At 38.1% G+C, this 144,179-nt stretch overlaps 2 pseudogenes; one reads left to right on the plus strand and one right to left on the minus strand.

The window, feature by feature from the left end:
- Positions 1 to 15,417: 15,417 nt before the first annotated feature.
- On the plus strand, positions 15,418 to 98,357 carry LOC116470540 (keratin, type II cytoskeletal 8-like; annotated as a pseudogene).
- Positions 98,358 to 112,778: 14,421 nt separating this feature from the next.
- Positions 112,779 to 113,885, minus strand: LOC116470541 (uncharacterized; annotated as a pseudogene).
- Between the last annotated feature and the right edge of the window lie 30,294 nt (positions 113,886 to 144,179).

The raw sequence follows: 144,179 nt of genomic DNA on the forward strand, positions 1-144,179 counted from the left end.
TTTTGATAATAACCATTCTAACAGGTATGAGGTGATATTTGGTGATTTTAATTTGCATTTCCTTGATGATTAGTGATGTTGAGTATTTTTTAAAATACTGTTGGTCTGCATACCTAATATTCCTGTATGTCTCCTTTTGAGAAATGTATATTTTGCCCATTTTTCAATTGTGTTATTTGTTTCCTGCTGTTATTTGAGTTCCTACATGTTTTGGATATTATCCTCTTATAAGATATATAGTTTGCAAATATTTTGTTTCATTCTGTAGGTTGTCTCTTCACTCTGTTGATTGTTTTGCTGTGCAGAAGCTTTTAGTTTGATGTAATCTTATTTATCTATATTTGTTTTTGTTACCCATGAGTCTGAAATTTTATTCAAAAAACCCTTGCCTAGACTAGTGCCATGGAGCTCTTTTCCTAAGTTTTCTTCCAGTAGTTTCATAGTTTTAGGTCTTACATTTAAGTCTTTAATCAATTTTAGAGTTATTTCTAATGTGTGGTGAGAAAGAAGAGTCTAGTTTCTTCCTCTGCCTGTGGAAATTGTTTCCCTATGCCATTTATTGAAGAGACTATCCTTTCCGCATTGTGTGTACTTGATTCCTTTTTCTGAAAATCAGTTTGCTTTATATGCATGGATTTATTTCTGGGCTCTCTATCCTATTCAATTGGTCTACGTGTCTGTTTTTATACCTGTACCATGTGGTTCTGGTTTCTGTAGCTGTGTAGCATGTTTTAAAGTCAGATAGTGTAATGCCACTAGCTTGTTCTTTTTGCTCAAGATTGCTTTGGCTATTTGGAGTCTTTTGTGGTCTATATAAACTTCAGGACTGTTTTATCTATTTCTGTGAAGAATGTCATCAGTATTTTGAGAGGTAATGCACTGAATCAATAGATCACTTTGGGCAGTATGAACACTTTAACAATATTAATTCTTCCAATCCATAAATACAGGCTGTCTTCCCACGTGCTTTTGTCTTCTTCAATTTCTTTAATCAAAATTTTGTAGTTTTCAGGGTACAGGTCTTTCACCTCCTTGGTTAAATTTATATATTTTTTGTTCTTTTGTAGCTATTGTTAATGTGAAAACACAAAAAATAACAGTTTTTTGATGGCATCTTTAGAATTTTCTATATCTAAAATCCTATTATATGTAAACAGGGACAATTTTATTTTATTATTTTATTTTTTATTTAATTAATTTATTTTTGAGATGAAGTCTCACTCTGTCACCCAGGCTGGAGTGCAATGACGCAATCTCGGCTCACTGCAACCTCCACCTCGCTGTTTTAAGCTATTCTCCTGCCTCAGCCTCCCAAGTAGCTGGGACTACAGGTGCCCACCAAAACACCCAGCTAATTTTTTTGTATTTTAGAAAAGACGGGGTTTCACCATGCTTGCCAGGCTGGTCTTGAACTCCTGACCTCAGGTGATCCACCCACCTCGGCTTCCCAAAGTGCTGGAATTACAGGAATGAGCCACGGCGCCTGGCCCAGGACAATTTTATTAATACTTCCTTTCCAATTTTGATGCCATTTATTTCTTTCTCTTGCCTAATTTCTCTGGCTAGGGACTGCCAGTACTATATTAAATAGAAGTGATGAGAGGGGGCATCCTTGTCTTGTTCTACATCTTAGAGAAAAAACTTTCAACTCTCCCCTGATGAATATGATGTTAGTTATGGGTTTATAATATATGACCTTTATTGTATTGAGGAACATTTCTTCTATACAAAATTTGTTGAGAGTTTTCTCATGGAAGGATGTTGATTTTTTCAAATGATTTTTCTGTATCTGTGGATGATTATTGTCCTTCATTCTACTAATTTGATGTAGCACATTTATTGCTCTATATATTTTGAAACATACTTGTACCCCTGGGATGAATGCCACTTGATCATGATGAGTGATCTTTTTAATGTGCTGTTGAATTTGGTTTTCTGGTGTTTATTTGAGGATTTTTGTATCATGTTCATCAATATTATTGGCCTCTAGTTCTTCTTTGGTAGTGCCTTTGTCTGGCTTTGATATCATGGTAATACTGGCCTCATAGTATAGTTTGAAAGTATTCCCCTGCTTCCATTTTTTTTCCAGAATAATCAGAGAAGAATTGGTATTAGTACTTCAAATGTTTGAAGGATTCAACAGTGAAGCCATTAGGTCCTTGGCTTTTCTTTGGTGAGAGACTTTAATACTAATTCAATATCCTTACTTGTTAATATTCTGTTAAAATTTCCTATTTCTTCATAATGCAGTCTTGATAGATGTATGCACCAAGAATTTTATCAATTTCTTCTAGGTTATTCAATTTATTGTCATGTAATTGTTTAGAATAGTCTCTTGTGATTCTTTTACTTGCTATTGTGTCAGATGTTATGTCTCTTTTTTCATTTCTGATTTTATTCATTTGAGCCTTTTTGTTCTTAATCTAGCTACGGGTTTATTGTTGTTTATCTTTTCAGAAAACAACTCCTAGTTTCATCAATCTCTTCTATATTTTTTTCTAGTCTCCATTTATTTCTGCTGTGATCTTTGGACTTAATTTGTTCTTGTTTTTCTAGTTTTTTTAGATGCAACATTAAGATTTTTATTTGAGATCCTTCTTCTTTTAGTGATGTAGGCATTTATTGCTATAATCATCTCCCTTAGATTGCTTTTCCTGCATCCCATACGTTTTGGTATGTTGTATTTCCATTTTTATTAATCTCAAGAAAATTTTAAAATTTTTCTTTTAATTTTTTAATTGACCCATTGGTTGTCAATGAAGCATGTTGTCCAATTTCCATTAAATGAACATGTTTAATTTCCATGTATTTGTGAATTTTCTGAAGTTTCTCCTGTTTCTGATTTCTAGTTTTATACCATTGCAGTAAGAAAAGATACTTGATATAATTTTAATCTTCTTCAATTGTTAAGACTTGTTTTATGTCCTAACATATATTGTATCCTAAAGAATGTTCATGTGCAGTTGGGAAGAATGCACATTCTGTAGCTATTGCATGGAATGTTCTGTATGTCTGTTAAGCCTATTTGATTTAGAGTGTAGCTTATATCCAATGTTTCCTTATTGATTTTCTATCTGGATGATCTGTTCATTGCTGAAAGTGTGGCATTTAAGTCCACTATTATTACTGTACTGCAGTATCTCTCTCTTCAGATCTATTAATATTTGCTTTATTTATATATAGGTGCTCCAATGTTAGGTACATATATGTTTATAATTGTTATATCCTTTTGCTGAATTGACCCCTTTATCATTACATAATGGCTTCTTTGTCTCTTTTTATAGTGTTTGACTTAAAGGTTATATTATGTAAGTATAGCACCTCCTGTTCTCTTTTGGTTTTCATTTACGTGAAATATCATTTTCCATATCATCATTTTCAGTCTGTGTGTGTCCTTACAGATCAACTTAGTATTTTGTAGGCAGCATGTAGTTGTGGCTTGTTTTTTTGGCCAATTCAGCCACTGTTATCTATGTATTTTGTTGGAAGAATTTGATCCATTCACATCCCAGGTACCCATTAATAGATAAGAATTTGCTATTGCCATTTTGTTAATTTCCTTTGTTCCTTTCTTCCTCTCTTGCTGTCTTCCTTTCTAAGTGATTTTTCCCTTGTGATATGTTTTTATTCTTTGCCTTTTACTTTTTGTATATCTATTAAATAGGTTGTTGCTTCCTGGTTACCAAGTGGCTTGCAAAAAACATCTAATAGTTCTAACAGGTTACTTTAAGCTAATAACTTTGGTCACACACAAAAAGTTTTCATACGTTTACTCCACTGTCTTGTTAACTTACTAAGGGCTTTGAAGGCTCTTGGTCTATGTTTAACCTAAATTTCTATGAGATAGGAAGTGTAAGTGGGGCAATTGGTAGGAGAGAAATGGTAAGGATAGTGAGTGTGGGGAGGAGGGGTATTGGTTTTGTATTTTCAAACTGTCATTTTATTTTTACGTTGTTAGATATGGGAAATAGTGTAATTGAAGTGGAATAGATCAAGCACATGTAAAAGTATAGATTGAGGAGAGTGATGATGGCCATGGCCATAGGGATAATGAGATTATTATTTTTTGTGAATTCTTCAATAACAAGTCATTTAGGTAGGAAGCCGGTTAGTGGGGGTAGGCCTCCTAGTGATAGCAGGGTGGATGGGATTAGGGGTATTAGTCAGGTTAGTTTATTTCAGGTGCAGGATAGTAGCAGGGTCATAGTGCTGGAATTTAAGTTGAGTGCCAGGAATGCTGTGGTTGTTAACATGATACAGATGGCTAGGTTGAAAATGGTAATGTTTGGGTTATATGACAGTACTGCTATTATTCAGCCCATATGGGTGATTGAGGAGGATGCTAGAATTTTACGTAGTTGGGTCTGGTTTAGTCCACCTCAGCTGCCTACTATCATGGATAAAATTGAAAAAGTGAGGAGAATATTTACGTTTACTACCGGGAAGATTTGGTATATGATTGAAATAGGGGCCAATTTTTGTCATGTAAGGAGGAGTAGGCCGGACATGAGGGCCTTCCTTCCCCTAAATTTTGAGGTTTCGATATTACATTGTTTTGTAGTGGATATTCCTTAACACATTATGGTAGTTATTTTTTAATAGTTTAGTTTTTTAGCCTTCATAATAAAGATATCTGTGTTTTATACATCACCATTAAGGTATTAATGTATTTTGAATTTGACTTTGTCTTTACTCTTACCTTAAATACTTTAAGGTACTGATTGTTACTATGACGGGTGCAACACTGGGGCAGGCCAGAAGCTCTGGGCAGATGCAGGTGGGCATGGAGCTGGGGCATGACAGAAGCTCAGGACCACGGAGGGCTACTTGCCATTCAAGGCTGCCTAAAGCCCAGGGCCACTGAAGTCAGCCTAGTGTTGGTACAAGGCATAGATGAAGTCCACCACACAAGCCTGAAGCCTGGAGCTATGTTGTCCCACTGATGCCAGAGCAAGTCTAGAGGCTTAGTCCTGGGTACCAGCCCGGAATATGGGGCTCTGGAGGTCTGCATGGTGCTGAGTTTTACTGTAACAGGTCCAGTGTTGGAGTCAAGGCAAAGTCCTATGCTCTCTTCTCTCTCTTTTCCCCATGTGGATAGTATCTTTCATCATGCTGTGCTCTCTGGGGTTGTGAAAGGGTGATGTGGGTTATATAAAACTAATCTTACCGTGTTTAATGCATCTTTTAAATATCATTGTGCTAGAACTAGGTACTGTGATTTCTTACCTGGTTTTCTTAGTCTTTGTGGAGATATTTTTGTGTGTGAGTAGTTTTTAAAATTGATCTTTCTGTGGGGAGATGATTGCCAAAGAGTTCTATTCTGCCATCTTGCCCCATCCTAACAGCCTATCTTTATCTTAAGGCCAGAGAGGAAAGCCTGAATCTTTTCCCTCCTTTCCTTCTTTATCATTCTTTCTTTTGTCCTGGGAGGCTTCCACGGAGCCCAGAGAATGTCCATACACATAATTTCAGAAAGAAAGAAACTAGGCAATTTTAAGGATTTCTTCCATCTTTGCAAGTATAGTGTTTTAAACTGTTAAAAATTTTAAAGTTTAAAAAAACTTTAAAAGCTTTTCTTAAAAATATTGCAACAATGATGTAAAATTAAATACATTTTAGCTTTTTTTTTGGCTCACAATTTTAAGTCTCACCATCAATGCCTTAGCTTTCTCGTTAGAACCATTTGACTGTTTCTTAGAATTATAATGAAGACATACAATTGTAGGCTGGAGATGAGCCATAATAAATATATATAGATATACAGATATGTACACTCAGGCAAAAAAGTTTTCTCCAATTTCTTCAAATGAGCCAGTAAATTTTGAAAACTTGTCTTTAGAGATCTGTAAGAAACAGCGAGAAGCTCATCTAATGAAACTGTTTGTGCCAATGATTTTATCTTGTTTAGACCAACTTCACTTTAATTTCTATACCTAGGAAATAATATATGTTTTATTTTCTATACCTTGCAAAATATTTACATATTTATTAAAGATGCTAAATTAAAAAAATAAAGTTTGTTTATTCAATGGATTTAATTTGCAGATATTTCTAATAGGAGAGTGAAACCATTTTTAAATTGTTAGCTGCATAATGCTTCTCCTCTACTTATCAGTTTTCAAGGAGTAGAGGGTTTGAGAAGGATGCACATGGAAAAATGAAAGGAGACCAGGTTTACCAGTCAGATCAGCTAAGTCTCCCAGGGAAAGTAGTGGTGACAGGTAGTCTTGTATCAAATTGGGCAGATTCAAGAACATCCTGTCCTCAATTTCTGCAAATGTGTCTCATTCCCTGGGGAAAAATGTTGAGTTATTTATTGATCATAATTACACCTGTTAGTCTGTAAGTTTAACCTTTAATCTATATCTGCCTTAATTACTCCTGTTTTGCCTTTAGGAAGCACTAAAATATTTTTAATGGCTGCTTTAAAAAAAGGCATTTGTAAAGGAAACAGATAATCAGAAGATAGAGTGATAACATAAGCACAAGCTATTAATTTGTTAAATCACTGATTGACATTAGTCAGTTCTTATATAGTATCCAAAAGAACATGCATATAAATGTCTGTAAGAATTTTTTTTTTTTCTGTCAGGGGGATGGAGTCTCACTCTGTCACTCAGGCTGGAGTACAGTGCCGTGATCTCGGCTCACTGCAACCTCTGCCTCCTGGGTTCAAGCGATTCTCCTACTCAGCCTCTTGAGTAGCTGGGATTACAGGCATGCAAGAATTCAGTTTTATGCAGAAGTACACATTCATTTTTTATATAAGAATATTTTCAATATTGGAATTAACTTCTATGTGTTCAGGTGCAACTGAAAAGCCCATTGGCAAATGACAGAGTATAATATACCAAATATTGTACAAAAATAGATATTTTATTAATTTATAAATGTCTTTCCCCTATGGAAATACCCAGACAAGTTTAATGAGATAACATTTTCTGCTCATTAAGTATAGACTTTGCTAACTCATTTCCACCTGCAACAACTGATACTAAGATACTATTGTAAAAATATAGCATATTTCCCTTCAGCAATTCATTTTTCAGATTTACTTCAGAATTATATGTCTCAAAAGCATAATTATATAGGCTGGGTGTGGTGGCTCATGCCTGTAATCCTAGCACTTTGGGAGGCCAAGGTGGGTGGATCACGCGAGGTCAGGAGTTCGAAACCAGCCTGGCCAACATGGTGAAACCCCATCTCTCCTGAAAATTTAAAAAATTAGCCAACCGTGGTGGCAGTCACCTGTAATCCCAGCTATTTGGGAGGCTGAGGCAGGAGAGTTGCTTGAACGTGGGAGGCAGTGAGCCAAGATCGCATTGTTGCACTCCAGCCTAGGCGACAGAGCAAGACTCTGTCTCAAAAAAAAAAAAAAAAGCATAATTATATAGATAGTTATATAGTTTTACTACATAGACATTAAAATAAGAAGGCACCTCAGTTACTCAGCATGTAAATGTAAAAGAAGATTTAATTTGAAACCATTGACCTTACATAAATTCTCCAGTAGTTTAAACAAGAACGAAATGTAGACATTTAGCACTAAAATACTTTTTTACTGTTCACATAAGTTCTATAGCCAATATATAGGAAAATGAGAGAAATATCTCTGTTTTCTCTTTAGTTGTTTATTTTTTGAAACATGCCATGATTCAACCATTTATTTTCTGATTTTTAGATTGAAAAACTGGATTTAAAAAAGAGGAAAAAGCTATCCATGGTGTTCAGTAAAGAGTTGCTATTTTATAATATATAAATTATTTGAAAAGCAATATTTATTATTCTTCACCAGTTGCAGGCACTGTTCTTGGTGTCTACCGATGTGCTTGCTATGGAACGACTGCACCCTGAGGAGCAGTGGTATCCACTTCAGTCATTCCACTCAGGTACAACTTGAATTACTATCTCAGAAAGTCTTCTTGAGTGATTTGGATTTTGTTTTTATAATATGATAATGCATAAAAATAAAATTTTCATATAAATAAAAATTTAAAAATATGGGCTTTGTATCCAAGCAGATTTGAGTTTCAATAATGCAAAAAGCAGATATTTAATAATATATATTGAATTAATGAAAAAAATCATTCAGTCATTTAATGAATCCTTGCTATATTTCTTATAGGTTAAATTAATGAAAGAATCAATAAATCATTTAGTCATTTGATGAATCCTAGTTCCATTCCTTATAGATTGTATAATATTGGGCAAGTTATTTGGAAAACTGAAACACAGAAAGGTTATGTATAAGACAGGTTCACAGATTTGGAGTGAAGACAAATGGCATATTGTTTACATCTGAAAAAATATCTAGAGCATAATAATTGGTCAATAAAAGTTTATGTCTTTTATTTTTCTTGAAGACATTTCAGCTCTTTGCAGCAATACACTGTCATAGATCTGTCAAGTTTACATAAGGGTACTTATTTATGCAATACCATAGAACTGGGCTTTCAATCAGACAAAGGTACTCACACTATCCAAGACTTAATCTGGAAAATAGCTTGGAATTTATCGGATTCAGTACCCTAAAGTTGCTTGGAGAATTTTAGGACTCTTAAGTGTATATCTAGAAAGACATTTCTTGAACATCTTGAATAAAACATAATTTGAAATGTTTTAAGGGGACCAATACTAGAAAATTTACATGAATAAAGATGACTTTTTCCACTGGATTGGTTTTCTTTTATGAAATGAGCATATATGTGCCAAACCAGTTTGACTGATCTTTTTTTCTGGGTTTTGGCATTTGTACTTCTTATATTTGACAAAACCAGATCAGTGTAGGAGATTTTTAATGGCAGGTGAATTTTTTAATAGAAAGAATAGAATATATTATGCCTATTATCTTTTACTCAGCATGTTGGTGTTCCATCTTTATTTCTCTACTTTCAACTATCTTTTGTGGCCAAACATGGTTCCCACTTTCCCCCTACTTTCTCCCCTCTTACATGGTAGCATTAAAAAGCATTACTTATTTTTGTTATACCCAATGTCCTCTTCTTGTTCTTTAAACTTTCTACAAATTTTGCCTCTGTTGTATTTCTCTTCCTTCTTGAATCTTGGTTTCCAAAGTGCACCTGTATCTCAGTATTCCTCTTACATCTTCAGAAACTTTTGCTCTGTTTCATTCTTCCCTATTCAGATTCTTCAATATAGTTTTCCTGCAATATTTTATGCTTACTCATCCTAGTGGATGTGTGGTGTACCACCAAGAGCACAGGAAAGAAGTAATTAATAGCCCTGCTGCTGGGTGTACTGCCAGAAGAAAACTCTCAACTGTCAGCATGTCTCAGGAGTTACCTCAGATGAGAGAGAAAGAGTCACCTATCCAAAGAGAATGCTTTCTTTCCAAGGCAGCTGCTTACTATGGCTGATTGGCACAGAGCCCAGACTCTCCTTCAATTTGAGACAGCTCTAAAGGGTCATACTCTCTGTAGAACATCCTGTAGGGCTAGCTGAAGCTTCCATTGAGACTGCATTTCACCTTGACTTCTCCCTTTGCCCAATCTGTTGATCCCAAGCATATTCAGTAGTCATCATCATGCTCACTAATCTTCATTTTAGAGCCTGCTTCCTTGGGAACTCAATTTGTAACAGTCAACTTTTTTTCTCTTGTATACTCCTTCTTGATATAATCTCAACACTCTTCATACCTCAACTTGCATCAGATAATTCCCAACCCTTTCTCTTGCTGTGAGCTCCTTTGGAACCCTCAGTACTTGATATGGTTTGGCTGGGTCCTCACCCAAATCTCATCTTGAATTCCCCCATGTTATGGAGGGGATGCAGTGGGAGGTAGTTGAATCATGGGGACAGGTCTTTTCCATGCTGTTTTTGTGATAGTGAATAAGTCTCATGAGATTTGATGGCTTTAAAAAGGGAAGTTTCCCTGCACAAGCTCTCTTTCTCTTGTTTGCCACCATGTGAGATGTGTCTTTCATCTTAAGCCATAATTGAGAGCCCTCCCTAGCCATATGGAACTGTAAGTACATTAAACCTCTTTCTTTTGTAAATTGCCCAGTCTGAGGTATGCCTTTATCAGCAGCATGAAAATGGACTAATACAGTAAATTGGTACCAGTAGAGTGGGGCATTGCTGAAAAGATACCCAAAAATGTGGAAGCAACTTTGGAACTGAGTAACAAGCAGAGGTTGGAACAATTTGGAGGGCTCAGAAAAAGGCAGGGAAATGTGGGAAAGTTTGCAACTTCCTAGAGACTTGTTGAATGGCTTTGACAGAAATGCTGGTAGTGATATGAACAATAAGGTCCAGGCCAAGGTGGTCTCATATGGAGATGAGGAACTTGTTGAGAAATGGAGCAAAGGTGACTGTGGTTATGTTTTAGCAAAGAGACTGGGAGCATTTTGCCCCTTGCCCTAGAGATTTGTGGATTTTTAAACTTGAAAGAGATGATTTAGGGTATCTGGTGGAAGAAATTTCTAAGCAGCAAAGCATTCAAGAGGTGATTTGGGTACTGTTAAAGGCATTCAATTTTATAGGGGAAGCAGAACATAAAAGTTTGGAAAAATTGCAACTGGACAATCTGATAGAAAAAAAAAATCCCATTTTCTGAAGAGAAATTCAAGCTTGCTGTGGAAATTTTGCATAAGTAACTAGGAGCCGAATGTTAATCTCCAAGACAATAGGGAAAATGCCTCCTGGGCCTGTCAGAGGTCTTCATGGCAGCCCCTTCCATCACAGGCCCTGAGGGCTAGGAGGAAATATGTTTTCATGGGTTGGGCCCAGAGCAACTGTGTTGTGTGCAGTCTAGGGACTTGGTCCTCTGTGTCCCACCCACTGTAGCCATGTCTAAAAGGGGCCAAGGTACAGCTCAGGCTGTGGTTTCAGAGGGTGCAAGCCCTTCACCTTGGCAGCTTACATGTGGTATTGAGCCTGCAAATGCACAGAAGTCAAGAGTTGAGGTTTGGGAACCTCCACCTAGATTTCAGAGGATGTATAGAAATGCCTGGGTGTCCAGGTAGAAGTTTGCTGTAGTGGCGGGGCCCTTATGGCAAACCTCTGCTAGGGCAGTGGGGAAGGGAAATGTGGGATTCAAGCCCCCACACAGAGTCCCTACTGGAGCACTGCCTAGTGGAGCTGTGAAAAGAGGACCACCATCCTCCAGACCCCAGAATGGAAAATCCACTGACAGCTTGCACCATGCACCTGGAAAAGCCACAGACACTCAACACCAGCCTGTGAAAGCAGCCAAGAGGGTGGTTGCACCCTGCAAAGCCACAGGGGTGGAGCTGCCAAGACCATGGGAACCCACCCCTTGCATCAATATGACCTTCATTTGAGACAAAGGAGATCATTTTGGAGCTTTAAGATTTGACTGCCCTGCTGGATTTCAGACTTGGATGGGGTCTGTAGCCCTTTTATTTTGGCCAAATTCTCCCATCTGGAATGGCTGTATTTACCCAATGCCTATACACCCATTGTATCTAGGAAGTAACTAACTTGCTTTTGATTTTACAGGCTCATAGGCAGAAGGGACTTGCCTTGTCCCAGATGAGACATTGGACTTGGACTTTTGAGTTAATGCTAAAATGAGTTAAGGCTTTGGTGGACTATTGGGAAAGCATGATTGGTTTTAAAATGTGAGGACATGAGATTTGGGAGGGGACGGGGTGAAATGATATGGTTTGCCTGTGTCCCAACCCAAATCTCATCTTGAATTCTCATGTGTTGTGGGAGGGACCCAGTAGAGTGTAATTGAATCATGGAGGCAGGCCTTTCCCATACTGTTTTTGTGATAGAGCATAAGTCTCAGAAGATCTGATGGTTTAAAAAGGGGATTTTCCCTGAACAAGCTCTCTTTCTCTTGTCTACCACCATGTGAGACATGCCTTTCACCTTCTGCCATGATTGTGAGGCCTCCCCAGCCAGGTGGAACTGTAAGTCCATTAAACCTCTTTCTTGTGTAAATTGCCCAGTCTTAGGTATGTCTTTATCAGCAGTGTGAAAATGGACTAATACAGTACTTTTCACACTTATGTATGATACATCTTTATAAATATGTTAGCTCAAACTCACTATTGTCATGCGTGTCCATGTGAAGAGACCAACAAACAGGCTTTGTGTGAGCAATAAATCTTTTTAATCACCTGAGTGCAGGTGGACTGAGTCTGAAAAAGGAGTTAGCAAAGGGAGATAGGGGTGGGGCAGTTTTATAGGATTTGGGTAGGTAGTGGAAAATTATAGTTAAAGGGGATTGTTATCTTGGGGGCAGGGGTGGGGGTCACAAGGTGCTTAGTGGGGGAGCTCCTGAGATTCATTGTTCAGGAGAAGGAATGTCACAAGGTTAATTGATCACTTAAGGTGGGGCAGGAACAAATCACAGTGGTGGAATGTCATCAGTTAAGGCAGGAACTGGATATTTTCACTTCTTTTGTGGTTTTTTGGTTGCTTCAGGCCATGTATATGTGCAGGTCACAGGGAATATGATGGCTTAGCTTCAGCTCAGAGGCCTGACATTCCTGTCTTTTTTTTTTTTTTTTTTTTTGAGACAGAGTTTTGCTCTGTTGCCCAGGCTGGAGTGCAGTGATGTGATCTCAGCTCACTGCAAGCTCCGCCTTCCAGGTTCATGCCATTCTCCTGCCTCAGCTTCCTGAGTAGCTGGGACTACAGGGGCCTACCACCATGTCTGGCTAATTTTTTGCATTTTTAGTAGCGATGGGGCTTCACTGTGTTAGCCAGGATGGTCAACGATCTCCTGACCTCATGATTTGCCTGCCTTGGTCTCCCAGAGTGCTGGGATTATAGGTGCAAGCCGCTGTGCCCAGCCCCTGTCTTCTTATATTAATAAGAAAAACAAAACAAAATAGTAGTGAAATGGTGGGGTGGTGAAAATTTTTGAGGGTGGTATGGAGAGATAATGGGCGATGTTTATCAGGGCTGCTTCAAGCAGGATTGGGGTGGCGTGGAAACCTAGCTTGGGAGAGATTAAATTGAAGAAAGATTTTGGGGTAAGGGGTGATATTGTGGGGTTGTTATAAGGAGCATTTGTCACATAGAATGATTGGAGATGGCCTGGATGCGGTTTTGTATGAATTGAGAAACTAAACGGAATGCACAAGGTCCAAATAAGAAAAGGAGAAAAACAGATATTAGAGGACTAAGGATTGGGAGGAGCCAGGACATCCAATTAGAAAGTGCTCAGGGAGGTCCAGCATAATTATTTGCTTGGTTGGCGAGTTTTGGGGCTCTATCTCTGAGTTTTTTTATGTTGCCATATACCAGGCCAGATTGATTTAGGTAAAAACAAGACTCTTCATTTAAAAATATACAGAGTCCTCCTTTTCCAGCAGTGAGTAAATTGAGGCCTATTCCTGCCTTCTTATATTAATGAGAAAAATAAAACAAAATAGTGGTGAAATGTTGGTGTCATGAGGGGAACAGGAAGCTGTTCGGTCCTATTTGCAAATTGATTTTTGGGGGTAAGGAAAACTAATGTACATGTACCTGTCCAATTAATAGGTAGACACATGTAGGTGGAGAAGCCACAGAGGAAGAAGAGATCTTGTAAGGCAAAACTGGAAATGTAAAGTGAAAAGATGAGAGGGAGCACCAAAAGAGGTGTCTTGCACCCAGACTCTTAGGGATATAGTGAGGGCAGCAGCCATTAGAGATTGTAATGGGGATTGATGGGGCAACTGGGTAGAGAGGGAGGTTTGATTTTTATGGTGTACAAGAAAGCACATAGTGTCTACAAGCAACCTTTCATTGCTATTCATGAGGCTGGGTATAAGTAAACAAGAAGGGGGGCTGGGAGGAGAGTCTGAAGAACAAGGGGCAAATGTTTTAAAGGAAATGAGAGGTTCTAAGAAGCAGACTAGTGGCTTGTAACCCATATGGAAGAGGTTATGAAAGGATGATAGAATGGAATGAGCCTGTGAGGCTGGAAGGAGGAATTTTTCTTGGTCCAAGAACCATTTGCCTTGTGTGGGAAGAGATTGATAGGTGGAAGTTTCAGTGGGATAGTAGGTGGGAGTAACCGATGAGGAGAAAAACTGGCCATGAGGGACAGAAGGTGGAACACTAGCTGCTTCTTTAGCTATCTTATCAGCATAAGCATTGCCCTGAGCAATGGAATCTGATGACTTTTGATCGCCCTTGCAGTGAATGACCCCAGCTTCCTTGGAAGTAGAGAAGCTTTGAGTAGAGTTTTTATTAAGGAGGCATTAATGATGGAGGATTCTTGTGTAATGGGGAAACCTCTTTCAGCCCATATAACAACATGGTGGTGAAGGATGTGGAAGGCATACTTGGAATTGGTATAAATATTGACACATAGTCCTTTTGCAAGAATGAGGGCTTGAGTTAAGGCAATGAGTTCGGCTTGCTGAGAGTGGAGAGGGGCAGAGCGGTAGCCTCAGTGATAGATGTGGAAGACACTATAACATAGCCTGCCTTTGCTGGTGATTGGCTGTTGGGCCTGGAAGAACCACCATCAATAAACCAAGAGTGGTCTGGGTGGGGAACAGGAAAGAGGGAAATATGGGGAAATGGGGAGAATGCCATGTGGATTAGAGTGATACAGTCATGGGGTTTAGATGTAGTATCAGGAATAAGATGAGAGGCTGGATTGAAGTCTGGGCCAGGAACAATGGTAATTGTGGGAGATTTAACAAATAGTGATTACAGTTGAAGGAGCCAGGGGGCAGAAAGTATATGCGTCAAGTATGAGGAGGAAAATAGATTTTTAATGTTACGAGACCTGTAGAGAGTAAGTGGAGCATAGCTTGTGATTTTGGGGGCCTTTAAATGTATTAAAGTGGCAGCAGCTGCTGCACACAGATGTGAGGGCGAGCCTAAAACAGTAAAGTCAAGTTGTTTGGAGAGGGCACAGTCCCGACTCCTTTGTGAAAATTCCGACCACACAGCCCTGTACTTTGGCTGTGTGTAATGAAAAGGGTTGGGATGAGTTACAGAGCGCTAGTGTGGGAGCAGCTTCTAGGGCTGTTTTTAAGGAATGGAAAGAGGAGTGGGGAAAGGATCTAGGATCTATGGGGTCAGCTAGGTTTCCTTTTGTGAGTTTATATAATGGTTTAGTCAGGATGGCAAAACCAAGTTTTCAAAGGCAAAAGTACCTAACCATGCCTAGGAAGGAAAGGAGTTGTTGCTTTGTAGAAGGGGTTGGGGTTTGGGAGATTAGCCGGACACGATCAGCAGGGAGAGCACGTGTGTTCTTGTGAAGAAGTATACTTAGATAGGTAATGGATGAGGAAGAAATTTGGGCTTTGGAGGGGGATATGTGATATCCTTTTGAGAATAGATGTTGGAGGAGCAGGAGGGTGTCCTGTTGGGAAGATTTGTAGGAGGGGCTATAAGATGGAAGGTCATTAAAATATTACGATGAGAAGCAGATGGATGAAAAGAAAGTAAATCATGAGAAAGGGCTTGACTGAAATAATGGGGGCTCTCTGTGAAGCCTTGTGGCAGTACAGTCCAGGTAAGTTGCTGAGACTGATGGGTGTCAGGATCAGTCTAAGTGAAAGCGAAGAGAGGCGGGGATGAAAGGTGTAAAGGAATAGCAGAGAAAACATCTTTGAGATCCAGAACAGAGTAATGGGTTGTGGAGGGAGGTATTGAGGATAGTAGAGTATATGGGTTTGGCACCACAGGGTGGATAGGCAGGACAATTTGGTTGATAAGGCAAAGATCCTGGACCAACCTGTAAGACTTGTCCGGTTTTTGGACAGGTAGGATAGGAGAGTTCTAAGGAGAGTTTGTAGGCTTTAAAAGGCCATGTTGTAACAGGTGGGTGATAACAGGCTTTAACCCTATTAGAGTGTGCTGTGGGATGGGGTATTAGCGTTGAGTGGGGTAAGGGTGATTAGGTTTTAATGGGATAGTAATGGGTGTGTGATTGGTTGCTGGGAGGGAGTAGAGGTGTCTCATACTTGTGGGTTAAAGTTGGGGGATACAAGAGGAAGATGAGAAGGAGGCTTTGAACTGGGGAAAACGGTGGCAATGAGTTGTGGCTATAGCCCAGGAATAGTCAGGAAAGCAGATAATTTAGTTAAAATGCCTCAACCTAATAAGGGAGCTGGGCAGGTGGGGATAACTAAAAAGGAGTGCATAAAAGAATGTTGTCCAAGTTGGCACCAGAGTTGGGGAGTTTTAAGAGGTTTAGAAGCCTGGCCATCAATACCCACAACAGGCCGGGCGTGGTGGCTCACGCTTGTAATCCCAGCACTTTGGGAGGCCGAGGCGGGCGGATCACGAGGTCAGGAGATCGAGACCACGGTGAAACCCCGTCTCTACTAAAAATACAAAAAATTAGCCGGGCGTGGTGGCGGGCGCCTGTAGTCCCAGCTACTCGGAGAGGCTGAGGCAGGAGAATGGCGTGAACCCAGGAGGCGGAGCTTGCAGTGAGCCGAGATTGCGCCACCGCACTCCAGCCTGGGTGACAGAGCAAGACTCCGTCTCCAAAAAAAAAAAAAAAAAAAAAAAAAATACCCACAACAGTTACGGAGGCAAGGGAAACAGGCCCTTGAAAAGAAGGTAATGTGGAGTGGGTAGCCTCCATATTAATTAAGAAGGGAATGGACTTATCCTCCACTATAAGAGTTACCCAAAGCATCTGTGATGGTCCAATAGGCTTCCAAGGGGATTGGGCAGTGTCAGTCTTCAGCCGCTAAGCCGAGAAGATCTGGGAAGGAGTCAGTCAGAGAGCCTTGGGCCAGAGTTCTGGGGGCTCTGGGAGTGTCTGCTGGGTGAGTTGGACAGTTCGATTTCCAGTGGGGTCCAGCACAGATGGAAGAATCCTGGGCTGCAGGCATTCCTTGGCCCAGGGCTAGATATCTGGCACTTAAAGCAAGAACCTGGGGGAGGAGGTCCTAGAGGAATGCCTGGCTGCTGCGGTTTAGGCATTTTGAAATTCTTGTGTGCTGGAGATGTGGCTGGGGTTTCTCTTACAGTAGAGGCAAGTAATTGCAACTCAAAAATACGTTGCCGCTTGGCTGCCTCTTCTCTATTATTGTACACCTTGAAGGCGAGGTTAATTAAGTACTGTTGTGGGGTTTGAGGGCCGTAATCTAATTTTTGGAGCTTTTTCTAATGTCAGGAGCGGATTGGGTAATAAAATGCATATTGAGAATAAGATGGCTTTCTGGCCCCTCTGGGTCTAGGGTGGTAAAGCATCTAAGGGTTTTTGCCAAATGGGCCATGAACTGGGCTGGGTTTTTATGTTTGATGAAAAAGAGCCTAAACGCTAACTGATCTGGGAGAGATTGGATAAAGAAAAAGGGGAGCATTGGCCAGGCGTGGTGGCTCATGCCTGTAATGCCAGCACTTTGGGAGGCCAAGGTAGGCAGATCACAAAGTCAGGAGATCAAGACCATCCTGGATAACATGGTGAACCCCGCCTTTACTAAAAATACAAAAAAAAAAAAAAAAAAAAATTAGCCAGGCATGGTGGCTGGTGCCTGTAGTCCCAGCTACTTGGGAGGCTGAGGCAGGAGAGTGGCATGAACCTGGGAGGCGGAGCTTGCAGTTAGCCAAGATTGCGCCACTGCACTACAGCCTGGGCGACAGAGCGAGACTCCATCTCAAAAAAAAAAAAAAAAAGAAAAAAAGAAAAAGGAGCATTAACCTTGAATATGCCTTCAGCTCCAGCCACCTCTCTAAGAGGAAATTGTTGGGCAGGTGAGGGAGAGCTAATCACGGAACAAAACTGTAAGCCATACCAGGTGTGAGGGGAGGTGATAGAAGGGTTATAGGGTGGAGGAGCAGAGGCTGAGGAAGAATTGGGACCTGGCTTGGCCTGGCGAGGAGCAGCCTGGGGAGGAGGGGAGAGGTCAGATGGGTCTGTAGAAAAGGAGGATTCAAAGGACTCAGAGCTTGGGGTGGAGACTGAAGGAACAGCCAGGAGAGAAAGAAGAAAGATTTGGGACAAGTTGCATTGGGAGCAGAGACTAGGGAGGGACCTATGTGTAAAAGAATGCCTGGATGTCAGGCACCTCAGACCATTTGCCCATTTTTCAACAAAAATCATCCAGGTCCTGTAAGATGGAGAAATCAAAAGTGCCGTTTTCTGGCCATTTAGAACCATGGTCAAGTTTGTATTGGGGCCAAGCGGCATTGCAGAAGAAAATAAGTTGTTTAGGTCAGGTGTGACTTGAAGAGGTTTTAAGTTCTTGAGAACACAAGCTAAGGGAGAAGAAGGGGGAATGGAAGTTGGAAGCTTGCACATAGTGAAGGAGGTAAGTTTAAAGAGAAAGGTAGAGACACGGAGAAGGGGGTGGTGAGCAGCCAAAGCAGGCATCCCCACAATTGACTTGCCACCAAGGGAATGTGGGTGAATGACCAAGGCAGGCGTCCCCGTGGTCATCAGACACCAGTGGATGAATGGTGGGTGAATGATCAGGGCAGGCATCCCCGCAATGATCAGACACCAAGGGAAGACTGTCTTCTCGAGTGTGTGACCGGCAGCAGAGTTTTGGGTCCACGGATAAAATGCGTCTCCTTTGTCTCTACTAGAGAGGAAAAAGAACTGGAATTGGAAGGACAGGGAGATTGAAGTGTAGTGAGAGAGGCTGGAGAAGAGAGTGAAGGAATCGCTTATCCAATTTGAAATTGGTGAGATGTCCCTTGGGCTGGTCTGAGGACCCGGGGTCATAGGTGGATCTCCTCATGGAGTGAGGGTGAGGACAGGGGAATGGTCTTCCGAAAGGAGTCCCCCATCCCAGGTCTTTGGCACCAATTGTCATGCGCGTCCATGTGAAGAGACCACCAAACAGGCTTTGTGTGAGCAATAAAGCTTTTTAATCACCTGGGTGCAGGTGGACTGAGTCCGAAAAGAGAGTCAGCAAAGGGAGATGGGGTGGGGTAGTTTTATAGGATTTGGGTAGGTAGTGGAAAATTACAGTTAAAGGGGTTGTTCTTTTGTGGGCAGGGTCGGGGGTGAGATTCATTGTCCAGAAGAAAGAATGTCACAAGGTTGATCAGTTAGGGTGGGGCAGGAACAAATCACAGTAGTGGAATGTCATCAGTTAGGACAGGAACTAGCTATTTTCACTTCTTTTGTGGTTCTTCAGTTGCTTCAGGCCGTCTGGATGTATATGTGCAGGTCACAGGGGATATGATGGCTTAGCTTGGGCTCAGAGGCCTGACAATTATGATTTTGGTAGCATTTCTTCACAGCACCTGGCATTTTCAGAACTGCACTTTTTCTCTGTTATATTCATTTTATAAACTTGGATTTAAAAGAAAGCCTTGAAGCTAGTAAGCCAAAACAGACTGTTTTTCCTACTATGTTTGGTAGTAAACAAGGCAACTGGGCACATGAGTCTTTCTTTGTTTGATTTCTCTTGTGGTGAAAGAGTTTCTGAGATTGTCTTTGTGGTCAACTTTTAGCTCTGAATCAGGTTAGGTATACTCATTTGAGTAAATGGCTTTATTTCATTTTTTTGAGCTAGCTCTCATGTTACATACATATTTAAAGTGGCATTTTTTTGAAATGAAATAATAAAATACAGAAATACTTAGAAAAATATTGTATTCTGTGTGAACAAAATGGTGACCCTGGCCAAGGAAGGCTTTTCAAATCTTCAGAAGAGTCCATTCATTTAATGACAATTTTAATTTACTGAAATTTTACAAAATTTTAATTTACTGAAAGCTTATTATGTATCAGCTCCTTCATATGGTTTATGTTATTTAATCCTGTGAACAGCACAGGGAATTTGGAATTATTAATATTATCATTTTTAAAGATGACTAATGCTAAGAGAGGTTATATAACATTCCCAAGGTGACACAATTTATGAGTCATGAGTGAGACTCAAACTATATTATGGAGTATTAATTTGCTTTATTTATTTATTTTCTTCTTAGATTTTTTTACTAAAATTGAGGTGCATTATACTTACAAAATTTAGCACCTTCACCATTTCTAAGGGTAGAGTTCAGTGAAGATTCAAATTTGAATTTAATTCTCAAATTTGTGTTTGTAATCCCTATATTATCCTACACCGAATCCAGATGATAAACCACCAACTGAAAAAACCTCAAGTAGAACAAAATGAGTCAATTTTTATATAATAAAACCAAGGATGAATCAACGTTAGTAAAATTATGAATATGCTATGTTATCCTAGAAAATTCAAAGAATTGTATGAGATAAATGGATGATAAACATAGTCAGTCATCTTTGTATAATACCAGTTATACAATTTCTTATGGAAAATTAATTGCACACCTTTTTTCTTCCCTACAGCATTGAACTTTATTTTTTTAAAAAATCCATTTGCGAAACTCTGCTTTGGAGCCTGGAATATTAAACTGTCATCTCATAACCAAAAAAGGACAAGAGTAAAATGAAAATGGATCCTATCCCAAATAACTAAAAGTTTTTTTGGCATTGTTTAATATTTGGAGGGAAATAAGTGAGCTGTAATATAACAGAGCAGCTCCTTGCTGTCATGATTTGACTACTGCTTTTAACCCCAGAATTAAACAGAACAGGCAAAATACATTTCCTACAGCCCACAGTGAAGTAATATTCAGTCTTGCAGCACCATTTTTGGAGTCAAATACACTATCTTTAAATCTACTCTTTTTTGTCAAAACCCCTAAGCAGGAGACCTCATCCAGTGTGGTCACAGCACAGTCAATCTGTTATTTAAAGAATATTTCTTTTGCATTGGTGGACCCCAAATGCCTGCTCTGTTGAAATTATAGAGTGAAATGTTCTTAAGCCTTCTTCTATTTGGCAAATCAATGTTTTAAAAGAAAGAATTTAGAATAATGTTTCAAAAGATGGAATTTAGAGAGTTGTAGCAGAATGCCATCTACATGGAACATACTTAGCCACCTGCTGTTGTAAAGAGATGTTTTCCCCATCCATTTGCAAGTTGTTTTTTTTAATTTAAAGAAATTGCTGCTGAATAAGACAGTCTCCTCTCTTTCATGCCACATTCTCTTATCTTTTTTCTCCTTAGTTTGCATTTTAAGAGACATTTGCATGAGAACAAATCCTCTGCATTTGAAGCTTTAGCTGTTTGAACTTCTGACGGATTGACCTCCAGTCGTAATTATTGATGGGGAAGCTTCAAAAGGCTGCAATACCCCATCCTTTATCTTAGGCTCCATTCCCTTTATCTGATACATTCCTTGCTGTTAACCTCAATGGCAGTCCTACCTTTCACTGACTCTAGGAAAGCCTCAGCTCCCTTTCCCCTTCTTTTGACCTTTGGTCAGTGGCCTCATAATTCGCCGGAAAGGGTTAGCTTTTCACTTGGAAATGTTTGGCAACAGTCATTTTGCTGGCTGCTCCCAATTATTGCTACCTTCAGATGTGCCTTCCTGTAAGGCCACAGGCTTCCCAGTGTGGTAGCAGTTTCATGTTTCCAGTGTACGATGGCACCTGCTAACTTATAACCATTGTTGAAGAATCAACTTGTTTTTCTTGAGATGCTTCCTTGGCCCTCCTAACCTGGGCAGGTGTCGTTGCCTTGCACTACAGCAGCATCTTGTGCTTCTACCATCATAAGACTCATCACATTGCTGCAATTGCTTATTTAAATTTCTGTAAACTCCATAGAAGTAAAGATTACATTAAGCTTATTTATATCTTCAACCTGCTAACACAGTGCCTCATGTTTAGTAAGTGCTCAATAAGTATTTATTGAATGAATGAATATTGATCAACTATTATGTGTGTGGCACTTTGTCAGACTCCATTGGTGAAGTCCACTAAAAGCAGAAACACGGGTTCAATTTTTTGCAAGTAGTTATTTGCATGTCTGGAGCTGTCCAGCTCATAATATTTATCTGTTCCACAAACAAGCAATGAGGGAGATGTGGGGGCAAAGAGATGGGGGTAGATATTTCAGAAGAATAAACTCATGCACAGACACAGAGGTAGGGAAATGAGAAAGAACAGGTGAGAGGTCTGAGGTGGCTTCCAAGCCACCTCAGCCCTAAACAATTTTTGTTTTTCCTGCTATTCCAGGCCTATGGAAGTCTACAAGTTTCATCTCAAATTCACTTATTACAGGATGTTTTTCATGTTTTCTAGAAAGCTATATTCTTTGAGTCCCGTTAGAGTTTTGTACAACTTTTATGGAACTGAGCTATTTTGAATTGTAATCAGTTGTGTGCGTACTATTGTATCTTACCTGCTCAACTATAAACTCTGAGTTGAGAGTCTGTCTCTTACTCATCTCTGCATCTTCTGCTCAACATAGAAATTGACCACATTGTAGGTACACATTGTTATTATATTACTCTTTAATTTTAGGGTGAACATTCTCATTAGTGTTGCATAGCTGAAAGAAATGAAGAATGCTCCCTTCTTTAGGTTTAGTCCATCAAACATCCTTCTTTGCAGCTGTTTGGCTTTATGGACCAACATATCTAGCCATTGGTAATTTAGCACTGGGCTTGCTTGAAGGCTTGTGTATGAAGTTTCAATACTGTGAGAAGCAAAGTGGTATCTACCATTATTTTAAAATCAACAACAAATAGGTAAAAAAAAATTTACATATGATTTTTTAGCTAGAGGAGAAAACCATGTTTGAATTAGAAAGTAAAAATGTTAACCACAGAAATAGATTTTTGTTCCTTCTTCTTTGCAATTTCTTCAACTGGAGAAAGTTGGGATAGTCATGAAGGATACTTGCAATATCTGAAAGCACCAGCTTCCCATTGACACGGTGCAACTAGACTGTGCCCTTAGCTATATGCTGGCAAGAATCCTATACTGCTTCTGCAACATGAAACAGTTAGGAAGCTAGGAGATTTCTATGTCTCATAGCTTAGCTGTGTGATCTTCAATGTCAGGTAATTCGTACAGACCTTATTCCCATAATTCTTTAAAGAATGCATTTCAATTAGATGATCTTTAGGATCCCTTCCAGCTTCAGATTTCTAGGTTTTTCTGATATTTTAGGAAAAACAAGCATAAAGATGATTGACACAAATTTTCTTTCCATATTATACTTGTGGTTAGTCTTACTGCAATGGGACCTATTATGGCTGAGCTTTCCATAATATGAAAAGGAAGAAAATTCATAGTCATTATTTCCCATTAAGCATTTGCTTTGTTCTACAGGGTAAGGGTTTTCCAAGTTCTGTACATTGCATGTATTGCCCAGAAATGGTGCATATGGTAATAAAGGTGAGAGTCAAAAGGTCCAGGTGAGTTCTCTCAAAAAGACAATAGACTCAATTGTAATTTTCAGCACATTTTGAAATAGCTTAAACTTAATTCCTTAATTTGTTTCATTGAGTTACACTTTTTTTTTTTTCAAAGGAGGAGCACACAAAGAATGTATAATTTGTTTGGGTTTCTAATACCACCATTTATCTCTTCATTTCCAATGGCACTGAATGATAATAATGTATCTTAGAAAGTGGGGAGAGAGTATAAATTGTCTTTGCTCTGAAATTTTTAAGAGATTCCTTAAGATAATTGAGAATACCAAAGAGGGATATGAAAATAGAAATGAAAACTCACTCTCTTCTGCTTATAGAAAAACGTTTAAGCACTAAGAGGGGGTGAACAAGTGGAGAGAGAAATTTAAAAAAAGGGAGAAGATGAGAGAGACGTTGGTTAGTATTGTTCTCTTAAAATTTTGGAAAATAAGTCCATTGAACTTTTGTTTTGCAAAGTAGGTGATTTTATTGAGTCTTTAAAATATAGCATCTCATTTTGAGTAATTTAAAATTTTAAAGTTTTTGGAAGATTTCAAATTTCAATTCTGTCAAACAGAATTCAGTTTAAAATATATATTTAATTCCATATATAAATGCTAAAACTGAAATGATGTTGATTTTTTTATAACACCAGAGATTAAATAATTAATTTTTACTTACTAATTTAAACACTTGTCATAAAACTCTTAATCCATTCATTTCTCCATTTCCACAAGTTAAAAGAAAAAAAATCATCGAGTAAATTTTACCTGTTGTTTATTTTTCTCTGTATGTGGTTGCTTATATATGATACCAACCTAAAACTGTTTGGTACACAATTCTTCAAAGTTTAGTTCCATAGTTTTACATCGCCACCATTTTGCTCCATAAATCTCTCATAAAAAATTTGTCAAAGTGTATAATTTGTAAAACTGAATAATTTTACTTCAATCCAAGAATAGCTTTTTCCTACAGAACGCTCTATTTTGTGTCAAAAAAATATGTAATAGAACAAGTTTGACACCAATCGGAACTCCTGCTCTGAAGTTTAACTCCCTTCATTTCATACTTTATGGGGCACACTTTATACTATATTTGGCCCTGTAGGCACTTTAACTTAAAGATCCGATTTAGCTTAATTCTTAAATATGCCCCTAAGTCACATCTTCTAATAATACATTTCCCTTTTGAGAGACTTTGGGAAAAAAGAGAACTTACTGTACTCTAGCAAGAGTTACACATACAGGAAAGTAGGACAAGACCAAGCAGGTAGGTAAGTGTAGACCAGCACTTGAGATGCTTTAAAACTTCCAGAAACTGGCCGAGCGCGGTGGCTCACGCTTGTAATCCCAGCACTTTGGGAGGCCGAGGCGGGCGGATCACGAGGTCAGGAGATCGAGACCACGGTGAAACCCCGTCTCTACTAAAAATACAAAAAATTAGCCGGGCGTGGTGGCGGGTTCCTGTAGTCCCAGCTACTCGGAGAGGCTGAGGCAGAGGCAAAGTTGCAGTGAACCGAGTCGGCCACCGCTCCAGCCTGGGTGACAGAGTGAGACTCCGTCTCAAAAAAAAAAAACAAAACAGAAACTGTCTTCTTGAGCAGAAATTGTTTTAGGGTAGAAGCCTCCAGGGCCTGAAAGGCACAGGTGTCAAGCCATTTTCTGCCAGGTCAAAGGGTTGATCACAGTTGGGAAAAGACATTTTCATTTTCAACTGCAAAATTGCTCTTCATTTCTGCAAAACAACATGGAAAGTGAAACTGGAAGCAAGCCAGACACTTTGCTGGGTTTGCTTTGGGTGTGAATTTGTTCACATAGCTCTAAGTTCAGAACATAATGTTGTGCTCTAGAAATGCCATAGTGTATTGTTAGAGGACGTAATGTCACACTGAGGACCATTTATTTCACAAAAGGAATGTTAGTTGCTAAAATGCAACCAAATGCTATATGTGTGTATGTGTGTGTGCATGCATGCGTTTGCATTACATGTACATGAAAATACTCTAAATTTTTTATTTAAAGACGTGAAAAGATAGCATCTTAAACAGCCACAGAACTAGAAAGCTAAATTCCTTCACTTTTTATTTAGAGGCAGAATTTCTCTGAATACCTGATTTACCTCTAGAGTAGGAGAGAAGAGTGTGGATTGCTCTTCGTGAATTCTTCCTCTTGCTATAACTATTGAGATTAATCACTGGATGAAATGCCCCTATGTTTGCAACAAAGCCTGCATTTCTGAGCTGAGAGTATAACATGAATATTTTGTCAAAAATAATTTAAATGACATAGTCTCTAGTTTTTTAATGCCTGATACATTTGTCCATGTTTTATTAATGTCTCCCAGACCTACAGATAGCACATTCTCAGCAGCATACTTAACATGATTGCCTTTTTTGCATTTTCAGAGCATTGAGTTTGGAGAGAGGAGCTTCAGTGCAAAGTAATGGAGCTTAACACCCTGATTTAAGGTGGGACTCCTTCGTAGCACCCTTGTGCCATTTCGTTACCATAGGTTTGCTCTTCTCAGCTGAGTTGCAGATTATTCCTGGGATGAGCTTGTTTTTGTCTTTTGTTTTTTATCTCTTCCATACTTTTTCATAGCACTCAGGATATCTGCACACAGTAGGCATTGAAGTATATGCTTAATAATTAAGAACATATTTTCAGTGTTGGTACAGTAAATATAATCCAATCGTTGTGGAAGGCTGGAAATTCTTTTGTTTGCTTGGCTGACTCCTGCTAAAAAAAAGCTTCTGGGTGCTTGGGGCCCTCACGTTCCACTAGGTCCTGAAGGAGACAGCTCTATCTGTGGCACTTAGCCATGAGACTAGCTGAACTCATTTTTGGGTTCAGAACTCAGAATTCAGCAACCCAGTCAAAACCAATGTCTTCTTAACCCTTAAAAAAACAAAAAACAAAAATGCTAGAAAAATGACATTTTGATTTTAAAATACATTTCCCACAATACTTCATGGGTGAAGTCTTGAAGAAAGGATTATCTTGTTCCCATTTTAAAAGCAAACAAAATCCTGGTTTATTTGACAATTGAGCACTTCTTAGCTCCAGGCATGTCCTCTGGCGTCTCCCCTATAAAGCAAGCTTTCTCCGACCTGGGTTAAGGACATAACAAATGAGGAGAGAGAAGGCCCTTTCTTGGACTTGAAGCTGGGTGGTGGAAGAAAGAAAAGCATGCAATTTCTAATTGGGGGTGTGGAGAGGTCCTGAAGATTACATTTAAGTGACTTTGAGGGAATTTGCTCAAAGGCTCTTCACAAGAATACCTTTGGAAACTACAATTAAAGAGTGGATAGAGTCATCTATTTTCTTAACTCAAGTTCAAGATATTTTTTTCACAGGTGATTCATAAACAACTTCATCAATTTAAAAAATGTCTGTTGATATTTCTTTCGCCTGCCTGCCTGCCTGCCTTCCTTCCTTCCTTCCTTCCTTCCTTCCTTCCTTCCTTCCTTCCTTCCTTCCTCTCTCTGTCTCTTTCTTCCTTCCTTCCTTCCTTCCTTTCTTCCTTTCTTATCAGAGACAGGGTCTTCCTCTGTCACCCAGACTGACATGCAATGGCTCAATCAAGGCTCACTCAAGCTCCTGGCATCAAGTGATCCTCCTGCCTCAGCCTCCCAAAAAGCTGGGACAGCATGTGTACACCACCACACTCGGCTAATTTTTTTTAATGTTTTGTAGAGACAGAGTCTCCCTATGTTGCCTAGGCTGGTCTCAAACTCCTGGGCCCAAGCTATCCTCCTGCCTTGGCCTCTCAAAGTGTTGGGATTACAGGCACATGACCTGCACCTGGCCGATATTTTCTTTGCAGTTCCTCAATTTCATATTTCCACGGTTCTTACTTTTGGAATTTAACCTAAAATATTCAGCAAAGCCTCACTCAGTGAGTACAGTGCAGTAGTACATTCAAAGCTAATTAAGAGAGAGAATGAATCAGTTGTTTTTATCCACAAATAAGGACACCTGCACTGATAGGTGTAATCCATTCATCAACCAACCCAAGTGCTTGTCTTACGCACAGCTGGCAGTGTTGTTCTGCAAGGCTCTTAAATCTCTCTTTTGTTGGTAGGAAAATAAAAGGGGTGTGACTTTTAGAAGGCACTGGGGCTATAGCTTAGCCAATCTGTTTTGCTGATCCAAGACAAATTCTTAATGCAAATTAATTCACCACTACACATTCAAAAAGCTGACACCAGGTTTAATTTAGATGGTGTCCTTTTTGTATCTTGGGGTCACTGTAGTATAGATACTAAATGGGCATCTAAAAATATTTGGGCTTTCACAATTGGGAAACACCAGGTGGAGAAATCTAAGGGTAATATTTATGGAGTTCCTATGGGAAATTTTGGCATTGTGGTCAAGACTAGAGTTTCCCAAACTTTAGTGTGGGTCTGAATGGTCTGAAAAGCTTATTAAAACAGATTAATAAATCTCCATCTCATAGTATCTGATTCAGAAGGTGAGGTCTAAAGAATCTGTGTTTCTAACAAGTTCCCAGGCGATGCTGTTGCTGCTGCTGGTCTTGGACTGCACTGTGAGACCCATTGGTCTATATCCCACTATACCCCACTATATTCTAACACCACTAAAGATTCCTCCCAGCCTCCTGGCAGATTTGGAAAAGTTGAAAGAAATGGGTGATAGAGTTAAACAGGATGAAGAGGTGCAGAGATGCTCTGGGCTGATTGTTAGGCCACACACAGAAATGAAGGAAACTACAAAATCTAAAGACCTCTTTCTTTGCTACTGAGATTTATCTCTGCTTAGCTCTATAAAAGAAAGCAAAGTTGACATTTATGTGATGGCAAACCGTAAGGCACCCACTGCCAGCATGAGCAGTTCTGACTACCCACTGTTATTTTTAAATGTTTCAGACACCCTGGGAGAGAGTGCAAAAAAACAGACTCCTGATCTAAACAATATGAGAAAAAGGATTCCAGATAGTACATTTCACACAAAGGCATTTTTTTCCACTAATGCAGGTTAGACACTGTAATATAGCAGCAATTATTTTAGCGAGGAAGAAAAGACATAAAGGGCCTTTTCATAAAGATTTTCAGACCTAAAGATCTTACCACTATTTGCCAATGAAGTTGAAATGTGGGTTATTTTATTTGGGAACCTTTCTTGCTCATGGGAAAGGTAAGAAATGCTGTGTACAACATGTGTTTTTTATAAAAAGTTACCTTGGTTCAAAACATCTAAACAATTTGCGCCCACCCCCACAGACCTTCGGCAACTAAGGATGATGGTCTTTGTGCCCAAGGTAAGGTGCACATATGAACATTTTGGTTGCATTTTCTGGGTACCATAAGTCCAAAAGGAGAACTCTGATTTACAGTCAACAGCTCCAACAAGTGACCCTTGGCAGAAAGGGTCTGCTTTTTCAGCTGGCGCTGTTGTTGAAGTTCAGAGAAATAGCTCATCTGTCTCTATTTCAGGCATCTGGCAAATGGAGAACTGTTTCAGCATTCTCCATTCCACTAAACGCTTACAGATGACTTCCATATTCTGGAGCATCTGCTGGTTATCTCATTTTGAGTTATTTTTCCCGTCGTGTTTTGAAAAGACTCTCTCTCTAGCTTTTATTTTGTAAGCCCATTATTGTTGCCGTCTTGGTGTTTGGGGAGATCAACAGATGTGCCTGGTGTTACCTCAGGAGATAGGCCAAACCTGTGGATAGTCTGAAAAGAGAAACGGTGATTTTGTTAAAAAAGAAACAAAAAAATAAATTAATTAAAAACTGAGCTGAATCACAACTGTAAAATACATTCAGGAAATGATTCATGGGCCAAAAGTAAACAGTCATCAATAATTTTAGGATTTTTTTTGAAAGTTCTTATAAACAGTAGTCAAAGAACTTCTACATACTTACACAGTTGCTATGTGTGATGCATGTACATAATATAAGTGTTATTTTGAATTTATTTTTGTAAGTAAATGCACTCGTTTTTATTTCTTACCGATGCTTGCCTGGTTGAGTGCTTTGCTCTATACCTTGTAAAATGTCAAAATGGCCAAATATCTGGGTTCTTGAGGGAATTTTTCTTCATTTTCATAAAAGACAGACACATATAACTCATAATATATCCAAGCATCTTCATTTGTCTTTTAGAGCACGTGAATGGTGTTCTGCATATATTAAGGCTTTTCTTACTTCCAGTTAATCAGATATATGGGGCACTTACACATGAATTTGAATATTAATGTGTTTTTAAAAGCAGGGTGACTAGTACCATTAAAATCATGATTTTGAATTGATTAATGCCCAGTGAAGATTTCTTTGATGCAAGCTACTAATTGGACAACAAGGAAGGGTGTTGTAATTGCAATCATTTTCTTCAGAAGAGAAAGCACAATGGCATGTGATTAGCCAATAGTCTTGTTTTCTTAAATTTTGGAGATCTTCAAATGCAGAAAAGATTAAATAACAACATAAAGACACCCATAATAGTGCATAATATTTAAAACTTAACAGTCATATTTACCTTATCATTTTTTAAAGAGACAAACATTACAGATTTAGCCAAAGTCTCCATAACCACGTTTCACCATTCTATTATTTATGCTCTCTTCCCAGAGACAACATCTATCATGAGGTTAATGCGCTTGGTTTCTAGTCCATTTCTCATACTTTTACATACATATTCTATGTATTTATCCAAGCCAATATTCTTGACCAATATGAAAAACAATCTTTAAAAAACCCTGTATATACAAAATATCTTGTATCTGTTGTTTCCTAAAGAATTACACATTTTCTATTACTAAAGCCACAGAAAACCCAAAACTTCTAAGAAGTCATAACTTTTCTTATCTGTATAATCTTTAATAGAATATATGACAGTGATAATCACAGGAACATCTGTCCGGTCTTCCTCGGGACTTCTCATTGGATGCAAAGATTAGTTTAAGGTGTTGGACTGTTACTTGGACACAGACCAGAGGACAAAGCATGAAGGCCAGTCACATTCAAGAGTGTTGTCAGGGAAACAAAACCGTCATGTTTTTTATTTGTGAAAATTAGGCAAAATAGATTCTAGTAGCAGCTTGAAAAAACATTTTTGCCATCTTGAGAAGGGGTTGGGTTATTATATTGACATTACCTCCCACTAAGAGAAATATCAATTTCTGCCCTTTGTTTCAGAAGATACCACCACTGATGGTAATCTATGTCTTTGTATAGGGTGAACTTTAAAAGACTAAAGTGAGGCTGAGTGTCCTTGCCATATCCGGGGAAAAGATTATCATTTTTGCTGCCGTCAGATGTTGTCTATAGCTTCCATGTAGCCTAACAAAAAAAAGCCTTTCTGATTGCTCTGTGTCTTACTCATTACTATTATTCTGAGTATTTCAAGGAATTAACACTTTTGCTAAAAATGATAAACAATGTCTCAGTTCATCTAGTACAGGGGTCTCAACCCCCAGGCCATGGACCAGTATGAGTCTGTGGCCTGTTAGGAACTGGGCTGCACAGTGAGGGGGAGGGTCAGGTGAGCAATCAAAGCTTCATCTGTATTTAAAGCGGCTTCCCATCACTCGCATTACTGCCTGAGCTTGGCCTCCTGTCAGATCAGTGGCAGCATTAGACTTTCATAGTAGTATGAATCCTATTGTGAACTGTACATGTGCAGCATCTAGGTTGCACACTCCTTATGAGAATCTAATGCCTGATGATCTGTCACTGTCTCCCATCACCCCCAGAAGGAACTGTCTAGTTGCAGAAAAACAAGCTCAGGGCACCCACTGATTCTACATTATTTGCATAATTATTTAATTATATATTACAATGTAATAATAGTAGAAATAAAGTGCAGAATAAATGTACTGTGCTTGAATCCATCCCGAAACCATCCCTCTGCACTCCCCCTAAACCATGGAAAAATTGTCTTCCACAAAACCAGTCCCTGGTGCTAAAAAGTGTGGGGATTACTAATCTAGTAGAATTCCTTATGCAGGGGCTGTGAGTTAATGTGGAGACGTCTGTGATCATAACTGCTTGGGAAATGGACTTCCAGCCTCCCAATATCTCTTTTGGTAGTGATCTTGTCTCAGTAGTAAGTATGGGTTGTATGAGTGATGGAAAAAAAAAAACAGAGAAAGATTTATAGGAATAGATCAGTAATAAAAAGCAAATACCTCATGGGAGCCAATACTCAACAAGAAGCTTACTTATTCAGTCATCCAGCTTGCTATTTTAGAAAACCCAAAGAAATAAAAAGGTGTCTTTATTTCCTCTATGAATAATGCTAATAGTTAAAAGATTGCTTTTGACCACTCGTTTCTGTTAGCTGTAAAAAATGTCACCATAAATTTTATCTATACATGTTTATATAATCCTGTGTTGTGTTGTAACAATTCAAACATCAAGAAAACGCCATGTCAGTAGCCTATAGGTACATAGACAGTTTAGATTTGAGAAATTCTATTATGAGTATTTGATAACAATTCTAGGTCTATAACATTGATATATTTCAAAGGTGTATTTACATAGTCAGAGAAACAAAAACAGAACCCTGTTTTTAAATGTAAGACAATAAGCCCCCAAAAGAGTGGTGAAGTGGAGAGAATGTGTGGCTATGTTCTAAATCCCCTTCTGAAGAAACTTACCTACTCATTTATATGGTTCTTTTTCTCTAATTGTGTTGAATCCAACTTGCTAGGCATGCTTTAAAACATTACGTGGAGGTGTGATGTTATGGAAAAAATATTTTTAAAAGACTATAAACTTTGTACTTTTTTGGATACTTCATGGTTGAAAATTTCAATATACTGCTTTTTGGTCCTGAGTTTTTATTTCTATTAAGCCTCCCTTTGCCTCGCTTAATAAAGGATCACCTTTTGTCTGATTTGTACTCTCATCATAGTTGTGTGACATGGTAAATGTTGTGCTCAGAAACACCTGGAAGTTGAACTTCTTGGAAAACTCTTAAATGAAGACACTCTTGGGTTTTAAAATTTCATTTACTTTTTGTTTATTACCAAGGAAAACTGAGCAAGAACCCCAAATTCCAGAATTGTAATTCCTGATGGAATACCCTGCCAATGTAGACTACTGCCTTCTGACATTTCAGTGGCTAGGAAGATCTGATCATCCCATGAGATTCTTCACTGTTCTTGTTGGTACTTGGAATTTCAGTTTTGTTTTGAAATGCAGGCTCCTTGAATGTAACATCTTTACATCATCACTCATTTATTCCAAATATAAAACATGGCACTACCTGCCTTAGCGGTTTTGACTAGTTTGAATATAATTGGGTAATTGGAAGAATTTGGAGATTGAGGGCCCAAGGATAAATATTTGCATAGTATACTTAGTCCTAAGTTTGGGTTCCTGGTTTTAGTGGATTTTATTTAAAGCTCTGCTGTATTTTTCTGAATTTTTAGAATACATGTAACATATTGTATTCAATTTTAGTGATAGGTGTCTTAAGTGATCTCACTTTTCACCTACAGATTTTCTCAAGAGTGTCCTCAATTTTGACACAATTTTTAAACTCTCTCTTCATTAGATTTTTAAGCAAACCATTTAGCGTGGGAGTGGGGAAGCTTCAACCCTGGGCACATATTACACTCAATGAAAGCTTTGAGAAAAAAACAAAAACAAAAACACAACATCCTAGTTTTCCACTGTAGTCCAATTAAATCAGAATTGAGGCTGGATGGATGAGGCATTTGCATTTTATTTAAAGGAAAATGCTTCTGGTGATCTTAAAATGCAGCTAGCCTTGACAACTCCTGTCTAAGTACTTAAGCTTCATTGTATTATTTATACATTGTAGTTACTATTCCACCTTAAAATATGTCCTTATGATATATTTACATATCTCACTCCACCACTATAGAAAAATAATCTTAAGACATAATATTGAGCTTACTATATTTCATATTTGCCCTAGTGTCTGGGTCTCAATAAATGTTTGAATGAACAAATGGAATTACAATGCAAGCCATATGACCCTGTTTTCATTTGCATGAGGTAATCAATAAAAGTTGTTTAAATGAGTGAATGGAAGGGGAAAAAAAAAGCAGATCTTCACTTTTAACAGTGTTTGGCACAGATCTCATGGACTATATTATTAGTAAGCACCAGATAATATTTCCATTGTTTGTGTGTGTATCTATTTATCTCTATAAATTTAAGTATTTTAAAAGATAAAAAAAGACCCAGATTATTTTTTTGTTGAGTTTACTGCTTTTTATAAGTTTTTGGAATGCCTAGCATCAAAGACTATTGAATGTGTATTGCTGACTGACTAAAATTGATTAAAGTAAGTAAATTTGATTTGCCAATACTTTTTAAAAAATTTTAATCTACACTTTTTTTTTTAACTTGCAAGAACGTTCTTTCACTCCCCCAACCTTAAAAATCAATGAGTAAATTCCTTTATTACTTGACTTGGATATAAATCTTTTTCTATATTATGAAGGGTCTGTCAAGACACCAAGAAGTAACAAGAATGCCTCAATTTTGCATAGTAATTCAAACATTACCAATTCTAATTCTCTACTGAATTTCATTTTTCTACTTCATGTGGGTAAAAGGAAGTTTATCTGCTTCACTCTGATATCCCACATAACTAGGATTCAAATAACTGTGCAGTGAACAGTGAATGTTACACCTTGTACTTACAGAACTTCACTCTGACAAACTCAAAGAGCCTTAAAATGTGATTGTGTTAATCTTCACAATATCCCTTCTAGGAAGTAACATGACATTTTAATGTAAGAAAATCCAGGTGCAGTGTGAAAAATGCCAACATGATATCTGGAGGGAATGTTTTAAAGATTTAAGATCTCTCTTAAGATTTTTTTGTTTATATATTTCAGACCTCAGGCTTTTTCAGTGCTGTTTTGTACCTGGTAAGTTTGAAATGATCCAGATGGTATTTTCAACCCAAAGGACACTTGTTTTTCTTGTAACAGAGACTTCACTGCACATGTATTTTTAAAAAATTTCCTTAAAATTATTGTATACAGATGGTTTGACTACAGGTGTAACCCAACTGACTTTTGGGATTTTTGCTAATTAATTTCGCTGCTTTAACAAAGATGTGGCTTTCCAATGTGCAAAGACCAGTATAAGTTATAATGACAATGAAAATCATCATACTGAATAATTCTGCACCCCATTTTATTGGTTCAATACTTTTATTTTTCTCTTTGCCTTCAGTTTAATCATATTCCAGTCCATTGTCAACACTACTGTATGAATGCTGTTTCCAAAATGCTTGAATACTTTCAGGATGGCCTTGCATGCCAGTGTTGTGCTGGAGACACCCACACACCCACCATGACCTGCCTTCAGGTAGTTATTCTGCCACCCACAAACCTATACTCAAATGCTTCATTGTTTATTGATTTCAGATATAGTCACTGCTACTTGAATACATCATTGAATTGTATTCTTCCATGCATTCAAACTGCTTCTTCTCCCTGCAATGCACATGTACCTTTTCTTCATCTAGCTAAATTCTACTCAGCTTTCAAGATTCAAATTAAGAGACACCCATACTATAATCAATGGACTATATAGTAATTGTTGAGTTATTTACTCCAATAGACACCGGCTTCTTGAGGAAAGAAACAATATATTATATGTTTCAATGTCAGTATCTAGTATAATAACTTCCATATAGTAGAGATACTAAAAATGTATCTATTAAATGAATAATTTTCTTCTTATAATGTATATGCTTACATAAAGTTACAAGTGTTTATTACCAATATTACCCATCTAATTTTTATATTAATGGTAATACTTTAAACAATTGAGAGATAATACTCTGACATAGTCATTTTCTTCATGATAGTAGAATTATCATATGATAGAAGTTGATATTATGCAAGCAATACAGAAGTGTTGAGCTCCTTACCACACTGTAGACCTTATTCACTGAATGCAAGTGATATTCATTAAGATAAATCACATTTTGGACTTTAATTAAAAGATAATGCCAAAAAATCAACTCCGGGAGCCAAAATGGCTGAATAGGAACAGCTCCGGTATACAGCTCCCCGTGTGAGCGGCACAGAAGATAGGTGATTTCTGCAGTTCCAACTGAGGTACCGGGTTCATCTCACTGGGGTGTGCCAGACAGTGGGTGCAGTGCACCATGCGCGAGCCGAAGCAGGGCAAGGCATTGCCTCACCCGGGAAGCGCAAGGGGTCAGGGAATTCCCTTTCCTAGTCAAAGAAAGCAGTGACAGATGGCACCTGGAAAATCGGGTCACTCCCACCCTAATATTGCGCTTCCCCAAAGGGCTTAAAAAATGGCACACCAGGAGATTATATCCCACGCCTGGCTCAGAGGGTCCCACACCCATGGAGTCTCGCTGATTGCTAGCACAGCAGTCTGAGATCAAACTGCAAGGCGGCAGCGACACTGCGGGAGGGGCACCGCCATTGCTGAGACTTGATTAGGTAAGCAAAGCGGCCCAGAAGGTCAAACTGGGTGGAGCCCACCACAGCTCAAGGAGGCCTGCCTGCCTCTGTAGGCTCCACCTCTGGGGGCAGGGCACAGACAAACAAAAAGACAGCAGTAACCTCTGCAGACTTAAATGTCCCTCTCTGACAGCTTTGAAGAGAGTAGTGGTTCTCCCAGCATGCAGCTTGAGATCTGAGAACAGGCAGACTGCCTCCTCAAGTGGGTCCCTGACCCCCGAGCAGCCTAACTGGGAGGCATCCCCCAGTAGGGGCAGACTGACACCTCACATGGCCAGGTACTCCTCTGAGACAAAACTTCCAGAGGAATGATCAGGCAGCAGCATTTGTGGTTCACCAATATCCATTGTTCTGCAGCCACCGCTGCTGATACCCAGGCAAACAGGGTCTGGAGTGGACCTCTAGCAAACTCCAACAGACCTGCAGCTGAGGGTCCTGTCTGTTAGAAGGGAAACTAACTAACAGGAAGCACATCCACACCAAAACCCCATCTCTACATCACCATCATAAAAGACCAAAAGTAGATAAAACCACAAAAGGGGGGAAAAAAGAGACCAGAAAAACTGGAAACTCAAAATAAGAGCACCTCTCCTCCTCCAAAGGAATGCAGCTCCTCACCAGTAATGGAACAAAGCTGGATGGAGAATGACGGCTTGAGAGAAGGCTTCAGATGATCAAACTACTCTGAGCCATAGGAGGAAGTTCGAACCAGTGGCAAAGAAGTTAAAAGCTTTGAAAAAAAATTAGACGAATGGATAACTAGAATAACCAATGCAGAGAAGTCCTTAAAGGATCTGATGGAGCTGAAAACCAAGGCACGAGGACTACGTGATGAATGCAGAAGCCTCAGTAGCTGATGCGATCAACTGGAAGAAAGGGTATCAGTGATGGAAGAAGAAATGAATGAAATGAAGCAAGAAGAGAAGTTTAGAGAAAAAAGCGTAAAAAGAAATGAACAAAGCCTCCAAGAAATATGGGACTATGTGAAAAGACAAAACCTACATCTGATTGGTGTATCTGAAAGTGACAGAGAAGGGAACCAAGTTGGAAAACACTCTGCAGGATATTATCCAGGAGAACTTCCCTAATCTAGCAAGGCAGGCCAACAGTCAAATTCAGGAAATACAGAGCACGTCAGAAAGATACTCCTCGAGAAGAGCAATTCCAAGACACATAATTGTCAGATTCATCAAAGCTGAAATGAAGGAAAAAATGTTAAGGGCAGCTAGAGAGAAAGGTCAGGTTACCCACAAAGGGAAGCCCATCAGACTAACAGCTGATCTCTCGGCAGAAACTCTACAAGCCAGAAGAGAGTGGGGGCCAATACTCAAACATTCTTAAAGAAAAGAATTTTCAACCAAGGATTTCATATGAAGCTAAACTAAGCTTCATAAGTGAAGGAGCAATAAAATACTTTACAGACAAGCAAATGCTGAGAGATTTTGTCACCACCAGGCCTGCCCTAAAAGAGCTCCTGAAGGAAGCACTAAACATGGAAAGGAACAACCAGTACCAGCCACTGCAAAAACATGCCAAATTGTAAAGACCATCGAGGCTGGGAAGAAACTGCATCAACTAACAAGCAAAATAGCCAGCTGACATCATAATGACAGGATCAAATTCACACATAATGATATTAACTTTGAATGTAAATGGGCTAAATGCTCCAATTAAAAGACACAGACTGGCAAATTGGATAAAGAGTCAAGACCCATCAGTGTGCTGTATTCAGGAAACCCATCTCACGTGCAGAGACACACATAGGCTCAAATTAAAGGGATGGAAGAAGACCTACCAAGCAAATGGGAAACAGAAAAAGGCAGGGGTTGCAATCCTAGTCTCTGAAAAACAGACTTTAAACCAACAAAGATCAAGAGACAAAGAAGGCCATTACATAATGGTAAAGGGATCAATTCAACAAGAAGAGCTAACTATCCTAAATATATATGCACCCAATACAGGAGCACCCAGATTCATAAAGCAAGTCCTGAGTGACCTACAAAGAGACTTAGACTCCCACACAATAATAACGGGAGACTTTAACACTCCACTGTCAACATTAGACAGATCAACGAGACAGAAAGTTAACAAGGATACCCAGGAATTGAACTCAGCTCTGCACCAAGCAGACCTAATAGACATCTACAGAACTCTCCACCTCAAGTCAACAGAATATACATTTTTTTCAGCACCACACCACACCTATTCCAAAATTGACCACAGAGTTGGAAGTAAAGCGCTCAGCAAATGTAAAAGAACAGAAATTATAACAAACTGTCTCTCAGACCACAGTGCAATCAAACTAGAACTCAGGGTTAAGAAACTCACTCAAAACCACTCAACTACATGGAAACTGAACAACCTGCTCCTGAGTGACTACTGGGTACATAACAAAATGAAGGCAGAAATAAAGATGTTCTTTGAAACCAATGGGAACAAAGACACAACATACCAGAATCTCTGGGACACATTCAAAGCAGTGTGTAGAGGGAAATTTATAGCACTAAATGCCCACAAGAGAAAGCAGGAAAGATCTAAAATTGACACCCTAACATCACAATTAAAAGAACTAGAAAACCAAGAGCAAACACATTCAAAAGCTAGCAGAAGGCAAGAAATAACTAAGATCAGAGCAGAACTGAAGGAAATAGAGACACAAAAAACCCTTCAAAAAAATCAATGAATCCAGGAGCTGGTTTTTTGAAAAGATCAACAAAATTGATAGACCGCTAGCAAGACTAATGAAGAAGGAAAGAGAGAAGAATCAAATAGACACAATAAAAAATGATAAAGGGGATATCACCACCTATCCCACAGAAATACAAACTACCATCAGAGAATACTATAAACACCTCTACGCAAATAAACTAGAAAATCTAGAAGAAATGGATAAATTCCTGGACACACACATCCTCCCAAGACTAAACCAGGAAGAATTTGAATCTCTGAATAGACCAATAACAGGCTCTGAAATTGAGGCAATAATTAATAGCTTACCAACCAAAAAAAGTCCAGGACCAGATGGATTCACAGCTGAATTCTACCAGAGGTACAAGGAGGAGCTGGTGCCATTCCTTCTGAAACTATTCCAATCAATAGAAAAAGAGGGAATCCTCCCTAACTCATTTTATGAGGCCAGCATCATCCTGATACCAAAGCCTGGCAGAGACACAACCAAAAAACAGAATTTTAGATCAATATCCCTGATGAACTTTGATGCAAAAATCCTCAATAAAATACTGGCAAACCAAATCCAGCAGCACATCAAAAAGCTTATCCACCATGATGAAGTGGGCTTCATCCCTGGGATGCAAGGCTGGTTCAACATACACAAATCAATAAATGTAATCCAGCATATAATCAGAACCAAAGACAAAAACCACATGATTATCTCAATAGATGCAGAAAAGGCCATTGAGAAAATTCAACAACCTTAATGCTAAAAACTCTCAATAAATTAGGTATTGATGGGATGTATCTCAAAATAATAAGAGCTATCTATGACAAACCCACAGCCAATATCATATTGAATGGGCAAAAACTGGAAGCATTCCCTTTGAAAACTGGCACAAGACAGGGATGCCTTCTGTCACCACTCCTATTCAACATAGTGTTGGAAGTTCTGGCCAGGGCAATCAGGCAGGAGAAGGAAATGAAGGGTATTCAATTAGGAAAAGAGGAAGTCAAATTGTCCGTGTTTGCAGATGACATGATTGTATATCTAGAAAACCCCACTGTCTCAGCCCAAAATCTCCTCAAGCTGATAAGCAACTTCAGCAAAGTCCCAGGATACAAAATCAATGTGCAAAAATTACAAGCATTCTTATACACGAATAACAAACAGAGAGCCAAATCATGAGTGAACTCCCATTCACAATTGCTTCAAAGAGAATAAAATACCTAGGAATCCAACTTACAAGGGATGTGAAGGACCTCTTCAAGGAGAACTACAAACCACTGCTCAATGAAATCAAAGAGGATACAAACAAATGGAAGAACATTCCATGCTCATGGATAGGAAGAATCAATATCTTGAAAATGGCCATACTGCCCAAGGTAATTTATAGATTCAATACCATCCCCATCAAGCTACCAATGACTTTCTTCACAGAATTGGAAAAAACTACTTTAAGGTTCATATGGAACCAAAAAAGAGCCCGCATCGCCAAGTCAATCATAAGCCAAAAGAGCAAAGCTGGAGGCATCACGCTACCTGACTTCAAACTATACTACAAGGCTACAGTAACCAAAACAGCACGGTACTGTTACCAAAACAGAGATATAGACCAATGGAACAGAACAGAGCCCTCAGAAATAATGCCACTTATCTACAACTATCTGGTCTTTGACAAACCTGACAAAAACAAGAAATGGGGAAAGGATTCCCTATTTAATAAATGGTGCTGGGAAAACTGGCTAGCCATGTGTAGAAAGCTGAAACTGGGCTGGGCGCGGTGGCTCACGCTTGTAATCCCAGCACTTTGGGAGGCTGAGGCGGGTGGATCACGAGGTCAGGAGATCGAGACCATGGTGAAACCCCGTCTCTACTAAAAATACAAAAAAAATTAGCCGGGCGTGGTGGCGGGCGCCTGTAGTCCCAGCTACTCAGAGAGGCTGAGGCAGGAGAATGGCGTGAACCCGGGAGGCGGAGCTTGCAGTGAGCCGAGATTGCGCCACTGCACTCTAGCCTGGGCGACAGAGCGAGACTCCGTCTCAAAAAAAAAAAAAAAAGAAAGCTGAAACTGGATCCCTTCCTTACACATTATACAAAAATTAATTCGAGATGGATTAAAGACTTAAATGTTAGACCTAAAACCATAAAATCCCTAGAAGAAAACCTAGGTAATACCATTCAGGACATAGGCATGGGCAAGGACTTCATGTCTAAAACACCAAAAGCAATGGCAAACAAAAGCCAAAATTGACGAATGGGATCTAATTAAACTAAAGAGCTTCTGCACAGCAAAAGAAACCACCATCAGAGTGAACAGGCAAGCTGCAGAATGGGAGAAAATTTTTGCAACCTACTCATCTGACAAAGGGCTAATATCCAGAATCTACAAAGAACTCAAACAAATTTACAAGAAAAAACAAACAACCCCATCAAAAAGTGGGCAAAGGATATAAACAGACACTTCTCAAAAGAAGACATTTATGCAGCCAAAAAACACATGAAGAAATGCTCATCATCACTGGCCATCAGAGAAATGCAAATCAAAACCACAATGAGATACCATCTCACACCAGTTAGAATGGCCATCATTAAAAAGTCAGGAAACAACAGGTGCTGGAGAGGATGTGGAGAAAAAGGAACAATTCTACACTGTTGGTGGGACTGTAAACTAGTTCAATCATTGTGGAAGTCAGTGTGGCGATTCCTCAGGGATCTAGAACTAGAAATAACATTTGACCCAGCCATCCCATTACTGGCTTTATACCCAAAGGATTATAAATCATGCTGCTATAAAGACACATGTACACATATTGCAGCACTCTTCACAATAGCAAAGACTTGGAACCAGCCGAAATGTCCAACAACCATAGACTGGATTAAGAAAATGTGGCACATATACACCATGGAATACTATGCAGCCATAAAAAATGATGAGTTCATGTCCTTTGTAGGGACATGGATGAAACTGGAAACCATCATTCTCAGCAAACTGTTGCAAGGACAAAAAACCAAACACCACATGTTCTCACTCATAGGTGGGAATTGAACAATGAGAACACATGGACACAGGCCGGGGAACATCACACACCGGGACTGTTGTGTGGTGGGGGGAGGGGAAAGGGATAGCATTAGGAGATATACCTAATGCTAAATGACGAGTTAATGGGTGCAGCACACCAACATGGCACATGGATACATACGTAAGAAACCTGCACGTTGTGCACATGTACTCTAAAACTTAAAGTATAATAATAATAAAATTTAAAAAAATCAACTCCAAAAGAAAAAAAGATAATGCCTTAGGGCTTAATTACTTTTTAAATTCTATGCAGCTTTTCTAGTAAAATCTTGACCGTTTTCACAGGTTTTCCTTTAGCCTACCTCCATTTGAAGGTGGGAGGTCTACTCTTCAAATAGAAATCTTCTGTAATATTCTTGAAATGATGTCACCGTTACTTCCACTTGGCATAATATCATGTTGTATTCATTTGCCCCTAACTGGCAATGTGAAACATCTTATGGAACATTTAGGGGTAAGAACTGATGCTTATGGAGTGCTGCTTGAAATATTTGAAGCCATCTAGTCTTAGTTTAGAAGCTAACTGGGAATCAAACCATGCTACTGGGATGCAGTGTTATTTCCAATTTGGGGTTATTACAAATAAAGCAGCAGTGAACATCTGTGTACAGTATCTGTGGGGTATTAGTTCCAGAACCCCCTTGGATGCTGTTTTGTCCCTCATAGATTTGTTATCTTGTGCTTTGTCATGATTCCTTCAGCTTGCAATAAGAGGCATTGTAGAAAATTGTTGTGTAGAACCTGCTGTCATCTTCACTGCCAAGTGATGCTCTTAATCACATTGTACATTATATGGAGGGATTTCGAATATGACTGCTCATGAGAACCACTTGGGGAGATCTCCGTCCTCCACTTTAGACCTGCTGAATTAGAATCTCTGGGAGTAGTCCTGGAGAATAGTATTTTTTTCTTAAACTTTTTATCTTGAAATAATTTAGACTCACATGGAAGTTTCAAAAATAGTATACAGAGTTCCTTCATTCTAGTCTTTCAGCTTTACCCAATGATAACGTCTTAATAACTTTAATAGAATAATCCAATACAGAAAATTGACAGTGGCATAATACTATTGACTACAGACCTTAATTTGGATTTCAGGAGTTTTTACTGGAGCTATTTTTGGCATATTATTTTATAAAATTTTATCACATTTGTAGATTTGTGTAACTACCACCACAATCAAGACACAAGATGGTTTCATCAACCTCAAAAACTCCCTTGTGTTAGCTTTTATCCTTACACTCTATTCTCCTTGGTGGCCACTAATCCTTGGTGGCCACTAATCTCTTGTCTACTTCCATAGTTTTGTCATATCAAGAGAGCTATATAAATAGAATCATAAAGTATGCAATCTTTTGGGATAAGCTTTTTTTTTTTTACTCAGCATAATCCCATTGAGATCCATCCAAGTTATTGTATCTATCAAAACTTTGCTCCTTTTATTGCTGAGTAGTATTCTATTGTATGAATGTACCACAGTTTGTTTATCTATCTGTTCGCCCACTGAAGTGTATTTATTTCCAGTTTTGGTATTATTACAAATAAAGATTTGTGTAGAGTAGTTCCTCAGTATCTATGAGGGATTAGTTCCAGGACAAAATGAAGAAATCATAAAGCAAAGTAATTAGTTAGTTAATCTAGGTGTAATTATTGGAGGAAATTGCTTAAAGTAGGACCACTGAAAAATTACTACAATTAGCAGACATTTGTGCCTTTAAGGTGATAGGTGAGACAGACCACGGATTTTTAAAACATGAAATAAAATAGTAACTTGTACTTTTAGGATATGCTGAATACATGCCATCCTGGCAACTTGCAAAGTATTAAGATTCTAGTTTCATGGGTAGGTGAAGTATAATAGATTTTAGATGATTACAAACCATTTCACTTGTGATTTGGCACTTCTCAGATTAACAAATCATGTAAAAATGATTCAACGATTGCATATTAAAAGCTTTGAGATAAAGTTGATTGTATCTATCTCACTGAGTTTAAAAAGATTTTCTGTAACTGTTCACACAGTCCTGCAACGTTACACACAATTTTCACAAGTTATTGTGGAAATACAAGGTAAAGGCTTATTTCATTAATACATCATTTAGAGAAAACATGAAAAGTGCTTTAAAATGCTAATTTTGTTTAGGCATGATCTGAACAACAATGACTTAGATGTTAGAAATTGTGGTCATTCTCATTTTTAAAGAATACCAGTGAGTCCTATTTTTGCAAGTTGATCTCAAAGAATTTGTCTAAGAGATTAAAAGGTATATATTACATTGTTTATTAAGAACTTTATTTGATTGTTTAGTAGAGTTGGCTGTGTTTTACAGTATATCAGTATAAAAGATAGGACAGATAATAATGATAGGAATAAATAGCTGTTAGTTTGTATGTTCCATCTTCTTTTCATTCAAGCCTCTCAACACACATTGAACATGATGGCTCTAGCTAAGTAACCAAAAGACAATTTAAAAAATTGCCTATTTAGCAATGTTTCTGTCAAAATAGTAGGATACCTCCTAGAACATTAAAAAAAAAAGCCAGCTAATTATTGAAATAAACAGCTCTTAAATATCAGAATCTTATTTCAGTGGAGACTTGTTGCTTGCTCACATCACATAGTCCATGGCAGTCTGGGATCTCTCTTCAAAATAGTGATGCAGAAGCTCATCCTCTCCCTTCATCTTTTGGTGTCTGTTCAACACATGACCTTCATGCTTGCTTCGGAAGTGGAAAGAGAGTGGAGGATTGCTTGTGGGAGATTTAAGGGACCAGGGATTGAAATGGCACCTATTCCATCAACCAAAGTGGAGTCATATGGCCCCACCACCTTTAAGGAGGAGGGGGAATATAGTGCTCAGGAGAGGCAGAAAAAGAAATGGGTTTAGTAAGAAAATAGAAGCATTTGAGTTTCACTCTTTTTTTTTTTTTTTTTTTGAGACCGAGTCTCGCTCTGGCTAATTTTTTTGTATTTTTAGTAGAGACGGGGTTTCACCGTGGTCTCGATCTCCTGACCTCGTGATCCGCCCGCCTCGGCCTCCCAAAGTGCTGGGATTACAAGCGTGAGCCACCGCACCCAGCCGAGTTTCACTCTTTAATTAAGTCAGAGTATTAATGTTCACACTATGTTGGCCATGGAAGTAGGCCGCTCAAATCTCTTTCAAGAGGATCTGATGAGGGGAGCATAGTTGATTTACAGCCCCAGCTGTTACACATTTGAGTCAATACCTCAAGCTGATGTGAGTCAATGATTGAGCTTAGTGGGAATGCAAGAACCAGACCATTAATGCTCAAAGTGAGATTTCTCCAAGAACAACTGGTTCTTAGAGTCCACCATTGACCTGACCTGGCCAAGACGTTCTTAGAACTGCAGTTTTCAGAGATTCCTTCTAACTCATTTTTTCTTCCCTCTCTCCTTTTACAAGTGTCAGACCTATAGGGTGGCTTAAAGGCTCTTCTTGTCACTCTTACTCCCACTTTTATCTTTCACAGAGCCACCTCAATAAATCTCTCGACTGTCTAATTGTATTTTGATTTTTCCTTACTGGAGGACCTGAACTGACAGAAATGGAGCTAGGATTGAATTATTTAGAAAATAAGACAAGATGAGTTTTGAGAATGAGTCACTTTCTACCTGACTAATAAAGATGAGCTTGTTTTAAGGGGAATGTGCAGCATGGATAATCCCCATCACAAAATAATGGCGTAATTCATGAAGGGCCCTGGGAAAATGTCCTGGTATAGAAAAATAATTTTGCTGGTGCAATGTTTCGGGCATTTAAGAGATATGTGGAGAACAACTCCTTTTTAAGGACCGTGGAGTTGCCTAGTTACTACTACTTGTATTGACACTGAGGGTGATTAACAGACAGTTAAATAATTTGGTAGCTTATAAAAATCCCCTCCTCTTCTGTAGAAAGACCAGCCTGGAGTCATGTATTAGTCATCCAAGGCTGTCATAATAGAATGCCACAGGGTGCATGACTTAAACAACAGAAATTTATTTCTCAAATTCTAATGACTGGAAGTTCAAGATCAGAGTGCCAGTGGAATTGGTGTCTGATGAGGGCTCTCTTCTTGGCCTGCAGATGACCAACCACTTTTTTGCTGTGTCCTCACATGGCCTTTCCTCTCTGCATGGTCAGAGATTAATTTTAGATTAGATTAGAGGGTTTTTTTTTATCAAGGGGAGCAGAATATAAGGCAGGATATTTGAAAATTCATTTACTTGGTGGTACTTTCTCAGGAGATGTGATTTAGTACCTTGCAAGGACTGAAGGGAATGAGGAAAACTTACTGCTGAGGTGGCCATTCAATGTATGGAAAATCAAAGGGCCATGCTGAATAAAGTAGAAATTCGTAAATTTTCTTGCTATATTGTAGAAATAGAATAAAATGTTTCAGGCTTGTGGACATACTGGAATGGATATATTGTGCAAGGCCAGAAGGCCCACCAGATGATTATGTTCTATCACTAAGGCCATGAGGAATGTTCTGGTGAGAGGCTCTTTGGCATTACTGAGAAGTTCAGGAGTGTATCTTCTCTTTAGGTTAGGGCTGATAGCAGGTGAGGGGCCCACAGACCTCGGCTCTTTAATAACCATGTGGATGATGAGGCACCAAAATAATAAACACCAGGGGTACCATTTAAAATCAGAAACCAGAAGGTTACAATAACTATAACAATCAGAAAGTTCAGAGGGGCAGTCAAGATTCAGGGAGATAGTTAATAGAGGATGGCTACAGAGGGAAAATAGATGGGCAGCCAACAAGGGTGTTGCTTAATATCTAGAACCAGAACATGGTAAGAATGGAAGAGCAGGAGGCTGCGGGGAGTCACTTCTATAAGCAATCATAATTCCTTGCTCAGTTTCCAGATCTGAGCTAATTTTCAAATACAGCAACTACTGACAGAAGAATTAGCCAGATTTTCTAGAGGAAAGAGCTGCCAGTATGTACTGCAGTGACTCTCCCAGTTTAACCTCAAAAGAGCCCATGATCACTTGAGTGCCTTCACACTGGAGAAAGGGTCATGCCTGGACATTTTTAGAATGATTTTACAGAGAATTCAAGTTGATATTCATACTAGGAGACTCAAAGCTCATTATTGTTCCCTGAGAGAGTAGGGAGTAACAAGGGCTAAGTAATAAATGGAGTCCTGGCTAAAAGTTAAGCTATTGGGTTCCTGGGTAGAAGCACCTAATTATTATTTCCCTGGTCTTTGAGCGTATAATAGGAAATGATATTCTTGGCAGTTGGATAACATCCATCTGAGTCTTTGACCTGTGAAGTAAGAGTTATCACGGTGAATACCAGTGCCAAGTGGAAAACTCTGAAAATGCTCTTCACAGCCCCCTGACCAAGATATTAAATTGAAAAATACTATAACACCTTGCAGGAAATGGTTGGGATTAGTTCTTCAGTTAATAGATCTAAAAGTTAAAGGGATGGTGGTCCTTATTATTTCACCATTTAATTTTCCAGCATTTATCCATTTTATGTAGGGTCCTGATAGTCAAATTGGTGACTTACTTTATTCAACTTGTTGTAGACTATCACAAACTCAATAAAGTAACATTCCATTTACAGCTTCCATGCTGACTGTGGTATTATTGCTAGAACAGATTAATAAGTACTTAAGTATATGGAATTCAGCCATTGACTTGGGGAATGCCTTCCTTTTTATTTCAACTAGAAAGAAGGATTAGAAAAAGTTCAAGTTTGTGTAGAATGAACACCAATATTCACTTATAGATTAGCTCCAGAGTTATGTCAATGCTTGTCCACTCTGACACAATATATTCCAAAGAGATATGGATTCTCTGACATCTCACAGAATGTCACATAGATCCATTATATTGATGACATCATGCTGACTGCACTAAATAAGCAGGAATGGTTAGTGCCCTGGAGACCTTGGTAAGATACATGAACTCTAGAGGAAGGGAGACCAGTCCTGTAAGATTCAGGGCAAAGTCATCTGCAACAGAAAATTATATACCTTTTCAGAAACCGTTCCTGACAATGTTTATATTTCTTTTAAATTGAATGTTAACTTGGCCTTGTATGTGTTATTGCAGAGGTTAGAAAACTTTTCCTTTAAAAGGCCAGATAGTAAACCTTTCAGCTTTGTGAGCTGTATGGTCTTATTTGCACCTACACAGCTCTGCTGTCATAGTTCAAAAGGCACTATAGACAATTTGTAAACAAATACACATAGTTGTATTCCAATAAAATTTTATCTACCAAAACAGGTGGTGGCCGCATTTGGCCTATGGGTTGTGATCTGTTGTCCCACATATCGTTGAATCACAGTGTCCTTCATAACTTTTTGAACTTATTTATTCAGCAAATATATGTTGAATACATACTGTGTGCCAACTCTTCTAGGGACACATTGGTGGACAAAACAGACAATCCAAGAAAGATTTCTGCCTTGATAAACAAACAAACAATAAATAAGCACACATAAAAAGAAAGAAAAGAGAAAGAACAGAAAAAAGAAAAAGAAATAGAGAAAGCAAACTATGTACAAGCAAATAAGCAAGAAAAAATAATAACAAATAAAAGGCAGCAGTGGTGGGGGGATGAGATAGAGAAATCAGATTATAGGACAGGCCACATTTGATAGCATTTCCACAAATACTTTTCCATGTTCAGTAATAATTGAGAAGGTTTCAACTATGTGAAGATCTGGGAAAAATATTCCAATAATGGGACAAAGCAAATTCAAAGTCTCTGTGGTGTGATTGAGAAAAGAGTGAAGTGCAGTGTTGTCAAACAAATTGACTTAAAGAGAGAGTGGTAGGACTTGAAGTGGGAGAGGAAAGTGTGAGAATTGTAAAGCATTTGGATTTTATTTTAAATTCAGTGAGAAGACACTGGAGAGTTCTAAGTGAAAAATTACATTTTCTGATTTATGTTTTTTAAATAGATAACTCTGGTCCTATTTGAAGAGTGGATTTTGTGGAAAAACTTAAGATGGGAGACCATTTAGAAGGCTATTGCTGTAATTCTGGAAAGAATTGATTTACTTTTTTATAAGAGTAGGTTTATAAACCTATTTTTGACACTCCCAGTTCAACTTCAAAAGGGCCCATGATCACTTGAGTGCCTTCACACTGGAGAAAGGGTCATGCCTGAACATTTTAAGAATTATTTTACACAGAATTCAAGTGATACCACTTGTGATATAATTCAAGTGATATCATTCAAGTGATTCTTTATAATAAAGAATAGTATTATAAAGAATAGGTTTATAAGCCTATTCTTTATAAACCTATAAACCTTATTCTTTTATATGATAATCACTCTCCCGCCACCACCTATCTTCATCAATCGTTTATTGTTTTCAACTAACCACAAAGATATTGGAACACCATACCTGCTATTTGGCGCATGGATGGGGATAGTTGGCACCGCTGTAAGCCTTCTGATCCAAGCAGAACTAGGCCAACCAGGAACTCTGCTAGGAGATGATCAGATCTATAATGTTATTGTTACCGTCCACTCATTCATTATAATCTTCATGGTGATACCAATCATAATTGAGGGTTTCCCCAACTGGCTAGTCCCTCTGATAATTGGTGCACCCGATATGGCATTCCCCCGGATAAACAATATGAGCTTCTGACTTCTCTCCCCATCTTTCTACTCCTACTTGCGTCTTCAATAGTAGAAGCTGGCGCTAGAACCGGCTAGACAGTTTATCCCTCTTTAGCAGGAAACCCATCACATGCAGGAGCCCCTGTGGACCTGACCATCTTCTCGCTCCACTTGGCAGGTGTCTCTTCTATTTTAAGGGCTATTAACTTTATTACGACAATTATTAACATAAAACCCCCAGCTATATCCCAGTATCAAACACCCCTTTTCGTCTGATCAATCCTCATTACGGCAGTCCTTCTACTCCTTTCCCTCCCAGTCCTAGCCGCCGGCATTACTACACTGTTACTACACTACTAACTGACCGTAACCTCAACACTACTTTTTTTGACCCTGCTGGAGACGGTGACCCTATTTTGAACCAACATTTATTCTGATTTTTTGGTCACCCTGAAGTCTATGTACTTATCCTACCAGGCTCCGGGATAATCTCCCACATTGTAACATATTATTCTGGAAAAAAGGAGCAATTTGGATCCTTGGGCTTAGTATGAGCCATGATGTCAATTGGCTTCTTAGGATTTATCGTACGGGATCACCATATATTTACAGTAGGAATAGACGTAGACACACAAGCATACTTCACCTCTGCTACCATAATTATTGTTATCCCTACTGGCTTCAAGGTCTTTAGCTGATTAGCTACCCTGCACGGCGGTAGCATCAAATGATCTTCAGCAATATTCTGAGCCCTAGGATTCATTTTCCTTTTCACAGTAGGAGGTTTTACCAGCATCGTATTAGCTAATTCATCAGTAGATATTGTCTTACACAACATATACTATGTCGTAGCCCATTTCCACTATGTTCTATCAATAGGAGTGGTATTCGCCATTATAGGAGGCTGTGTCCACTGATTCCCCCTATTTTCAGCTTATACACTTAATCAGACCTACGCGAAAATCCACTTCACCATTATATTGGTAGGTGTTAATTCAACCTTTTTTTCGCAGCACTTCCTCTGCCTATCCAGTATGCCTCAATGTTACTCTGATTATCCCGATGCATACACCACGTGAAATATTATCTCATCCATAGGCCCATTTATCTCACTAACAGCAGTTATGCTAATAATCTTTATGATCTGAGAAGCCTTTGTTTCAAAACGAAAAGTACTAACAATTGAACAACCATCTACTAATTTAGAGTGGCTTTATGGCTGTCCACCACTTTACCATACATTCGAAGAGCCAGCCTATGTGAAAACCTAAATGAGAAAGGAAGGAATCGAACCCCCAGAAACTGGTTTCAAGCCAATCCCATAACCTCTATGACTCTCTTGATAAGATATTAGTAAGATTATTACATAACTTTGTCAAAGTTAATTTATAGGTTAAACCCTATATGTCTTAATGGCTCATCCAGTTCAATTAGGCCTTCAAGACGCTACATCCCCTATTATAGAAGAACTACTCGCTTTCCATGACCAAGCTCTTATAATTATTTTCCTAATTAGTTCTCTAGTCCTATGCACTATTTCCCTAATACTCAGAATAAAATTAACTCATATTAGCACCATACATGCCCAAGAAATCGAGACTATGTGAACTATTTTACCCACCATTATCTTAATTTTAATTGCCTTCCCATCCGTACGTATTCTGCACCTAAGAGACGAGGTTAACAACCTTTCTCTTACCATCAAAGCAATTGGCCACCAATGACATTGAAGCTATAAACATACAGACTCTGAAGATTTAGGCTTCTATTCTTATATGATTTCAACAGCAGACTTAAAGCCAGGAGAACTTCAACTCCTCAGAGTTGATAACCTTATAAGAATAAGGTTTATTCTTTTATAGTGGTTCAGATAAGGGAGATAGCAGAGGCTTTGGAGAGAAGCTATTGGCAGAAGATATATTCAGTAGTACTCTACAGTAGCCCTTACTGATAGGAATAAATGAGTGAAGAAGAGAGCAGAATAACTGTTGCCTGCTTGGTTTTTAGCTTTATACATTTGACATTTACTCTTACCAAGATGGGAAAGACTGAGGGAATAACAGTCTTTTTAGAATCAAGGAGTACATCAGTATGTGCCAGTTTGATAAGCAAAATACATGAATACAGAAAAGCAGTAAAATATGCAAGCCTGAAATTTGAGATGAAGCCAGAGATGGAGGTCATTAATTTGTATAAAGTATGTGGTGACACTTAGGGAAAAGGTCATAAAAAAGAGAAGAGAGCTCAGGAATGGGCATTGTGCCATGTCAACTTTTACAGCAAAGTAAAGTAAGAACATGGTAGTTGTGGTACTGGAGATGGAGGAAGCAAAGTAGAAGGAGGAAGACTAGTTAGAAAAGAAAAAAGAGAAGGCACTTCAACGGGGTATGAGGAAGAAGAGGAGAGTACAATTGTAAAGTTAAAAGACAGCATTTCAAGAAGGAGGTTAACAGGCAAGTAAAGAAAGAAACTACAATCAGAAGGTAGCATATGTAACCATGACCTAGTAGTTACTTTCTTAAAAAATAGTCATTAAGAACTCATGTAGGGGTTTGAAATTTGGGATGAAGTCAGAGATGGGGGTCATTAATTTATAGAAAGTATGTGACACTTAGGGAAAAGGCCATAGAAAGGAGAGGAGAGGCCAGGGAATACCAATGTATTCCCTGATTCATGTAAAGGTTTTTTAGTGACTATTTTTAAAGAAAGTAACTGCTAGGTCATGGTTACATATGCTACCTTCTGATCATAGTTTTTCCCTTCCCTGTGTAATAGGGGAAAGAAGGCTAGTCTGGCCAGTGAGATTACAAAGAGCTAGGGAGGAAACAGAAAGAGAGGGTGTCTCATGTGAGATGTGGGATATCAAAACCTGAGGAGCTAGGAAAGCTGAAACCAGCCAGAGCTGAAACTAGAGTCTGAGAAGTCAGAAGGGGGCATCTGGATAATTATCAAGCTCGAGGCACCAGAATCAGATATCAAAGCTGAGTTATGGAGCCAGGAAGGTGGAAACTACAAAGAAAGACTAGAACAAGCACAAGCAAGGTGAGAATAGAAGGGAGGTGTCTAGAACTTCCTCCCAGATCCGGATCTTTTAAAAAATGTAACAGCCCAGGTGTAGCCACATTGGGTCAGTCTCAGTGGAATAACAGACACTAGTTCCATCATCTATAGGCTCTCTTCTCCAGTTGGAGTGTACCAAGGCTTCTTGTGGATTGTTGAGAAGAAAGGCATCTCATGTTCTGGTGGATTCTTGGTGAAAACTCCTAATTTGGGAAGTGGGAAATGATTTCCCATAATCAGGGCTGCTTCCTGTGTGTGCAGCCTGTGTAGTTGCACAGGGCCGTGTGCTTAAAAGGACCCCATGTTCGGTTTAATGCTCTGCTGTCACCACCTTGACATTCTTATAGTTTTTGAACCAGGGCCCCCACACTGTTAGTTTACACTGGACCCATAAATGATGTAGCCAGTCCTGCAATAATTGCTTTTCTAGCCACATAGTTTACTTTTTTTTTTTCTGACCATGGGGTTTGTTTGAGTGGATGCTCTTTCTGCCACGTGTTTGGGTTAACTTTCTGCATCTGGCTGTAGATTTGTATCTAAACGTTAGCAGACCAGAAGAATACAAAAGCTAAATAATTCAAGCAATGCTTTTCATAGTAGTTTTTAAACTGGGAGTCATAGTAATAGCCCAGGTGTCTGGATGGCACACAGAAGAAGGAGACTTCCTTGGTGAAGAGTGTAGCGGTGGCTAGATCAGAAGGAGGCAAGGTGTGGGATAAGGGGCAGCATGTTGGTGAGTGGCCCACCACCACCCAGATGGCAGCAAGTCATGGAGGAGAGGCAAATCCTCTGCACAAATCCTGTTATATTAGTCTGGTCTCACGCTGCTAATAAATACATACCTGAGACTGGGTAATTTATAAAGAAAAAAAGAGGTTTAATGGACTACAGTTCCACATGACTGGGGAGGTCTCACAGTCATGGTGGAAGATGAAAGGCATGTGTCTTACATGGCAGCAGGCAAGAGAGTGCTTGTGCAGGGAAACTCCCCTTTATAAAACCATTAGATCTCGTGAGACTTATTCACTATCACAGGAACAGCATGGGAAAGACCTGCCCCCATGATTCAATTACCTCCCATCAGGTCCCTCCCACGACACGTGGGAATCATGGAAGCTACAATTCAAGATGAGATTTGGGTGGGGACACAGCTAAACCATATCATCTGGGAACAAGCAGTGACAGCAAGAAGTTTTATTAGCCCTTGTGCTTTCATCTCTGTCCCTGGCCAGGAGGGCAAGCAGCCATAATATTCCATGGATATTATATTGAGAAAATGGGGACTGTAGGGCAACCTCTTCCACTCTGTTTTGTCTCTTGTGAAACTTTGCTTTTCCATGATGGTTTATGCATTCTGACCCATAAATAATTTGAGAGTAGAAGTATTTAAAAATTATTCCCATCTTACCCAGCAGTGGACTCAGTGTGTCTGCCCTTGCCTCGGTACTCAAGGCTGCAGTGATAAGATTGTGCCACCATGAAAGACCATCTGACTTTAATGTCTCAAAGGCAGCTCTAATGACCAGAAACTCTTTCTTTCTCATAAGGCAGTTGTCTAGGTCTGAGACCAATATCTTGAAGATGCAGGCCCAATGTTTACCTTCACTAGTGAGGAGATACAATGGCCTCCACTCTGATGTTGGGGCAAACAGTTTCATCTTGTGTGTCCTGGATTGGATCAGAGTAGAATAAAATCAGGCAGACAGGGATTCCAATTACTCAAATATTTTGTCTTTGAGTAGATACATAATAAATCTCTTTCCTTTCAGAAGAACCTGTGAGTTGCATGATAAATTGAGCACTTAAGGTGGTCACTTAATGCAAATCCAAGAACCACTGGACATCCTTGATTGTTTGGTGTTTTCACATTCAGAACTCTTAGTAACTTGCCCACAAGCATGTAAATCTCTACACTAACACTGCAAGGCAGAAATTCGATGTTCATGGTCCTGAATATACATGTCTCAGTATAGCTTGAGTGAGTGAGTGGCCTGAACAAGAGATTTGAGGGAGGTGAAATCAATCCACTCTGTTAAAATGTCATTTAAGTTTTAGATGTGGCCATGGACCAGGAGGTAAGATAGTATTTCATTCAATTAAAGTTACCTGGAGGTTGCATGAAAACTACATGAAAATCTACTCAAACTATGTGGGAAAAATCCGTAAGAGTGTCTTCTTTATTTTGATGGTTTTGGAAGTCTGAACTGTTTTATTCGATATAGGTGTTTTATGTATCCCCGGGCTCAGTAGGCTCAGGTGCTGGGACTCATGGGGAACATGGGGACTCTCCCTTGGTTATCTCATTGGGCTGTGGCTATTTTGCATAGATGAAGCTCTCTAGGTTTTGAAGAGTTGAAGTGACAGAGGGCCTGAGACCCCTTTCCAGTTGTGTTTGCAGAGGGTAGAGCTATGTGTCTTCAGAGGTCCTTGAATCTGGTAAAAAAAAAAAAAAAAACCCCAAAATTCTGTATCACTATTAGGTCTATCATGTGATTACTCTCCAGATGCAGGGGGAGTATGTGAACATACCCTCTGGGAGGCGGGGCATCTGCCCTGCAGTGGGCTGGTCAAAGAAGAGAAGAACTGGGGATGGCATTCCTTCATAGTTGCAGGCAGTGTTGACAGCAATGCTCAAAGAAGTTTAGCTTGTAGATCCTTCAGATGAGGATGATATCATGGATGTCCAGTATGGAGACACTGAGGACCAGGGAAAATGTGGAAAACTCTTGGTGGACAGGCATTATGGCCCCCTGAGTCCAGCCTCATGAGGGCACTTATATAGGGACAGGTCTTTCTGTAGGTAGGTGCTGTTGGCAGAGACTTGAGCTTAATATGGTTGATCATGGGAGGTTGTGGAGTCACCAGGGGCTTCTCCTTACCCTTGAAGACTAAGGAATAGAGTGCCGTGGGATTTAGGACAAGGCTCTGCCAGATTCTTGTTGAGCATTAAATTACAGAAATCTTTTTTAGTTTACGTAGTAGTGTTCATGCTGGGAGTGTTCACTTGGAGTGCCTGCCCTGCCGCAGGATAGGCACAGCAGCCCTCCCTGCCAGTGAGCCCCTCTTTGGGGTCAGCTAGAAGAAGGGGTAGGCAGCTGGAGGCAGTGTACACATCACTACTTTTAGCATTTAGACTTCTTTTTTTTTTTTTTTTTGCCTGTTGAGCCCTGGGTCTTTTCTTCAGTTAAGCCTCCCAAGCCACGCCATTGAAACCCAATTATGAGCTGAAAATGCCCTCTGCCCACCGGCATCACTCCCCAGCAGTTAGTGGCATTCCCCCAATGCTCTATCACACAATTTCATTTCTGAGATTTTTACTAAGTCCCCTTGAAGACTTCTTTTTCTGTAAGAAGGAGGTCTGCCAACTATTCATCTCCCATGCACAAGTGGTTCTGTAAATGCTATAGTAAAATGTCTTCTAAATAAAACAAAGCCACAGTGGCTAGAAATATGTTAAAACTTTGTCTCATTAATTAGTTTTGATTCTGAAATTATATGGAATATTTGTGGGAGAGGTATACATATTTTGTAAAATAAGTACTTTTGTCTTACAAATAATCTAGCATGAGCTCTAAGAACCTTGTTTGAAATTTCATTTCATGGTCAATTCAGCATGTAATGAAAAGTTCAGGGAAGGATTGGAGTGCATAACTTGGGCCATGGGAGACATGGATATGTTTCATATTTCTTAATTTATACCTCTTTGTAGAAATGGGTGAATAATCCCAATTTTCTGCAGGAATAGAGCCACCGTATAATATTCAAAAAAAAAAAAAATCCATTGGTTGCTATGGAAACGATGATGCTTGCAGTCCCTGGGCTCTGCCCAATGGGGATCCCAGGGAACAGTTGCTGCCAGGGTTTCTCCCCTTCTGTGTCCCTTGGTAGAGGATCTGTATCCCAGCTGATGCTCAGGCTCTGCTCCCAGCCCCAGCTCCACCTGGAAGAGGGAGAGGTCCTCTTGGGGAGGAACGTCCTCTTAGTCTAGCTCTTTCATGATGTGGAAATGATGCCTCTCTCTGTATTTGGAGAACTGGGTTGGCTACATGTTTGTTAAAAAAGCTTCAAGACATTTAACCTATCATGGAATACTTCTAAAAATGCTGACAGACTCATCACTATTTCTTTTATAACTATATTAGTTTCCTGTTACTGCTGGAATGAGTTACTACAAATTACCTGGGGGCTTAAAACAACATGAATTTAGTCTCTTACCATTTTGGAGGCCAGAAGTTAAAAATCAGTCTCATTGGACTAAAGTCAGGGTGTCAGCAAGGCTGGTTCCTTCTAGAGGCTCTAGGGGAGAATCCATCTACTTGCCTTCGCTAGCTTCTGGACATCATAGTATTTCCTGGCTGTGGCTCCTTTCCTCCATCTTCAAAGTCAGCAGTACATCATCTCCAAATCTCTTTCTTTCTGTCCCTCTGCTTGTGTCACCACCTGGTCATCTTTCTCAGTCTGAGACACCTCTCTCTTCTTGTTTTTTTTTTTTTGAGACGGAGTCTTACTCTGTCACCCAGGCTGGAGTGCAGTGGCACAATCTCGGCTCACTGCAACCTCCACCTCCTGGGTTCAAGCTATTCTCCTGTCTCAGCTTCCCAAGTAGCTGGGGTTACAGGTGCACACCACCATGCCCAGCTAATATTTGTATTTTTAGTACAGATGGGGTTTCATCATGTTGGTCAGGCTGGTCTCGAACTCCTGACCTCATGATCTGCCTGACTTGGCCTCCCAAAGTGCTGGGATTACAGGCATAAGCCACTGCGCCTGGCCACACCTCTTTCTCTTATAAAGACCCTTGTGATTACACTGGGCCTATTCAGATAATCCAGAATAATCTCCCCATCTGAAGACCCTTAATTTGATCATGTCTACAGCCTCTTTTACCATGTAAGGCCACCTCTTCATTGTAGGTATTCCATATAAGGCCACAGATTCCAAGGATTACAATGTGACATCTCTGGGGTTGGGGGGGTGCAGGTATTATTCAGCTTACAACAATAAAGAATGAGTATAGAAATATGAAGTTGGTGGCCTCATTTGCAGTATGTCTTTATGCAAAGCCTTTTACAAATCATTTCCAGGAAAGTCCTTAGTTCTGGCAGAGACCTTTTATAAAAACCACTTCAGTATAAAATTGTCCTATTTTGCCACTGCCAAGTTAACAAGCAGTTTAACCACAGGCTGTTTTGCAAACGTGATTTTAAACAGCCAATTACTTTGGATATATTTATTATTTTGTGTTCAGTGTAATGGCAATGAATTCAATGAATTAATAGTCACATAGTTGTCACATGCCATTTCCAAAGAGTTCTCCTTGAGCCCAATACTCATTAGAATTTCCTAATAAACACTATAAAATGACTCTATCCTGAAATATTGTCAAATTACAATGGAAAAAAATCACATACACAAAATCCATGTAACCAGGCATAGGAATTCTGAGCATCTCCTTCCTTCTCTTTCTTTCTCTCTGTGTGTCTCTCTGTTTCTGTTTCTCTCTCCATCTGTCTGTATCTGTCTCTCTCTATCTGCCTCTGTTTTTTTGAGCCCTTACTCTGAGGGAAGCCAGTTACCATGTTGCGAGCAACTCTTACGGGGAGACTTATTTGAGGAGAAACTGGTGTTTTCAGTCTAGAGTCAGCAATGACCTGAGCGTGAGGTTGGAAGCAATTGGAAAAAAAAAAAAAAAATCCTGAAAACATTTATCCAAATTAAAGCTGCTGAGAAGTATAAGGAATAAATAAGAGCTTCTTGGTACCAAAGAAACTGAAGATTACAGAATGTCCTCTATTAGTCTTAAGAATGAGGGGGATGTAATCCCAGCACTTTGGGAGGCCGAGGCGGGTGGATCACGAGGTCAGGAGATCGAGACCACGGTGAAACCCCGTCTCTATTAAAAATACAAAAAAATTAGCCGGGTGTGGTGGCGGGCGCCTGTAGTCCCAGCTACTTGGAGAGGCTGAGGCAGGAGAATGGCGTGAACCCGGGAGGCGGAGCTTGCAGTGAGCCGAGATCGCGCCACTGCACTCCAGCCTCGGTGACAGAGCGAGACTCCGTCTCAAAAAAAAAAAAAAAAAAAAGAATGAGGGGGAAAATGAAAATGCCCATTCTCAGTACAAAGAATCAGTGAAGAGACTATTAAATTTGACATGAATTATGAAGTAGAAAAATCTGCTTAGTTTATTAATTTTATGATATATGTAATCAATATCTAATTTGGCATAACACTGTAAATATTTTTTTAAAAAGGTCTCTGAATTTACTTTGGAGATAACTGCATCCCTGGCCAACACCTTGATTGCAGCCTTATGAGAGGCTCTGAGACAGACCCAGCTAGCTAAGCTGCTCACAGGTGCCTGACTCACAGAGCCTGCGAGATAACAAATGCTTGTTGTTTGCAGTCATGACATTTTGGGGTAATTTGTGAGGCAGCAATAGATAACTAATACACCAGCCTTGAGCATCTTAAAGTCTCATAAAAAAATTAGTACCTTACTCAACACTGTACCTTCAACCAAATGTTGGATTTTGAGTACTCTGCAAAGGCAGAGGTGGAAGAAGCGGAGAGCTGAGCATAAGGCAAAACTCTGTTCGCCCTAAAAGTTGGACCTGTGTATTCCTATGACACAGATAAAGTGGACATGCTGAGAATACATTTGCATGGGGCACTTAAAAGCATCCTGGGAATAAACTCTTCCTAAAAAGATTTGTTACATTAGTCAAGTCCTAGTGTTAGAAAAGAGTGAACACAGCTTGATGCTCTACTTAAATGGACTGCTTGGCCTGGACAAACAGGAATGTGGAGAAAGCTGCTTTGGGAAAAATGAAATAAAGTTTTCTAGAAAAGACAAGTATTCCAAAATTTCTGGGAGATGATATACTGACCACAAAGCAGCTCTGCTTTGTGCTCCCAGGGTGTAACTTTATCATGAGGAAGAGGGGCTTCCCTTGGAGTACCTTGGACTGCAGAGGGCATAAGTGTAAAATGGCACTACCTTTTCTGCCTATGGAGAGGGGCCTAGAAGGGGTTTTACAGACAGAAGCCATCTGGGCCACCACAGTGTGTCGGAGCCAAAGTAGGAAAGGAGGGACTGGCAGAGGCAATGTGAGAGCTCAGAAGTTTCTGTGTATGGGCACCAAGGAAAAGGAAGCCTGCAAATTCCACAGTCATGAAACGGAGCCAAATTAGAGAAATAATATACTGCCATTATGATTTTTCTTAATCCTCAGGCTGGTGTGCTCTGTGAAACAGAAATTATATTCCTTGGGTTTCTCTGGGTAATTAGTAATTCCAGTATAGCATCTATTTATAGCATGGACTAATTGCTACCCAAAGATTAGAACTAACTGCCTTGTATTAAACAGATAATAGCATGAGCATAGAGAAAATGTGTATCGCCACAGATTATTTATATATCCCCAAGCCTGGGCATAGCAATAGAAAACTGGGTTAGAAATATTGTTGCAGCTAGTAGAAAAGACTGTTTAGTTCCCAAGGGAAAAGTGATGGTCTTCCCTGGAGACCAGAGGGTCCCTGCCAGCATTAGGCAAAGAACGTTTTGACCCTAGCTGGAACTTTCCACCAAGGCATTATGTAAAAGGAGGTAGAGATGGAAAATAGAAAGAAAAGTGTGTTGATTGAAGCCTACAGGATCCATAGGGAATAACATCTGCTCTATCAAGGCAAAGAATGTCTTACAATTGTGGGGGAATGCTTGGTGATGGGTACATAGGTGTTTTAAACCAAGGAAAAGGCCCCGCAACCATATGGATTCCATTTTTAAAGATATATCAGACTGTAGGACATTTGTGCTTGTAATTGTGGAAAAAAAGCTTTTTTATTGACAGTAATAGAAATAGTAGGTGAGATGAGGTTCACTCTAAGCAAATGGTTGCTATAGTAAAATATTTTAATGGTGGCTAGGATAATAGGAAAGAAAGTATGATTCCCATACTTAATACAAATTGATAGAGGAGAAATAGAAAGTCATTTATAGCATAAAGATGGGCAAAACCCAAGATGGGGAAGCACTAATCATTGGAACAGCTACCAAGTTATCCAGCATTTCAAGGCACTATCCTGGAAGTAACTTTCAGATGACCCAAACTAGTGGCTGATCATTAAGTTTTTCCCTAATATTCTGTGTAATAAACCTATAGAACTGTGAGTTGGAACAACCATTTCATTACTGTTTCATTAATACCATTTTTTCTTGTGGCACATGACCACAGCAAAAGCAAAATTTTAGTAATTTAAAAGTCCAGTTTTACATGGTAAGCCATGTCAAGCCTAGCTTTTCTGGTCTTTTAAACATGAGGCTTAATTAATGATGGTTTGATTCCATGGCTCCCAAATTATTTGTGCAGTAGGGTGGTGCTACTCAAAGTTTGGATCCAAGCTCCCTGCACATCAATCACCTTAGAAGTGTGTTGAGAAAAACACACACACACACACACACACACACATTATATATATATATTTATGTGCGTGTTTTATATATATACACACACGTGTGTTTTGTGTGTGTGTGTGTATATACATATATATATATACATATATATATAGAGAGAGAGAGAGAGAGAAAGAGAAAGAGAGGTGGGTCCTGGGAATCTTAATTTCAACTATTATGCTTTCCTTCTTGAAGTGACAAGTACTGTAGGGACTGTACTTTGAGAAGCCTAGTTCCAGGGAGATTTTGATTGATGAATTCTGAGGAAAGGCAGGGGAAGGAAGACAACCACCAAGAAGGAAAGTGCAGAGCAGGGAATGTAGTCAGAAACTCCATGATCTTGCCTTTCAAATTGCTTCAAATTGATTTCAAATTTGATATTAACAATAGAGTTTTGTCTATTCCAGTTCCCATAATAAAGACTGGAGGTAAGCTGAGATTCAATCTCCCTCTTGCTTGTGTCCTGAAGATCCAAAATTAAAATTTGACTCTGGGGACAAAGAGGGTACTGTTGATGGTATGGCCTGGAAGATCAGCTACAGGCTGGACCTCAGTCCACTATTAGCCCCTAAGCTACAAAAGGGTTTTACAGAATGTTGAGAAGCCTTGTTATGGGATAGTATCAGTAATTATTAGGATGCTAATGATAACAGTGAATGTTCCTATGATTTATTTTTAAACACAGACTTGAACAGTCTTAGGTAATTCTTATGATAACCATATGATATCAGATGAGGAAAATTAGACTTAGTAACTTACAAGTGTATTTTGCTGCTGTGTGGACAAACTGGGCTTTTAATTTCAGCCTGTTTTTCTTCAAAATCTATGAACTATATCACTAGTCTGTTTGCTTCCTTAAGTGATACTGTGAGGGAACGGATAAAGCTATTCTAAATTAACTTTTCACAAGAGTTGTTAAACCAACCTTGATTATACTACTTCTGTCAGAGCTTCTGGAAAGTCTTTACACAGGTGGTTCTTGGCTATTTATTGTGTAGGTAACAGCATCCCTCAGAATCAAGCCTAGGAAAAGATTCTGTTTATCCCAATAAAAAAGATTTTCCGTTTCTGGGACTAGAGACCTTTTAAGGATATTAGCAGGAGGAGTGTAGTTGGAGTCCCAGTTGAACTTAAATTGAATGCACTTTAGGACTCATAGAGACAGATTTTTATGAGAAAGCAAACCTCTTGGGAAATAACTATTACAAGGGAGAAAGAAATTTGGCACATTGCTATGCCCAATAACATGATAGGTACTGGAAGTGAAGAGCTGTTTTTAATATAGAATAATGCCTATCACTCAGCTCATCCTTCAGCTTGAAACGACTTAGGTCAAGTGCTAGGAAAACTGAGGTAACACATGAAAGGGCTCTCTTATCAAAAGTTCTGAAATCACTGGGAGCTCCATAACCATATAATGTACTGCGCCACGTGGGCTGACTCCCTGGGATTCATTCTCCCTTACATGTGCAGAGAACAGACAACAGAGCGTGCCTGCCACCTGATGGCATCAAGCATACGGGAGGCTGCCCAAGGTTCGCAGCTTTGGGCACCGCATCATGTTTGGCCCAGCAGAGAGGATTTGGCCCAGTGGGGCATGTGCATAGCGCGTATTCAGTCACAATGATCAGGATTTGTGCCAGATATTGAAGAAATGGGCCTTCATGGGATTTTATAAGCCTGAAGCCAAAAGAGAGAAAAAAATGGCAGTGATTGCGTGGTATTTGAGAGAACTCTGTGCTTCAGTCCATATGAGATACTTTTAGAAATAATAAAGGGAAACTTTGAGGGACTCCAGGTATTTCAAATAGTGGGTAGAAGCAGGCCCTAGAGAGTCCTTTTATTACAATTACAACTGTGGTATCTGGCCTCCCACAGGCCTCCCAGCAGTCCTTGGCTTCTGATATTCACATCCTTGGGTAGAGCCCATATACATTAATTAGTGCTGACCCATGTGACCAGTAGAATACTGTGGAAGTGATGGTGTATGATATCTGAGGTTAGGACATAAAAGGCGTTGCAGCTTCCACCTTGTTTTTTTTTTTTTTGATTGTGGGAGAAACTAAACTTCATGTCTTAAGGAAAACCAAACCATCCTATGGAAAGGCCCACAGGGAGGGTAACAGACCTCCCACCAAAAGCCGGCACTTGCCATCCATGTGCGTAAGCGTATCTTTCACACGCAGTCTTCAGATGACTGTGTCCTGACCCACATCTGACTGCAGCCTCATGAGATGTTGAGCCAGAACTGCTCAGACAACCCTCTTCCAAATTCCTAATACAAGAAACAAAGAGAAATACTAAGAAGTGTGATTAATAGTTTTTTTTAAAGTCACGAAGTTATAGAATAATACGGTATGCAGAAATATGAACCCCATTTTTACTCACAGGATACAAAGACCTGAGGAGAGTTTGGATAAGACTTGAATTGCTCCCTAAGTATAGGATGGGATTTGGCTGGGTGCTGAGACAATGAGAAGCCTTTCTTGAAAGAAGGATGTATATTGCTTAAGGCAGAAACACAGATACATCTATATTCAAAGGGACAGATTTGTTCAAGTTTGGGTCATAATCTTGAAAGACACAATCCTGAGTGCCATAAGATCCCAAAAGATCAAGTTTCCTAATGATCAATATTCCTAAAGCCTAAAATTGCTAAAGTCTGAAATCCTGAAAATCACAATCACAGGATAGTTGCATTGTTAGGCAGAACAGTTACCTGGTTACTGCCTTTTTGCAGAAGAAAATGAATTTCACTTGAATCCCCAAGCTATAATGACAGATTTAGAACTAGGTGCAATCAAGGCTTTAAAAGTGAATTTCAAGGTGTTACCAATAAAGTTTGCTTTTTTCCATTCAGCCAATGTATTTGGCAGAAAATTCAGATGAGAGGATTGGCCACATGTTACAGCAACAATGAGAACTTCAGTTTAAAAATGCGTCATTGCCTGCGTTGGCATTTCCTTCAGCTGATGATATTCCAGGAGCTTCTAATGAATTGAAGCTGCCTGAAGAAGATCATGAAGTTGCTTACTGATGCATAAATAATTATATGATGGTAGGATAAGAAGACACTTAAGCAATGGTGTTGCTGTTTGATCACCAGTATCGTTTCTGCCAAATTTGTGGTCTGTATATAACTGCATGTGGAATAGATTTCTGTGTATGCAAAACAACACAGAAGCATGGCACAGAAGATGGGAAATTGTAATAGAAAATCTTCATGTCTGTGTATATCAAATCATAGAAGCATTTCAAAAAGAGCAGCACCATGCAGAAAGTGAAGGTGAACATTTTGTCTGAGAAAAGCCATGTCCTGAAAGAAAACAAATCAGCTACTCATTGTGATGCTAGGGTTCAAAATATTGTTAATGTTGTGAAAGTCAGCCAGCTCTTATGAACGATCTCTGTGCAATTGCCCATAATCTATCCTTGTAATACACATTTTTCAAATGCTAAATTTTCTTTTTAGTTTTCTGGAGTTTTTTTCTTTTTTTCAGTTTTTTTCCCAGTATTTTACATTCTCAGCATTTTTTTTCTTTTGCAGTTCTCTGTGATATGTATTTTATCTTTGCATCATTTCCAATACTGGAAGTATAAATCAGGTAGAGACTTCTAGAAATTTCTAATTTGTTTTATGCATTTTTTGTAAATATGATTCCATGAAAGTGCATTATCACAACATTGACTTCGAATGCAAGCATTGGAGCATGTATGTAAACACACTGGAATTTCCTCAGTAAATGAAGACAATTTTTGTATATCTGCATTTGTGAAAGATAAAATTTTTCGAGATCTTGGCTCTTTGGGTGATTGGTACAGTGGTGACCCATTCTGGTTTTCGATCAATCATGTCAAAAGACTTAGTTCGTCCCTCACAGTATTTAGGACAGCAGTCCTAAAACACACTATTAACAACCATAGTGGTAGGTATTCATACATTTCGCTTTTGACCTATTTTTTTATGAATATAGTTCATCTGCTCATAACTGTTGTATCAGTGTGACTATCAGTATACCTGAATGTTCATACTTGAAATCTGTGTTATTATTGCTTATGTTATTGGGTAAAGTGGCTTATGAAGTGTTCTGCTGTGTTTTGGTATGTTTCTCAAATAAATCTCCTTTTAAAAACGTAAATATCTTTTAAATTTTTTTTTTTTTTTTTTTTGAGACAGAGTCTCACTCTGTCCCCCAGGCCGGAGTGCAGTGGTGACATCTGGGCTCACTGCAAGCTCTGCCTCCTGGGTTCACGCCATTCTCCTGCCTCAGCCTCCCGAGTAGCTGGGACTGTAGGCGCCTGCCACCAGGCCCAGCTAATTTTTCGTATTTTTAGTAGAGATGGGGTTTCACCGTGTTAGCCAGGATGGTCTCGATCTCCTGACCTTGTGATCCACCCGCCTCGGCCTCCCAAAGTGCTGGGATTGCAGGCATGAGCCACTGCGCCCGGCCTTAAATATTTTTAAAATTACTTTTTGCAGAGTTATGGTGTCAGGATTTTTATCTTTTGTGAGTTCAACATTTGGATTTATGGTGTTCGTGGGTGTGTCTTTCAGGATTATCATTGGCTTCCATTTGTCCACAGTGTTGAACATACAGTGCAGCAAGGAATTAGGTGAGATAGATTGGCTAGATCTAGGTTAGGGAAACCTTTATTTCTAATTTTAGGGCCTTGGATATAAACTAGAAGGCACTGGATATATGAGGTAGAAGAATAATGAAATAAATATTGGTTTTCCAGAATACTGTCTCATCTGGTGATTAGGAGTTGAATGAAATAGAAGCAAGAAGACATTGGAATGAATAAATTGGTTGAATAATTTAATAACTGCAGATGGTAAATATGAATGAACTAAAAAACAAATACACTAGTGAAACTGGACTTTACATATTTTCAAATATAACCTTACTTTAGAAGACCAAGTAATATTAAACATTTCTTGTAAATCTTTGACTTAGAAGATTTTTATTCATTCATTAAAAATATTATTTAATAAGTTGGACATATATTATTAATAAATTTAATTCAACAAATATTACAATTAATCTTTACACAGTGTCAGCAACATGGGAGCAATTAATAATTTAAACAGTTTAAATAATTTATTATCCTCTGAATTTATAGATAAAAATTTTAAGAAAATGAATAAAAGTATTTCTCCTTTATAGTTTCGTTCGGTGATTTTGTTGTTTGTTAATTTCTACTTTGAAATTGCAAGCAGGTGTCTGAGAAAGAATTTCACTTTTCTCTGTCAAGATAGGTACTGACCTGGCCAGATAATCCCATTTGCTGGAACTGGGAAAGGAGAGATTAATTATTACTTTTATCTTCATTCAGCTGCATCTCATAGTCTTCGTTTTTATTTCTATCTTGCACTTCACCGTTTTTCTCAAGAACTCTCATCTCTGTGGAGGAAAAAATATCAGTATTTGTGCCCATACCTAACAGTTGTCTGGGTCTACAGCTCTGAATGAAAACTAACATACCACACACCCAAAAGATGAAGTACTTATATCACCTTTACAGGCGAAGTATTCATGTCTATAACCACAAATCTAATCATTTAGCTGAGGTGCTAAGGGGCAGTTTTTGGAAATCTGTAGGGAATTTCTAGAGAAAAGGATATATTTAAGAATAGCTCACTTCTAATTTATATAATCGTTCTAATGTTCATGACATTTAAAAAAATTTGAAGGTTGTGATTATTAATGGTTGTGAAATTAATTTAGTGTTATGATAAGCATTTTTAAAACATGAAATAAAATAGTATTTAACAAAAAATGTCAAAATCAGTGGTGCATAGCAAGGATAGGTACTATGTAATAAAGCTTTTGATTCATGTTTTATATATGTTTGTTTTTGTGTTGGCCACGCTGTAATATTACCTCTTATCTGGGTCATAGTTAACATTTTTGAAAACTACTGATATTTTGGAATACAAATCCTGAAGTATAAAACGATTTTCCACCAAGAAGCAGCCTCTCTGCTCCTTCTGGGATCTCCGTCTGGTTTAGCCCACCCGCCTGCCTCCACTCCTGCTTCCACCTTGTCCATCAGGGTGACCCAGAAGTCCTACAAGGTGTCCACCTCTGGCCCCCGGGACTTCAGCAGCTGCTCCTACACTAGTGTGCCCAGTGCCTGCATCAGCTCCTTGAGCTTCTCCTGAGTGGGCAGCAGCAGCAGCTTCCTGGGTGGCCTGAGTGGAGGCTATGGTGGGGCCAGCGGCATGGGAGGCTTCACCACCCTCACGTTCAACCAGAGCCTGCTGAGTCCCCTTAACCTGGAGGTGGATCCCAACATCCAGGCCGTGCGCACCCAGGAGAAGGAGCAGATTAAGACCCTCAACAAGTTTGCCTCCTTCATAGACAAGTTACGATTCTTGGAGCAGCAGAACAAGATGCTGGAGACCAAGTGGAGCCACCTGCAGCGGCAGAAGACGGCTCAGAGCAACATGGACAACATGTTCCAGAGCTACATCAACAACCTTAGGTGGCAGTTGGAGACTCTAGGCCACGAGAAGCTGAAGCTGGAAACGGAGCTTGGCAACATGCAGGGGCTGGTGAAAGACTTCAAGAATAAGTACGAGGATGAGATCAATAAGCGGACAGAGATGGAGAATGAATTTGTCCTCATCAAGAAGGATGTGGATGAAGCTTACATGAATAAGGTAGAGCTGGAGTCTCGTGTGGCAGGGCTGACTGACGAGATCAGCCTCCTTAGGCAGCTATATGAAGAGGAGATCCGGGAGCTGCAGTCCCAGATCTTGGACACATCTGTGGTGCTGTCCGTGGACAACAGCCACTCCCTGGACATGGACAGCATCATCGCTGAGGTAAAGGCGCAGTACGAGGAGATGGCCAACCGCAGCCAGGCTGAGGCTGACAGCATGTACCAGATCAAGTATGAGTAGCTGCGGACGCTGTCTGGGAAGCATGGGGATGACCTGCAGCGCACAGACTCGGATCTCTGAGATGAACCGGAATATTAGCTGGCTTCGGGCTGAGATTGAGGGCCTCAAAAGCCAGAAGTTTCCCTGGAGGCTGCCATCGCAGATGCCGAGCAGCGTGGGGAGCTGTCCGTTAAGGATGCCAACCGCAAGCTGTCGGAGCTGGAGGCTGCCCCGCAGCAGGCCAAGTAGGACATAGCGCGGCAGCTGCGTGAGTACCAGGAGCTGCTGAACGTCAAGCTGGCCCTGGACATTGAGATTGCTACCCATAGGAAGCTGCTGGAGGGCGAGGAGAGCTGGCTGGAGTCTGTGATGCAGAACATGAGTATTCATCCATAGGAAGACCACCAGCGGCAATGCAAGAGGACTGAGCTCCGCCTATGGGGGCCTCACAACTCCCAGCCGCAGCTACCGCCTGGGCTCCAGCTTTGGCTCTGGCGCGGGAATCCAGCTCCTTCAGCCGCACGGGCTCCACTAGGGGCGTGGTTGTGAAGAAGATTGAGACACGCGGTGGGAAGCTGGTGTCTGACTCCTCTGATGTCCTGACGTCCTGCCCAAGTGACAGGTGCGGAAGCCCCTCCCAGCCTACTCCTCCTGCGGCTGCCCCAGAGCCTGGGAGGGAGACCGTTGTGCAGAGTAGCACAGGGAACGGGGGACCCACCGGAGGCTCAGCCCTAGCCCTCAGCTCACCTGCCCGGGAGTTTACTGCCTGGGGACCCCCCTTGTCTATTATTTCTCCAGCTGCAAAACAATTTAGTTCCTTTTTTTTTTTTTTTTTTTTTTCCAAAATAAAACCTCAGGTATCTCTGCCAGAAAAAAAAAAAAAAAAGATTTTCCAGTTAAGTAGTAAATTTCTGAATAATTTTTCTCCCAAATTAGAAATAGTGGTAATAGAAAATGGAAACAGATTATATAAGTAGCTACAAGAAGTTTCACACTCCTGTAAATTGTTCTATGACCTGTAGTTATGTACAAAATAAAAGTTCATAATTCTAACATTAGCTCCAAAAATGATGTAATTATTGACCTTAGGATAACAATATCAACACTTCCTATGCAGGTCTCTTTATCTAAAACTATTAAGAAAAAAGTAGTAGTAAATATCTTTTCAGAAGATTGTTGCAGTATGTGACAGAAAATGACTAGAATGACTTGTGGATACAGCATATGCAGCATTGAGCAGCAGTGTGCTTCAGTTAAGTTCCTAAGAAAGTTACGTTTATTCCTTGTGTATGTTTCTCTGACAACAAATTAATCATCCACCTTTTCAATGCAGTCCAAAGCAAACTATATTTTATGACACAAAGTCATTAAAAACTATGATCCAGGACAATACCTACAAAATGAAAGTAAAAATAAGAGAGAGAACATCAAAAATGCTTGTTAGAGTAACATTTTAATGAATTCAGTATAATAAATTTTTCCCATGACCTGTGATATTTGCATTAATTACTGCATCAATAATCTTGCATAGCAATATCTGGCTACATGGAATTATATGCTTTGGGGTCTGCTCCTCATTTCATACCCTGATAGTCTAGTCATCCTGTCCTTTAACAGGATAGCAATAGTTGATGATATTGACAAACTTTCAAATTATGGTAGAATAGAAATGTAGAAAGAGCAAATTGGCTTAAATTTAAAACCATATCCATGTTCTAGTAATTGATATAAACACCTGGAGTTTGAGCAGTGACTTGCTAATTAACTCCCATGTAACTTGGATTTTTCCTGCACATTTGCAATCTACATTTCAATGCAAATTAATTCAGTTCAATCCAGTAAATATTTGTTGATTCTCACTTAAATAGCAAGCACTGTTATTTTGCTGTTATGCTTCCTGCTCTCAAGGTGTTTATAATCAGGAAAAAGAGATAAGCAAGCACATAACTCAGAAATCAAGGCAGAATATGCTTAATGCCTTGGAAAAGATTACCTATAGAGTGCTTTAGAATGCTTATTCAAACAGAAAAAGGTAGTAGCATGAGTTTTGACAGATAATACTATCTCAGAGGGGGTATTGTAAGGATTAAATGCAACATATAATCCAGAGGGAACAACTGAGACAGGGTCTTAGCAAATATTAGCCATCGTTATTTTCATTTTTATAGTTGCTGCTATTTTTATTTTCCAGTGTAGCTTATTTAAATAAGAATGATCACATTCGTGTAGCTATCTGCATTTGCTATTTTGGTTGCCTTGAATTCACTGGGTCAGAGAGCTGACTAAATCAATTATATTGATTTCAAATCAATACATAAGTAGGGCATGGTAGATTTTTAACACCTGCAGTGCATTAGTTGTACCTGGTTGTTGCTATCACCACCTCTTCTGAATTCCACAAGAAACTCCCTCTTCAGGTTTGTTGGGATTTCCAAAAGAAGAAACATATCTGGGAGTGAAAATTATTTTCTTGGTTTTCCTAGAGACTTCATTGTTCCTGTTGACATTCCTCTCTCCCTAAGTTGAGGAATTTCACAGCAAACTTTCCTAGCTCGTGAACTCCATCATTCCTCTTAAAGCTTAGCAGCACAAGGATCACATCATAGCTCATCAGAGGACTGTCTGCTTTGTCTGTGATATCCAGCTTAAGGGGCTCTGGCGGCTTGTCTTTGATTTTTATAATTATTATAACTATAGTTGAAAACATGTTTTGTTTTTCTATCTTCTCAGTTAAACACTTTGGGGAGTAGGAGGAGCTTATCAGTTACTTAAACACTGAAATGTTTAATGTTCAGTTGCTATTATGCATTTAAGGTGTGGCAATGCAAAAGTCGTTCTTTCTTTAGTGGGCTGTGATGAATGTCCCTACGTGCTTCACAGAGTATGAGCAATCAAATCTCACGTTACTTCTTTGAGAATGAAAACCGGTTTCTTTATGTCTGTTCCACATAGAGTCTGGCAAAGTTAATTCTCAATCAAGGTATCAGAAAGACTAGATGAAGCCAATGTATTAATTATTTTTTATTTACTCCTGTCTTTGTATTTAATGCAAATTATGTGTAAGATAGTAAATTTGGCTAAGAAATCATTGCACTGATCAACTTAAGAAAAATTCCAAGGACTTTCTCTCTCTTCATCATTTGTTGTGGTAATGCCAAATGTTGTTGGTGTTTTTTAATGAATGACATTCTTTGGGGATATTCAGATTGTTCCATGTATGTCTTGGACAAATATTCATATTTTCCATTTAAAGGCAAAAAGGATGTATCCTAGGAAATAAACAGATATATAGCAAGGTTCAAGGGTTGCATGTTAACCTCCAGTTAGATTGCTCTGATAGGAGACAGTTCCGTGTGATTCAGAGAAGAGGTCACTGGAACTCAGGAATGAGACTAGTTCCAGATTTGCTACTCCCTAGTTGCATGACTTTAGACAACTCTCTTATTAATTCCATATAAGCTCAGTGTTCTCATCTGTGAAATAAAGAGGTGCATCAAATAAACCTTGAAGCTGCCTGTGGGCTCTATAATTGCACAAATCTAACAAGCTATTACCAGAAAGATAAAATTAACCGGGCATTGGAATTGTGTACAATATCTAGCACACGCTAAAGAAAAAGACAAGGTAGGGAACTTGAATTATTAATTTCTCAGATATACTGAGTATTTACTATGTCCATGACATTGGGCTAGATGGTGTGTGTGAGTGTGTGTGTGTGTGTGTGTGTGTGTGTGTGTGTCTTGAGTGTGGCAGGAATCCTAACCTTAAGGGGCTTAGAATCACCCAGTGAGGAAGACTAAGTGTTTGCATGAGTAATCCTCATGCTAAATACAAACAAGGAACCTTCATTTTTAGGAAATTAAGGCACTTGAGGCAATTTTAGGCAATTGAGGCACAATTCATTTTATCTTTTTAAGACAACCCTTGATGTTCTGTGATAAATGGCTCAATCTAAAATTACTACAGAGTAAAAATAATTTTACTGCATATCAAAGCATCACAATTTGTAGGCAAAATGTGTTGGTGTGCCTGTTTAAAAAACAAGTAATTAGGCCAGAAAACTCCTCTTTTTGGTTCTGCCTTTCCTGAAGACAAACCAGTCCCAATCCCTGACTGATAATAATTTGTAAAACAGGTGGTAGGGCTGAACAGACAGATTAGGGATAGGTGTTAATCAAATTCACCCTGGTATGTTTTTATAGGCAACCAGCGAGGAAATGGCTAGAGTTTGGGGCTGCTGGGTTCTGTTAGGTAAATGTTTAGCTTTGATTAATGATGCTACCAGGCAACATTTTCTAACCACATATAACATGTTAGAAATCTATATCTTCACATAGGCTCCTCCCATTTCTATTGCAAATTGTTCACAGTGTCCTCATTTCTGAGGCAGCCAAGCACTTAAAAAGATTTTTCTCAGTTCAGGTTTTGATTTTTCTTAAATGCTCAATAATAGATGAAAAGAAGCTTATAAATAAACCGTTCTTGATTCAGTATATCAACAGTAAGCTAATTTGTCAAAGAAACAAGCAGAAGATGTTTTTTGAAAATATGTATTTATTACACAGTTCACATACTGAGGCTGAGGAATGCCAATTGGTTTATGAACATAGATTTCTTGTAGACATATATGTGAAACATTGACGGCTGTTTATCAGGAAGAGAGGAACACGATTAGATTCGTGTTTTAGAAAGGCAATCTGGGATGAGAAAGAAAAATGGGAAAATAATTTAAAAATATGTTAACTTCAATGATTCAAGTGAATGGCTATCAATATTTGTGCTAGGAGATTTGGAGGTGAAGCAAGAGGGCCAAATAGAATCCTCCAGTGATCATCTCCCACCCCTTGCAGGAACACCAGATGGAACTATCCACAAAAGCAAGCACCTCTATGCCAGGTGTGGTGGCTCCCACCTGTAATCCTGGCACTTTGGGAGGCCAAGGCAGGTGGATGGCTTGAGCCCAGGAGTTTGAGACCAGCCTGGGCAACAATATGGCAAAAACCCATCTCTACAAATAATAAAAAATCAGCCAGGCATAGTGGTGCATGCCTGTAGTCCCTGCACTTGGAATGTTGAGGTGGGAGAATCACTTGATCCCAGAGGCAGGGGTTAGAGTGAGCTGAGATTGTAACACTACACTCCAGCCTTGGTGAAAAAGCAAGGCCTCGTCTCAAAAAGCACCTTTATAAGAACCAAAAAGCATGTGAGTTATCACAGTACTTGGTTTTAACATCACATTAAGGAAAGAGACACTAAAGAGGGTAGGAAAGACAGTCTTGAATCTCCTGAACTATCCCTCCTCCATCTCCCAGCTGCACAGTATAGCACTGAGAGAGAATCTATGTGCTTGACAGAGGGGAAGTGCAGTGATTGTGGGCTTTGCATTGGAACTCAGTACCACCTGTTACAGCAGAAAGCAATACAGGGCAGAACTCAGCTGGTGCCCATGGAGGGAGGATTTAGACTAGCCCTAGGCAGAGGGAAATCACCCGTTCCAGTGCTTGGGAACTGAGTTCCAGCCAACCTCACTACCATGGGCTAGAATCCTAAGTGATCCAAGTGATCTAGAATCCTAAGTAAACTTGAAAGGCAGTTTATGGCACAAGGACTGCAAGTCCTGGTGCTATTCTGGGCTCAGAGACAGTGTACTTGGGGTACACATGACCTAGTGAGACACCAGCTAGAGTGGCCAACAGAGTGCTTGCTTAACGCCTCCCCCAACCCCAGGCAGCACAGCTTGCAGTTCCAGGAAAGACTCTTTCCCCCTGCTTAAGGAGAGGAGAAAGGAAAGCAAAGAGGACTTTGTCTTGCAACTTGGCTACCAGCTCAGCCACAGCGGATAGGGCACCACGCAGGGTCCTGAAGTCCCCATTCCAGGCCTTAGCTCCTACATGACATTTCTAGACACACTGAGGGCCAGAAGGGTACCGCTGCCTTGGACAGAAGGAGCCAGTTCCCTCAAGATTCATCACCTGCTTATTAAGGAGCCATTGGGCCTTGAATAAACATCAGCAGTATCCAAGAAGCACTTGCCATGAGCGCTTACTTGGGTGAGACCCTGTACTGTGCTGCCTTCCGGTGTGACAGTGGATTCCCAGCTGTAGTGGCCACAGAGACACTCCTTCTGCTTCGTGAAAGAAGAAGGAAGAGTAAAAAGGTTTTTTTCTTGCAGCGTGTAGCAGCTCAGCTACAGTAAAATAAAACACCGAGTAAATTTCTAAAATCCCCAGTTCCAGACCTTAGTTCCTGGACAGCATTACCAGACCCATCCTGGGGCAGACGGGAACCCACTTCCCTGAAAGAAGAGACCCAAGCCTGGCAACATTCACCACATGCAGACTAAAGAGCCCTTGAGCATTGAAAAGAACATCAGTGGTAGCCAGTCAGTACTTACCACACGGGCAGTGGTGGCCATGAGGAGAGACTCCTGCTTGAGGAAAAGAGAGAGGAAAAAAAAAAGAACTTCGTCTAACAACCTGAGTACCAGCTCAGTCACAGTAAAATAAAGTACTAAGTAGATTCCTAACATTCTCACCTCCAGGTCCTAGCTCTTGCACACCATTTCTAGACACACACTGAGCTAGAAGGGAACTCTCTACCCTAAAGGGAAAGACACAAGCCAGGCTTGATTCACCACCTGCCAACTAAAGAGCCCTTGGGCTTTAAATAAACATCAGTGGAAGACAGACAATAGTCACTGCAGGCCTTGGGTGAGACCCAGTACTGTGCTGACTTCTGTCTGACCCAGCATAGTCCCAGTGGTGGTACCACACGGGTGCTTCTATCACCCCTCCCTCAACTCCAGGCAGGTCAGCTCAGAGAGACAGAAACTCCATTGGTTTGGGGGAAAGTAAGGGAAGAAAACAAGAGTCGCTGCCTGGTAATCCAGGTAATTCTCTCAGATCTTACCCAAGACAACCAAGAGGGTATCTCTATGAGTATGCAAGAGTCACAGCATTACTGGGTTTGGGAAGGCATCTAATGCAGATATGGCTGCAGTGACCAAAGACTTAGATCACAGCACTCAATTCTCTTTGAGTACTTGGAAAGCTTCCCTAAGAAGAATGGGTACAAAATAAGCTCGGAATACAACAAACACCTCACTCTTCAATGCCTAGACATCGATGAGCATCCCAAAGTGTCAAGACCATCCAGGAAATCATGATCTCACCAAGCAAACTAAATAAGTCATCAGACACCAATCCCAGAGTGACAGAGCTATGTGATCTTCCAGACAAAGTATTCAAAATAGCTGCACTGAGGAAGTTGAACAAAATTTAAGGTGACACAGAGAGAAATTCTGAATCCTATAAAATACATTTAACAAAGAAATTAAAATTAGTTTTAAAAATTCAAGCAGCAATTCTGCAGCTGAAATGTTCAATTAGCATAGTGAAGAATGCTCTCAACAGCAGACTCTCTCAACAGCAGAATTGAGTAGAAGAAAGTATTAGTGAGTCTGAAGACAGGTTATTTGAAAACATACAATCAGAGATTGTATAAAAGATTAAAAAACAATGAAGCATGCCTACAAGATCTAAAAAATAGGCCCAAAAGGGCAAATTTAAGAGTTATTGGCCTTAACGAGAAGGTAGAGAAAGAGATGGGAGTAGAAAATTCATTCAAAGCAATAACAGAACTTTCAAAACCCAAGAAAAGATATCAATATTCAACCACAAGAAGCTTATAGAACACCAAGTAGATTTAATCTGAATAAAACTACATTAATACTTTTAATAATCAAACTCCCAAAGTTCAAGGATAAAGAAAGAATTCTAAAAGCATCAAGAGAGAAGAAACAAATAAGATACAAAAGATCTCCAGTACATCTGACAGCAGACTTCTGAGTAGAAACCTAACAGACCAGGAGAGAGTGGCATGAAATATTTAAAGTGCTGAAAGAAAAAAAAAAACCTTTTATCCTAGAATAGTATATCCAGTGAAACCATACTTCAAACATAAAAAATACATAAATATTTCTCCAGATAAACGAAAGGTGAGGGATTTCATCAATACCAGAACTTTCCTCTAAGAAACACTAAAGGGAATTCTTCAGTCTGAAAGAACAGGACATTAATAAGCAATAAGTCATCTGAAAGGTATAAAACTCACTGGTAATGGTAAGCACACAGCAAAACATAGAATAATATAACACTGTAATTGTGGTGTGTAAACTACTCATATCTGGAGTTAAAAGACTACAATATGAACCTATGAAAAATAATAACTACAACAACTTTTCAAGACATAGACAGTATAATAACATATAGATAGAAACAACAAAAAGTTAAAAAGTCAGGGGAATGAATTAAAGTGTAAAGTTTTTGTCTTTTTTTATTTGCTTGCTTGTTTGTTTTGGCAATTAGAGTAAAATTGTTATCAGTTTAAAATAATGGGCTGTAAGCCGGGCGCAGTGGCTCACACTTGTAATCCCAGCACTTTGGGAGGCCGAGGCGGGCGGATCACGAGGTCAGGACATCGAGACCACGGTGAAACCCTGTCTCTATTAAAAATACAAAAAAGTAGCCGGGCGTGGTGGCGGGTGCCTGTAGTCCCAGCTACTCGGAGAGGCTGAGGCAGGAGAACGGCGTGAACCCGGGAGGCGGAGCTTGCAGTGAGCCGAGATTGCGCCACTGCACTCCAGCCTGGGCGACAGAGCAAGACTCCGTCTCAAAAAAAAAAAAAAAAAAAATGGGCTGTAAGATGTCATTTGCAAGTCTCGTGGCAACTTCAAAACAAAAAAAATACAACTGATACACAGAAACAAAAATCAAGAAATTAAAACACACCATCAGAGAAAGTCCTCTTCACAAAAAAAAAGAAGAGAGGAGGAGAAGACCATAAAACAATTAGAAAACAAATAATGAAATGGCAATAGGAAGTTCTTACTTATCAATAATAACATTAAATATAAATGAGCTAAAGTCTCTAATTAAAAAATAGAGTAGCTGAATGAATTTTAAAAAAAGACCCAATGATCTGTTGCCAAGAAGCTCTTCACCTATAAAAACACATGTAGACTGAAAATAAAGGGATAGAAAAAGATATTCCATGCCAATGCGAACCAAAAACAGAGCAGAGTAGCTATACTTCATCAGGCAAAATAGATTTCAAGACACAAAGTATAAAAAGAGACATAGAAGTTCATTATGTATGATAAATAAGTCATTTCAGCAAGAGGGTATAACAATAGTAAATATATACACACTCAACACTGGAGCACCTAGATATATAAGCCAAATATTATTAGAGCTAAAGTGAGAGAAAGACCTCAATACAATAATAGCTGGAGACTTCAACAGCCTTCTTTCAGTAATGGACAGATCATCCAGACAGAAAAGAAATAAAAAAATTGGACTTAATCTGCACTATAGACCACATGTTTCTAATAGATATTAATATTTACAGAACATTTCATTCAATGGCTACAGAATGTACATTCTTCTACTTAGCACACAGATCATATTTAAGGATAGACCATATGTTAGCCCAAGGAACAAGTCTTTAAGAATTAAAAAAAAAATCATATCAAGTATCTTCTCTAACCACAATGGAATAAAATTGGAAATCAGTATCAAGAGGAGGGTGGCAGACCAAAATGGTGGAATAGAAGCCTACAGAGTTTGCCTGAAAGGAGCACCAAATTTCAACAACTATCTGCACAGAGAAAAGCACCATCACAAGAATCGATATCAGGTGCAGCAATCACAGTACCTGGATTTAACTTCACATCACTGAAAGAGGCATTGAATTGGGTAGGAGAGACAGTCTTGTTTTACCAACACTACCACTCTCCTGTCCACCAGCAGTGGGTGTGTGGTGTGGAGAATGAGTCAGAATTCTCAGATAAATTTAACAAAGAGATTGAAATATTAATAATTGAAAAGAATCAAACAGAAATTCTAGAAAAATGCAACTGACATACTGAATAATGCATCAAAATATCTTAATAGCAGAATTGATTAAGCAGAAGAAAGAATTAGTGAGTTTGAAGACAGATTATTTGAAAACACACAGTCAGAGGATACAAAGGAAAAAACAATCATGTCTATAAAACCTAGAAAATACCCTTAAAAGGATAAATCTAAGAATTATTGGCCTTAAAGAGGAGGTAGAGAAAGAGATAGGAGTAAGAAGTTTATTCAAAGGGATTATAACTATTTAAAAATTCATATGGAAACAAAAAATTAATAGCCAAGAAAATATTTGAAAACTACCAATCTGACAAGGGATTAAAAACCAGAATATATAAGGAGCTCAAACCACTCTATACGAAAAAATCCAATAATTAGATCAAAAAATGGGAAAAAGATCTGAATAGACTTTTCTCAAAGAAGATATACAAATGATTAATAGGTATATGAAAAGATGCTCAACGTCACTGATAATTAGAGAAATGCAAATCAGAACTACGATGAGAAATCACATCACCTCGGTTAAAATGGTTTTTCTCCAAAAGATAGGCAGTGAGAAACGATGACAAGGATGTGGAGAAAAAGTAGCCATAGAACACAGTTGGTGGGAATGTAAATTAGTACAGCCACTATGGAAAAGAGTATGGAGGTTTCTCAAAAACTAAAAATAGAACTACCATATGACCCAACAATCCCACTGGTAGGTATATGTTCATAAGAAAGAAAATAAATAAATCGAAGACATATCTATGCTCCTATGTTTATTGTAGCACTATTTATAATAGCCAAGCTTTGGAAGCAACCAAAGTGTCCATCAACAGACAAATGGATAAAGAAAATGTGATACATACACGCAACGCAGTACCATTCAGCTATAAAAAAGAAGAAAATTATGTCATTTGCAACAACATGGATGGAACTGGAAGACATCATATTAAGTGCAATTAACCAGGCATTTCTTCTTTGCATATTCTTCTCATTTGTGGTAGCTAAAAATTAAAACAATTGAGCTCATGGGAATAGGGAATAGAATGATGATTACCAGAGGCAGAAAAGGGAAGTGGGGGGTAGTGGATCATGTTAATGGGTGCAAAAATGTATTTAGATAGAATGCATACAATCTAGTAGTTGATAACACAACAAGGTGACTTCAGTCAACATAACTGTATTATCTATTTACAGATTACTAAATGAGTATAATTGGAATGTTTTTCACACAAAGAAATGATAAATGCTTGAGGTGGATACTCCATTTACTCTGATGGGATTTTTATGCATTGTGTGCCTGTATCAAAATATCTCGTGTACCCCATAAGTATACACACCTACTATGTACCTATAAAATTTGTATTATTCCAGTTGCACCCTGTCAGAAATATATTTTCTCAAGAATTATGCCTACCATCTGAGAGAAAAAGTGTCTAGTGTAATTGGTCTCATGGTTTAATTCAAATGCCCATATAAAACCATATGCTTAACAGTGTTACTACGTCTCCTGATCAGAGGCTTAATCAAAGGGTGATAAAGTATATTTTCAAAACTGAAAATAAGTCATAAGGCTTTTGGTTTTTTGGCTTGGAATCTCTGAGTAGTAATAGCTAGATCTTGGAGAGAGGTTTGATTGGAAGGGAGGAGGAAGAAGGGGATCCTTCTCTGTAATTTACTGATTATTAGCATCAGGTTTTGTGATTTAGTGTCTATTTGATGTCTAGCACTGTGCTCTGAACTAGTATGCATAGTTTCTTTCCATCTATAACCTCTAATATAATCTCCTATAATTTTAATTTTAATTCTTGTTGGTAACTATTGGTTCAAAAATCATGGTAAAACTTGAGAAATTCAAAAAACAGTGTCAATAATGATATAGTAAATTATGAGCCAGACGAATCCTTTGTTTTCATTTTTGTCTCTTAAAAAGTCATCTGTATCTAGTAAGAAATTATAACACTGCCAAAGAGAATACATACAACAAAACAAATGCCCACTTCTTATCTTTAGTCGTTTAGTTTCCTCTCTGAAGTCAACCGGATTTTGGATTCTTGTGTATACATATTCAGAGATATTCTAGTCTCTCCAAGCATCATGTACGTAAATATCTGTATCTTATACTTTCTTTTTTCCCACTTATAGTATCTGATTCTTACTTTTGTGCACTTTGTTTTTATGTTTACTTTTTAAAAAAACTTGGCCTATCGCAGTATATATACAGTATATACATATACATATATGTATATTTATACACATATATACAGTATATATACACAGATAGATACATATATATCTGTGTATATATACACACATATACAGATATGTATATCTTTCATGTAACAGTTATATAGTATTTCATTACATACCTGCACCACCATTCAACTGACTTCCTACTGATGGACATACCAACTGGTGAACAACACTGTTTAAGGCTAAGACAATGCAACAGAGCTTCATAGGTGGGGATACTGGGTCATAAGTCTGTCTCTGGGTTTGATTCTTTATATTCCATGTGGTTTTGAGTCTATTTTACTGTGTTTCTGTGCTTCTCCCTATGTTTTTTTCCCATTTGTCTATTTCTTTCTGTCTACACAAATACATTTCTAGTCACTAATCCCTTTTTTGTATCTCACAGTTATGTGGACACACTTTAGAGTTTAAGTGTGGAATAGCAGGAAGCGTGGTGAGCGGAGCTGGGACTCAGTTCTGGTTCTGCCACTAACCACATTTCAGACATTTTCTTTTTATACCTAAAGCCATTGATTTTCCCATTTGTTGAGCTACATAAACTTTAAATCTCCCCTTTCTATTATTTTGTGCATTTTTTTTCTTTTACTTATCTGTTTATTCAGTCATCATTTAATAAATTTTATTGAGAATATTCTACTTGTCAGGTCTTGTGGAAAGCACTTATCAGTGGGGGAAATTGTAAAGATAAATGAAATATTTCTTGGTTTTGACTCAGTCCAATGGAAAACACAGATAGAAACAAATATGTACATTGCATGTAATTGTATTCATAAAGGAAGTTTTAAGTTCCTATTTTCCTAATTTTTAAAGTGGAGCAATGGAATATTGATAGGCATTTATTTAAAACTTCCTTTTTAACTGTAATGGAATAAATATTTCCTGAGGACCATTTGCCCTCAAGAAAACAAATAGAACAATTTATGATTGTATTATTTCAAAAAGGGAAGTGCTCAAGATTTTGCATAATGGGCAATTTTGTATTTTAACTGGTTCTTTTCAGTTCTTATTCACAAGTAGCAATTCATGTGCTTGATAATTTGGGGAAACAGATGCATATCTCATTCTGATTAGTAAAGGGATAGATGATGTGCCACATATGAGTTGAGTCATAGACTGGCCATGAGGGAGAGACCTTTTCTGCTACTGATGGAAGCAAGGGTGAGAAAATAAGATCTGGAGCTCACTTAGGCCCCTTACTACATAAGGGCAGGGACAAGATGCCAGAATAGTAAAGAGAAAAAAAAAAACACCACCCTTATGGGAATGGTAAAATGTAATGCTTTCTTGGAGTCCTGCTTCATTTAAAACTAAATACAGAGAATCTGTTCAGAGCTATTTGCATGCGTCTCTTCCATCAACTCTGTGCTACTAACCTATATCAGATTCTATAAAAAATATTTTAAATGGTAAATATTTAATTGAGAAATTAATATTGGTATTCAAAAAACAATATAACCCCATTTTTAGGAAGGTTTAGATAATGAAAATATGAGTGGGAGGACTTTTAACAGCCCATTGGCTGAAATATCATTAATATTTTATCTCACATAGTTTTGTTGTCATTGTCATTTAATTTTGTTTTTCTCCTAAGAAAAACTGAGAAAATGACCTGTAAGTTTGAAGGCTAAATATATTTCTGTGGGCAAGATGACTGATCAAATTAAAGATGAAAGTGCATCAATCCATCTATACATTGTGAGAACAAAAATAAAAAATTGCCTCTTATCTACTTTAAGATTTAAATTATAAAGTTTAACATATAGAGCTGAACATTATGTAAGTGTAAAATCTTTCTGAGCCTTAGTTTTCTCACCTGTAAAGTGAAAATAATTACAATAATATGAATATATATCGGATAAGATTGTTATGAGAAATAAATAAAATAATGGATTTTTAATACTGAGCATAATGCCTGACACATGATTAGTGCTCAATTGTATTTGATATTATTAGGTGATATTCATAATCTGTTGAGCCTGAAGAATAGAACTTGTTCCAGAGCAGGGAAATAAGAATGAATATGACTAATAAATAGGTGTTACTTTTAGGATTTGCATAAGTTAAAGTATAAGTGCATTACTCTGTTGAGAATGGATGAAGGAATTACTTCTGTGCCTAATTTCTGAGGAATTAGTGCTTTATTATCTGTTCTCAAAGGAGGACTTTAAGTGGGGGAATTCTGAGCATATTGGGGAATTTCTATATATTATCTTTCAGTAAAATTACATGTATTTTGTCAAACTTGGGGAAATATTTTTGGATGTACCACATTGCATAGGTGCCTTTTAAATATTAATTTTTAACATGATTCTATTAAAGTCAAACTTCAGCTGTATACATACATTTTTGACAAATAGCTGCAGCTCTTTCTCATCTTAGGAAATGATTGGGTAGAGGTGCTTACAAAAAACTGACAGATACAAACAGCACGCTTGCTCAGGAGCTCCCTCAAGTTTAGCAACAAAAATATAAGCAGTATCTTCTAGAATTGGCTCCCATGTCTATTTAATATTGATTAACTGGACTCACCTTTGCTTGAATCCTGATCTTTACCCAGTGGTGTTCTTTCTTCCTTCTCACTAGCCCCAGCCTTTGCCTCTCTTTCTTGTTTTTTCTACCTTTCTCCCTCCTGCAGTGAAAAAAGCAGCATGAAACTTCCCTCTAGAGACTCTCCACTCAAACTGCCATATGGGTTTAATGTATAATGCATGCAAAGCAGCGTGAGTTGCAGATGATTCAAAAGAGAAGCCTCTGAGGCTTGGCTCAGGAGGCATTCTTCAATAATAATTAGAAAATCAAAGAGCATCTTACTGTTATTCTAGTCATTTGACTGTAATGTAACAACCTTGGCCCAAATAGTGCCAGGGAGTAATATACCGCTATAATGCAATCTTCTCAACACAATTATTGTGCAAATACACTTATTCATAAGTAATAGGTTCATTGTCTTTAGAATTTCCTACTTCGATTTGACTAGAAATCTGTGGACACCCCTCTAACTTGAGATGTATCACTAAGGTCTCAGGCAGACACAAAATAATGCGAGGTTTAATTTAGATGTTGATTTTTCAGTGACACATTAAGAAACTATTTTGGGAGAGGCAGTTAGGGCAAGACTTGGGCATGGTCTTTCAGCTAGTGATGTCAACTTTTAAGAGAATGTCTTTTTTCTTTGCTTCTGGCCCAGGGATAAGATTTGAAATTAAGACTTGTGAACTTTTACTTTGCCACCATACCCCAAATTTTTACCCTTAATCAGGGGTTTTAAAAACCCTAAAAAGTAGTAGAATGTAGAAATATTTATTGGGCACTTAATATGAGTAATGAACTCTTGGTAAGTTATGAACAAACAAAGCTGTCCCTCAAATAAATCAGTGTGCATGACTACAATTTTGATGTCTACAAGGAAAGTTCTGCAATCCTTTGGCAAATCTTACTGGAGATACATTATTTATTGGGAAAAATTGGTCCAGAAGTTTTCTAAGGTGAGCAAAAATACTGGGGACAGTTCATTTCATTTACCAAGGAGCTGCAGTCAAGGCTCTCTGGATATTTTATGAATAAAAATATATGCGTAATTACTTTGTAAGGTTCTAGGGCTATGACATTTGATCCAATTTTAGGAATATTCTATAAAAGAGAGAAGACTGAATGTTTAAAAAAATCAGAGATTCTTTAAGCTGAAAGGAAATTTAGATGGCACAGATTTAAAGAATCATTGAACTTAATCTGATGTAGGGCCTAGACAGTAGATAGCATGGTCCTCTTATATTGCACATGAAAGAACTGAGGACAGGTCATCAACCGTACACTTATTATATGGGATTCATCAGGTGGACATTCAACCTCGGCTTAAACACTTCCAGTGACAGAAAGGTCATTTTTCTTGTGGCTACTATCCCAGTATTGAATGTCTTAAATTGTTATGCAAATTCTTATGCAAATTTCCATATACAAATTTTCCTTTTACAAAATTCACTTTTCATTATTTTTTGCTCAGCATGTCAGAAAGCGAATCATAAAATGATGTTATCAAAAATTGACCTCTTTAGCATTTAATTTTTGCTAGCACAATGATATTTTGATGTTGCAGCACAAACCCATGAGAAAGAATAGATTATTGATGATGTTAGGAAAACTTGTTCTCTATATAGAGTACCTTACAATGTATACCTAATTAAATACCTACATGTGAAAAGTGATGGTATAAAGTAAGAGAAGATAATTCAGGAGAATATGTTTGTGATTTAGGAGCAGGGAAGGAGTTTTTAAACACAACCTTTAAACTGTAAAGCGTAAGAAGAAAACTGATCATATTTTTTATCAGAATTAAATATCTGTTCAATGAAGGGTATCACAGACTAAGATAATGCATAGGTAACAGGATGACAAAAGCAGGGAATCATTTGTAATATCTACAAGTAATAAGGCATTAATAACTAGACTAGAAAAGGAATTCTTGCAAATTGACAAGAAATTGACAGAAACCCCAGTAAAAAATGGGCATGAGATTTGAAAGGCAGCTTACAAAGCGGTGCCTCAAGAGGTTAACAAGCAAAGAGATGCCCAAATTCATTTGTAATGCTGAAAATGCCAATCAAAAGAATGATGAGCTATCATTTTATACCTGTGCTCCAGGCAATCAGTAGAAAGCTAAACAATGCCAACTATTGACAAGTTTGTAGAGGTATAGGTACCCATATTTATTGCTGGTGGGATATAAAACTAATGTATCCGCTCAGAAGGGCAATATGAGCTCACTTATTCAAATCTATGTTCTCATACCTTATGTCTAAATTATTTATTTCTTCAATATATATCCCAAGGAAAGTCTCACACAGATTCATTAGGGGACATGTACAAGGATGTTTATTGCTGTATTATTTGTGTTGGTGGGAGTTGAACTAATCATCACTGGCAGAGCAGATAATAGAATGTGTTGGGTGTATATTATGGAATACTATATAGTGGTTAGAAATAATAAATTATATTCATATAGCAAATATAGATGGATTTTAAAAACACAGTGCTTAGTGAACACACGAAAACACTATCTAAATGAATTCATATATTAGAAATCATAATTGGAATTCATGCATTTAAAACAAAAAATCACATTTTTATAGTTAAATACATAAGGAAAACTAAACACATCGAACAGAATGAGATGACTGCCTAGAGAGGGAGTAGTGAATAGCATGTAGGAAAGGAAATAAAAGGAACCAATAAAGAAAAGACTTTTTTAAAAGTCCAATGTAATAACATGCCTTGACCTACGCAGCCTGATTAGCTCAATCCTTTGCATCTGAAGGTCAAAGGAAATAGATACCTCATAACAATGCCTTGAAGAGTCTTTGGAATCATGCAAAAAAAAAATTCCTAAACATCTTTAGCATCAGTGACATTTTATCATAATCTAAATATTTGACATTAGAATACTGCATGTAAATATAGGGAACTTGAAATTATCCAAAAATATTTTGGCTAATCAAATATTGTGGTTAATTGTGGAGTTTTTATTAAACAGGTACATTTAGAAAGAACAAAGCTACAAAGCTTACTAATAAAATGTTGAACATTTGTTCTTGTCACCTTCTCACTATATTTTTCACTGTTTTGCATTCTTAACCTTATTTGGGAACTGGTCACTTTTCAATTGTTATACCTCTGATTCTCCAGTTTTTTTCCCCCCTACTATGTTGTATGTAACAGGCCAGAAGCCTGTTTTTTAAAAAAATCCTATTGTTGTTATTATTATTATTATTTAACCATTTTGGAATGCCATTTCTAAATTACTTCCTATTCAGGAGCAGAAGTAAATGCTGGTAGGCATTTGACAGCATGAACATGGTGTGGGTTCCTGGGCAAGTGACATGGGCAGTCACATAGGGCTTCATTCTCAGAAGGGGCCTGGGCTTGTTTTCAAGCTCTGTAGTCACCACCATGAAATTTTTAATAATGTTTTTAACAAGGGGCCCCACATTATCATTATACACTGGACTCTTGCTCTCAAATTGTATAGCTAGCCCTGCAGAAATAAATGCAGAATTAAATTTATTTAACAGTGCTTTGTAGAACATCTCTCATGTACTAGGCCCTGGTAACTCAAAGGTAAATAAGGAATTCCTCTTCTCTTTGGGAGTTCATTATAACAAAGGAGATACACATATCAACAACTAATTTATGGGGCAATACATATTCACGATTGTGAAAGCCTGCTTCCTATGAACATATTTTTGTTCGTTTGTTTGGAAGGTGTGGGGATTTGCAAATGAACAAAGGAGTTAGAAGGGTTTGTTTCACATAGATGCATAGAATCACATAGATATTAGAATTAGTTCATTTAAAACACAATGGAAGTAAATCATTCCTATCCAGAAATGCTCTGTAATTTCATTTGAAATTAGTACTGAATGTTATTTCAAGGAGAATTTCTGAAATGCCAAGCTACTGAGTTTTTGCTTTTTAACTAAACGGTAATTTTGATAGCAAAGAAAAACTGGGTCCGATTTCACTGGCTTTGTTGATGCATGTCTTCAGTCTATTTATTTCATTTCCATTGCATTTTCAATTTCTAATTTCTGATTTTTCTCTTCCATGCTCTCATTAATTAATCTTGTAGGCTTCTCTTTGTTGGCAAAATCTGATTTCTGAAGTTTTGATCATCACAATTGTTTTTTAGCTCTTCCAGTGAATTTGTAATACGTTAAATCTCTTATTTATCCATGTAATTCTCACTTGAACCTCATTAAGCATTCTGGCTCAAGAACTAGAATTGGCTCAGGGGTGAAAGAATGCCATAGCTTTTCTCTAATTCTCTTCCAGAGCTAAGTTTTACAAGTATTTGAAAACCAAGATGGTATGTATTGCATCTATCATCCAGTTAGAATATAAAACTCATTTAAAACCACACATTTATTTTTGACATAGAGAGAGAGAAAATAATAATTTTGTTTTCAAAAGCAATGAATGAAAGCTTAGAATCTGTTCTTAGGTTCACCCTCATTGGGCTTTTTGGTACAAAACAGCTAATATACTCCTACCTCATTTTTCTAAGTTTTGTCATTTTTCTAATTTGAACCATGATGTTAGCTAGACTAATTTACTTTAAAAAATTAAAAATAACTTTATTGAGGTATAATTTACTTACAATAAGCATTTCTAATTATTTTTATTTGTTGCTGAAGCTCCAGTTTCCCTCTGACATCATTTCCTTTAACTTTGTTTAGCATTTCTAATAGCATAGGTCTGGTGTACGCACATATTTTTTAATTTTTTTTCAGTTTTTCTGAAAATGTCTTCATCACTTCTTTATTCTCAAAAGATATTTTCACTTGTAGAATTCTGAGTTGGCAGTTTTGTTCTTTCAGTACTTTAAAGATGTTGTTCCCTGTCTTCTAGCCTTCATGCTATGTGATCGGAGAAAGCTTCTGACCATTCAAGTCTTTCTTCCTCTGTATGTAATGTTGTTTCTTATTCTCTTTTGTTTTTGAAATTTTCCCTTTGCCTTTAGTTTTCAATAATTTGATGTGTCTAGGCTTGGCTTTCTTAATATTTCTGCTGTTTGGGGATTTGGACATCTTGGATTTATAAATTCATATATTTACCTAATTTGGTAAAACTAGGTAAATATATAAATTTTTATATATATATATTTAATAGTGAGACGTGAGTTTTATATATTTATAGACATTATTTCTTTGAATATATATGTGTATATGTGTATATGTGTATATATATACACATATACATATTTTCAAAGATTCAAAGAAATAATGTACATATATGTGTGTATGTATGTATATATATACACATATATATGTGTATGTATGTATATATATACACATATATATGTGTATGTATGTATATATATACACATATATGTGTATGTATGTATATATATACACATATATATGTGTATGTATGTATATATATACACATATATATGTGTATGTATGTATATATATATACACACATATATGTACATTATTTCTTTGAATCTTTGAATATATATATGTGTGTGTATATATATACATATATATATGTATATATAAAACTCATGTCTCACTATTCTTCTGGGACTCCAATTACCCCTTTGATATTGTCCTATATAATCTTGACACTTCTAAAATTTATTTTATAATTTTTTTCTGTTTATCAGAATTGATAATTTATTTTGATCTATTATGTACACAAATTCCTTCCCTTGTCATCTTTATTCTGCTATGAAGCTGAATTTTAAATTTTCACCTGTTAGATTTTTTCATTTCTAAAATTTCCATTTGTTTTTATTAGGTTGCCTATTTCTGTGCTATTTTCCATCCATTAGTTCATTATATGAATATTTTTCTTGTCCTCATTGAGCATAATTATAGTTGCTTTAAGTCTTTGTAACAATTCCAACATCTGGGTTATCTCAGAGTTGGGCTCTGTTGATTGCCTTTCTTTGAGATTTGGTAACATTTTTCTGGTCTGTGAATGTTGAGTAAGTTTGGATTGTATCTTGGACATTTGAGACTCTGTAATCTGTTATAAAATATATTCTAAAAAGTGTTAATATTTACTGACCAGCATATGCCTGTGAAGAAACAGCCCAAGAGTGAGGAGAGAATTACCAGAAAGAATTAGAGGAAACAGTGCCTCATGCCCAGGTAGGGCTTGGAACATTGCTTTGTCCTATCAGCCACAATGGAAAAACCTCATAATACATGAGCAATGAAGAGAGTACTCAAAACGGTCTTGCCCTGTTTTGGGGAAATAATTAGCCCTAGACTGAAACTGTTCTGCTCTCATTTGTCTTAAGAAATACTTAAAAACAAGATGTATAAAGATGAAACTATTTCCAAATTACTTGTGTCCCAAAGCAAAATATTTATAGAAATACAACATATCTAGTTTGATAAGGTAAAATTATAATGTCTGGCATCTAACCAAATATTACCAGGCATAAAAAGAAGCAGAAAAATAGGATCCATAGGGAGGAGAAAAACAAATCAATTAAAACCATCCTGGGACTGACACAGATGTTAAAATTAGCTGACAAGAACATTTTAAATGTTTTATATAATGATATTCCATACAGTTAAAAAATTTAAGTAGAGCTATGGAATACATAAAAAAGATTAAAATTAAACTTCTAGAAATAAGAAGTACAATGCCTCATATATATGTGTGTGTGTGCACATGTGCATGCACAGACACATATACATATATAGGAACTTGAAATAGGATGCAAAAAAAAAAAAACCAATTACAACAATCATAAATAAAATAGGAACAAAATTAATCAAGGAGGTTAAGGACACGTACCTTGAAAACTCCAAAACACTGATTGAAGAAATTGAAGCAGACACAATTGAATGGAAAGATATTCTATGTTCATGGATGGGAAGAACTAATATTGTTAAAATATTCGTACTACCCCAAGTGGTCTATAGATTCAATACAATGACATTTTTCATGAAAAGAGAAAGGCAATTCTAAAATTTGTATGAAACCACAAAAGACCCCAAATAGCCAAAGCAACCTTGAGCAGAAAGAACAAAGTTGAAAGCATCACCTTACCTTATTTTAACACACACTACAAAGCTATGGTAATCAAAACAGCATGCTGCTGGCATAAAAACAGACATATATACCAATGGAACAGAATAGAGAGCCCAGAAATAAACCCACAGCTAACAACCAAATGATTTTCAACAAAGTTGCCAAGAACATACAGTGAGAAAAGAACAGTCTCTTTAATAAGTGATGTTGGGAAAACTGGATATCCACATTCAGACTTTTATCTCACGCTATATACAAAATTCGACCAAAATGGATTAAAGACTTATATGTAAAACTTGTCAATATAAAATTACTAAAAAAAATAGAAAAAAAAAGCATTATGATACTGATCTAGGGAATGATTTTTTGGACATGATCCCAAGCACAAGCCACAAGAGCAAAAATAGACAAATGAGATTGCATCAAATTATCAAGTTTCTGTAGAACCAAGGCAACAATCAACAGAGTGAAGAGACAATCAACTGAATGAGATAAACTATCTGCAAATCATACATCTGATAAAGGGTTAATATTTAAAATACATAAGAAAGTCAACTCAATAGCAGGAAAACACATAACCTGATTTAAAAATGGGCAAAGGACCTGGCTAGATATTTCTTCAAAGAAGACATGCAAATGGCTAACACGTAGATGAAAAAACTTCTAGCATCATTAATTATCACAGAAATGCAAATGAAAACCACAAGATATCACTTCACACCTGTAAGAATGGCTATTATCAAAAAGATGAAAAATCACAAGTGTTGGCAAAGATGTGGAGAACAGGAAACCATTGTATCCTGTTGGTGGGAATGTAAATTAGTGTAGGCATTACAGAAAACATAATTTCAAAAATTATACTTAAATTAATTTTTAAAATTTGATTAAAAAATTAAAACTAGAACTATGATATGATCCAGCAATCCCACAACTGTGCAAATATCCAAAGGAAATGAAATCAGTATGTGGAAGAGATATTTGCATTCCGACATTCCTAGCATTATTCACAATAGCCGAGATCAGTAATCAACCTAAGTGTCCAGCAAATAAATGGAGAAAGAAAGTGTTTTTTGTATGCACACCCCCCCCCCCCCCACACACACAATGGAATACTATTCAGGCATAAAAAAGAAAATCATGTCACCTGTGACAATATGGATGAACCTTATGCTATATACAAAGGACATTATGTTAAGTAAATAAACCAGACAGAGAAAGACAAATGCTGCATAATCTCATTCATTACTTAATTTTATATCTTCCTTTTTGAAAACAACACAAACCCAAAGAGACATGATCAATAATTCTGCCATTATTACTTTATGTAGATCCTGCCTTAGATCCTGCCTTACCTCTTCCATAGTCCTTTCTTGTCCAGACTGGGTCAGTTCTACCTCATTTCATTTCAATCTGGATACTACATGTGGAGTGACATCTGGCCCCATTAAAAAAAGAACAAATAAACTGTATCTAGCCAGTTACAAATGCCACACAAAAGAGCAAGATCTTTCTCAGGCAATGCTTTTTTGTTATTCTAATGTGGTTTTTATTGCATATTATTTTTATCAATTGTAATTTATTTGAGCCTTTCCTACTATGAAAAGATCAACTATCGTGATCTGCATTTTTTTCTTAACACTGAAGCATGGGGGAAAACTCAGAGATGCTAGACTTCTGCGTTGAAACTTGGAACAAAAACACACACACACACACACACACAAACTAATTTACTCTTCTAAATATATTGTAAATCACTTCTTTGTTTTGGACACAGTGCTTTTTCATGATTCATTTTGAAACTGATTCATCTAATTGTTGCTATCCTGACATTACCTGGTAATTTTTTTGTCCATGTATTTTAAAATATTGTCAACTTGCTTGTAGGCTCGTCTGAAAGTTTGCAGGCCAAACAGAATAGCTGGCCCTGCAAACTCTTAAGCAGTGGACGTAATGAATTTCTTACACCAGTAGTTCTGACTGAGAAAGAATGCTCCCCACCTCGTTTATTTTTTTAGTAACTTGAGAGACTACTTGCAACTCCTAGACCTAAGTGCGCACTGAATTTATGGCAACCAGAAGTCTCATCCTGAAGGGTCAATAACCTTCCTGGAAACTTACGGCAAATGATTTCCTGGACCTTTCTTTATTTTAGGAAATAACTCAATTTAGAGTTCTCCAGTAAGGTGCATACTGATTAGGGTAGAGGAATGGAATCTTATCCTAGATACAGGTCAGGTGGATCAATGAATGTCATCCCCTGATTTAGTTTTAGAAATAAAATAAATAATGTATTTGACATTGTGTAAACACAGCAATGATATGTTTCTAAACATCAAGGCCAGCATTAAGCAGAACTTTGCATTCTTAAGTTTGTAATCAATAAATGTTTTTGAAAAGATATCAAATTCTTGATAACTAGGCTTAATTTTAAGTCAGTAAATATATTGTGAGGCTATATAAAATTTCAGTAGGTTTTCCCCAGATTTCATCATTTGCCCTAGGGTATAAGGTTTACTCTCTATGAGCTTGAATACTGAAATTGGATTTTTAAGTTGGTATATGGTCTATGAAGAAAGGGTTAATTACTTTTTAAAATATCTTTTCAAGTAACAAGTTGAAGAAAATATCTTTAAGTGATTTTTAAAAAACAATTTTATTAGTGTAAATGTCTTGGGTACTAGTGTAATTTTGTTACATGGTTAGATTGTGTAGTGGTGAAGTCGGGGCTTTTAGGGTATCCATCACCCAAATAATCTACAGTGTACCCGCTAGGATATTCATATATGACATTTTATAAACATCCTAGAAATAGAACTCTTTCCCTTGAAAGAGTTTTGAAAAATGTTTTTTTCATTTGTGGTTTTTCTGGAAATCATAATATACATTTTTTTCACCATAGCAACTGATTTTACAAATTTTTATTTTAGAGATGGAGTCTCATTCTGTAACCCAGGCCAGACTGCAGTGGCGCATTGATAGCTCAGGGCAGGCTTGAACTTCCGGGCTGAAGCGATCCTCCTGCCTCAGCCTCCTGAGTAGCTAGGACTACAGGCAGGCACCACTACACCAAGCTAATTAAAAAAAATTTATTCAGAGAGGGTCTCGCTATGTTGCCCAGGCTGGTCTTGAACTTCTGGACTCAAGCAACCCTCCCACTTCGGCCTCCCAAACCTTTGGGATTAAAGGCGTATGCAGTTACACCTGGCCTGATTTGAAAATTTCAATACAGACTCAAATAAAAGCTTTTCAGTAGCCTGATGTGTCAAAAGGGGACTTGAATGAATTGTTCAGTGATTAATTTAGGTGGCATTTGAAGGACGACTTTTAACTTTGATTGCCTCTGCATTCAGTCAAAATGACCTGATCAGCTTATGTGACATTCTGCCTTTCAGATCTCCTCACCTGCTGTCACTGTTATTAGATACTTTACCCAGAATATCCTCCCATCTCATAATTGCAAGGCAAGGCCTCACCAGAGATGCTATCTTTTGAACTGTGTATTTTTTTGCAAAATAAATTTGAAGATTACTTTAGTAAAAAAGCATTTAGTGATTTTTAAATGTATTTTAAGACAGTCTTAGAAATTCTGGAAGATGATAGAATTCAGATTCAGATATGTGGGGATTTGTAGATCAGTTTACAATGATATATTTTTGTGGTGATTTCTGAGATCAGAGCTGGGTATAGACCAGATTCTCAAGATGAAGCTGTGAACTGAATCAACATCTAGTATCTAGGGGATTGTCAATTACCTTTTAGTCAAGCACTCTTTGATAATTGCAAAGTAAATACATCACCTGGTACCCCCATATGCTCAGAGTCCCCTACCTCAGAGTTGATGCCATTCTTTCTAATGAGGCTTGAGCTTTTTACCAATTAATTGTATAGCAATCCTTTTTAAGATACTGAAGGCAACGGCATCTTTTGAAACCTTATCTGAGAGACAGTTATTTTATGAAGAGACCATGGCATTCATATCACACTAGCTTCTAGTTATTGCCAGGAACATTGGAAAGATATGTGGAAGCCTTTACTAAATATAAAGTTTCATAAAAATACAAAATACAAGGGTCTATTGTTATAATTTGACAGGCTCTAGTTAATATTTAATTTCAGTCACTTATGGAAGCATGGAAGCCACCTGCTTGGTCTGGAGCCCATGAGCTATTATCTACTTGGATCTGTCCCAAGGCTAGGCCTGCAAGGCGGGAAGAAAGGAGGGAATAGACACTGCTCTCGCTGAAGGGTAGCAGCACAACCTCTCTCCCACCCTATGACTGAATGTGCTGCCACACAGGACTTACTCAGATGCATTGTGCTGTTTATTTATTTACTGGTTGATGCATTTGTAAGCTAAACAATTCCTTCTTTTTAAAATAAACTTTTAATTTTTTAAACTTTCCATTACTCTGCCAAGATCCCCCTTCTGTCATTTTTTTTCTATAAACCCGTAACGTATTTGTAACAGCTGTTTTAAAGTTCTTATCTGCTAATAAAAACAGCTGGGCCACTTATGGGGCAGCTTCTATTGGTATTCCTTTTCTCTTGATTATAGGTCAGATTTTCCTGCTTCTTTGTCCTGTATTATTTGACTGTATATGGGACACGATGATTGATACGTTGTAGAAACTCTGGATTTTGTTTCTTCCTCTAAAGGTGTTGCGTTTTGTCCTTTTGGGCTGTTAAATTATTGACTAAACATCTTGACCTGTGGATAGATGGTTTTAGGCTGGTGTAGTGTGGGCTGCTTTTTGTTTTGTCCTTAGTCCTAGAGAGCGTAGTCCTTAGTATTGGCCTTGTTTCTAAGGTGTGGTCCTTCTGGGGTTTTGTTGGAAAGCCTGATGTCTTCATCAGGCTCCTCTAACTTTATAAGACTTAAAAGCCAAACTATGCATCCCCTGAACTAGGTGGCTGGTAAAATTCCTGCCTTTCAGCTGTTGCCTTCTTCTAAGGCATGGGTCATATTCTTATACATGAGCAGTTTAATAGTCAACCAATAATTTGAATAAAATTTTAATGCAGATTTTATTCTTCCCTTTCTGTGAATTTCTCCTTTCTAGGATTTTTCTGACAACCCAACGTATTTTTTAGTAGCCCACTAAGGCTACCTCTTTCCATCTGAGATGTGTTTCACTAGACTCCATAGCAAACTAGGACGGGCCCTCAGGGGAACAGTGATTAAAGGTGGCAGTCATCTAGTTTGCTTCCCTTCTTTCACATAGTATATCCTCTCTTGTATATGCCTTCTTTTGTTTTTATTTCAGTGCATTCAAACTTTTTTCTTAGAAAATATTTTGCCCAGAGTTTATATTAATTATCAGTGGGAGAGTTAGTCTGAAATAAGCTATTCTGTCATTACCATAAGAGAAATGTAAACATTAACAAATTATACACACCCTTGCACAAAGTAAACAGATGCATGTCAGCACCATCCACACAGCACTTTTTTAAAAAAATTATATTAGCTAACATTCATTAAGTGCTTACTTTGTGCTAGATAGTGTGTATGGAGCTTTACAATTACTGAATTATATTTTTAAAAATCAGCACACATTTACAGTAGAAAAACAAGTAAAAAGCATCTCTATGTATCAGTCAAGCAGCTTCAATAATTAGTAACACATAGCTGACCTTGCCTGCACTCGCTTCTATCCCATTACATTATTTTTAAGGAAATTCAAGACTACGTATCATTTTATTTGCAAATACTTCAGTATGAGACTCTAAAAGAAAAGTGATTCTGTTGCATTTATTTTTAACATAAGCAAAATAGTATCAGGCTGAAAAATAACAGTAGTTCTTTAGTGTTATCCATATTCAATGTTCAATTTTCCCTAATTTTCTGTTCTTTTGACAGTATTTCCCCCTCCACATCTCACAGTCTGATCCATAGGTTATCTTTCCCTTTTATTTTCCTTACAAGTTATTTGTTGAAGAAACTTGCTTGTTCATATCACAGCTTTTCCCACATCTTGGATTTTGCTGATAGCATTCTAAGTGGCAGGTAACATTTCTCTGTCCTTGTGTATCTTGTAAACTGATAGAAAGGCATAGAGAGGTGAGCAGATTCACGTTAACTTTTCAGCACACTATTTCATGTTATGTGCTTTCTTTTGCATCACATCAGGAGGCCCATACTATCTCATTGTCTCTAGCTTTGTGATATTAAGATTGATAAGTAGGATCAGGTGTTTTCAGCCCGATTCATATATTGTAGAGCCTCTCAACGGCTTTTGATCCAATTGTTTCAGCAACCGTTAACAGTCATTGCCTAGGGGTTACTTAATTCATCCATGCTTCATTTATTCTTTGTTCATTTATTGAACATACATATATTCCAAACACTGCTAAGCACCAGTGGCACAAAGAGGTACAAATGGTCCCTGCATATGAGCACCTTACATGTGTCTATTGGCCCATGCCATAGCCATGTCTTTACATGAAGCTAAACTTCCTTTATAGCCACAGACTTTTGGAGAATAAGAAATAATACATAATATTTTAGTCATTTAGGATTAGGAATTAGGTTTAAATTTCTATAAAGATATCATTATTCCGTATTAGATGAACTGAGTTTGAGTCCTGATTAGTGGACACCAAATCCTCCATATATTGTGGGACTAGAATTGCAACCAACAATTTTGCCTGAATTATCTTGTGATGAAATAATGCAATGTACAAAATCCATTTGGTATTCATATTACACTTTCTACTACCACAAGTCTGTTCTCAATTTGGCATATGCTTAGCTTATAGAGAAGTTTTTATTTTAGTTGCTTTTACATGGATTATTTATTGAACATATTTTCTTTATTATTTATTCTAAAATCTTTTCAAAATTTACTATACACAATTTAGGCATTTAAAAATATTTTAACTTTTATTTTGGGTTCAGGGATACATGTGCAGGTTTGTTATATGGGTAAACTTGTGACCTGGGGGTTTGGCATACAGATTATTTCATTACCTGAGTACTAAGAATTTATGCATTTTAAATATAAACTTTTGTTTGGTTAATGTGACTAATACAAAGTATTCACAAATATCTTCTTGAAGCTTATTTTGTCTTTCTGAGATTTAACATTTATATTAAAGTTTGAATCAAGGGTCACATAGAACAGTAAGTGTTCTAGGAAGCCACAATTTGTATACCTCTTTGAATACCTTATAGGACTTTGCATGCAGATTTCAGCAGATGCATGTAGTCTCCACTATTTATCTGGCAAGGTCCTGGGTACACCGATGAATGATAGAAAAAATTTCTGTCTCTTCATGGAATATGCATTCTGGTGCCTCTATCTGTCATTGTGTTTATTGCAAGTTGAAATTATCTTCTCTTCCCTAAAGTTGAATTTCTTCTCTTCCCTAAAGCTCCAGATATTCTTTGATATCACGATATACTAGTGATAAATAATTTTTGTAATACACTTTATAATATACAAAAAGGGAAAATGGAAATTAATCTGCACAGAGTTATAGAAACATGAACCAGTTAACATGGTATATTTGGAAACTTTAAACTCCTTACTATATCTAGATTGCATCATAGGCTTGGCCTGGTGGCAAGAAATGAATTTGAAGTCATAGAAGACCTTGACTGTTTCTCAAAAGACTTTGGAGACAAAAATAATTTGAGCCCTTTTATAAAAAAATAAAGACTTTATATTCCCTTTCATAGAAGACCTTGACTGTTTCTCAAAAGACATTGGAGACAAAAATAATTTGAGCCCTTTTATAAAAAAATAAAGACTTTATATTCTTTTTCTATTCTAAAATGACTAGCTGCTAGTATGGTCTGCAGGACAGTGCATTGCCTCCACTCTGAGAGGGCCAGTCTCCAATCCAGCCCATGACATGTGGCTGCTACCATGTCAGGCACTTCCCTAGATCTTGCTGCATCCAAGATGGTGCTCTCCAGCCCCCACCCAGACTACACAGCCAGGTGCTGGAACGCTTGGGATTTGCCCTCCACTCAGCTCAAGCTTCTCTCATGGCCAACAGAACAATGAAGGTGTGTTACTTTGGTCAAGGCAATCAGTCTTCCTGATGCTCAGTTTGGTTATCCCTGAAGAGAACATAAGAAATATATGTGGATTATTTCTGCCCACGGGGTTCTGGTGGATCTCCACTGCTCCATCCCCTCTGCTTGGTGAGGACAGGTGGCTCTGCCATAGCTCTGTTGCCTGGTGACCTGCAGGTACCAGAAGATCCATAAGGAGGATTCCAGGAAATGGAGTTTAATCAATTTATATTAAAATACTCACCAAGAGACTGGACCATCAAGAAGACTGGCACACGTTGAGCAGGTCTTCATAAGTAAGTCACTGAGAGCTGACGAAGACAGGATGCAGACCCTGGGCCAAAGAAGGAGGAACCTAGGGATCCTATATGGGGCTGCTGAGTACAAGGACTCATTCCCAGCTCCCAGTGGCTCTTGGGGAAAGACTGAGTTGAATAGGGGAGGAATGGCCCACTCTTACCACAGACTTCTGAAATCCTAGCTGCAGGAGACCCCCCGACCCCCATGGACATTTGAGCTGGCAAGAAAATCTGCTTGGAGAAGTGGCAGGAACAGGACTCTAGCCTGTGTGGAGCCCAGAGAGTTTGATTTGGGAATGGCTGCAGTGTAGCAACGCTATGTATGCCCATCTACCAAGGCCTGCCATGCTCCTCCAGGTGGCTTTGGCCTTTCTTATCCAGTGGACCTGGACAGAGCAGGGCTGTCTTGCCTTGGGATGGGACCAGTCTGATCTGAGTGCCCTGCTGTCTGCCGGCCTCTTCCAGGGTCCCTTTCTGGCTGCGTGGCCTTGGATGGCCAACCAGGCCACATCCCAGCAGCTGCTGCCATTGTTCTGTCACTGGCAGACCCCGATTTACCATCAGAGAGCTCCAGCAGACAGACCCCACCACCACACACCTACTCACAGCCTCCACCACCACTTTGCTCACATGAACTCACCCGTGGCCTCCCCCTACCACTTTGCTGGCATGCACATGCCTGGACTTTGCTGCCTCACTGCCAGTGGCATGTACATGTGCACAAACCCTGCTGCCCTGCTGCCAGTGGTGTAAGTGTGTGTACAGATCCTGCCATGCCAGTGCCTGGCTGCTGCTGGCGCATGCATGTAAGCATTGACCCCCTGCTGCCAAGGCCCAGTGAAGTGCTTTGCTGGCATTCCCTACTAAAGTGTTGTTGCCAGTTGATCAGAAATACCTCAGTCTCTCCAGTGCAGCAGCAGCTTAACCTTGAGGCACAAGAGAACAAAGCTGTGGGCCTGGACCCAGCCCCCTAGTATGCAGCCCAGGAGTTTCAGCATGCAGCCTGCGAGGACTGAGCTGAGTCTGGGCCCCCCAATATCATCTAGAAATGAAGCCAGTAGACTGAAACTAAAATCAAACCCCAATGGCATAAAATAATATAAAAGCAAAGATCCCCTTCCAAAGGACAACAACTTCAAAAATTAAAGAAACATCAGTTTACATAGATGAGAAAGAACCAGGGCAAGAAATCTGGTAACTCAAAAAGTCAGTGTCTTCTTTCCTCTAAACAACTGCACTAGCACCCCAGTAATGGTTATTAACCAGGCTGAAATGGCTGAAATGATAGAATTAGAATTCAGAATTTGGATGGCAACAAAGATCATCGAGATTCAGGAGAAAGTTGAAACCCAATCCAAGGAATTTAAGGAATCCAATAAAATGATACAAGAGGTGAAAGATGAAATAGCCATTTTAGGAAAGAACCTAACTAAACTGATATAGCTGAAAAACTCACTACAAGAATTTTGTAATACAACTGGAAGTATTAACAGCAGAACAGGCCAAGCTGAGGAAAGCATCTCAGAGCTTGGAGATGGGTTCTTTGGATCAACTCAGTCAGACAAAAATGAAGAAAGAAAAGTAAGAATGAACAAAATCTCCAGGAAATATGAGATTATGTAGAGAGACTGATTAAACTTATAACTAATTGTCATCCCTGAAAGAGAGGGAAAGAAAACAAGCAACTTTGAAAATATATTTGAGGATGTTGTCCTTGGAAACTTCCCCAACCTCACTGGAGAGGTCAACATTCAAACTGAGGGGATTCAGAGAACCCCAGCATAATACTTACAAGATGACCATTCCCAACACACATAATTATCAGATTCTCCAAGGTCAACATAAAAGAATAAACATTAAAGGCTGCTAGAGGGAAGGGGCAGGCCACCTACAAAGGGAACCTCATCAGTCTAACAGTGGACCTTTCAGCAGAAACTTTACAAGCCAGAAGGGAATGGGGGCCCACATTCAGCATTCTTAAAGAAAATAAATTCCAACCAAGAGTTTCATATCCAGCCAAACTAAGCTTAATAAGTGAAGGAGAAATAAAATCCTTTTCAGACAAGCAAATGCTAAGGGAATTTGTTACTACCAGACCTGCCTAACAAGAGGTCCTTAAGGGAATGCTAAACATGGAAACAAAAGACCATTACTGGCCACCACAAAAACACTCTTATGTACATAGACCATTGACACTCTAAAGCAACTACATAATCAAGTCTGCATAAACACTAGCTAACAATGTGATGACAGGATAAAATTTGAACATATACAACAGGATAAAATTTGAATATTAACCTTGAACGTAAATAAGCTTAACACTCCACTTAAAAGGCATGGAGTGGAGTGGAAACTTTTATAAAGAAGAAACACCCAACTGTATGTTGTCTTCAAGAGATCCATTTCACATGCAATGATGCTCATAGGCTCAAAGTAAAGGGATGGAAAAAAATCTACCAAGCAAATGGTAAACAAAAAAGCAGGGGTTGCTATTTTAATTTCAGGCAAAAGAGGCTTTAAACCTTTTGAAAACAACGGTAATAATAAAAGACAAAGAGGGAGTCTTAGAGACCTACAAAGAGATTTAGATAACCCCACTGAAAGTATTAATACTTAAACAGTATTAACACAAATACCGAGACAGTATTAATACAAATACCAAGTATTAATCATACTAAGAACCATTGAGGCAGAAAACTAACAAAGATATTTGGGACCTAAACTTGACATTTGATGAAATGGACTTAACAGACATCTACAGAACACTCCACCCAACAACAACAGAATATACATTCTTCTCGTTTACATATGGCACATACTCTAAAATTAACTATATAGTAAACCACAAAGCAATACTCAACAAATTAAAAAAAAATCATACCAATGACACTCTTGCACTGCAGGGCAATAAAAATGGAAATTAATACTAAAAAAGTCTCTCAAAACCATACAATTACATGGACGTTAAACAACCTGCTCCTGGATGACTTCTAGGTAAACAATGAAATTAAGGCAGAAATCAAGACATTCTTTAAAAATAATGAAAACAAATATACAACCTACTAGAATCTCTGCAACACAGCTAAAACAGTTTCAAGAGGAAAGTTTATAGTGCTAAATATCACTCATTAAACACAATAGGGTTATAGCCAACAATACTTTCAGGAGCCCACAAGAAATTTTAATCTTTTTTAAAACCAGAAGAAAAAATAAGCTTTTAGGTTGAAATAATTATTTTAATACATTCATCTTTATGTCAAGATAGTCACAAAATATTATTTTGTCACAATGAAGATGTATATTGATATTTTCACAGAGAAAGAGACTCACAAAGGTAAAAGTACCAAGGGCCCACAAAAGCAATAATGCTGCCATGCTTTGGTATTATGACAGATTCTGTAATTGTTAGCACCAAGGCCATTTACAACCATCTTTTCCCTGATTTCCTCTAGTAGAAAGGCTGGAAAACTAGGAGATTCATCTTCCCAGATTGCAGTTAGGAATGGCATATATCCTGGCCGGGTGCAGTGGCTCACACCTGTAATCCCAGCAATTTGGGAGGCTGAGGTGGGTGGATCACCTGAGGTCGGGAGTTTGAGACCAGCCTGACCAACATGGAGAAACCCCGTCTCTACTAAAAATACAAAAAATTAGCTGGGTGTGGTGGTGCATGCCTGTAATCACAGCTCCCTGGGAGGCTGAGGCAGGAGAATCATTTGAACCTGGGAGGCAAAGGTTGCAGTGAGCTGAGATCGTGTCATTGCACTCCAGCCTGGGCAACAAAAGCGAAACTCCATCTCAAAACAAACAAACAAACAGAATGGCATATATCCAGTTCCAGCTAGTAAGATAGAAAAACCATTTGCTAAGCAGTCCCTCTGAAAAACCATTTTAAAAGTGATTAAAATGTTCCCTTTGCTTAGGAAAATGGCTGACCCATGGTAAGCACACTATAAATAATACTACTACTAATAATAGCAATAATAATTTTGTCCACAAAAAGATCATAATGTAGAACAAAATGATGACTGCTGATATTAATTTCCCATTTCCTACTTATTCCCTGGTTTAAAAAGTATTGGCTAGAATGGAAACTATAATGGTCAGATAACTCTGGATAATAGCATGCCCTAGAAGCTAGCCGAAAGTGCCAATGGTAACCTGTCACATTGCAAGCCCCCAAGAGAATGGTTGGTCCCTCTCAGAGGTAGGTGTTTCATGGCAAGGATTAAAGCTGTTAATTATAGGATATTTGGACAGTGGTGAAACCCAGAGGACTGAATTATGTGATGGTTTACAGATTTTGCAAATTGTTGCTGTTCAGAATTTACGTGGGTGTTTGTGATATATGCCATCCAATCTTTCTCAATTTCGCGTGGTGAGGGGGCTGGCTACTGATGCTGTCAAAGTGGTTAGTGGTAGTGGAATGTATCATCTAGCTCTAGTCCACAAAATCTAAAATTCCTTAAAATGTTTTTGATTGGCTGTGCAATGCCTGTATGACTTCATCCTTTCCCAGCTGCTTCTCCCGCTTTCCAATCCTCTTTCTTCTTTATCCAGACTACACGTTTCACTTTACTCCAATGTCCAAAAGCATCTGTGATTCCCATTACTTACATAAGGACTCTGACATCCTCAATTTATAATTCAGATATTTCCACAATTAAGTCCCAGTCTAATTCTGTTTCATTTTGCCTTTACATGTGTTTCCTCTGCAACTTCTGAAAGAACCATGAGTGCACCTGCTATGTCATGCTGTTTGAAATCTCCTTCTCAATATTTAATTTCCATTTGTGTCTTACTGATTATTTTGGGTTCAATTCGAGTCACTTCTCCACTCTTGAAATTTTCTCAGGCTACAGTGATTTTTTTTTTCTCTTTTGAACTATTTTGGCTCTCCCCCTAATTTTATGATCTGTAACCTCACCTAAGAAGCTAATGCATATACACTTCTTTTTTTTTTTTTGAGACAGAGTCTCGCTCTGTCGCCCAGGCTGGAGTGCAGTGGCGCAATCTCGGCTCACTGCAAGCTCCACCTCCCAGGCTCACGCCATTCTCCTGCCTCAGCCTCTCCGAGTAGCTGGGACTACAGGCGCCCGCCACCACGCCCGGCTAATTTTTTGTATTTTTAGTAGAGACGGGGTTTCACCGTGGTCTCGATCTCCTGACCTCGTGATCCGCCCGCCTCGGCCTCCCAAAGTGCTGGGATTACAAGCGTGAGCCACCGCGCCCGGCCGCATATACACTTCTTAACGTAGTATAGGAAAGGAAAGAAAAAAAAGGAATTGCCTTAAAATGTCATGAAATTTTGAATATGTATATTTTGAATCTCTTTAGTGAGAATATAAATTTTTTAAAGAGGTTTTATTATCTAATTTTTCTCCTGTACCTCATAGTGCACAATACTGCGGGACACACACTTGCTAGACAACACGTGAACACTCAAGGATAGTGGTTATTTACGTGGTTTTCTGGGATCTCTTGAGAATACTTCCGAGAGATCTGAAAGTTCAAAATTATTTTCGTAATAATGCTGAAATACCAATGCCCTTCATACTTATCACAAGTGTATTATTGTGGAGTTTTTCCAGAGGCTACATAACCAGAGATGTTGTAGCAGATTAAAGGTATAAGCAAATATGAGAAGCTCATTGTCTTCTTTCTATTAGCTAAACATTTAAGAGATTGGTAAAAATGGAAAATACTACTTTCTCACTAAATTTTTGGTTTTAAATAAAATATGTCATTAATAGTGAACAGGTAATGGTTTATTATGGTTATTTTAAAATGAGTAAGTACATATTGTTTACTTTTTCAATTTAATCAATATAAATTACAGTAAATATTGGCAGATATAATCCATATCCATAAAAGTTCTTCAGAGACCCTTGTCATTTCTTTTGAAAAAACTTTTGAAATCAATCTTTCTACATCCTTTCCTCCTTTGGATCCTCCCCCTACATATGAGTGAGAACATGCAATATTTGTCTTTCTGTGCTTGGCTTATTATCACTTAACATAATAAGCTCAGAATTTAATTCTTTTTTTATGGCTAAATAGCATTTCACTGTGTATGTACCACATTTTCTTTATCCATGTGTCTATTGATGAACAGTTAGGTAGATTCCATATCTTGGATATTATGAACAGTGCTGCAATAAATATGGGAGTGCAGATATCTCTGCAATTTTTTCATTTCTTTTCTTTTGGATATAAACCCATTAGCAGAATAGCTGGATCATATGGCAGCTCTGTTTATAGTTTTTTGAAGAATCTCCATACTGTTCTCTACAGTGACTGTACTAATTTACATCCCTTCCAACAGCGTATGAAGATTCCCCTTTCTCCATATCCTGGCTAGCTTCTGTTATTTCCTTCCTTTTTGATAAAAGTTATTCTGAATGGGGTGAGATGATATCTCCTTGTGGTTTCGATTTGCATTTCTTTGATGATTGGTGATTTGGGGCATTTTTTCGTATACTTGTTAGCCATTTGTCTTCTTTTGAGCAATGTCTATTCAGATTTTTGCCCATTTTAAAATTAAATAATTACTTTTTTGCTATTGAGTTGTTTGAGTTCCTGATATATTCTAGCTATTAATCAATTTTCAGATGGATACTTTGCAAATCTTATTTCCCATTGTGTGTGTTCTCTCTTCACTTTGTTTATTGTTTCCTTCTGCTATGCAGAAGCTTTTAGCTTGATGTAATCTCATTTGTCTATTTTTGCTTTGGTTGCCTGTGCTTTTGAGGTCTTAAACAAAATAACTCACCCAGACCACTGTCCACTAGCATTGTTTTCACCTAGCAGTTTCATAGTTTCAGATCTTAGATTTCAGTCTTCAATTTTGATTTGATTTTTTTGTATGTGGTGAGAGATAGGGGTCTAGTTTCATTATTCTGAGTATGGTTATACAGATTTCCCAACACCATTTATTAAAGCTACTGTTTTTTTCTTGATGTATGTTTGTGATGCCTTCATAAAAAATGAGTTAGCTGTAAATGCATGGAATTATATTTGGGCCCCCTATTCTGTTCCATTGTTTCTGATTTTATGCCAGTCCACGTTTCTGATTTTGTGCCAGTAGCATGCTAATTTGGTTACCATAGCTTAGTAGTGTATTTTAAAGTCACGTAGTGTGATGTTCTTTTGTTCTTTTTGCTCAGGATTACTGCGGCTACATGGGGTCTTTTGTAGTTTCATATAAATTTTAGTTTATCTATTTCTGTGAAGAGTGTTATTTGTATTTTGATAGGGATTACATAGAATCTGCAATTGTTTTGGGTAGAATTGTTGTTTTAGCAATATTAGTTCTTCCAATTCATAAGCTTGGCATATCTTTCTATTTTTTGTGTTTCTTTCAATTTCTTTTATCAGTATTCTATAGTTTTCCAAGAGGAAAAACTTATTTATAAAAATAAATCTTTCATCTCCAGTTAAATTGATTCCTGGGTATTATATATTTTTGTATCTATTGTAATTAAGATTACTTGTGTTATTTCTTTTGCAGATTATTTGCTGTTGGTGTATATAAATGTTAGTAATTTTTGTTTGTTGATTATTTTATCCTGAAACTTTACTAAATTCCTTGGTCAGTTCTAACAATTTTTTGGTGGAGTCTTCAGATTTTTCCAAATGTAAGGTCATGCCACCTGTATACAAGGCTAATTTGAATTCTTCTCTTTCTGACTTGGATGCCCCTCCCCACTTTTTAATTGTTCTGTCCCAAACTTCTGGTATTATGTTGAATAAAAGTGGTGAAAGTCAGTAGGCATCCTTGTCTTATTTGAGATCTTAGAGAAAAGGCTTTCAATATTTCCCCATTCAGTATGATGCTGGATGTGGGTTTGTCATATATATGGCCTTTATTATTTTAAGATATATTTCTTCTATACTACATTTTACATATATATTTATATATGTATACGTATACACACTATATATACTATATCTATATTAGTTTAGGGTATTTGGTGAAAAGTAATTGTGGTTTCTACTATTAAAGGTAACTAAAGGTAAGTAATTGCAAAACTGCAATTACTTCTGCACGGAAGAATATATTCCTTCTAAGGTATATTCCTTTGTTGAAAGTTTTTATCATAAAGCAGGGAGCTAAATTTTATCAAATGTTTTCTCAGCATTCTACAGAAATGATCATATGGTTTTTGTTCTTTGTTCTTTTAATGCAATGTGTTGTATTTATTGATTTGCCTATGTTGAAACATCCTTGCATCCCTGGGATGAATCCTATTTGATCATATTGGAAGACCTTTTTAATGTATTTCTGAATTCAGTTAGCTAGTAGTTTATTGAGGACTTTTGCATGTGTGTTCATTAGTGATATTGGCCTGTATTTTTCTTTTTGTTGTGTCTTTGTCTGGTTTTGGTATCAGGGTAATGCTGGCCTCACAGAATGAGTCTGAAAGTATTCATTCCTCCTCACTTTTTTTTTTTTTGAAGAGTTTGAGTAGAATTGATATTAGTTATCCTTTAAACATTTGGTAGAATTCAGCAGTGAAGACATCAAGTCCTGGGATTTTCTTTGATGGGAGACATTTTCTTATGACTTCAATTTATTGATTTCTTGAGGTTTTCTATTTCTTCATGGTTTAGTTTTGGTAGTTTATATGTGTCCAGGAATACATTCAATTCTTCTAGGTTTTTCAATGTATTGGTATACTGTTTTTCATAATCGTCTGTAATAATTCTTTATATTTCTATAATCTCAGTGGTTATGTCCCCTTTTAATTTCTAATTTTATTTATTTGGGTCTTCTCTCTTTTATTAGTTGAGCTAAAGGTTTGCCAATTTTTTTTTCAAAAATCTATTTGTTTCATCGATCTTCTGTTTCTTTGATCTAACTTTTTGTTTTCATTGATTTTTTTTTAGTTGCAGTGTTATTTCTGTCCTGATCTTTATTATTTCTTGTCTCCTATTAATTTTGTGTTTGCTTTGTTCTTGCTTTTCTAGTCCTTCAAGGTGCATCATTAGTTTACCTGAGATTTTTCAACTTCTTTTTGATATAGGCATTTATTGCTACAAACTTTGCTCTTAGTACGCTTTTGCTGTATCCCATAGATTTTGAAATGTACTTCTATTTTTATTTGTTTCAAAAGAGTTTTATATTTTCTTTTTAGTCTATTCACTGACCATATTGGTCATTCAGGAGCATGTCAATATCCATGTGTTTGTGTACTTTCTGAGCTTTCTCTTTTTATTGATTTCTAGTATTATTCCATTGTGGTCAGAAAGACATTCGATTTTGTTTCTAATTTTTTGAACTTGTTGAAACTTGTTTTGTGGCCTAAAATATCATCTATTCTGGAGAATGTCCCATGTGCTGATGAAAATAATGTATATTCGTCAGCAGTTGCATCAACTGTTCTGTAAAGGTCAATTAGGCCTTTTTATTTTAGTATAGTTCAATGTCAATGGTTTTTTGGATTTTCTTTCTAGATGATCTGTTCATTACTAAGAGTAGGGGTGTTAAAGTTTCCTACTAGTATATTATTATATTACAGTCTACCTAACCCTTTAGAGCTATTAATGTTTGCTTTATATACTTGGGTACTCTGCTGTTGGATGCATAGATATTTACAATTGCTATCTTCCATTCTGTATTGACTGTTTTATCTTTATAAGACCTTCTTTGTCTCTTTTTACAGTCTTTTCTAGTCATCTATTTTATCTCATGTAAGTATAGCAACTGCTGCTCTTCTTGGTTTCCATTCACATGAAATATCTTTTTTTTCCTACACTTTCATTTTAGCTGTGATTTTATAGGTGAGGTTTCTTATAGGCAGAATTTAGTTGGATCTTGCTTTTTTATTCATTTAGTCACTCTATATTTTTAACTGGAAAATTGAGTCCATTTGCATTCAGCATTATTATTGATAAGTAAGGCCTTACTACTGCTATTTTGTTGCTTGTTTTCTGGTTGTGTTGTAGCTCCTCTCTCTCTTTCTTCCTGTCATCTTTTGTTGTTAATTGATTTTTTGCTGGTAGAATGTTTTAATGTGTTGATTTTTACTTTTGATGTATCTATTATAGGTTTTTGCATTGTGGTTACCATGAAGCTTATGTGAAATATCTTATAGATATAACAAATTATTTTAAAGAGATGACAACTTGTATTAGATAACACAAAAAAGAGTAAAAACAAACAAACAAAGAAAAAAATAAAAACAATCTTTATATTTTAACTCCATCATCCCACATTTTGAATTTTGGTTGTCTCAATTTACATTTTTTATTGCCTATCTTTTAATAAGTTTCTGTAGCTAACATTATATGTATTTATCTTTTAGGCTTCATACTAAAGTCATGGGTGGATTGCACACTAGAATTACAGAATTGGAGTATTCTGGGGATGATTTTGTACTTAATTTTACCAGTGGATTTTGTGCCTTTAAATATTTTCTTTATTCACATTAGTATGTTTTTGTTGTTCAGATTGAAGAGTTCCCTTTACCATTTCTTGTGAGGTAAGTCTGGTGGTGATGACTTAGCTTTTGTTTGCCTAGGTAAGACTTTGTGACTCCTTATTCTTGAATGATAGCTTTGCTAGATAAAGTATTTTTGAATGGCAGTTTTTTTTTTCCTTTCAACACTTTGAAGATACTCTGCTCCTTCCTGGCCTATGTGGTTTCCACTGAGAAGTCTGTCATCAGATGATTGGCCTTTCTTTACATCTTGTTTGCTTTTTTTCTCTTGCTGATTCTTAGGATCCTCTCATTGTCTTTGACCTTTGAGAGTTTAATTATTATATATCTTGGCATAGTCCTATTTGATGTTCTCTGTCCTTCCTATACCTGAACTTTTATTTCTTTCTCAAGTTTTGGAAACTTTTCTGTTATTATTTTTTGAGTAAGTGTCCTACCCTGTTCTTTTGCTCAGCTCCCTTTTGAATACTAGTAATTCTTAGATTTTGTCTTTTGAGGTAATTTTCTATATCTTATAAGTAGTCTTTATTCCTTTTGATTTTTTTTTTTGTTGTTATTTCTCCTATGACTGTGTACTTCTAAACACCCTGTCTTTGGAAGCACTGATTCTTTCCTCTGCTTGGTCCATTCTGCTGCAAAGAGCCTTCAATGAATTTTTGGATTCAGCAAATATGTTTCTCCATTCCAAGATTTTTGTTTGATCTTTTGTTATTATTTCAATAAAATTTATCTGATAAACTTATAAATTGCTTTTATGTGTTATCTTGGAGATCACTAAGTTTCCTTCAAAATCCTATTTTGAATTATTGGACAGAGAGCTCATGTATCAGTCTTGTTAGGGTCAGTCACTGGTTCATTGCTTTGTCTATTTGGAGAGGTCATGGTTTCTTGTTTGCTGTTGTTTTTGTGTGTGTGTGTGTGTGTGTGTGTGTGTGTGAATGTACCTCTGTGTCTTTGCATTGAACAATTAGTTATTCATTCCAGTTTTCTCTGCCTGGCTTATTTTGTTTTTTATTGGGTATGTTTGCTTAGAGATTCTTCATAATTTATCTGTTGAATTTCTTATACTTTTTTTCCACTAGGTCAATGCCTCCTTTTCAGCACTAGATGGCACATTAAGCCCATGTTGCCTTGGCTCTAGCAAATTATCAGAGACTGATTATCAGAAATAGGGGAGGTCCCAAAGTGGATATCCTGGCAGTGTGAAAAGGCTGGCTGTAGTTTGTGCTCAGGGGCCCTGTGGAATGTACCTCCTACGGCATGGTACTGCTAAGCAGCCACTCTGATTTGGCATGTCATTTGGCTGAATTACAGAGCAGTTTCTAGCATTCAGGATGTTAGTCCTGCCTCTCTACTTCGTCTTTGGCTGTCTTCAGAGATGTTTCTCCTTTTAGGTACTCACAATGCTTCCCACAATTTGAGGTAGGGACAGGTCTCCTGTCAGGGAACATAAGACAGTAGAGAAGCTGACTGTCAACCTCAGTCTCACTTTCTCCAGTGTAGAAACTGAGAGTCAATGAACATTTTCTACATATTTGGGGCTGGGCAGATTCCAGGGAGGGGTGTCATTGTCATGAACATCTGATTCTCTTACTGTCTGCTGGAGTTTTTTCACTTCTCTGTGGCTCTAGGAACTGATTCATCCTCATATTTGTGTTCTAGGATATTGCTGGTGATCATCTTGGTGCTATATATTTGTTTTTGGTTTTCTGTAGAAGGGAGTGAAGCCAGCTTGTTTCTATGCCATCATTTTCGAATTGGAAGTATGACTATAGGGCACCACAGCCTTGAACTCCTGGGCTCAAGTGATCTTCTTGTTTCAACCTTCCAAGTCACTAGAACTACAGTCTCATGCCACTGTGCTCAGCTGATAACTTCTAAGAATATAAAAAGTTCCTGAATTTAAAATGTGAGAGACTTGCTAATCAAGGAGAGCATATGCTTTACTGTGGAAATTTAATTCAGAAGGAGAGATGATAGGTCAAGGCAAGGCGAAAGGAATGATAGAGATACCACCAGGTCCTATAATTTAAAAAGTGAAGATGCATTGGACAAACATTTCAGCAAGTTTCCTTTGAATAAGAAATTTATATAAAAGTCAAAATGTCTTAAATGCAGGGAAATTAAGGTTAGAGATTTGCAAAATGTTTCTTTTTTCAACATTAATATGCCCTTCATTTGTTAAATTCTATACTGTGTACTTCAGCTATTGCTTTGAATTGGAAATTTCTGTAAAAATTATCTAAAGTCTGATATTCCTGATTCACATCTTTAACTTATTCTTACAGATATCCGTCACAGTTTGCATTTTAAAATGTACCTGCTTCTTACACTATTTTGCCATTTAAAAGCTGAAATATAGTATTGTGTATTTCCAAACACTGATACTAATAATGTGTAACATTTGTTGAATGTATGTTATGAGCCTAGTACTCTTCTTAGTTCTCTACACGTATTAACTCATTAAATTTTTTAGAAATAAACACCTTTATTATTCCTGTTTTATAGATGAAAAGCCAAAGAATGCAAAGATTCAAAACTTAACTAAAGTTATTCAGTTAATAAATGATGAAGCCTGTTTTCCCACATAGGCAATCTGGCTCTGGTGCAATTTAGCATAGAATGGTATCCTGGAGGTTTCACAAATATTTATCCTGTCTCCTAAAAAAAAAACAAAAAACTAAAAACAAAAAACAAGGGAGTAGTGAGACAATATCTAATTGATGAAATTAACCAATTTCATATAACCCTTTAAAATTTATAATTCTGGAATTCATAAGTTGTAATCATACCAAAATAATAGGTCTAGAATTACAATGCTGTTGCTACGTGGCATACATTTTTTGCTGATTCAACCTAAGAATAGGCACTCTCAAATTTTAAGGACTTGTTACAACATGTCTAAAATATATAGTATAAAGTCCAAAACCTTGTCTCTGGAGCCGTTGTAACTATTTCTAATTCCCCAAATTGTGTGTTAGGCAATGTTAGAAGCTGTGACACAGTACTTGTATGGTGATAATATAATTGGTAAATAAACGTTAGTATGGAGGAAAGTAAGAAAGCTGGTAAGTTCTGGGATCAGAGATGATTGTGCTACAGATAAACAAGTCTGGCTGTGAAACTACGACCAGAATGAGGATCCAGAATAGTTAATGTGGATATCCACTCTTTTGACAGCAGCTATAAAGGCAATCCTAGGCTCTGTTACTGCCAGGACTTTGCTCTGGTGCAGTTCACTGGTGTAGTCTTTTCACCATTCTGGAAATAGACAATGGGTAGAACCTTTCACCCTATAGGGTGTGACTTGCTTTTCTAACTAAATATTTGTTGCTAATCAGTCTCAATTATGCAATTAATTTGAAAATTTATACATCAGAGTCTTCATTAATCTATCCCATTTATCTTTGCACAAAGTTCATTTAATGAATAACTTGCTCTGAATTTGTGAGTTATTATTTAGTGCTTCAGAAATCCAATGACTAAGGCCATGAGGCAAGCAGATGTGCTGTATCAGCTTCAGCAGTGTCATTTTCCTTGGCTTTCCCCTGTGAAGTTCTCAAGGCCTAAACATCTTGAGCATGCAGTCTGTTGGCTTCAGGAATGTGAGTGGGATCCAGAGAAGGGCTCATGGCTTTGGGTGGGGGAAAGAGTGCAATCTGCATCTTGTTCACTTCCTCCCGGTTTTCTGTTGTCCTGATGTTATCAGGGTAAAATCAGAGCTCCTACTGAGTTGTCAAGTCTTATGCATTTCTGTTTTCTGTCCAGGCCTTTGGAATTAAGGAGAATTTAAAGAAATGGTGTATGGGGCGAAGGAAACAAACAAACAAACAAGGAAATGAAAACCAGAAGAGAAAGCAGCCCAAGATGGTAACGGAGCTCAGATGGAGCTTGTAAAGATAGAAATCGCCTCCAGTGTAATTTGGGGTTAGAGACAGCACTTGAGATAGTCAATGAGTTTCTCAATTCCAGTGCAAGGGTTCCAGTTTTAAGACTTGGGCTTCCAGAGCAACACATATAGGAGAAAAACATATAGTTGAATGCAGCTTAAATGCATGCAAGAGATAGTTACTTAGTGATATGGTTTGGCTCTGTGTCCCCACCCAAATCTCATCTTGAATTATACTCCCATAATTCCCATGTCTTGTGGTAGGGACTCGGTGGGAGATAATTAAATCATGGGGGCAGTTTCCCCATATTGTTTTCGTGGTAGTGAATAAGTCTCATGAGATCTGATGGTTTTATAAGGGGTTTCTGCTTTCACTTCTCTCTCTCTCTCTTTAGTTCTTGCCAAAACCATGTAAGAAGTGCCTTTTGCCTTCTGCCTTGATTGTGAAGCCTCCCCTGCCATTAAACCTATTTGTTTTTCTTTCTTTCTTCTTCATTTTTTTTTTTTTTTGGTGTGCACTTTTATTCAACTGGTCTCAGGTCAGTGTATAGGTAAGCCCTGCCTACCTCCACCCACTCCCAGGGAGACCAAAAGCCTTCATACATCTCAAGTTAGGGGACAAAAGAGGAAGGCCACAAAGGCTGATCAAAGTAAAACAAAGTAAAAAAGTATTAAGGTGAAGATTAAAAAATTTTTGCATTACATAATTTACATGAAAGCAATGCTATCGCCTCCCCTTTTTGGGCTTGGGAGAGGACTGGGCCATTCTCCTGAGAGTAGTGGGGTGGCTTTTAAGAGGGCAACGGACTTCCTGTAACAATATATCTCATGATATTTGGGATGACTACGAAAAAAAGTACAGTGTACAATCAAAGTCCTCAGCCATATTGCAGAACTTTGGGGGATGCTTCCTCCAGCCAACTGCTGTCACCTTCACTGTTCCAGTTTTTAAATCCTGAGTCAAGCCAAAAAACAAAACAAAACAAAGAAAACAAATAAAGCCATGCCAATCTCATCTCGTTTTCTGGGCAAGTTAGGTTTTCTCAAGAAAGGATGTAGTGCAACTAAGTTACAATCTGCCTTGAACATTTGCGGTGGATGAGGAAGGGGTCGGGCTCGTTGTATTCCTTGCTGATCCACATCTGCTGGAAGGTGGAAAGCGAGGCCAGGATGGAGTCACTGGTCCACACGGAGTACTAACTCTCCAGAGCAGCAATGGCGCCAGGGCGGTGGCGCCTTCTGCATCCTGTCCTGCCATGCCAGGGTACATGGTGGTGCCGCCAGACAGCCCCGTGTTGGCATGCAGGTCTTTGCGGATGTCCATGTCACACTTCATGATGGAGATGACAGTAGGATGCCACAGGATTCCATGCCCAGGAAGGAAGGCTGGAAGAGGGCCTGGGGGCTGTGGAACCCCTCATTGCTGATGGTGATGACCTGGTTGTCGGGAGTTTGGGCAGCTCGTAGCTCTTCTCCAGGGATGAGCTGGAGGCCACCGTGGCCATCTCCTGCTCGAAGTCCAGGGTGATGTAGCACAGCTTCTCCTTGATGTCATGCACGATTTCCTGCTTGGCTGTGGTGGTGAAGCTGTAGCGCCCACTCTGTGAGGATCTTCATGAGGTAGTCAGTCAGGTCCAGGCCAGCCAGGTCCAGACGCAGGATGGCATGGAGGAGGGCATACCACTCGTAGATGGGCAGTGTGGGTGACCCCATTACCAGAGTCCATCACAATGCCAGTGGTAAGGCCAGAGTCATACAGGGACAGCACCACAGCCTGGATGGTCACGTATATGGCTGGGGTGTTGCTGAAGCTCTCAAACATGATCTGGGTCATCTTCTTATGATTGGCCTTAGGGTTCAGGGGGGCCTGGGTCAGCAGCATGGGGTGCTCCTCAGGAGCCACATACAGCTTGTTGTAGAAGGCGTGGTGCCAGATCTTCTCCATGTCGTCCCAGTTGGTGCCGTGCTCCATGGGGTACTTCAGGGTCAGGATGCCTCTCTTGCTGTGGGCCTCATCACCCACATAGGAGTCCTTCTGACCCATGCCCACCATCACTCCCTGGCGCCCATGATGGAGGGGAAGACGGCCCAGGGGCGTTGTCACCTGTGAAGCCGGCCTTGCACATGCCAGAGCCCTTGCTGATGAGAAGCGCGGCGATAACATCATTCATGATGAGCTAGCTGCTGCTGTGGATGCCCGGCAGAGCGGCGAGGGCGACGCTCTGTGCTTGTGGGGTGGACGTGGTCTCGGCTGTCCATTAACCCTATTTTTCTTCCCAGTCTCAGGTATGCCTTTATCAGCAGCGTCAAAATGGACTAATACACTTAGCTTAGCATGTCTAGAAAATTTTCTGATTACAGTTTTGACAAGAATATCATCTTTCTGCTCTACCAATCAGAGTGTTATGCCTGTCCCATTCCTAATGTGTTACTTTTCCATTGTTAACCCACTTAAAATAACTTTATGGTCTTGTTGAGATAGAACCTTTTTTAAAACAAAAAAACGAATATTCTACTTAAATACCTATTGTTAGTTCAATTTTGTAGGAAATAAATATTTTGATAATGGAATTAAAAAATAAACATGTATACAATGGCAGATATTTTATAAATCATATTTCTCTAATTTCAGAGATTTAGGAAACATACTAAACCTACTTCTCTTTTGGAAACAAAATTTATATTTCCAGATAATCTGGAAAAGCTAATTAATCAATAAGGTCCTTGGGGTTTTACTCTGTGTTTTGACAGCACCAATATATTCATCATGGTGTAGGGCATGAGGAAATAGCACAATTAATACTCATAAACATGAAATGTGAAAATGTATGGTTTTGTGCTGAGAAGTGTCATTTCTAATTGCAAATATGGCAGCTTTATTGACATCATCAACAGGATTTTTAAGCAATCTACCAGTAGTTCCAGATATGAGATTTACTTCTACTTCTAGAACAAAGGTATAAGTATGCTTTCATTAATTATTGTTTTAATTTCAAATTTTCTATTCTATATATTTGAAATAGTCTTTAAAATTTTCACAAACAAGCAAGAATTAGAAAAGTACCTCATTGTGCCTATTTATTGTTTAAATCTTCTGTTCGTTTGTATTTTCGAATTGGACCAACAACTCTAATTATACTAAGTACTCATTCTAGTTTTTTTGTAAGCTTATCTATCAATCTGAAATTCTCTTTTTGACACTCGAAATTTTATTGTGACTTTTATATTTTAAAGGAAGATAATTATGTCTGCATGTATTTAAAACTCAGTCCTTAGATTATTGTTTCTGAAATGTGGCTGCTGTCCTTTAAACTCTCTTAGTATGTTACAAACACGTGGCATTAAGAGACTTTCTCTAAAGGAGTAATGAAAACTAACTTTTAAAAAGGTAATATACAATTTTCTCCAGCAAATATTTTGCTTTTTAAGGTATTGCTTATATTTAATAAAGTAATACTTTTTCTCCTATCATTCTGTGGTGATAAGTTATTGCCAAGAGATTTCTGATATTTAGCTGAGAGTGTAGACGGCCTTCTGAAAGGGCCTGGAGGAGTGAGCAGAGCTGTCAATCTGAGCAAGAAGGGCTTGAAAACTTCTTCCCTGAAAATGCACTGAAGCCTAGAAGTTCCTCACTGTTTAGAAACAAAGCTTAGTGAAAAGTTTACTTTAGACATGAACTTGGGATTAGAGAGAAGTAGAGTAACAGACCGGTATTTTGAAAGGTCTATGGGAGCCTGATATCGTGGATAAACGCATCGGGCAAAAAGGCTATGTAGGAGATAGACCCAGACTAACTTAGAGTAGAGGTTAGGACCCAGTGCAAGATAATAGGACTACAGAATAAGCTATGTCAAGATCTCAGTGTAGACCCCAGCAACTAGTGCTACTGCATACCCTGAGCAACTGTATGAGGCTAACCTGATATAGTTTAGGACTATCTCAGATCATCACTGTCTCTAATGCTTTTGCTCCCCACTCTTGTCCTTAATATTTCAGTTAGAACCTTATCTTTTCAGGTAGGCTTCCCCTAATCATTCAATTTAAAGTAGATCCCTTATAATCTCTCTCAGGAATTTTTTGTCTTTCATTATACTAATTTTGTAATATTATTAAAATTATTTTTTTCATATTAGGCTCCACCACGACAGGCATGATATCTTTTTATTCACTATAGTGTGCTCCATGCCTAGCATAGTGCCTGGCATACAAATGCTCAGTAAGGACTGTATTTGCTAAATAAACAAATGTTAAATAGGCAAATGTGCTATCTTAATAACTGGCTAGTGATTCAAGTAAACTGAATGGGGGTGGAATACACTGGACAAGGGGAAGAGCTAGGGTTTGCAGGATCCCACTCATTCTCAGAAAAGACAGAGGAGGTAACTTCGAAATCAAGGTAGAAAACTTAGTTAGTTGACTCTTGAGGAACTATTGTCTTTTCCCTCAAGAACTCAAGAAATAAAGCAGGAGCTAAGGGTGGCAAAGAACTTGTGTAATAAACATGCAGCATAGCCCAGGCCAGAGGTTTCCTTGGACTGAAACAAAAAAAGAAGACTAAGTGGAAAGACTAGAACTCTTTGAGTTGCGTCAGTGCCTTGAGCTGGAGCCAATTTCAGTCCGGATTGGGTTAACATCTGAGCAGCAACATCTACAAAGGAAATAAGTAAATGGTCAAGAAGATTTTTTAAAAAAACTTCAAGAGTCCACCATGCTTCATTCTCATTCATGTGGAATCCAGGGACCATTACCACTAGGATTGATTTTTTTTTTTTTTTTTTTTTGACAGAGTCTTGCCTGTGGCCCAGGCTGGAGAGCAGTGGCGCGATCTCGGCTCACTGCAAGCTCCGCCTCCCGGGTTCACGCCATTCTCCTGCCTCAACTTCCCTAGCAGCTGGGACTACAGGTTCCCACCACCATACCCGGCTAGTTTTTTTGTATTTTTTAGTAGAGACGGGGTTTCGCTGTGTTAGCCAGGATGGTCTGGATCCCCTGACCTCGTGATCCGCCCGCCTCGGCCTCCCAAGTGCTGGGATTACAGGCGTGAGCCACCGCGCCTGGCCCATTACCACTAGGATTTTAAAGATTGGTTATAACCCTTATTTTACTTATTGCTTATTTTTATTTACTGCTTTTTTTTTCGTTTGTTTTTGCCTTTGGAACTTTAAGAAACATCTTTAAAAGTATAAAGCAACAGCCGGGCGCAGCGGCTTACGCCTCATTGGTAGGCTATGCATTAATTCAGAAAGCTGATGCCCGGGAACTAATATCTTCAACCCAACCCTGAGATTTAAACTTTTAAGAGACCCATTCACTGAAATAAATTATTTCCTTAAAACTAATTCCAGCTGATTGAATGCAGGATGGAAAAGATATGTATATCAACAAGAATATTCTGTGAAGCTATATCATTTTCATTTGACTGTACATTTTTCATTCAGTGTATTTTCATTCACTGTAAGTTTGTGTCACACAGAATTTAGTGTTGAGATAAATAAAAAAACAATTTACTGATCGCTATATTAAACTCAGTAATCTTACTTCTCTTGCCTAAATGATTTATTTCTGAATCATTTTTGATAGCTTAAAAGAATCTTGTGTTTGATGACACATTTTTAGAGTTTGTGGAAGAAAAGTTTTATATTTTTCACAATGCTATTTGGCTTTTTTATATATTGAACTCATCTTTTTGGATTCACACAGAGCATAATCCTATTTCAAGGAAACTGCAGCATGCCATTGCCTTCGGCAGCTTTTTGTCTCAGTCATGCATTTGAGCTGAACAGCCAAGTGCTTCCTATTTATACTCTGGTTGCTCAACTATCATTCCATTGTCTCCTTTTCTGGAAGACATGGAAGTTATATTTATGACACCGCAATAACTAAGTTCTACTAGTTTTTTCCTGCTCACTCACTCTTCAATTCTTTTTAAATTTACGTTTTTAGTTGACAGATAAAATTGTATTTATTATGTACAACATGTTTTGAACTGTGTATGTGTGTGTAATGGGACAGTTAAATCTAGCTAATTAACAAATACATTACCTCACAGAGTTTTCATTTCCATGGTGAGAGCACTTAATATCCACTCTCTTTGCACTTTTCAAGAATACCATATATCATCATATTTTAATGATATATGATGACTGTAGTCACCATGCTTTACAATAGATCTCTTGAACTTATTTCTCCTATCTAATTGGGTATAAATCCAAAGGAAACAAAAACAGTATGTCAAAGAGATATCTGCACTCCAACGTTTACTATAGCAGTACTCATAATAGCCAAGATATTGAATCACCATAATGGTCCAACAATGTATGAATGAATAAAGAAAACATGGTATATATACACAATGGAATACTATTCAGCCATAAAAAAGAAGAAAATCCTGTCACTTGTGACGACATAGATGAACCTGGAGGACATACATTAAGTGAAATAAGCCAGTCACAGAAAGACAAATGCCACATGATTTCACCTATACAGGGATTCTAGAAAAGTTTAACTCATATGTGTAGAGAGTAGGATGGTTATTACCAGAGGCTGATATGGTTAGCAGAGAAGGAGTAATTGGGAGATATTGGTCCCCAACTCTTTTCTATTCCTTTTGACTTTCTCAGTAAGGGCCAGGAGTGGTCATATAATATTATATTGGTGACCTGTACAATCTGGGAAGAAAGGCTCCTAGTACAGTGATCCCATGCTGAAAAAGACAAAGTGAGATGAGGCAGGTAATCCCATGTAGACTCATGGCTTCCAGCAGTTAAGGATATCTGGTGAATTGTTACACTATCTTCTAGGCTTAGTATTTAGAGTCAGCCTGTGCCATGTTTCTGAGTCATCAAGGACAATTGCTTTTTTGGATGTGCAATTCCCCACTGTCTGACACATGAAGACAGTAACCTACTATTTTAAACTTTCAAATAATGTTTTGAAATTATTTGCTAATAAGCCATTTCTGAATATTGAACATTATAGACTATGTTATTTCAAAAGGAACAAGTAATATTTTCTCTTTTTTATGTAATCACGTCTACTTAAGAAAAACTTATATCCTAGAAAATTAAAATTCAAAGTGCCAAACTGATCTTTAAAAGGATTCAGAGCAGAAGCAAATGACTCTAGGTAGGATTTCCAGAATTGAATTATTAACCAAATGGGCTCCACTTCATTACTGCTTGCTGAGCAATGGGCATACTTTGGGCCATGCTGTAATGAAAATGATAGGGAAGTAGGAACACAGGCAAGGCAAATGCTTTTCATTTTATGAATACTAGGAATTATGTTAGGTTAACATGGCTTATGTGTTATTTCAACAAATAACACATTTGGGGAAAATATCTTCTGAACTTCCACAACTCTCATAATTTGATAATATAAAAACATTATAATATTAGGATATTGGAGCTAAAAGGAAGTTAATAATCATTTAGTATAACTCCTACATTTTTAAGATAAAAAGTGTACATTGATGTTGCGTGACTAGCTTCAAGTTTCTTAACCAGTTTGGAGCAGAGTGAGGTCTTGAACCAATGCCTTTTAACATCCGGTCAAATGTTCTTTTGTGCTTTATTCTCTTTGAAGCAATTGTGAATGGGAGTTCACTCATGATTTGGCTCTCTGTTTGTCTGTTATTGGTGTATAAGAATGCTAGTGACTTTTGCACATTGATTTTGTATCCTGAGACTTTCCTAAAGTTGCTTATTAGTTCAAGAAGTTTTGGGGCTGAAAAAATTACACCAACAATAGGCAAGCAGAGAGCCAAATCATGAATGAACTCCCATTAACAATCACTACAAAGAGAACAAAATACCTAGGAATACAGCTAACAAGGGATCCGAGGAATCTTTTCAAGGAGAACTAAAAACTACTGCTCAAGGAAGTAAGAAAGGACACAAAAAAATGGAAAAGCATTCCATCCTCATGAATAGGAAGAATCAATATCGTGAAAATGGCCATTCTACCCAAAGTAATTTATAGATACAATGCTATTCCCATCAAACTGCCATTGACATTTTTCACAGAATTAGAAAAAACTGTTAAATTTCATATGAAATCAAAGAAGATCCTGCATAGCCAAGACAATCCTAAGCAAAAAGAATAAAGCTGAAGGCATGATGCTACCTGACTTCAAGCTATTCTACAAGGCTACAGTAACCAAAACAGCATGGTACTGGTACCAAAACAGATATATAGACCAATGGAACAGAACAGAGACCTCAGAAATACCACCACACATCTACAACCATCTGATCTTTGATGAATCCGGCAAAAACAAACAATGGGGAAAGGATGTCCTATTCAGTAAATGGTGCTGGAAAACTAGCTAGCCATACGCAGAAAAGTAAAACTGGACCCCTTCCTTACACCTTATACAAAATTAAATCAAGAGGGATTAAAGACTTAAATGTAAAACCCAAAACCATTAAAACCTTAGAAGAAAACCTAGACAATACCATTCAGCTCATAGGCATGGGTAAAGACTTTGTAACTAAAACACCAAAAGCAATTGCAACAAAAGCAAAAATTGACAAATGAAATCAAATTAAAGAGCTTCTGCATAGCAAAAGAAACTATCATCAGAGTGAACAGGCAACCTACAGAACGGTAGAAAATTTTTGCAATCTACCCATCTGACAAAGGACTAATTTCCAGAATTTACAAGGAACTTTGGCCAGACGCGGTGGCTCACACCTGTAATCCCAGCACTTTTGGAGGCCGAGAAGGGTGGATCACGAGGTCAAGAGATGGAGACCATGCTGGCTAACATGGTGAAACCGCATCTCTACTAAAAATACAAAAAAATTAGGCAGATGTGGTGGCGGGCGCCTGTAGTCCCAGCTACTCGGGCGGCTGAGGCAGGAGAATTGGCATGAACTGCAGAGGCGGAGCTTGCAGTGAGCCAAGATCCCACCACTGTGCTCCAGCCTGGGCGACAGAGCGAAACTCCATCAAAAAAAAGAAAACGACAAACACAAACAACCCCATCATAAAGTGGGCGAAGGATATGAACAGACACTTCTCAAAAGAAGACATTTATGTGGCCAAAACACACACGAAAAACAGCTCAGCATCACTGGTCAAAAGAGAAGTGCAAATCAAAACCACAATGAGATACCATGTCATGTCAGTCAGAAGGACGATTATTAACCAGTCAGGAAACAATAGATTCTGCTAGTGGGGCTGTGGAGAAATAGGAACACTTTTACACTGTTGGTGGCAGTGTAAATTAGTTCAACCATTGTGGAAGACAATATGGCAATTCCTCAAGGATCTAGAACCAGAAGTGTCATTTGACCCAGCAATCCCATTACTGGGTATATACTCAAAGGAATGTAAATCACTGCACTATGAAGACACATGCACACATATGTTTACCGCAGCACTATTTACAATACCAAAGACATGGAACTAACCCACATGCCCATCAATGATAGACTGGATAAAGAAAATGTGGTACATATACACCATGGAATACTTTGCAGCCATAAAATGGAATGAGATTATGTCATTTGCAGAGACATGGGTGAAGGTGGAAGCCATCATCCTCAGCAAAATAACACAGGAACAGAAAACCAAACACCGCCTGTTCTCACTCATAAGTGGGAGTTGAACACTGAGAACACATGGACACTGAGAGGGGAACAGACACACCAGGGCCTGTTGGGGGTTGGGGGAGGGAACTTAGAGGATGATTCAATAGGTGCAGCAAACCACCATGGCACATGTATACCTATGTAACAAACCTGCACATTCTGCACATGTAGCCCATTTTTTTTTAAAAGAAATAAAGAGGAAGAAAATTAGTATTTTTTTTCAGCTCTTCCTCTAGCAGGAAGAAGATAGTTACCCTGTAAAGTACTCCCGATTTATCCCCATGTTTCCTGTCCCATATCTGCAATGTAAAGTTTGGAAGGGCTGGGGCAGGGGGATGGAAGTACTGACTGTGAGCGTTAGTATGAGGAACAAATGCCAGAAATGAAAGGGGCTAATGGCAAGAGCAACTCTGATGCTTGGGACAGGAACATAGGTTTTTGGAGAGAGAATCTATGTTTTGTGCCACAGGTTAATCTAATACTTTCTCAATCATCACAAGGAATTATCTGAAATAGCTGCCCATCTGAAAAGGGAGTGTTTATGGCTCATAGGCACTTCTCTGAGTAAAATAAGGTTTATTAGGCAAAGCTAGATAATCATCCATGTCTTTATTTTTCTGTTGGATTCATCTAGATAATCATCCATGTCTTTATTTTTCTGTTGGTACTTTGTTGGTAAAGTATCTTCAGGTGCATTGAGTATAAAAGTAAAAGTGATGTAACTAAGTACTAGCACTATTTGTACCATATTATACTTCTAACTTTCTTTTGTCCAACGATATTTTCCCTATACAGTATACAGTATGTTCTTTATCTTATCTCTGTCATTTCAAAGTTTCCATCAGAATACTGGCTGATCTCTTCAAATTCTTAGCTCAGATGCAGTAGAGTATGCAGTACATGAGAAGCTGATAACTCAAAATGATTGGTTTGAGCAATATACACAAAATACCTCCTCTCATGCTCCCAGATGCCTTCTGTATTTTAGGGAAAAAAGGATATAAGCAATATAGACTGTAATCTTGAGGTCAGAAACTGCTTTCTAAAAGAGACAAATCTTTTTGGACCGTGAAGTGACAGTTTGCACAAAATTTCATTTGTTGAAGATACAGTTTGCACAAAATTTCATTTGTTGAAGATACAGCCTCATCCAAGGCTGGCACTAAATAAGAGAAACAATGCATCTAGCGTTTGAAAAATATGATTTATTTAGGCTATAATCTAATACTTATTTAGATCAACTATAAGAAAGATTTCCTGCACAAAGACTTCCCTTAGGATCACAGGATATGAAAAAGCATACAAGGAAGTTTACCCAGTTAAAATGTCTGAGTTGGTTAAGTGACTTGATGTAAGGAATTACAAGAAAATGTGTGATAATATTGCGAATTTAAACAGCTAACTTATATAGTCAGTCTTTCTTTTCCTTCCTTCCTTCCTTCCTCCCTCCCTCCCACCCTCCCTGCCTCTCTCTCTCTTTTTCTTTTTTCTCTCTGTCTCTATCTTCCTTCTTCTTTTTTTTCTGAATTTCTTCAAATTGGATTATCTGACCTCAATTGCTTGCCTCTATCTTAGAGTCCCATGTTTGGAAGGCAGTACTTAGATTGTGATAATAAATTCCTGACCCACTCTCATTTTTTAAATGTTTCTGTTTTTTATTCCCAAATGCAAGGTGTACATCAGGGGAGACTATTCTGTTTACATGAGAGGATTTCAAAGAGATTTTATTTTACTTTAAATTAGGCCTATAGAGTTATGCTTTACACACAACAAACATGATCACCTTTTTAAAGGATATAGTTGATGAGTTGTCAAATATATATAGTTGTGTGACCATTATCATAATTAAGATATGAAATATTTTTTATCACAATAATAAGTTCTCTTAGGTCCATATGCAACCAGTTTCCCATCCCTAGCCACAGCTTCTGGCAACCACTCATCTGTTTTTTTGTTTCTATGCCTATGTCTTTTACAAAATGCTGTAAACTTATAAAAATAAAAGGCTTCTGCTCGCAAAAGACACCATTAACAATATGAAAAGATAAGCCATAGGTTGGGAGAAGATATTTCAAAACATATATTTGATAAATTATTCATATTCAAAATATATAAAGTACTCTTACAACTCATTAATAGAAATGCAAGTCAGTTAAAAGTTTAAAAAATGTTTAAATAGAAACTTCAGAAAAGAAAATACATGAGTGACCAATAGACATAGAAAAGTGTTTAGCATCATTAGTCCTCAGAGAAATTCAAATTTTGAAATATGAGTTGTCACTGCACACCCACTGGAATGGCTAAAATGAAAAAAGGCCAATAAAAAGTGGTGATGAGCATATGGAGCAACTTGAACTTTCATGCATTGCTGGTAAGAATACAAACAGCAATATAAATCCACCTGCTTGACTGCTTGTGTTTATGTGTTTTTAATCTCAAAAAAAAAAAAATCAAGTACATGACCACAGCCACATATAGAGGTAAAGGTTTTTAAAAACATGTTGAGAGTCAGTCATGGGAACTTTTTTAGGATAAGAGGCTGTCTGAGAACTGAAAGACTGATTGTAAAATGTGCTATTCCTTTAACTTTCTCAGCGGTAAATGTAAAACAATTCCAGTGCTCCAAAGCAAATTTCACTGAATCTGTGAAAATATCTTTACATCTATACACAGAAGACTTTTTGCTGTGAATATGATTGTGAGGATGCTAAAGAAATCAAGCAAGTTGTTTTCAGATTCGTTTCCAACTCACTTTGGGATGCAGATTCATAATTGGATAGGTCAATAGTATTGTGCAAAGTGATATCTCTTTCTCTTGTTTCCAGATGACTTTAACAGAAGATGAGAGAAGCCATCCCTGTGCCTGTACTCCATTTGTATTAGTCAGTTCTCACACTGCTGTAAAGGTGTACCTGCGACTAGGTAATTTATAAAGGAAAGAGGTTTAATTGACCCACAGTTCCGCATGGCTTAGGAGGCCTCAGGAAACTTACAATCATGGTGGAAGGAGAGAGAAGCAAAGGCATGTCTTACATGGTGGCAGATGAGAGAGAGCAAATGAGCAAAGGGGGATGAGCCCCTTATAAAACCATCGGATCTTTTGAGAACTCACTCACTATCACAAGAACAGCATGGGGGAAACTGCCCCCGTGATCCAATCATCCCCATGTTTCAAGGGCAGGACTCTCAACACGTGGGGATTATAGGTATTACAATTTGAGATGAGATTTAGGTGGGGACACAAAAACAAACAATATCATCATTTCAGCCTCATTTCTTTTCCTGCCTAAAGATCTATAGAAATACTGACTCCTTTCTGTCTCTACTTCCATTAGTTAATGGCCTGCTTTCTAGTAGTAAAGAAGATGGAAGAAAAGATTGGCATTAGAAATACAGAAGGCAATGGGACAGAGTGGCCTATGTCTGTAATCCCAGCACTTGTGACTCATGCCTATAATCCCAGTGCTTTAAGAGGCCAAGGTGGGCAGATCACTTGAGCATAGGAACTTAAGACCAGCCTGGGCAACAAGGTGAAACCCCTACAAAAAAACTTGCCAGGTGTGGTGGCAGGTGCCTGTAGTCCCAGCTACTCAAAGACAGAGGGTGGAAGGATGGTTTGAGCCTGGGAAACTGAGGCTGCAATGAGCCATTGATCACGCCACTGCATTCAGCCTCGGCAAGGGTGAGACCCTGTCAAAAAAAAAAAAATTACGGAAGGCAAGACAAAGATACAAAGATGGGAAATTGGGACGACAACTCTCAATTTTCACTTGTAGTCATTTTCCATTCTTGTTAGGTTGGAAAAGAGAACAGGATACCCTTGTTATTGTATCTTTGCTTTCTTTTTGGAATATTTTCTAATTTTTTCCTCAGTGAAATATCAATGACATTTTTATATCTATAACTCTAATATGCTTGGCTGTGTCACCACCCAAAGCTTGTTTTGAATTGTAGCTCCCTTAATCCCCAAGTGTCCTGGGAGGGACCTGGCAGAAAGTAACTGAATCATGGGGGCAGATTTTCCCATGATGTTCTTGTGATAGTGAATAAGTCTCACAAGATCTGATGGTTTTATAAAGAGCAGGTCCCCTGCACATGCTGTCTTGCCTGGTGTCATGTAAGACGTGCCTTTGCTTTACCTTCACCTTCTGCCATGATTGTGAGGCCTCTCCAGCCATGTGGAAATATGAGTCCATTAAATCTCTTTTTCTTAATAAATTACTCAGTCTCAGAGATTTCTTTATAGCTGTATGAAAATGAGTAATATAGGTAGATTGCAAAAAATTTCCTCCCGTTCTGTAGGTTGCCTGTTCACTCTGATGATAGTTTCTTTTGCTGTGCAGAAGCTCTTTAGTTTAATTAGACCCAATTTGTCAATTTTGGCTTCTGTTGCAATTGCTTTTGGTGTTTTAGACATGAAGTCTTTTCCCATGCCTATGGCCCGAATGGCATTGCCTAGGTTTTCTTCTCGGATTTTTATGGTTTTGGGTTTTACATTTAAGTCTTTAATCCATCTTGAGTTAATTTTCGTATAACGTGTAAGGATGGGGTCTAGTTGCAGTTTCCTGCTTATGGCTACCAGTTTTCCCAGCACTATTTATCACATAGGGAATCCTTTCCCCATTGTTTGTTTTTATGAGGTTTGTCAAAGATCAGATGGCTGTAGATGTGTGGTGTTACTTCTGAGGCCTTGGATCTGTTCCATTGGTCTATATACCTGTTTTGGTTCCAGTAAATGCTGTTTTGGTTGCTGTACCCTTGCAGTATAGTTTGAAGTCAGTTAGCATGATGCCACCAGTTTTGTTCTTTTTGCTTAGGGTTGTCTTGGCTATATGGGCCCTTTTTTGTTCCATATGAAGTTTAAAGTAGTTTTTTTCTAATTCTGTGAAGAAAATCAATGGTAGCCTGATAGGAATAGTCTAATATCTAGAATCTACAAGGAACTTAAACAAATTTATGAGAAAAAACAACCCTATCAAAACGTGGGTGAAGGATATGAACAGACGCTTCTCAAAAGAAGACATTTATGCTGCCAACAAACATATGAAAAAAAGCTCATCGTCACTGGTCATTAGAGAAACACAAAAACCACAATGAGATCTCACTCCAGTTGGAATGACAATCATTAAAAAGTCAGAAAACAGATGCTGGCAAGGATGTGGAGAAATAGGAACACTTTTACACGGTTGGTGGGAGTGTAAATTAGTTCAACCACTGTGGAAGACAGTGTGGTGATTCCTCAAGGACCTAGAACCAGAAATACCATTTGACCCAGCAATGCCATTACTGGGTATATACCCAAAGGATTATAAATCATTCTGCTATAAAGTCACATGCAAACTTATGTTTATTGCAGCACTATTTACAATAGCAAAGACTTGGGACCAAACCAAAACCCCATCAATGATAGACTAGATAAAGAAAATGTGACACATATTCACCATGGAATATTATGCAGCCATAAAAAAGAATAAGCTCTGGCAGGGTGCGGTGGCTCACACCTGTAATCCCAGCACTTTGGGAGGCCAAGGCGGGTGGATCACATGAGATCAGAAGTTCGAGACCAGCCTGGCCAACCTGGTGAAACCCTGTCTCTACTAAAAATATAAAAATTAACTGGATGTGGTCGTGGGCACCTGTAATCCCAGGTACTCTGGAGGCTGAGGCAGGAGAATCACTTGAACTTGGGAGGCAGAGGTTGCAGTGAGCCGAGATTGCGCCATTGCACTCCAGCCTGGGTGACAGAGTGAGACTCTGTCTCAACAACAAAAAAAAAAAAGAAAAAAAAAAAGGAAAAAGAATACACTCATGTCCTTTGCAGGGACATGGATGAAGCTGGAAACCATCATTCTCAGCAAACTAACACAGGAACAGAAAACCAAACACCACATGTTCTCACTCATAAGTGGCAGTTTAACAATGAGAATACATGGACACAGGGAGGGGAACAACACACACTGGGGCCTGTTGTGGGGTGGGGGCCAAGGGGAGGGAGAGCATTAGGACAAATACCTAATGCATGTGGGGCTTAAAACTTAGATGATGGGTTGATAGGTGTAGCAAACCACCATGGCGTATGTATACCTATGTAAAATACCTACACATTTTGCCATGTATCCCGGAATTTAAAGTCAAATAAAAACAAAATAAAGAAAATGGAGTAATAAAAGCTCTTAAGAGTATGCACAAATTGCTTTTAATTTGATTTAGTTATAAATAAAGAGCTTATAATAAATGGAAAAAATAAGAGTGTTAAAAATGTAAACAGATAAAAATTTTACTTTTTCTTTATAATTAGGAAGCACAGGATTTTTTTAAAGGTATTGGGACTAATTTTTATGGTAATATTGTGATGGCTAAATGCCACTGTGCATATCTCAAGACCCTTAGAACTTTGCAGCACATAAGAATGCACCTGAATCTTTACAAACAAAAACAAAATTTACCAGGGATCCCAAGCTGGAATGCAGACTGTGCCAGAAGACTCTAATGGCATTATGCGTATTATTCAACTTTATTGAAGGAGAGGAAAAAGGCTGTGGCCTAACTAACTTTGGAAACCTGTAGTTTGACTGAAAACGTTAAGGCTAAATACAAAAGGAAATATATATGAACACTGTTCTGTAGTTGATAAAATTTCATTCTCAAGGGCTATAGGTTAACCATTCTGAAACTGCCATACATGTATAATCAACTATGTAACAGGATAATAATGGTGGGAGCCAGGTTTCTCACTGCTGGAGTAAGAAGTTACAGATAAGTGAGTAAGACTAGAATGAACCACATGCTGCTGGAATAAAGTCAGAGAGATTAGCATGAAGTCATTTTTAGCTTAATATAGATACAAATTAATAAAGAAGTAATTATAGATATGCATGTGTGCATTGCTTTGCATGTACCTATACATGTCTTAGCTCTGTCTTCTATGAGGGCCTGGAAACAGTGACATGACATTAGTATCGAGCTCACCAAATCCTACGATCTTGGTTTCTAACGTTATCCTCCAATAAAAGAAACCACGGCTCCTTGGAGAAATGGCTGATTCCAGGGCTGCGGTAGGGAATGTACAAGATGAGCCTGATGCATCTTGTTGTGTGAGAAAGTAAGGAAGTGCTCTAAACAAAATGATGAGGATATGCCAAAGTGACACAAGAGACAATGGAGCTTACAATGGTAAAAGATGAAAAACAATTTGAGCAAAAAGAGTAGATAATATTTTATTGGATTATAACCCAGATTATAAAATAAATATGCCTGAGTCCCTGTTTATATAAATAAATAATTGAAGAATAAATAAATGAAGCAAAGAGACAAATCTCCTGAAAAGAACCTCAAATAATTTGTCTACGTACACCACACCCCAAGCAGGTGGAGCTTAACTCTCCATCCTTTGAGTGGAGGATATGCTTAGTGACTTACTTCCAAAGTGTAGAGTATGAAAAGAGGAAATGGTAACTCTCCAGTATAGAAACCTTACAAATACTACCTCAGCATGGTAATCAAGGCTCATGTTATCAGTGATAACTTATGATGATGGTATGTACATTAATATGATGTGATGAGAATGGCATTTCACTTTTGTGGTCTTCCTTTCAAAAACCCAAAACTATAGTCAATAAAAATATTAGACAAACCCCAAATTGAGGAACATTCTACAAAGTATGTGACCAATACCTTTCCAAACTGTCAACATCATCAAAATCAAGGAAACTGTCTGAGAAACTGTCACAGATCAGAGGAGGATAAGGAGACACGAGGACCAAATGCCGTGTGGTATCCTAAATGAGATTCTGGAACAGAAATAAAGAGCATTAGAGAAAAATTAATGAAATCCAAATAAAATACGGAGTTTAGTTACTAACGATGTGCCAATATGGGTTATTATTGCCAAATGGACCATAATAATGTAAGATGATAACACCAGAGGAAATTGAGTTAGCATATACAGGAATATTTTGTCCTATCTTTACATCTTTTATATAAATATAAAACTATTCTAAAATAAAAAGATTTATATGAAACTTAAGTTGGTAAGTTTTACTTTCTATTTATAATTATACTTAAAAATTAGGAAAAATATGAAGTGGTATCAATGAGCAAATAAAAATAATAATCCTGTTCCAGAGAGAAATATGGAAAGCAATGAGCAGAAACAAATTCTTTAATAGCTTATTTTAAATTTTGATACACTCACACATCAGATAACAGTTTGATGCTAGATAGTTTAAATGATGTTGCCTATAATTTATTTGTAATATAAATTATTTCAGAGAAAAGGGATATAATTTTAAAGAAGGTATTGCTGTTTCATCCCAGACCATTTCGGATCCTTGGAACCTAAGCAACCTAACCTGGTTCATTGGTTTTGCTATTTTAATTCAATATAAAGACAACATTTTAATCCAAGATATTTCTGTCTCACTCAAAAAGTAGAGGAAATTATTAGATTCCCAACCTTTAGGTAGGGTTATAACTCTTAATTTTCATGAAATGAGGTAAATTTTCTCAGGGACATGAAAATATAATGAGTTTTTCTTTTTAAAAGATATCTTACTTTTTTTAGAGGAGATAATTGTACCTCATTGATAGTAGAAGATAACTTTTAGGAGTTTCAGACTCCCTGGGAAGTTTCCAAGAAATATTGAGTGTTGTGGGAGGGAAGAGAGAATAAAAGAATATGCCACTGCCTAGAAAATCCCTATTGTTTTTGCTTCCCTGAAGTAACATATCAGTCTTGCACCACAAAACAAGCAATAATTGTTTACTATAAACACTCTGGAAGTGAATTTTTAGTATATCTTTTGGGACTTTTAAGACCGCAAGTAAAATTGAAGTCAACTTTCAGCAAAATGTAATTCTTTTGGGAAGCAGTGATTCATGACACTTGTTCCTTGGGAATCATGGGAACAGATGTTTGAAATACCACACACAGCAGTGATGTCAACTTCAAAAGGAACTGGAGAACTGAGGCAGCTTTCCAGATAGTGTTGATCACAAGGAAATTTGGGCCTCAATTATCCTGATGTCACAAAGGGACTCCAACCTTTCAAATGCTCCCCTTAGCAAGTAAAATACTCACTTTTAGGAATTTTTATAAAGAAAAGACAGAAACATAAGCAAAAACATGGTCGTAGACATGGTTCAGCTATTTTAATCTACTTGAAACAGCTTTAAGAGTTAATTACAAATTTTGCTAATAGAGCTCTTCATTTAAGCTATGCAGATGGTTTAGAACTTTATTAGAAGGAGAGAAAGAGAAAACAAAGCAACAAATAGTGGAGAATTTGTACAATCTCAGGTTTGAAGGTTCTATATAAGCAGAGTACAATAGGGTCTCAATTCCTGGAATATCCCTGGGGTACCATACTTGTCCCCATGTCATTAATGTCTCCCATAATCTACTTAACTCTCAAATATTTCCTGGATTGAATTAATTGGCCATTCCATTTAAATGTTATTAGGTCCAGCAGCTATTCATAATGTTCTCTTAAAGTGATGGCCTAAAGTGCAGAAAAACAAAGCAAATCTAGAGAACTAATGCATGTGACCACACATAATAAAATATCATGAACCGAATGTTCAAATTTCTTATCGAACATTTTTATATAATATTTTTAATCAAAGGTGTAACTCCTGAGATTGGAGTTTTTAATGAAAAAATATTCTTCTTTTCTAACAGGTAATGAATTGGGAAATAAGGCAAGAACTAAGGCAGACAAGAAATCTAAACATCACCTACATAATCGATAGAGGTAAGTTATAATATGTAACTTAGTGTGAAAAGAAAATGAGCTTCCTAATACCGATCCCCAGGACTGGATAGCTTTCATTAGTCACAGAAGTGCTGGATCAGGACAGGGTTCTCCATTTTACATGACATCCCTCACCCTGGAACCGTTGCAGAGAATTCCAGCTGCCTGTGAGAAAACCAGTGAGATCGGGGATGAACACACAGAGAGAGAAATAGAGATAATAGACGCTGTGTGTGTGTGTGTGTGTGTGTGTGTGTGTGGTGTGTGAGAGAGAGAGACAGAACATGATGCACAGAAAGGAATGTTTTCACAGTCATGCAAACTGTTTTTGTTCAGGTTAGTCCCTTGCACTTAGAGGGCTTGGCCCAGATAAGAGTACTAGCATCAGAATCAGAAGAATTCATCAGCCATCCATAGGCCATTCAACTCAAGAGAAAGCAAGTGCTGAGCGTAGTGTGTCTAGTTTATTCTCTTCAACTGCACCAGTCAGTACATCTCAAATAGATAGAAAGGGGCCAGTCTTGTAGCAATGAAGCTCTGTGAAAGGAAGTGTCAGGACTGGAGAAGTGTTCCTCCAAAGAAAACTGCAATTATTAAGATGAGAGGCAATAAAGGTTTCTATTGGCTTAATTCTCATTATATCACGATAAAGCAACATTTTAGATATGAAATTAAGTTTCCCGAAAAAGTAGATTAATTTCCTAGCATTGTGAATGTGGAGTTCCTATGAAGCTGCTTTCTGAATTGCAGATTATGTTTCTCTTTTGAATACATAATAGTTCGCCCAAACCTTTTCACATTGAAAATTTAGCTTTTTCCTAGGCCCACTTCTCCATTTTGATGCAACTATCATAATGACACTATCAACAAAAGAGTGACATTGTTTGAACTGGTTAACTGTGGTTAGAGTCGTCTTGTGCATGAGCTGTTTTGAGTATGGATTTGATTAGTAGTACTGTACCTGAATAAATTTTATTTTTCAGATTGATTGTTCACATCTCTTGTGATCTCAAGCGATCTCTATGGAATCAGTTGCATTATCTGCCACAAATCATCATGTCAGCAGGGTTTTCATTCTCAGTCAAAATCACAGACTTCCTACCTATTTGTGGGGAAAGTGAAAACAGGGGTGTGCTGATGAGTTTCAAAGCTGAACACATTGATTCATTTCCAGGGAAGAAAAAGGTAAGAAGATGATGTTTCCCATCAGTGGACTGAAACCTGGACCATCAACAGTACATTCTGTTTTACATTTAGATTAAATGCTCTTTTTCCCAGCAGCTACCTGGTTATTACCACAGAGGGGATTTTGATCAGCATGGTGAGAGGAGTGATTGCATTTCCTCCGCATCCACTCAGTCTTCCCTTTGGCTTTTGAGATATGCAGAGGACAGAAAGGCAAGTGAAGTGATGGCTTCTCTGACTCAGCCCTTTGGGTACCCCTTTACTTTGGATAGAACTGGGGCTTTAGGAATGAGATGCTTCTCACTGATTTCATGAAACGCCATCTTCTCAAGGACAAGATCTCATCCAAGGGCATTTACCAAAGCAGCTCTCCAAGCAAAAGCAAAGCTCAGGACTTGAGTTGGTAATTTTTTACTTCTTTAGGTTAAAATTCAAATTCCTTTGCAGTCCTTTTTTTTTTTTAATACTTCACCCACAAACAGAGAACTTCTTCTAAAATTTTACATTTTTGCGGAGTGTAGCATGGGTCATTTCTCTTCTTAAACTCTTTTATTTATTGTTCAGTATTCATTTTATTTATTTATTTATTTATTTATTTATTTATCTATCTATTTATTGAACTGATAAAAGAGGTTACTGAAATTTCCCACTGGGGTCCCAGAGTTTTTATCTGGTCACCTAGCAACTCAGATGTAACACATTCTGAATTATATATTGTAGCTTTGCTTATGTATTAGATTATGTTATTCAGTTTATTCCAGAAAACATGGGAGGGAAAAAATAAATCAATACCAAGAGCAGAGAAGCATTCCATTGTTTCTTCCCCAAGACTTCTAGGAACATCTGGTCTCATTAATCTCTAGTGCCTTGCTATATGTGATAGACATATCCTGAGTTTCCATTCATCTCAAGCATGGTCCATTGGAAACTGCTGTTGCATAGCAATGCCGACAGATGCTTTTAGAACACATGTTTTTTAAAATGTTCAAAAGGCACAGCATTGTCTGGCAGGGTGAGAATGGAACACAACATGTTTTACCTTATGGCTCTTGCTGGGGAGATGGCCCAGGTCAGAAACAACTGAAGGATCAGTTCAACAAATTGGGTGGTCTTAGCTTAATTTCTTACAGATTACCAGTGTGGAGCAAATGTTGACAACCACAGAGTGAATTATGTTTGAGCTTCCATAATGCAGTTTCTGAGAGTCTGTGGTCTAGGACCATATAGTGCAGACACATTAGGAAATTCTGTGTAAGAAACTTTGGCAATTGTATTACTTTAAAATTCAAAAAGGGATTCACCTTATATAAAAAATAAAGCTGGAATCCTGTGTAGGGGCTGACTTTAACATAATTATTGACTTTGCTTATAATTATAATTATAAATATAAATATATATATAATTATATAATTATAAATATAAATATATATATAATTATATAATTATAAATATATATATAATTATATAATTATAATTATAAGCAAAGTGAAAAGTTGTAGTGAAAAGATGATGAATTTTAGAATCAGACAGATGAGGTTTGAGTTACACTTAGGGCAAGCAATTTAACAAACTATAACTGGGAAAAGTGATTAAACTTCACTAAACCTCTTTGTCCTAATATATAAAATTGGGATAAAATTGTCCACCTTTGGTGATTGTGACGCTTAAGTTAGAGAACAGGTGACACACCTGAAACAGTGGGTTTATATTTTCACTTCTTGAATTAACAAAAGTAGGTAAGTGAAAGTTTACTACATATACTGAGTCAATTATATTAAAAAGATCAAATTGCTCATTCTTTTGGGGTTTTTGGGAGAGTAGAAAGGAGGAATTATAGCAACGTCAGAAATTACACCATAGGTAAAATCATGAAGGTGTGCCAACTGGGGAGGTGAGCTACCGGCAGCGATGAAGTTAGGCCATTTAGTGTAGGTCTTGAAATAGGAGGAGCACAGTTCAGCAGGCCATTCTAGCACAGTGCTTTCTGCCCTGGGCACATTTTCACCTCACTAATCTGTACTATTCAGCAAACTGTTTCTCAGTTTGTGAGAGAATGTTTCATGATTTATCAGCACTCCCTCATGTTAAAGAGCTACTTTGCACTAATTGGGCAGCATATGCTTGAGAATGTGAGACTTTCAGAAAGAAGGACCTTCTAAAAAGTTCCAAGAGTTGTCATGAGGTATATCTGATTGTAATTGTGGAGGCAAATTTCTCTTCTTTCCATATGTTTTTAAAATTTCAGGACACAACTCAATTTTCATCTTTTTCATGAAGTCTCTTCCAACTTCTCCCCTTTTTGTACTTCTTTCCTGCATTTTTATAGAATTTAGCATCAATAGTCACAATTTAACTCTCAAGTATGTACTACCTTGCGTTATAGATTTGATCTTCTTTTCTCCCATCTGGATTTTTAATACTTTGTCATTCTGCTAAATACTACTTATCAAAACTCCTAATGTGGCACTGTTACATAGAATGTAATCAGCAAGTACTTGTTGATTGATTGGCTGATATTTTGATGTTTTAGTGTAATTGATCCTGGTATTCTAAAACACTAAGTGGATATACTTCTAGTAATGATGAGAAGTCCTCCCCTCTTTCCTGGGCACATGGGAGCACACACTTCCCAGTTGTTTTGTGGAGACATGTGACTAATTCTGGCCAATAAGCTGTGAGTAGAAGTAATGTGTCATTTTCAGACTCTCAAATTGAGGCAATGAGAAGCCCCTGCATAACTGTGGGGGCCATGTGTGGAAATGGTGAAGACACATGTATCAGAGGCTGTGATGTACCACCTAGACTGCCACTTTGGAAGGATCACTCACTTCTCAGCTAAGTTGCTAACTGGCTGCAGGCTATAGACAGCTGAATACCTTTTTGAGAATTGCACTAGCTAAAGGGAGTTTCCTGGTCCAAGGTTACACTGTCTGTATAAGATATGCCGTATTCAAGGTACAATCCTCTTGCTTCAACAGAGATAACTGAAGAAAGAATGTCAAGACTCCTTGGGGCAACTGCATTTACAATCAATATTTCCCCCTGCCTAATTCTGCTTCTCTCCCTCCCTTATGTATGTTGTTCCCAAGGGCATCCCCCACCAGCCCTTTTGTATGTGTATATCTACCTCAGTCTGTTTTCCAGGGAACCAGAACAAAGATTAAAAATTTACAGAAGAATTTTTAATCTTTGTTCTGGTTCCCTAGGGAATTGAACAGTGAGAACACTTGGACACAGGAAGGGGAACATCACACACTTGGGCCTGTCGTGGGGTGGGGGGAGGGGGGAGGGATAGCATTAGGAGATATACCTAATGTAAATGACCAGTTAATGGGTGCAGCACACCAACATGGCACATGTATACATATGTAACAAAACTGCACGTTGTGCATATGTACCCTAGAACTTAAAGTATAATAAAAAATATGTATGTATAAATAACCTAATAAATTATGAAAAACTATCTTAAAAAAATTTACAGAAGAAATGTAAAAGGGGAGCAGTCTGAGTCCTGGGGGATTTTTGTAGCCATCTACTTAAAAAATATAGAGACTAGGATTCAGGAAACTTAGTTTCTGCTAGTAGACATTTTTCTCAAATAATTTACTGTGACTCAGTTTCTTCATCTGCCAAATAAAGATAGTAACATATGTGCTGAGGGGAGCAAAGAGCTATTTTGTGCATCAAGTGTGAAAGCGGATCAAATATTATAATGCTTTTGAAATAAGCTATGATTCTACTGGGTTAGAATAATAATAATGCTTTAATATAATCATCATCATCACCACCACCACCACCATACTCTTCATGAATAAGTAAGTTATAGATCAATGCAGCATAATGAAAGCACCCTTCTAACATTCTTTCTGGATTTCATCTCACTTATACCTGTAGATAGACTTTTACCTATAGATGTCCTTTGCAATGTAATTGTTGAATTATCTTTCTCAGGCTTCCCAGCAGATTGGCAGGAGACAGGGGACAGTTTAATAATTTTTAGCACTCACCGCAGTATGTAGCATAATGTCATACATTTAATAAGAGCCCAATGCATATCTATTAAATATTTTATTTGGGAACTTCAAACCAGGGAACATATATAGAAACTGTTATGTCAAAAATGCTTTTGATTCATGATTCATGTTTGTAAATAAAAGTGAGACAGATGGACATTAAGAGGAATCAGTGGGTCAACATCAGTCCCATTCCCCATTTTCACTTTAACTTGGAGAGGAGAGATTCAATACCCTCAAGGAGAATATCAATATCGTGTTTTAGTAAAACATGCTTGGAAATGGTAGAAAAGAGCTATTTTGAATTGAGAGTTAAACAGCAGAGTGTTAAACAGGCAAAAGCAGTGTAAAGGAGATGGTAGATCTCCTACTATGGTAAAGAGTTCTGCATCTCAGTACTGCCAGCATTGTGTGCCAGGGAAGTCCGAACCAAATTTTTTTGTCATTTTTTTTTTCCCCCAATCAGAAGAGGCTGTGTTGAGGGGAGAAAGGAGAATTGTGTTACTGTCTTTCAGTCAATTTTGAATCAATTTCAAACCCCAAAGACACAAATGTAATTCTGGCTTCAGGAGTGAACATTCAAGAATAATAATAAAAAGTAACAACAGATTGATTAAAAAAAAAACAAACAAAATTTCAGGCCTCAGGCAGCTTGAAAAGAAAGTTGTGAATGATGTTGAAATTAAAAATTAATCTCATTTTAGAGCAGCGCTACTATTTCACTAATCATACCACATGAAGGCATTATTTTTTTCAGAGAGCGCGTCCTGGCTACAGTGTTTTGAAGTAGTTAATACCCAGCTATTTTGTTTGCAAAATAGAATTATACTGCTGTACTTGATATTTTGTTTTTATCATTGCTAGGCTACATCTGCTTGAGGAGGCTGAAAGAGGTCACTATGATCTCAAATGTGTCATTAATAACCAGCAGAGTGTTAAACAGGCAAAAGCAGTGTAAAGGAGATGGTACATCTCCTACTATGGTAAAGAGTTCTGCATCTCAGTACTGTCAGCATTATGTGCCAGGGAAGTCCAAACCAAATTTTTTTTGTAATTTTTTTTTCCCAATCAGAAGAGGCTGTGTTAAGGGGAGAAAGGAGAATTGCGTTACTGTCTTTCAGTCAATGAAAGACTCATATACTTGTTGGCAAGAAAGAGAAATAAGTGCTCATCATTCTATAGCACATTTCAATGCAATTACTTCATAATGACTTCTACTATTAAAGGGATTATCTCACCAGATTCATTGTGATAAATCTTCACACGGAGAAAGGAAATAGAATGTTATTATAAGATGCTGGTGAGTTTACTCAGGCAGTTAGGATAAAAGGAGCATAAAATTTGCCCCCCTAAAATACCTTTAAACCCAACCCGTCTGAATACTTCCTACCACTCAGTTGTAGTCTAAACTACTTTGTAAGTCATTTTATTTTATTTTACATATACCATTTAAATGATTGGCCTAAATCATACAATTGAAAAAGTGACTATTTTAGTTATAAGCTCTCCTTAAAGTTAACACTCAGTCTAGAACAAGCATAGTGAGATTTTTTTTTTTTTTTTTTTTTTTTGCACAATATGGGCTGGAACATGTACAAAGTTTCAATAAAGCATATTTTGTTAATAATTGCTAGGCATAGTTATGGACTGCTGGGAAAAGGAGAGTAGAGAAAGTCCAATATGAGAGGAAATAATTAGAAATAGAAGATTTAATTTTAGGCAGACGTTTAGCCTGTCAACGTGGCAGTGTTGAAAACTGCCTTTAGAGGCAAAGGTTACTAATCATGCTGCTTCATCACAAATCCTCTCTGTAGCCATTATCTTCTCTATTTCTGTGCGTTGAGTTTGTACTGCCCATAGCATTACATGGTTCTGCTTTGTGCTTCTTTATAAATTAAAACATGTAACATGCTAACATGTATTTTGGATGACTCTGTTTGGTGAGATCCTTGGGCCTGGGCAGTTGATTGACCATTTAATGTCAATCAAAATAAGTTTTAGGTTCCCATGTATTCTCAGATAATCTTGGTGTCATTCTTGAACTTTCTCTGGCACTCATTTTTCACATTGGATGTGTCATCGGTGCCTACAAAACATGTCTGGTTCTCACATTGCTATAAAGAAATGCCAGAGAGTGGGTAATTTATGAAGAAAAGAGGTTCAGTGGGCTCACAATTCCTAAGGCTGTACAGGTAGCATGGCTGAGGAGGCCTCAGAAAACTTTCTTTTTTTTTTTTATTTTGTTTTTATTTTTATTATTATACTTTAGGTTTTAGGGTACATGTGCACAATGTGCAGGTTTGTTACATATGTATCCATGTGCCATGTTGTTTTGCTGCACCCATTAACTCATCATTTAGCATTAGGTATATCTCCTAATGCTGTCCCTCCCCCCTACCCCACCCCACAACAGTCCCTGGAGTGTGATGTTCCCCTTCCTGTGTCCATGAGTTCTCATTGTTCAATTCCCACCTATGAGTGAGAACATGCAGTGTTTGGTTTTTTGTCCTTGTGTTAGTTTACTGAGAATGATGGTTTCCAGTTTCATCCATGTCCCTACAAAGGACATGAGCTCATCATTTTTTATGGCTGCATAGTATTCCATGGTGTATATGTGCCACATTTTCTTAATCCAGTCTATCGTTGTTGGACGTTTGGGTTGGTTCCAACTCTTTGCTATTGTGAATAGTGCCGCAATAAACATACGTGTGCATGTGTCTTTACAGCAGCATGATTTATAATCCTTTGGGTATATACCCAGTTATGGGATGGCTGGGTCAAATGGTATTTCTAGTTCTAGATCCCTGAGGAATCACCACACTGACTTCCACAATGGTTGAACTAGTTTACAGTCCCACCAACAGTGTAAAAGTGTTCCTATTTCTCCACATCCTCTCCAGCACCTGTTGTTTCCTGACTTTTTAATGATGGCCATTCTAACTGGTGTGAGATGGTATCTCACTATGGTTTTGATTTGCATTTCTCTGATGGCCAGTGATGATGAGCATCTTTTCATGTGTCTTTTGGCTGCATAAATGTCTTCTTTTGAGAAGTGTCTGTTCATGTCCTTTGCCCACTTTTTGATGGGGTTGTTTGTTTTTTTCTTGTAAATTTGTTTGAGTTCATTGTAGATTCTGGATATTAGCCCTTTGTCAGATGAGTAGGTTGCAAAAATTTTCTCCCATTCTGTAGGTTGCCTGTTCACTCTGATGGTAGTTTCTTTTGCTGTGCAGAAGCTCTTTAGTTTAATTAGATCCCATTTGTCAATTTTGGCTTTTGTTGCCATTGCTTTTGGTGTTTTAGACATGAAGTCCTTGCCCACGCCTATGTCCTGAATGGTATTGCCTAGGTTTTCTTGTAGGATTTTAATTGTTTTAGGTCTAACATGTAAGTCTTTAATCCATCTTGAATTAATTTTTGTATAAGATGTAAGGAAGGGATCCAGTTTCAGCTTTCTACATATGGCTAGCCAGTTTTCCCAGCACCATTTATTAAATAGGGAATCCTTTCCCCATTGCTTGTTTTTGTCAGGTTTGTCAAAGATCAGATAGTTGTAGATATGCAGCATCGTTTCTGAGGGCTCTGTTCTGTTCCATTGATCTATGTCTCTGTTGTGGTACCAGTACCATGCTGTTTTGGTTACTGTAGCCTTATAGTATAGTTTGAAGTCAGGTAGCGTGATGCCTCCAGCTTTGTTCTTTTGGCTTAGGATTGACTTGGCGATGCGGGCTCTTTTTTGGTTCCATATGAGCTTTAAAGTAGTTTTTTCCAATTCTGTGAAGAAAGTCATTGGTAGCTTCATGGGGATGGCATTGAATCTATAAATTACCTTGGGCAGTATGGCCATTTTCATGATATTGATTCTTCCAACCCATGAGCGTGGAATGTTCTTCCATTTGTTTGTATCCTCTTTTATTTCACTGAGCAGTGGCTTGTAGTTCTCCTTGAAGAGGTCCTTCACATCCCTTGTAAGTTGGATTCCTAGGTATTTTATTCTCTTTGAAGCAATTGTGAATGGGAGTTCACTCATGATTTGGGTCTCTGTTTGTCTGTGATTGGTGTACAAGAATGCTTGTGATTTTTGTACATTGATTTTGTATCCTGAGACTTTGCTGAAGTTGCTAATCAGCTTAAGGAGATTTTGGGCTGAGACAATGGGGTTTTCTAGATATACAATCATGTCATCTGCAAACAGGGACAATTTGACTTCCTCTTTTCCTAATTGAATACCCTTTATTTCCTTCTCCTGCCTGATTGCCCTGGCCAGAACTTCCAACACTATGTTGAATAGGAGCGGTGAGAGAGGGCATCCCTGTCTTGTGCCAGTTTTCAGAGGGAATGCTTCCAGTTTTTGCCCATTCAGTATGATATTGGCTGTGGGTTTGTCATAGATAGCTCTTATTATTTTGAGATACGTCCCATCAATACCTAATTTATTGAGAGTTTTTAGCATGAAGCGTTGTTGAATTTTGTCAAAGGCCTTTTCTGCATCTATTGAGATAATCATGTGGTTTTTGTCTTTGGTTCTGTTTATATGCTGGATTACATTTATTGATTTGTGTATGTTGAATCAGTCTTGCATCCCAGGGATGAAGCCCTCTTGATCATGGTGTATAAGCTTTTTGATGTGCTGCTGGATTCGGTTTGCCAGTATTTTATTGAGGATTTTTGCATAAATGTTCATCAAGGATATTGGTCTGAAATTCTCTTTTTTGGTTATGTCTCTGTGAGGCTTTGGTATCAGGACGATGCTGGCCTCATAAAATGTGTTAGGGAGGATTCCCTCTTTTTCTATCGATTGGAATAGTTTCAGAAGGAATGGTACCAGTTCCTCCTTGTACCTCTGGTAGCATTCGGCTGTGAATCCATCAGGTCCTGGACTCTTTTTGGTTGGTAAACTATTGATTATTGCCACAGTTTCAGAGCCTGTTATTGGTCTATTCAGAGATTCAACTTCTTCCTGGTTTAGTCTTGGGAGGGTGTATTTGTTGAGGAATTTATCCATTTCTTCTAGAATATCTAGTTTATTTGCATAGAGGTGTTTGTAGTATTCTCTGATGGTAGATTGTATTTCTGTGGGATCGGTGGTGATATCCTATTTTTCATTTTTTATTGCATCTATTTGATTCTTCTCTCTTTTCTTCTTTATTAGTCTTGCTAGCGGTCTATCAATTTTGTTCATCTTTTCAAAAAACCAGCTCCTGGATTCATTAATTTTTTGAAGGGTTTTTTGTGTCTCTATTTCCTTCAGTTCTGCTCTAATTTTAGTTATTTCTAGCCTTCTGCTAGTTTTGAATGTGTTTGCTCTTGCTTTACTAGTTCTTTTAATTGTGATGTTAGGGTGTCAATTTTGGATCTTTCCTGCTTTCTCTTGTGGGCATTTAGTGCTATAAATTTCCCTCTACACACTGCTTTGAATGTGTCCCAGAGATTCTGGTATGTTGTGTCTTTGTTCTCGTTGGTTTCAAATAACATTTTTACTTCTGCCTTCATTTCATTATGTACCCAATAGTCATTCAGGAGCAGGTTGTTCAGTTTCCATGTAGTTGAGGGGTTTTGAGTGAGTTTCTTAATCCTGAGTTCTAGTTTGATTGCACTGTGGTCTGAGAGACAGTTTGTTATAATTTCTGTTCTTTTACATCTGCTGAGGAGAGCTTTACTTCCAACTATGTGGTCAATTTTGGAATAGGTGTGGTGCTAAAAAAATGTATATTCTGTTTATTTGGGGTGGAGAGCTCTGTAGATGTCTGTTAGGTCCACTTTGTGCAGAGCTGAGTTCAATTCCTGGATACCCTTGTTAACTTTCTGTCTAGATGATCTGTCTAATGTTGACAGTGGGGTGTTAAAATCTCCCATTATTATTGTGTGGGAGTTTAAGTCCCTTTGTAGGTCACTCAGGACTTGCTTTATGAATCTGGATGCTCCTGTGTTGGGTGCATATATATTTAGGATAGTTAGCTCTTCTTGTTGAATTGATCCCTTTACCATTATGTAATGGCCTTCTTTGTCTCTTTTGATCTTTGTTGGTTTAAAGTCTATTTTATCAGAGACTAGGATTGCAACCCCTGCCTTTTTTTGTTTTCCATTTGCTTGATAGATCTTCCTCCATCCCTTTATTTTGAGTCTATGTGTGTCTCTGCACGTGAGATGGGTTTCCTGAATACAGCACACTGATGGGTCTTGACTCCTTATCCAGTTTGCCAGTCTGTGTCTTTTAATTGGAGCAGTTAGCCCATTTACATTTAAGGTTACTATTGTTATGTGTGAATCTGATCCTGTCATTATGATGTTAGTTAGTTATTTTGCTCATTAGTTGATGCGGTTTCTTCCTAGCCTCGATGGTCTTTACAATTTGGCACATTTTTGCAGGGGCTGGTACCAGTTGTTCCTTTCCATGTTTAGTGCTTCCTTCAGGAGCTCTTTTAGGCCAGGCCTGGTGGTGACAAAATCACTCAGCGTTTGCTTGTCTGTAAAGTATTTTATTTCTCCTTCACTTATGAAGCTTAGTTTGGCTGGATATGAAATTCTGGGTTGAAAATTCTTTTCTTTAAGAATGTTGAATATCGGTCCCCACTCTCTTCTGGCTTGTAGGGTTTCTGCCGGGAGATCAGCTGTTAGTCTGATGGGCTTCCCTTTGTGGATAACCCGACCTTTCTCTCTGGCTGCCCTTAACATTTTTTCCTTCATTTCAACTTTGGTGAATCTGACAATTATGTGTCTTGGAATTGCTCTTCTCGAGGAGTATCTTTGTGGCGTTCTCTGTATTTCCTGAATCTGAATGTTGGCCTGCCTTGCTAGATTGGGGAAGTTCTCCTGGATAATATCTTGCAGAGTGTTTTCCAACTTGGTTCCATTCTCCCCATCATTTTCAGGTACACCAATCAGACGTAGGTTTGGTCTTTTCACATAGTCCCAAATTTCTTGGAGGCTTTGTTCATTTCTTTTTATTCTTTTTTCTCTAAACTTCCCTTCTCGCTTCATTTCATTCATTTCATCTTCCATCAGTGATACCCTTTCTTCCAGTTGATCGCATCAGCTACCGAGGCTTCTGCAATCTTTGCGTGGTTCTCGAAACTTGGCTTTCAGCTCCATCAGCTCCTTTAAGCCCTTCTCTCCATTGGTTATTCTAGTTATCCATTCGTCTAATTTTTTTTTAAAGTTTTTAACTTCTTTGCTATTGTTTTGAATTTCCTCCCGTAGCTCGGAGTAGTTTGATTATCTGAAGTCTTCTCTCAGCTCGTCAAAGTCATTCTCCGTCCAGCTTTGTTCCATTGCTGGTGAGGAACTGCGTTCCTTTGGAGGAGGAGAGGTGCTCTGCTTTTTAGAGTTTCCAGTTTTTCTGCTCTGTTTTTTCCCCATCTTTGTGGTTTTATCTACTTTTGGTCTTTGATGATGGTGATGTACAGATGGGTTTTTGGTGTGGATGTCCTTTCTGTTTGTTAGTTTTCCTTCTACCAGACAGGACCCTCAGCTGCAGGTCTGTTGGAGTTTGCTAGAGGTCCACTCCAGACCCTGTTTGGCTGGGTGTCAGCAGCGGTGGCTGCAGAACAGTGGAATTTCATGAGACCACAAATTCAGCTGTCTGATAGTTCCTCTGGATGTTTTGTCTCAGAGGAGTGCCCGGCCGAGTGAGGTGTCAGTCTGTCCCTACTGGGGGGTGCCTCCCAGTTAGGCTGCTTGGGGGTCAGGGACCCACTTTAGGAGGCAGTCTGTCCATTCTCAGATCTCCAGCTGCATGCTGGGAGAACCACTACTCTCTTCAAAGCTGTCAGTCAGACAGGGACATTTAAGTCTGCAGAGGTTCCTGCTGAATTTTTGTTTGTCTGTGCCCTGCCCTCAGAGGTGGAGCCTACAGAGGCAGGCAGGCCTCCTTGAGCTGTGGTGGGCTCCACCGAGTTCGAGCTTCCTGGCTGCTTTGT

Source organism: Hylobates moloch, unplaced genomic scaffold, assembly GCF_009828535.3.
Source record: "Hylobates moloch isolate HMO894 unplaced genomic scaffold, HMol_V3 SCAFFOLD_6, whole genome shotgun sequence".
Classification (NCBI taxonomy): domain Eukaryota; kingdom Metazoa; phylum Chordata; class Mammalia; order Primates; family Hylobatidae; genus Hylobates; species Hylobates moloch.